Raw genomic sequence first — 144179 nt, forward strand, 5'->3', positions numbered from 1 at the left:
CGTAGAAAAAAAAGATAAAACTTAGAACAACAAAACAAAACACGTGTTGTACTTCTACTTACAGACTTCTAACCTCAATAATAATTTTCTTTAAACCAATTTTCAACCAATCTTGAATGGTATTACTACTTTCCATCATGGACTCAACTGCTTCTCTGGTGAAATGTGGGGGAATACCTCTGGAATACTTTACTGCTAAATGTTACGCTAGCATTTGTTTTAAGCAGAAGAATGTTTAAACTTAAAACGATATTTAAATGTATGGGATTGTAGCATTTTTTCATTTGTTATGCATCCATCGAAGTGACTAGTTTAATGGTCATCTGATGTTACCGACGCCCCACAAGGTCGTGCAGCGGTCAGAGAGTCAGTGTTGTGGTGGTTCAAGTTTCTTTTGCTCTATCAACTCAATAAGGATGTGTGCAAAACTGGTGATTCTATTGTGTCTTGTTGCTGAAGTCCTTAAAGTCAAACATTACCCAGAGTTTTGTATGAGAACTGACTGACATGGCTGGACTGTGGATCTGTCATGGGACTTTTATGATGAAATGGGTATTTAAATGATTCAGCAGCTTGTGATGTTTCAAATCAACAGGGAAACTTTTTTTGACTTATCACCCATTAAAAGTAATCACGTTATTTTTTATTCTATCATTCTTGCTGACTGAGAGATGTTGCTTGTGATTTCTATACTGATGCGTCACATCAGAACATAAAAGACAAAACAATCCCATTTTAAGCATTCTAAAATGATGATCAGATGTTTTAGCATGTACTTATTTCACCATTTATTTGCATCTTAGTGCTTTACACTGGTACTACCTTGGTTACCTGCTGTGGTGATCTTCATAATGTATTATTTCTATTCCATTTATTCCATGGTTTGTCATAGTGTGCAGTAACACTGTTTGGTTTTGTTGTGTTTCAGCTCATTGCCAGTGTCAGCAGGGCTGGAGGGAGAATGAAGATAGATGTTACTTCTTTTCAACTGATATAAGGACATGGATGGAGGCTAATGCCTTTTGTATCGCTCAGAACAGCAACCTGATGAGTGTCCATGACATTCATGAGAGGGTGAGAGACACACACACACACACACACACACACACACACACACACACACACACACACACACACACACACACACACACACACACACACATACACACACACACACACACACACACACACACGTTTTTGACAACAATATAACACAATTTAAACGCAACAAAGATTATGCTGGAAAGAGTATATGACAAAGCAATTGAAAGTGATTAGCCAGCAGAATCAGAAACCCAACATACCACATGAAAAAAGTGTCCTGAATCATAAAGCCTTACACACTATAGGGAATCATGTAAAGCACATTGCACTAGAAACAAAACAATGTATATACTTCTGGGATGTATGACATTTCTTTTAGACAGAGGGATTTGTAATTTAAGAATAAATTGTAATTAAACAAAAAATGGTGCTTCTTACACGTTGGGACTATGTGTATTTCAATGTTTAGGTTGAATCGGTGATGTGGTTTTTCAAAAGTCTAAATATAAATTGTTTTAAAAAGATGGTCAGAACATTTATTTTGAGGAGGTATTGAGAGGAAGACCCTGTGTGGATATTTGAGTTTGACATCATAGCATGTGGTTTGAGTTGATAGATGATAAATGTTCAGTTGATTGTTTGAGTTGTGGAAAAATAATAGGATCATGTAAGAAAATACTTCTTTCTACTCCTGTACCTTCATTTAAATGTATTGACATTATTTAAATTGCTAATGAGAATTTGGGATATGTAACCTGTTTATTTATGTTTTATACTTGTGTTTTGTTTGAAATAAAATACATAATTTTCCATTTATTTTTATTTATAATGTCTAGCTGTGGGTGAGGACCCAGATCGGCGAAGAGTCGTTCTGGTTCGGCCTGAATGACCAGGTCTCAGAAAACGTGTTTGAGTGGAGCGATGGGAGCACCTTCATACCATACTTATCGTATGTTATACCAATATTTAAATATGCATCATACAAAAAAGTATGTGTTACATTACGTTACATTTATTTTAGTTTAGTTTATCACAAGTGATTCCTCTCCTGTTGTAGATACTGGATGGACGGGCAGCCTGATAACTGGGGCGATGAGCCCGGAGAGGACTGTGTTCAGGTGGTCGGGGAGAGCAAAGGCCAGTGGAACGACGAGAACTGCAACGTCAAGAGGAAATATATCTGCAAGCACGTCAACCGTAAGTCCACTGTCTGTACTGTGTTAGATCTCAAACTAGTTGAAACCGTAGAGCTAAAACTCTTATTCCTCTCTTCATACATACGTATACATTTCAGAGCAATTTCTTTTGTTTCTACTGACGACTCTACAAGATACTCAAATATTTTACTTAAGGCAAAGTAGCAATACAGCAACACGATGTAGAAATACTCAGTTGCAAATAAAGATCTGCAATAAAATATCACCTAAGTAAAATACAAAAGTATCAACATCTAGTTTAGGTACAAACAGCAAAGGTACTCATAATTCAACATAATAAATAATTTAAGAGATTATAATAAGTGATAAATGATCGTGTTCATCACTTTAATATTGTAGCTTGTTAAGGTGGAGCGAATTTGAAATAGTTTATATACCGCTAAGTTGTTTAACCTGTAATTAAATATCATAATCTATTTTTAGTTTATTTAGAATGTGTATTAATACTCTATATCTGCAAAGTGACTAACTGAAGCTGTCATATAAATGTAGAGGATGAAGCAAAGTACAGTATAAGATGATGGGTTTGGAATTGTATAAAGTAGCGGAAAATGAGTAACTTCAAATTGTTCTTAAGTACATTAATAAAATGTGGAATTTACCAAGTTTAATCACAACCATTAAGCATGTTTTCTTTCCTGCTCTTCAGCGAATCCTGGCCCGCGGTGTGACTTAGACAACGGCTGGAGACAGTACGGCTCCAACTGCTACAAGCTGAAGGCTGAAACCAAGAAGAGCTGGTCTGAGGCGAGGGGGGACTGCGTTCAGGAGGGGGGGGACCTGGTGTCCATCGTCAGTGCAGAGGAGGACGAGTACGTCACAGGAACTCTGGACCCCTCGTGGGCTGACCTCTGGATCGGGCTCTCCACACTGGTGAGAGGAACACAGTGGCATTAGGAGAGCTATTTATTCTGAAGTATAACGAGTATTCCACTCATGGCAGTTATTATAAAACCAAACATGTACACTTTCAGCAGCTTTTATAGCCCATGATGGAAAGGAGCAGGGAGAGGAAAGTCACATTTTGATGGTTTGATTAAAAAAGATGTTCTGTCACTCACAGCTGCTTAAAACCAATACTTATAACATGAAACCAAAGACACAATTTAAACAATCTTGATACTGTCTAATTATTATTTCTTCATACATTTTCATAAACCTAGAGATGTTAATCCTTTCAATCATTTGGTAAAGAATTCCACAGTTTAAGGCCAACTACAGAGATACTCATCTGCTTTAAAATAGTCCATGCAAACTGAAGTTACATTTCCTTCTATGTGGCACATCCTCTGAGTTTAAAATATCAACGACAATACTGAAGATGAGCTTTGTTCCTCCAGAAATGCACCAAGATTTCCTGTCAGGTTGAAGCGGGGAACAGTCAGTACGCCTGGTCTGATGCTCTCCCAGTGGGGTACACAAACTGGGGCGATGATCAACCGTCAGGGTAAGATAGAACATTATTTGGGTCATTTATATAAAGATATATTGTGCAATCAAGGTTAAAACACATGTTCTCCAACAGGGATTTACAGGCCGGCTTGTGTTCTGCAATCATTAAAGAACCATCAGACGAGTTTGGGAAGTGGAAAGCCCATGTGTGCAGATACGAGCGTCCCTACATGTGTGAACGACCACTGAACAGTAAGCCGGATTGATTATCAGAAGCATACAATACTAAGAAATGATTTGCTTTTCATTTCAACTATTTCTTCTTGTTCCTCTAAACTCCCCTCCAGCTATCTGCCCCCCTGGCTGGCAGAGTTTCTCCGGCAGTTGTTACTGGATGGTCAGTAATGTCAATCTGTTGACCACCTGGCACGACGCCGCCACCAAGTGCTCCGATCTGGGGGCCCACCTGCTCATTATTAACAAGTAGGTGATGTTGAAGCCGCCTCAGTATATGACTTTTATAATAGGAAATAGCATAATCTGACTCTTACAAAAGTAAAGTTGAATCTATAAGCAGTTAAAGTATCCTGGCTCAGGTCTATACACTAACGGGTTTCAATGCAACATGACCTGCCCTGCAGCGTGGTCTTGAATGACACATTTAAAGGAATACTTCAACTACAAAATGACAATTATTCACCCCATGTTGCCTTCAATTGTTAAAGAAAACGTTTTTTATCTCGCATTTCTTCTACATGGTGACAGAAGAATCAAAGACTGAGAAAAGTCTTGATGAACTGAGGTTAATAGCCGCCTCGTTTAACAACAATTAAAAAAAATTCCTGAGATAAATATCTGTTATTTAACCGCTAAAGTGCACCACAAAACGTTCTCTTAATGCAGTTTATTGCTGGGTATGTAGCGTTAAGAAGTGTATTAGAGCTTTTTATTCAAACAGCTGACTGATCTGGGATGAAAAACCAAAACAATAAGAGCTAAAAGAGGCTAAAAAGCTGACTGCGGGAGAACAGTGGAAAACATAACCTGTGTTGTTTTCTTCTAGTCAAGATGAACAGTTCTACATAAATGGAAAACTCCCAGACTTTCACCAAGTGGAGATCCCTGACCTATGGATCGGTTTATCAGGTACCTTTTATGTGAAATAAAGAAATGTCTTCTCTGCAATAAATGATTTTTGAAAATGCCCTTTTCCATTCATTATCTTGTTTGTGATGTCACCAGATAAGGACCAGGATGGGGACTTTAAATGGGTGGATAAATCCCCGATTACTTTTTCCAACTATCTCCCTGGTTGGCCCAAAAACACTGTTGCCACCTGGGACTGTGGACAGATCTTCACAGGTAGAACATACCCTCCGCCATCTCATCCCTGAACTTACACTTGATATGTTTTCAGTTGAGGCTGATGAACGCCAACATGATTAAATCTCCTGTTTCAGGAAATTACGAGGGCAAATGGGAAACAACTAACTGCTTCAAGAGCCTGGGTTACATTTGTGAGATGACGGGTGGACAGAATCCTAAACCAACTTCAGCTCCCGGTCAGTCAGACTTCCTGTTTCCTCTCCGCACACGGTGTATCTGAAGCCGTGTTGATAACTCTCACCTTTATTCTTTGCTCCAGATTCCCACTGTGACGCTGGGTATTTGTTGTATGGGGATTTCTGCTATCAGTTTGAGACTGAGCAGGTGAAGAACTGGCATGACGCTGAGGCTCACTGCAGCGGAGAGCAGAGTCACCTGGTCAGCTTCCACTCCCTGGAGGAGCTGAGCTTCATCACTGGTAAACCACCTGTAAACCACATGCAATCATCATGAAATAATCAATCAAGAAAGTATGTTGTTTAAAGTGTAAATCATCTTTTTCCTGCAGCTCACATGCCAGGGGAAGCCTGGGTGGGGTTGAATGATATAAACAACGAGAACCAGTTTGTGTGGACTGATGGAACTGCTGCAGTAAGTGATGGAGCCAGGAACATATTATGTGATAAATATAACTGTAAACATTTGGACCAAATACAATTCTCAACTGCGCAGAGCAGGATATAGTTCCATATGTCTTTATTTATAAACTAAATGCATTCAACTCATCTTCGATCTCAATACTTTTAAAACCTGGTTATTAAATGTGGCTGATTATTAATGTCATCATCTTTTTTATTCTCTAATTATTATTACTTTGAATGATTTCGGTTTTTAAATCTTTTATATACCTCTAGTATCTACTGTCTTTTAAATGACAGATTTTCCAAATGAATTCCTCTTGACGTTCAACTCCTTTTCACACCAATTGCTTTTTTATGAAAGTTATTGACGTTTTTTAATCACTTGCAAAGACTTGCTTTTACAACTTCACTATTTTTTTCTTATCCCTTTGTCATATTAGTCACAATCCCTAAGCACAAATTCGTCCTTCAAATGTTGATAACTTCTTAGGTCTGCTTGCAGTAACGGTCATTACTTTCTCCATCGACTCATCATGTATTCCCAGTTTAAACATCTATTTTGAAGGACTAATAATAGAAAAGGTGGCAGTATGACACTGAAGTTGCTCCTCTAAAATAATTTCCTCTGGACTTCAGGACCTCCTCCCGTGGGCGCCCAACCAGCCGGACAACTGGCAGAACAAAGAGGACTGTGTGAACCTCCGAGGGATGAACCACCTCGAACCGGGGTTACTCAACGACGATTTCTGCACCGCCACCAAGGAATTCATCTGCAAAAAAGGTTTCATACTAAACCATTTTTATTCACATGCCTCTTGTGTTGTGTTAGTGAGGATATTTTGAAGTCAAATGTATGTCTTGTATCTTCATAGCTAAAGGACAAGGCCCTCCTCCCCAGCCCCCGACATCTGGACCAGGTACACTTAATCGTTAGCATGGCCTGACAATGATAATATGTGTGTGTTTATCTTGATGTGTGCTAATATTCTCATTTTTTTGTTACAGGATGGAATCCGAAATGTGGATCCTGGATGTCCGATCCCTTTAATGATTACTGCTACCTGTTCAACTACCTGTCCATCAGGACGTGGGCGGAGGCTCGGGCCGACTGTGTGAACCAGGGGGGGGACCTGGTCAGCATCACAGACCCTTTCGAGCAGGCCTTCATTCAAGGTACCGCCTTTACTCTGTGTCTGACTAATTAATTAAAATATTATATATAATTATTGCTAAATGTATGATGATTGACAGTACATTTTCTGTCATTTCTATTTCTTTGTTTAGACATTGTTTAATAGTAATAGTAATATATACAGGAAAGATAAAATAATAATAATAATGTTAACAAAATTATGATATAAAACGTTTGGAGATTCAAATTACAACTTGTTTCCCTAATAATCTGTCACACTCTAACTACATAAAATGCAGTATACTGTATAGAGATGTTAGAATTAGCAAATAAACTATTTATGGCAAATTTAGGATTAACCTAAGCTAAAATGTTTAGAATCATAAAATACACTGATGCCTATAATGTTGGAATACAATATTGAGTATCTCTTCTCGTGAAATTATAGTCTGTGTAAATAGGAATAAAAAGAGGAATGTAAATACAATTATTCCAACTTTATGGGCAACAGTGTCATTTCTCTCAATCATCTATTAAGAATATATTATGTGCTGGATAATAAGCATCCTCACCAAAAAGTGTAAACCTTCTTACAGAGCAAACTTCCTCTGGTAGATTCAACTTGCATTAAGCTTGTCTCTCACTCTAATTTGATTGGTGTTTTCCTCTCAGGTGTGATCCAGGTGAGTCCCACTGGCATCTCTCTGTGGATGGGCGGCCACGACTCGGTCACTGAGGGCGGCTGGGAGTGGATGGATGGAGCTCCCTTCAGATACATCCGCTGGAGCGCAGGTTCGTTTTAGGTCTAATAACATAACAAAATGTAAGGCAAGTATATTTTCGTAGGACACTTCAGGCAACTCAAAGGGCTTTACAAAATACATCAAAGCATCAAGACATGCAAAGAAACACATTATGTAATGACACTTAAGTACATTTTTAAAAAGTGATTGGAAAGCCGAGAGAATACAAATAAAAACAAGATATAATTAAACAGTGCTGTCTAAAAAAAAAAAGTGATCAAAATATTTTATCATTATTATTTCAAGACAACTGATTTCCCTTTCTTCGCCTCATCATTCCTCACAGGTAACCCTGACGACTATTACGGTGAAGACTGCCTTTCTATCTTCATTAACAACGGCTACTGGAACGACGACAACTGTGACAGCAAACGAGGATATATCTGCGAGCGCAGAGGTGAGATGTGGTGCTATAGCTGTTAACAGAAGATAATACTGAGTGTTGATGTTTCTAACACCTTACTCATCTTTCTCTCTTTCAGGGAACACACCTGAGCCTCCTCCTCCTCATGATGGTAACAAAAACCTCATCATTGATATCTGCATACTTTCTTATTGAAACAACAACAAATGGACCTGAAGCAGCCATGAATTTGTTTTAAAGATTGAAGTTGATGTCCAAATCCTTCCTGCTGCAGGCTTCATGACGGCTCTGGTGTGCCAGGACTCCTCCGCTGTCCTCCACTGTCCGACCGAAAGTGTGATTAACATCCAGTCTGCCTTCTATGGACGAAATAGTGCCGACATCTGTCCACATCTGGAGGGATCAGGAGGTGCTGTAGTCTCTCTGTCAATGTGTATCATTGCCTTTTTGACTGGCAATTGTTCTGTAATTCATATCTGAATATTATGTAAATGTGGATCCATGCTTAACCAGATGATGATCATTGTCCTGCAGGAAGCTGCACAGTGGATGGTATCCTCCCTTACTTTAGGAAGAGGTGTGACAACCATCCCTTCTGCTTTCTGTACGCCCATACCGAGGAGGACCCCTGCCCCACCGTTTCCAAATACCTTGAGATCGTCTACAGCTGTGAACAAAAAGGTGGGCTTTTCTTTTCCTCCTTTGATTGATTTAAAGTCTCTCCTGGAAATAAAATGATGCCCTGGAATTATTTACAATCATCTTAGTGCTAATTTATTTGGAATTATTCAATAGGGGCAAACATATATATATATTTATATATAACAATTATGACAATATGATAATATAACCTTCCAAAAGAGATTATTTATTTATTTTAAGAATTAAAAGAAAAACGAATGAAATCTTTTAGAAACATTTAGAAACCATCATTTTCATATGTATTGTTGTATTTAGACGCATTCTGACCTAAACAATGTTTGTCCCATTTATTTTCGTGTTTTTCTACTTCGTATTGTATTGTAGCAATATAAATTATATATACAAAATATTGTATCCAATAGAAATTGGGTTTGCAATGTACTTTGGAAAACTTCAAATCAGTAGTTCTTTCTTGAGCTTAATAAATCATTATTTTAGCCTACAGAACAATTGAATTCATTATTTGGGGCTATTTCTATCTGGAACCGCCAACATGATGTTTAAATGGGTTCATTTGAAATTGAATTTGAAGGCTAATGTGTTGTTTTGTGATTGGCTGCTCAGTGTGTCTGCACGGCCTGGGTGTGGAGGACGGGAACATCACGGACTCCCAGCTCTCTGCTTCCTCCTCCATCGGTTTCTACACCCCCAACAAGGCCCGCTTGAATGGAAACTCCTGCTGGATGCCTTCAGGAACCTGTGCGTATCAAACCAGCAGTCACACATACAACATGAGATTTCAATATATTCTTAAAGGCAGAGTTTCATCTTCTTGAATGGTGTCCTCATATCTTCCTCAGCAACCTCAAGCTGGATCCAGGCAAATCTGGGCCAAACTAGAAAAGTGACAGGAGTAGTAATCCAGGGTTGTCCTCAAAATGAACACTGGATCACCAAGTTTAAGATCCAGCACAGCATGGACGGAACCACCTGGACTGACTACACTGCGGACGGGCAGGTGAGTGAGCAGAGACACCAACATATACCCAAGTTAAACAAGTGAGATAAACTTCATACAAAGTATTACAAACATACAATTGATAAATAAGTGTGAAAAGCAAAATACACAAAAAAGTACCCAAATGAAACAGAAATAAATATGTCAAAGATGTGTACATACATTTATCATGAGCGCATACATTGGATAACCTTAGAACATTATTATTAGGCCGGACTAAGTGAGGTTGACGGTTGTTTTTTACTTTTTAATGGGTCAACTTAGTTCAGGAGACAATTCAGAAGGAAAGGGACTTGATCGGCAGAGGTCCTAACATCCCCTCCTTTTTGTTCTCTCTCTTTAAATAATAATAAGAGGTGATTTGTAAAGATTGTAGAGCCCCAGCTGAAGAACTTGTCGTCATTCTATATTTCTTTGATTTTCAGTCTTTCCCAGGATCGACGGACAAAAACAGTCCTGTGACTCAGCTGCTGGGGACCCCTGTGACGACTCAGTACATCCGCGTCCTCCTGCTGGAGTTCAACGGGCAGGCCGGCCTGCGCTTCGACGTCTTAGGGTGCACCCCCGACTGTAAGAACATTAGTTTACTCTTACATTACAGTTTACAAATCTACTTACAAATTCCCCAAAATACAGTTTACTATTGGTCCAAGCCTGCTGTGATACTGTCACCAGGAATCTGATGGTCAATGATGAAACGTTGTTGTTCAACAGATGCAGTCAGCTGTGCCAGGAGGCCCAACTTCAACTTTGCCAACGATAAAATTACGTGAGTGAGACTTGAGATGTTTACACCAAAAATAAAAAATTGCATTGCAAACACACAACTGATGCTCGTGTATCTTTCAGTGTCAGTTGTCCAGCGCGCTGTTCCAACACTTACCACAGAGTGTACGGCACTTCAGTGTATCGTGGGGTATGAGCGACTCACAACTTCTCTACTTTATAAAGCATATGTTTCTTATTAAATATAATTCTCTCTCTGCTGTGTCTCCTCTAACAGGACTCCAACATCTGTGCTGCTGCTATCCATGCTGGAGTGGTGTTGAATGAGAATGGAGGGGACTGCACTCTGCTGAAAGCTCCAGGACAAAACTTCTATGCCGGCTCCACCCGGAACGGCATCACCTCTCTACAGTAAGCAGCAGAGTTTCAAATAAATCCCTTTTTCCTTTCTTAGTGTAACTTTCCTTGGAGGCTAATTCTCATTCTTTTCTACAGATATGATGGGAACTACGCTGTGTCATACACTTTTGCAGATGGGGGTGAGTTACATTTATCATCCCTTAAACAAATCTCTAAGCAAACACTTTTTTTTATAAGATAACATTTGATATTTGTGCTGGTTTGTATGTCTTTTTTCAATTCATTGATTGCACTGATTTTAAACTCTGTCCTTCAGAGCTGAGGTGTTCAGGGCCCGACTGGTATGAGTTTGGAGATTTCTGCTACAAACCTTTTGAAGACAAAAAGACTTGGCACGATGCCCAGAAGACTTGCAGGGCGATGGGTGCTGAACTCGTTTCCATCCTCTCCATGACGGAGCAGAGCTGGCTGGAAAGCTACCTGTACATGGGTATGTATCTAGACAAAATAAACTACCAAGGTGGTAAAGTTGGTTTCCATAGTGTTGGAAATGAAAATCTTAGGATAAGATAAGATGGAACTTTATTAATCCCTGTGGGGAAATTCAGGAGTTTAAGCAGCAACAGAGTAAGTGTGAGAGTACAGTACAGATTCAGACGATGAATACAATTACGGATACAATTTAAATGATACACAGGTAAGTAGCTGTTAAAACATGAAATTAATTAAATGAACATATATACACATCTGAGTCCGGATTGTTAAATATATTTACATGTATGTGTGCAGGTCAAAGTTGGATCCTCCATTAATGCAACATACAATGCACTTACAAATAAATAAAAGAAGTGCAAGTACAAAAAGATAGCAGATATTGCAAGAGAATTATGAAAGTGACAGAAAATTGTACGTAAAGGTTGAGGTGACATTATTCTTTTTTTTTACACTGTCATCTTGTGAACTTTGCTACGCTTAAAAAAACAACATATGGTAAAAAGCTAATTGAATTTTTTTTCTGGGTTGGTCTATGCAGCCACCAGTGACGTGTGGACGGGTCTGACTGACCTGGTTGTGACCGGGATGTTCACCTGGTCTGACGAGCACATGGCGACCTTCACTTACTGGGCCCCGGGGGAGCCCAACAACCACGACGGGTTCCATGAGGACTGTGTGGAGATGGTATACCAGGTACACACCAGTAACAACATTTAATACTACACTTGCAAAGGCACTACTTGATCAAAGTCCTTAGTCATTCTTTGCAGGGAATTTTGATGCAAATGTCCTCTCTGTTTCAGACCGGACGGTGGAATGACGTGTCCTGCACCGAGCTCAATACCTACATATGCAAAACGCCCAAAGCACACTACCCACTGCCCTCTGTGAAACCCACTGTGTACGGATGCCCTCAGGTGGGGAAAACAAGCCATACATTTGATAAGAATCTTGAATCTATCTTCTCGTGTGTTGAGTAAAGAGATAATTGCCTCTGTAACATGTGTCAGGGCTGGGATTCGTACGGCTACGCCTGCTACTGGATGGAGGAGACGGGCAGGACCTGGTCGGAGGCCAAGGCTTTCTGTGAGGAGCAGGACAGCTTCCTGCTGCACATCGGAGACATGTGAGGAACTACTTGTTATCACCTTTCTTTTATTACCCCCCAACACATTGTACCTTTTGGATACAAATGTTTGCAATCATTTCTAGTGTTCAGCTTTTGAATAATGAGGTCAGTTTCTTTATGATTTATTCTGAATGAACTACTTGACTGAAAGAAAAAACGATTCTGGCGATCCATTTTCCAAGTCAGTATCACAAAACTAGTCTGTGATAAAGGTGGGAAAAGAGAGTTTGGTGAAGAAACCCTCCCCCCCCGAAAATATTTTTCCACGGATGAAAAATAAAATTGGCATTGTAATTTTTATTTTATAAAAAGCGAAGTTGTATTCATGTAATACTCATTTTGGCCCAGAGAGGCTGAAGTGCCTGTTTACACACAATACCAGAGGTGGGAACTAGTGGAGTACAAATACTTTGTTGCTGTACTTAAGTACATTTTCTGGTATCAGTACTTTACTCCACCACTTATCTTTCTGACGACTTTTTACTTTTACTTCTTACATTTTTAAAACAAATACCTGGACTTTCTACATTTTCAAAACAGGTTTGTTTGTTAGTTTTAATCTGTGTTTGGTGGCGTGATCATTATTATTTAGAGTCATTGCACGCTATTGATTTGAACACGATCCGTGTATCCATCACTTCCTGGTCTTCTCTAAAGAAGAGGGACCAATGAGAACTTTGTCATGTTGCCGTTGTTCAGTATGGAAACATTCATTAGCTAACAATGACATTATTGTTCTATTAATATAAAGGGAGGTCAGGTACTCTTTAAAACAGCTGCTAGTTATGGGTTCCTTTTACTTAAGTACATTTCGAAGCCCATACTTCTTTACTTTTACTTGAGTAAAGAAGTTTAGTCAGTACTTCTACTTTTACCAGAGTATCTTTAAACACGAGTTGTGTATCTGTACTTCTACTTGAGTAAACGATGTGTGTACTTTTGCCATCTCTGCACAAGACTGCATAAATCCCAATAAGGAAATAAAAGAGAAATGACACAATGAATTGATAATATTGGCAGATTAAGCATTTGTCATCTTGTAACAACCTGGTTGGCAGGAGTTTGAATGCATCGTCTCTGTGTGTTTCTCTGCAGTTATGAGCAGTCACATTTCACAGTGGCGTTGTCGGGTAAGACTGGTTTCTGGTGGATTGGCCTGCGTGCTCGAGGAGGGTCGAGTGGGGGGGTCGACTACATCTGGGACAACGGGGCACTTCTGTCCTTCACCCACTGGGACAAAAATCAGCCAGGTACAGACACTAACACATGCAGATATCAAAATAATTCCCCTATACCATTATACCCATTGGAAAAACACCAATGTGCATTTTGTCTGTAGATAGCAGGGATGGCACATGTGTGGCCATGACAACGGGTCCGATTGGTGGTTTCTGGGATGATAAGGAGTGCTTGGAGAAACACGCCTTCGTCTGTGAGAAACCCCGGCCCGACATCACCCCCCCCACCAAGGCCCCGACTTTCCCTCCTTCTCAGGGCTGTGCCACAAGCTGGACTGCCCTGCCCCACTTCAGAAACTGTTTCAAGGTAAAGAAGGCAGTGGAATAAACACAAAAACCAGGTTATCTGCAAGGTCATTAGGTCGGCTAGTGGGGAAAAGCAACTAAGCACATTAACTCAAGTATTGCCCTTAGGTACATTAGAAGTTCCATATTTTTACATTAGTATTTTCTTAAGGTACTTTCTTCTTCTACTCCACAACATCTCAAAGGGAAATGTTCTCTACATTTATTTAAAATCTTAAGTTACCAAACATTTTACAGTTTTTCATCCGTATCTGTCCAAATGTTTGTGATTACCTGAAGGATGTTTTGTCTTCCTTTATGCATTAAAAAACGTACTGTATGGCGATTTGATATAATATGATGCATTTAGTAGATTGAACTACTCAACTGTGTATACAGGAGTTAAAATAAGGACAACCTTTCTACAGCTGTATTAGGAAACACATGTTCGGGAGTAGAATATTATATTATTTTATTATAAATAAAAGTAAAACACTGACAGGGAACATTTGACAACATATCAATACTTTCATATTTTACTTATAGTGCATTGGGCCTTTTACTTAAGTGAAGTAGCAGAATACTTCTTCCTCCTCTGGTCAGCACTGGTTATTATCGTCTGATTTGTTGCAGCTCTTCCACAATGTGGACTGGTCCATGAAGAAGAGCTGGGGAACCGCTCTGGAGGACTGCGTCTCCAGAGGAGCTAACCTGGTGAGCATCCACACCCAGGAGGAGGAGGAGTTCCTGGCTCTGTACAGCAAAGGCACTAGCAAGTGGATCGGCCTCAAGCACAACCCAGCAGAAGGAGGTGTGTGTAGTGTGTGTTTTACAGAGCTGAAGATAATTGGGGTACAGATAAAGAATACACTCATGACTATTCCTATCGTGTAGGTTATTCTTGGAGCGACGGCACACCTCTCTCACACACTAACTGGGGTCACGGGGAGCCCAACAGCCACGAGGGCCGTGAGGATTGTGTGGAGATGGTGAGCAGCACCAACGGGACTTTCTCTGAATGGAACGATCTGAACTGTGACGCCCACCAGGACTGGATATGCATGATTTCTAAAGGAAAGACCCCCATCCTGCCCCCTGTGCCCCCACCTCCAGTCCCAGGTAAACTGTTCCCACAATGCACCGTCCTTCCTGTCCTGACAAGGTTTTATCCTGGGGTTAATTTACAGCTGAGAAGGCTGTACAACATGATTGAACAATCTGACTTGAATCTGTTATAAGGTAGAAACTAAACCATTGGTACGGCATGTTTGGCAACATTTCTATAGAAAGAGATGTGTTTGATTTCAGACTGTCTGCCACTTTAAATCAAGGCTGGTTGATTAATATATATAATGGAATAACTAAATACTTTGTTGTTGAGAACATTACAATTATGGTTAAACAGCAGTAGAGGTGGAGGGAGTAAAACATTGTGGTATTCATATAGTTGTGTTTGCTTTATTTTAAATGCCAGATCTGAGACTATATATATTTAAAATGTAGTTTCATGCATGTGACACTACTTACTAACACCCATGTTCTGGAAACTTCAGTAGAGTTAACCTCTCAATATTGAAAAATGGCAAAGATTAGTAAGTGTCAGAAATCTCCACTCCATGTGTTAGGCTTTTTGTTATGAGCACATGTTTGTTTTTCTCATCTCCGTCCTCAGCTCCTGATTGTGGCGCTAACCCCGGTTGGAGGAAGAACAACAACATCTGCTACTACTACAACGACACCGACATTGTTGACTTCCACACGGCCATGAAACGCTGCTACGAAGAGAAGGCCTCGCTCGTCTCCATCCTCAACAAAGACGAACAGGCTTACGTCAACACCATGGTGCGTCTCTTTCTCAGAACATGTTGTACCATGTCTCAGTGAAATGTGTTTGGGACACGATGTTCTTGTTTTCAAGGTGGGGACCGGCCAGGTGGCTTCAGCTTGGATTGGGATGAGGATGTTTGGCATCACAGGTGGACAATACATGTATGTGTTATTTGATCTTTACTCTTTTTACCCCTTTCTTTCACAATTAACTACAGCCAGGTTTAGACACTTTTACAGATTGATCCACCTTCTCCGCTTTTTACAATGTAATAATATAATGCAAAAAAAAAGTGTTTTTCAATTTAGATAAAAGAAAAGTAATTTAAATGAAAAAAGGGCCTTTTTACATGTTATCAAATGTAATTCCTTGAAATCTAATGGAGAGACCCATTTGTTCCATTAGAGAGGACCTTCTCTTTATTAAGTGCACATAAAAGGTCAACACCAAGGTTTCTTTGTGTGATCTGCACAGGTGGGTGGACTTCTCCCCTCTCACTTACACTCACTGGAGTCCAGGTGAGCCCAACAATGCCAACGGGGAGGAGCAGTGTGTTCAGATGAACCGACTTCAAGGTAAAAAGCTCAATTCATTGGCTGAATGTCACAATATAGATGAGTTTATTTATTGTTATTAATCATTTGATCTCATTCTTGTTAAGGTGGCTGGAACGATGCGAACTGTGGTCGGGCCGGAGCAGGCTACGTCTGTAAGAAGATCCCTGGAGCTATCCACACCCCCCCTCCACCCACACAGCCCTGGGAGGGCAACTGCCCTGAAGGTAACACACACTCTGTGATGGAGGACAACAGCAAATAATACCACCACAGTGCCACAGTGTAAACAAAATACTCAGTTACAAGTTTTTACGTTTGAGAGACATTTAGGTGGTAATAATCATTTCAAAGTAAAAATATGAGTTCTAAATAATAGAGCATTCACATTTGTTTTGTAAAACAACCTGAGCACCGATAATTAGCTGATGATCTAATGGCATATATTATACTTTGACTTTAATGACAATGTTTTAACATAATTTACTGACTTTATGACTCTTTTACAATATATTACAGATTTACTTTTTACTTATGACATACTACAGAATACAACCAATATTTTATAAATATACTTTATTACACTTTTCTTTTTTTCACTTACATTTTTATAAATATACAAAACCACATATAGTTCAGTATACATTTGAATTAAAAACCCATTGAAAAAAAGAAAAGTACAAGTAAAAATAATAATAAAAACAAGCAAACAACAACAGTGACATGGAAGCTTTCTATCCTATTTTAACATCATGGTCTGGTTCCAACTCTCAATTTATGGTGTCGTTCATTTTTATTTTATATTCAACCCATTTTTCCCATTCGGACTCACATTTCCCTTCCTGGACCCTCAATATGTGTGTGAATCTTTCCATATCAAATATTTCCTGTACTACTCCCAGCCATTGCTCCTTCGTAGGTGGATCCGCTATACCATGCTCTGGTAATAGTTTTCTTGCTGGCAGCCAGCAGCACCTTAATCAGGTATCTGTCCCCACCCGGTGTGTTTTCCTCTACCAGATTCCCCAAGTATAACATCAGGCCGGTCTTTGGAACCTCATAACCTAATATCCCCTTCAATACTCCCCATACTTCCTCCCAGTATCCCTTCATCTTTTGGCATTTAAAAAAAAAAGTTGTGTGGGCTGCCCCCACCTCGCCGCATTGCCTCCAACATGCGTTCTGTTCGGGGGCAAACCTCCCTTTCATCTTTGGGGTTATGAAGTATCTGATTATGTTCTTCCAGACAAATCCCCTCCATACCCTTGACCCAGTAGTTGAATGCTGCACTCTACACACATTATACCATTCTTTCTCCGTCATATCAATCCAGAGTTCTTTCTCCCACTTTTCTTTTATACATAGAGTTGAGTTCCCCCTACTCTCCAACAGAGCTTGATATCCACTTGCCTTTCTTCCCTTCATCAATAATTACCCCCATTTTGTTTAGTGGTTTTATCCAGGTTTATTTCCTTTATATAATAATCTCTCACCTGTAAGTATCTAGAGTGGTCACCCCTTTCCAGATCAAACGTATCTCTTAGATTTAGAAAACTCTGCATTTCCCCTTTTTCCACCATCCTACATATCGCTGTGATGCCTCCTCGGGCCCATCGCTTAAAACCTGTATCTTCTTTTCCCGGCTGGAATTTATTATCATTTGTTATCCATCTCAAAATCTTTGTCTGTTTTCCTATTTTGTATCTCTTTATTACCGTGTTTAAAGTGAATTTTGTAATACTTTATTACACTTTTAAATTAGATAACTCCTTATGGAGGATTTTATCAATATAGTGAATTCTGAAGTCATGTGCTGATCTCCAGACGTGAGCAAAACTAATTCAATTGGTGGTTGTTGTTGGAGCTGCCTGCCTTCCTTACACATTGATATACAACCCGTCATAATGTTATTGAATCAAAAGTGATTTCACATGCACAAAGCTGATTATACATCCTGAAACTATCTGTGAAACCTGATGTAACTTTATTCTGTTTCTTCACCTCAGGCTGGATGCGTTTCAAGGACAAGTGCTTCATGTTCAAAGGGAAGACGGGTGACATTAAGGCCAACTGGTCTTTCGCTCGCAGCTGGTGCAAAGAGCAGGGAGGAGATCTGGCTGTTATCGATCACCAGTACGAGAACGGTAAGCTGGACCTTTGAGGAGGAAACAGCTCCAGGTCTAAGGGACTGCTCTCTGTATTTATACTCTCTCCTCCAGACTTTGTTTCCAGCTACCTGAGGGACCTCAAGCTTCCCACGTGGATCGGCCTGTCGGATCTCTTGTTGGAGAATCAGTACGCCTGGAGTGATGGGGTCAGCCCGGTGCTGTACACCAATTGGAACGACAAGGAGCCCAACAACGCAGGAGGAGCGGTGAGGATCCTCTACAACACAAGTTATTTATAATCGGTGCAAAGCCAGTGGGATGTATTTTCAATCTTTGTAAGCAGGACTAAAACATCCTCTAATGTATATAGATAAATAGCTTGAAGCTTTCTTGTCCTTCTCAACAGGAACACTGTGTGGCGATTTCTCACAACCACCTGGTGACCGGCAGGTGGAACGATGACTCCTGTCACAGGGATCACAGCTTCGTCTGCTCCAGGAAGAAATGTCAGTCAACACTCCCAATTTCATTTTGTTTTGCTTGGATAAGATTTATTTGCTTATAGATACAGGAATTATATATATTTTTTTAAATGCGGTTTTACAATCCGTGCCCACATTTTGAATTCAATTATATATATTTTTATATATTTTCTTTTAACCTTACTGTACTTTGTGGCATTTGATCTGCTGTGTTATTGCACAATATTTCTCTAGAGCACATATAATGAGGCTGTGGTAGTGAATAGTTAATTCACATGGATCTTACTGTACTTTAGGGCATTTTTATTTGATCAATTTAACATGCTACTGTAATATTCCTACAGGGAGAAATGTTCTATCATGCAGTGTATTGGCTTTATTTCGTTTTACTTAATACTACGGGTTGATATCCTGGACTGTTTTCAGTAGTGGATGAAAAACTTAGATCCTCCATTTAAATAAAAGTAACAATTATACAATATAACAATAAATGCTCCATTAGTCATACTACATGTTTCTTTGTAATTGCATTGGCCTTAATCATTCAGACTGGCAACATGTATGCCTATTAAGCTTTATGTGTCACATAAACAGTTTTTCTATAATGTTACTCCAAAGGGTTTACGTAGAAAACATTTAGGAGCTAAAAATGTCAGTTCTTAATCAAATACTTTTATGTACCTGCTTCCACATCAGCGAGCAGCATCAACCCTCCACCCCCGACCAAGGCCCCCTGCCCCACTGGCTACACCTCGTGGTATCTGAACTGCTACAGGCTGGTGGAGGAGCCGGCCACCTGGGACGCGGCTCAGGCGGCCTGCCGGGACGAGGGAGGGAACCTGGCCAGCATCGACATGAGCTACGACCAGGCCTTCGTGGCCGGGGCCGTCCTGCAGGGCCAAGCCGACGCCTGGATCGGACTCAGGCGCAAGGTGCTGACAGGGAGGAAACACACCATGTTGTTGCCTGAACTACCTGCAAATTAAAAACTCATTAAGGACCTACAAATGTGGTTTGATAACCATCCGTGTACAAATAAGAAATAAGTTATCTTAAACACATCCTTGAGTTTTTCACTCAACATGTTTTAGCTGGTGGAGCTGGTATTAACTTCTTCCTGGTTATTTAATCCTTTGGTTCCCAACTTTTTCTAATCTTAACTTTTTAGCCAACAGTGACTCATTTGGCCTTACAGGACGTTGAAGTTATTAAAAAATATCTTCATTTGGTGTACCGACAATTTGGAAAATATCTATAACGAATTAGTCTGAGTAACTTGAAGCGTTAACTATTTAACCGGAGCTTATATTTCCTTGAATGCAGGACGACGGCTCCTACATGTGGACGGATGACTGGCCAGTTTTCTTCACTCAGTGGGGACCAGGAGAACCCAGCAATATAAAGGACGAGGGCTGCGTGAGCATGCATGCTTCTCGTGCGTTCCACGGGACCTGGAACGACACCAAGTGTGAGCAAGCTAAACCCTACGTCTGCAAGATCTCCCCAGGTTTGTGACTCTTTTTTCCTACTTTCTTTCTCTAGTCTCTCTATCTGAAAACCCTAATTTAGTCTAAAACTTGTAGCCTTGATGATGTAAGTTATATCTCCTCACAGTGAAACCGCCGCCGACCCCTGCCCCTGGTGATGGGAAGTGTCTGCCCTACTGGATACCGTATGGCCGCTACTGTTACTTTGTGTACAACCAGCAGCAGGGTTTCTCCTGGCCGGACTCCCTGCACTACTGCCAGGCCGCCAAGGCAGACCTGCTGTCGCTCCACAGCAGAGCGGAGGTGGAGTTCATCAGGACCCTCAATCACACCAAGTATCACAACATATGGATCGGCCTCACTAGGGACCGCAACTGTGAGTGTCGAAACCACACAAATGTGTCTTTCATACCACTTGAACCTGAGCTTTTATTACATGTGAGATATACAGATATATGTGCACTAACACTTATGAAACCTTGCTTTTCTAGTCGGCTGGGGCTGGACGGATAAGACGTCTCTGGGCTTCCTAAACTGGGCTGCCGGTGAGCCCAATGCAGCCTTCCACCCTGGGGAGGTGGCCGAGGAGAACTGTGTGGAGATGTTCCAAGACGGAAACTGGAATGACAACAACTGCCTGCAAAAGAGAGGCTTTGCATGCCGCCATCGCCAATGTAAGGATTTGTGTTTTTACATTCTTTTTTTTGGGTGGAATACTAAGGAGGCCCGGAAGGCAAGTTCAAAACACTTGCCTTTCAAAGCTGTTTTCTCTCTTGTGTTGATGATTTATGAACAAGTAAAAAAGTGATCCGTGAGTCAAATTAAAGCTCAGCTGGAAGAAAACATGAATGCTTTATTCCCATTTGGAACAAAGGTAGAGGTGCATATCAGCCTCTTGCGACCAACATTTGCATTTCACTGAAAAACATAATATTATCCTGTCAACAACAAAACAAAGAATGAAGGAACTTAAAGATTAGCCTGGCAAAACCCATTTTGTATAACCTGTCTTCATATTGTAAACACAGCTGAGAAAACTATTTAACTCAGACTTACAAAAAATATCAGATTTGATTTTCTTACTTGCCTCTTTTAGCCCCAAAAGCATCCAGAAGACAGACTGGTAAAGCTTTCATTTGGGTTCTTAAAACAGAGAGAGAAAATGTGGTAAATGAATACTTACTAAGATTATAATAAGCAACATATTAAAAGCTGGTCTGTTTAACCATATTTTCAGACTATACAACAGATGATGGCGGGAATCCAGTTTTCCCCACTGATGGTCCAGGAGGCAACAGTAAGTGCAACAAAGTGGCAAACATTATTTTGTTAAGTGTTGTTTTTAAATCATTTAGTGTACCTTCAACTGCTGTAACATCTGCTGTTTCTCTTTGTCCAGATGCAGGGGTTATAGTGGGCGCCGTTATTGGAGCCATTCTGTTCTGCAGCTTGATCGCTGGAGTGCTGTTCTATGTCTTCAGTGTGAGAGGGGTTAAACTGAGCGGCTTGAGTCTGCCAACAAGAACAACTGCTACCGTTGAGGTGGTAAGTTGTTCATTATCTATGACTTTTTTTCAAATTTTCCAACTTACTAAACTATCTACACACTATGACTTTTCTCAACCTTTTCGTCATACTATACTATTCCTTTTTTATTCGACATACTATGAATTTCTTTTTTCAACATACTAACTATAGCCTACTATTACTTTTTTTTCAAATTTTTGATTTTTGATGTTCAATGCTCCGACATATTATACAAAAACCTTTTTTGCTTCATACTAAACTACGGCTTTTTTTTTTTTTTTTACATACTATGCTATGACCTATTTCCAAAAATGTTCGTTACATTATACTATGATTTTTTTTCCCCGACATACTATGAATTATTTTCAAATTTTCCGACATACTTTGCTTTGACTTTTCTTCGACAATTTCATTTCCTAACAGTGGCATCCCTAATATGATATTGTGTTATATTTTTGTGAAAGTGTAAAAACTAAGTTGTCTTTCTTCGGTTGCAGCCTGCTTTTACCAACCCCAACTTCGGTGGAGAATCGGACACATAAAGCATCATTTATGTTTTGTACAGTTAATTGAAATTCCATGTTTTTGTAAACAAATCATTGATAATGTCCCTTTTAAGTATAAAGAATGCAATAGGATTCACTTCATTTGTACAGTATATATATTGCAATATACTCATAAGATATTAAAACTTTGTTTTCCTATGTTGCACTTACATTTTCCGTGCTCAACTGTTGTTATGTCTACAATAATTCAGTAATTTTCCTGTTCATGAGTTATTTACTGACCTTTACAACCAAATTGTGTAATCTTGTTTTCTTTCTGAAAATAAGAGTAAGCAGTAATAAATTATAAGTTAACAAATGATTTCCAGTGTTTATTCATCCCTGCAAAAAAAAATGTTTTACATATTTTACAAAAAAGGGAAAAGCATCCTTCAAAACCTTTTCTGAACAATTTCTCAGTAAATAATTATTTGGACGAGAAGTGTAAACTGTTGCAGAGTAATTCATAAACAATGGAAGATGATGGAAGGAAAGCCACAGGTTGGAAAAGACATGAAAACATCTGAAATGCTTCTGTGCAGTGTCGACATCTGCAGTAAGAAACACTCAAGATCATTTCTCCTGCTGATGACATAAGGCCAAGGCACCAGTGACCTTGCTCCGTATTTTAAAAAAATGTTTCTACACTTTATGCAACAATGTAAATTCATGAACACTTTGTGATCCTTGTTTAGCCCTTTTTGATGTGTAATTGCACACAGACATACAAACTCAATTAACTGCAAAACGTTTCAAAATGTGTAAATCAAAAGCAATGTTTCTTTTACTGCATCACCATTTCATACTGATTATTTTAGTATCCCTTTTAAATTGTCATAACAACAACACCACCTCAATAAAAATTTGAACCAACAAAACTCAAGCTTTATTTTTTTAGAATCAAAGTTACAATAAACTAGAGTAAAGACTAGCACAGTCCTGCCAGTCTTTGGGATCAAGTTGTTCTTATGTCCAATAACGCTCTGAAATTAACAACAAATACTCAACAAAGTGCATTCTGTAGTAAGCTATAGTTTGGCCTTTTATTCTACTCGCACACATTTAGTAAACATATTGAAACTCAACATTTGCTAATCAACAAACGTGTGGGAAACCGAGAAAAGCAGCTTCCTGGTGCAAAAACAAATAAAGGGAACACTACTGTAGTTTCATCTGTTGAACAATGTGGCAGTCCCACTATACTTGAAAGGTAACTCAAACTCGGCTAATATCAACCACTACTTCCAACACTAGAACAAAAAAAAAAAATGCAATATGTAAAACGATTGCCCCTTTTTTTGTTCTTGCAATGTTTACCGTACCTAATGCTTGTATAACTTACATTAGTGGGCACAAGTGCAATTCTTTTACCTGGGTGACAAGAATAAAATCGAGCCTGCTGACCTACTAGTCAGTAATTGTCATAATCAGCCTGAGAAAGATGGCAAACCACTTCTGATGCTGAGCCTTAGCCATCATAATACAAATCCTTATTATTCATGCTCAGATGTCTCCTTGTTTTGGACAGCACTCAGGCTGTATTCATTAATTTATTAAACTCATACTGTATTAATCCCCACTGATTTGTAGGGGAAATACAATGCAGAATCCATACTGACTCATTTTGAGAGAAATTCAATAACAATTGTGATACATTTAAATAATGATTTTAGTGCCTTATAGTGACATTCATCTTTAACATTAATAAAAGTTGTGATCATGAACACGATTGGTGTCAGGACTTGCACGAGGCTGGGGCTGCCACCAAACGGCAATTTTGGTTTTCGATGTGCTCCCATCCAAATGTAGTTAAGGTCACAGCTGAATAAATCGATGATTCAAACACATGAACTGATGAAGAGGAACAGGAAGATACACCGTGGGTACAAGACATGATAACCACAGATGTAACACATGTTCATAAAAGTGTCGTAGAGAAAGAGAGAAAACAATAAATAACAAGTGCATTGATCAGTGGTGTATTCTCAGGGACACACCACGTGAGATGAGACAACGTCCATGTGAAGTAAAGAAGCCTGGCACAAGCCTGAGGGATAGTCCAGCTCAGAGTGTGACACACTGAGGCGAGGTGAGGTAAAGGTAGAGAGGGGCAGCACAAAGGGTTTGCAGGTACTCTTTGACGAGAGCAGGTGGATAGTCAGTTTACCTTTTGGCTGTCAAGCCTCAGCCAGTGGACGGCCTGTCTCGTGTAGCGCACCACAGAGCTCATACTGGAAGTTAGGCTCAATGCACCCATGACTGAGTCCAGCTCTGTCAGCAAACCTGAAACATACAGAGATATTCAAAACATCACAATTCATTAAGGTGCATATACAGATTTTTTTCCAGGAGTAAAATGTGTTTTTATAGAATATGAAAAATAAGTCATAATATAGCATATTGAAAATGTTGGAAAACAAAAAAGTCCAAATTGAAAAATGTTGTTTAAAAAAGGTGCTAGTATAGCATAAAATATAATGAAAGCATTCATAACATAGAATGTAGAAAATATCCCAATAAAGTCATAGTTTAGTACGTCAAAATATCAAGAAGTAGTATAGCATGTTGAAACGTTTGAAAAATATATCACAATGTAGTTTGTTAAAAAATATGGAAAAAGTCATACTTTATGCTTTCATGTTTCCAGTCTGTTTTTCGTATATTCTTACCGCTGCCTTTCTGTGACAGTTCCTCCGCCTGGTCCCAGATGTCATGAGCGCTTAAAACTAATGTAGTGATGTTGACGTAGGTTAATGCCACTTGTCCAATGGCCTGAGGAACCGTCACAGTGCTGCCCACAGGGTCCACACCCGACCCGCTGTGGCCGGAGCCGGGACCAAAGCTGCTGGACGTGTTGGCTGGAGAAGGCATGTTGGGCATGTAGGACGGGGTGTGTGTGACTCTGAAACAACACCAGTAAAAATATGTGAACTTTTGATGACATATTACAGCTTGGTGCAATACACCTAAAAAGAGAAAGTACCATCCAAAGTAGACGACTTACTTTGGTGTTAAAACAGGAGGATCGCGAGTTGTTGAGTTCTGAAATGTCCAAATTTAGAGGGCAAATGTACAACTATAATTACATAGCGACTACTTTTCCAACTCTGTACAAACATGGAATAACATTTTCTTTTATTTAGATATGACCTAATCAAATTGCAAAACAATTACAATGGCATAAGAAATGAATATGTAATACTTACACTGAAGTGGTCGGTGAGGGTCTTCGAATACTTCAGGGCAATTTTGTGTTTGTGGCGAAACATTGCCATCTGCAAGAGGGACTGGCACTTCAAACTGCACGACACAATTCAATGTTACTACATTGTTTATCCTTTGCATGATTCATTATTGCATATACAGTTATTGTAAAGACAAACAATACAATGACGTTTTTATATTTTACGATTACAATTACTTCTTAATGCCTGACTTATGACTTTATTATACATTCTTGTGAATTGACAGCTTTTTTATGATACTGTATGGCTTTTCTATGGCATTCTACGACTTCATTACATTTATGACAGACTTTAATATAACTACAAATATGTCATATTTAGACAAGAATAGATGGTTTTAAACAGAAATGAAGCTAAAGAGGAGAAACATTTAACCAGTTCTGTTGTGTAGTTTTCGCCCCGACATGTTGTGAAGCAGCTATTGAACAGCACAAAAAGGTATAATCTACAACTCACCATAAAGCAAAAAAGTCTTTTTCTGCAGCAGTAGCAGAGGCATCCACTGAGTTTCTAAGTTTCAGTACAAACCTGTAAAAATGAAGCATATAAAGGTTTGTCTATTGGATCGATGAAAGTTATCAATAGTGCAGACAGTAATGATAAATGTTATCGTACTTGAGCAGTTCCACTGTTTCTGCAAACATAGTGTAGGAAGACGTTGAAATGTGTGGATCTTTCTCCATAGCAATACCACTTTCGACAAAGAACATGGCCGCATCCAGGTAGTTAAAAGCTTTGATCAGCTTATCTGACTGCAGAGATAGACACATACAATACTTTGGTTATATGTTTCTAGTATCATCGGGTAGAAATGTGCATTAATACGAGTTAATAACCTCGTAAGAAACACAAATAACTTACCTCTACATCTGCTTTGTGCTTCAGTTTTTTGGCCTCTTTTATGTAATGCTTCACTGGATACTGCCTGTAGGTGAACAAAGCTTTATCAACAAACCACACTAAACACCTCAAAAACAATACAAGTTTTATCATTATGAATTGTTAATACTGTCGAAACAATTTCCTTCAAAACAAGAATTGTACATTTAGTTTAACTCAAAAACATGTTAACAAATAAAACTCCAGTAATACCTTTTGAGAAAATGTGGGATTGAATTAACCCAGATATTTCGATAGAAATTGAAGACATACATTATTTTTTTGGAGATTGTCCAGACAAATGAAAAACTGTAGTTTAGAACAACTTGGCAGCTCCACAGAAACCATTGTTTACCTCCCCTCAACTCTGAGCAAGGGCCTTCTGCTCAAAGCTCCCCTGGGGGTCTGTGAAGATGATGGGACAGCAGGGGTGCTCTTTTGGGGCTTCTGCTAGGATTGAAGGGCAGATGAATGGTTTAGCATTTCATGGAAACAAATTGAGAGCATTTTTCACTGGTTACAATCCCTAAAACCATGAGATCGTTCAGAGGCTTGCCTTGGGGGGGTAAAGCTAAACACAAAAGATTGGTGCTTATATCCCGTTACCTTTTCAAAGTGTGGTTTTTCGGCATGCTTTCCGCCGCTCTTCTTGTGCTTCTGGGAGTCCTTGCTCTTTGCTGCCTCCTTGCTGGACTCCTGGGGCTTCCCAGAACTGCGTTTGTTCACCTTTGGGACTTTAGCAGGGTCTTTAGCAGGGTCTTTGGGTGTCAGAGGCTGCTGCAGAGGAACAGTTTTTTTCTCCACCTTTTTCTTTCGCTCCCCGTCTGCTTTTGACTTGCTGGAACATCTGTAAGAAAAGAGAGCTTTTGTTATCAGACACACGTGACGTTATCTCCGTTCAAGAAACATAAAAAAGTAAGGGATGCCTCTGGACCTACTCTAGTTTGACAGAAGCATGACTTGTTGATGAGGTATTCTTGTTTTCCAGCTTCTGTTTCTTCCTGGGATGAGTTGAATTGTCTACCTCGACCTTGAATACAACAAATCACACATTAAAATACATTTAAACATTTTTTACATGAATGCTAACTAGAACAGAATGCTAATTAGAACAGAATGCTAACTAGAACAGAATGGGACCCACATATTTCTCACATTTTGAGATATACTCTTTTTGCTGCTTTCGATGACTTTGTGTGGTGTAGAAGCATCACCACCCCCTGCATGCTGCTCTACGACCAGTGCTGATCTCTTTGCATTGTTGGGTAACTCCTGGTGGATGTTACAGGTCCAGGGAACTCTTGAGAGCAGACTTAGATCAATTTTCACCAGCAGGGAGCTAAAAGGCTTCTGGGGTTCCAGAGAACTCTTGATCGTGTGCCCAGTTTTCTCTGAGTGTCTTTTGCTTGTCTTGTGAAGAACCTTGGATCCCTTTGGGCAGAGGGTCTCCAACATTGGTTTGCTACAACTGACTCTAAGTGGCGGGGCGGGGGTCAGCTGGTCAGCCTTTGCAGGACTTTGTGTTGGGCAGGAGCAAGGGTTAGGATATCGAACACCACAAGATGGACAATGAACACACAGTACCACAGTGACTTCAGGATCTGATCCCGTCTTCCGCTTGTCAAGTGACGTGTGTTTACAAGTCCTCTTACCGTCTCTTTTAGTCTCGCTGTTGTTCTTGCTTTTCTTGCTGTGGCCTACTTTCGTCTTAACCTTGGGTCTATCTGTAAAACAGGGGTCTTTGTTTCGCGTATTGACCACTTCCTCACACTTCACGTTGATAGTTGCTTTAGTGTTTACTGGTTTTGAGGAGTGTGTGTTGCATAAAAGTGTCCTGGAGATGTTCAAACGAGCAGAGGGGGATTTGCGGCCACTTTGATGGTTATAGTTGTCCTGAGGGCTTTCACTGTGATGCTGGGTCAACTCTTTCTGGTTAGAAGAAGAAGGTTTGGACTCTCTGTAGGGGTCGACCACCTCTGCACTGAGTGGGTGCTTGGAGCTTTGAGTGGGCGGTGGCCGCTTGTGAGCGGGGCTTTCATAGGGATGTGAACAGCTTTGACCTTCGGCGCTCGAGTTCTGCTGGCTGGACCTGGACTGGATCCAGTTCCCGAGCTGCCAATCACCATGGGTCACTGCTAGAGGTTCAGGCTAAAAAATAAAAGACACAAACAATGCGATTAAAAAAAAAAAAGAGAGATAGAGCTTACAGTTCAGAGAATGCATGTGTATCAGTTTCCCCTGCCATTTATTGAAATAAACAAACAAAAATATCAGCAACGCTCTATGTAATTGGTTGTTACATTTTAAATGACCTGCGGTATTGCTTTGATAATTACATAATGAAAAACTAAAGTATCAGTGATTTCACACAGAGGCGTTTAACTGCCTTCTCTGTTTTGTAGATAAATGTGAGAGTTTTTAATGTGTGTATGCAGGCAGAAATGCATGCCAAAATGTAACTGTGGGTGTTCCGTGGGGAGATGCAGTGTATCAATCCAAGTAAATGTGGCAAGCAGCAAATTACCTCGGTTTTAACAGAGATGCTCACAGGGGGTGGAGGCGGCTCCTCGATGGTGCTTTCACTTTCCGACTCTGATCTTGAGCTACACTCTGAGTCGCTGGAGCTGGCCGGCTCTACCCCTCGGGAATGTGCTGCTTCAAGTGATCTACAGCACCCACACAGGACACAACAATAATAACATCACTTTTCCAGCTTCTCAGATCTGGGACTTTTCTTTGTCATTTACAACAGTAATATTCTGGTGGTTTTGTCAATTTATTAAATAAAACAAGCCATTTGAATAATTTACCTTGGGCTGAGGGAATTACAAGAGCAATATTCATTATTTCCTATAAAATGTATATAAATAGACTTACTGGCTACTTTATTATTAGGTACACCTGTTCAACTGCTCGTTAACGCAAATACCTAATCAGCCAATCACAAGGCAGCAACTCAATGCATGTAGACATGTATAATGTCTTTATATAGCGCTTTTCCTAGTGCTCAAATAGCTTATGCTCAAGACGACCTGGTGAAGTTCAAACACAGCATCAGGATGGGGAAAAAAGGTGATTTAAGTGACTTTGAACGTGGCATGGTTGTTGGTGCCAGACGTCCCTGGTCTGAGTGTCTCAGAAACTGCTGACCTACTGGGATCTCACGCACAACCATCTCTAGGGTTTACAGAGAATGGGTCGTAAAAGATACAAATATTCAGTGAGCGGCAGCCAGAGGTCAGAGGTGAATGGCCAGAACGGTTCAAGATGATAGAAAGGCAACAGTAACTCAAACCACTAGTTACAACCAAGGTATGCAGAAGACCCTCTCTGAACGCACAACACGTGGAATCTTGAAGCAGATGGGCTACAGCAGCAGAAGACCCCACCGGAGGCCACTCCTGTGAGCTAGGAACAGGAAACTGAGGCTATAATTTGCACGGGCTCACCAAAATGGGAAAAATGTTGCCTGGTCTGATGAGACTCGAATTCTGCTGCGACATTTGGACGGTAGGGTCAGAAGCATGGATCTATCAGGTTCAGACTGGTGGTGGTGGTGTAATGGTATGGGGGATATTTTCTTGGCATACTTTAGGCCCCTTAGTACCAATTGAGCATGGTTTAAACGCCACAGCCTGAGTATAGTGGCTGACCATGTGCAACCCTTTATGACCACATTGTTCCCATCTTCTGATGGCTACACCCAGCAGGATAACACGCCATGTCACAAAGCTCAAATTATCTCCAACTGGTTTCTTGAACATGACAACGAGTTACTGAACTCAAATGGCCTCAACAGTCACCAGATCTCAATCCAATAGAGCATCTTTGGGATTTTGTGGAACGAGAGTTTTGCATCGCGGACGTGCAGCAGACAAATCTGCCGTAACTGCGTGATGCCAACATGTCAATATGGAACACAGTCTCTGAGGAATGTTTCCAGCACCTTGTTGAGTCTATGCCACGAAGAATTAAGGCAGTTCTGAAGTCAAAAATTGATCCAACCCGGCACTAGCAGGGTGTACCTAATAAAGTGGCCGGTGAGTGTAGATACAACATTTGATTATTGATAAAAATATTTAAATTGATGATTGAAGTAGATGTATTGATTAGGAAATAATGATTAGTTGCTCCATTAATGAAAAAACTTGTAATTTGTCTAAATGGCTGAACTAACAAACTGCCAAAAGCCTAATTGTCACTTACGATGATGAGCTCTGCTGGATGAGCTGGGATGGATTTGCTGGAGGGGACTTGTAGTTTTCTGGAAGAAAATAGGGGAATTACATGTCATGAAAAACTTTGAAATGTTTATAGTATTCAATTCACACAAAGTATTAAAACAGACTCTTTATCTAAAGGCTGTATGTAAAGCAGATGTTTCAAAGCAACTGTCTTTTACCCACATCCTTTACAGGCAAAACACTAATCCTGGTCTGCATGCTTGTTTGGGATGTTCTATGATATAGTACCAACAGGTATATTAATGATCATGTGTATCCTGGTTTTGTGCCTTGACTTTTGATTGCCTTTCACTTAATGACTCACTTTGTACTGGACATGAAGAGAGACTCGCTGCTTCCTGTGAAGACAATGAAACAAACGCACGCAGGGGTCACACATTGGCTTTATTTAAGTTTGCACATGGTTATCTTCATGTACACTTAATTAATCAATTGTGTAATAATTGTTACTGTATATGCAAACAGATCTTTAATTACCAGGACTTAAGGCCTTAAAAAAATCATCAATCATCCTCAACTTTTAAAGTCTTACCTTGGCTGGGAACGGAGACTTGGAGGGTTCTACTGAGCTCGGTGAGTGTATGGCTGTCAGGAGAGGAGGCCATGAGTGGGTCATTTCCTGTATGGTGGGATAAAAAGAATGTTATATGCAAGGAGCCTAAAGACGGCCCAACTACAACACAGGCATCACTCTTCATAAAATAAACATTATAGCAAGCAGGTGTAGCAACTGTAAATGAGAGTTGTAAAAGCTGGACTTACCCTTAAGATTTCTTCGACACATTGAACCTCATCTGTCCTCGTCTGTAGAAAATAAATGAATAAATGATCTATCCAAAACAGTGAATAAACCTTTATGCAATTATAACATGACGGACATAGAAAATGGTAAAGGGCTAATATCTCCAAGAGCAAACCTTTTAATGGTATTTCACAGGTCAAACAGGTCAAATAACATACCACATTAAACCCCCTTCAGATTGTTTACTTCTTGCATGGGTTTGATGCAACTATATCTCACCAGAATAGAGATATCGAGCCCTACTTGGGAATTGGCCAGCTGTTCTTCATCTTCAAGCCTGCATTATGTCAAATAATCTCTAGGTATACTGTAATTTGGGGGGAATTGAAAACACTAAAAACATTAAATACAACCATACCACATTCAAATCAAAGTGAAGAGATATATGGATTTCAGTGTTGTCCAGCAGAGAGCAGTAGAGACCTGCAGAAGCACTCACATTCGTTTTCATGAAGAGATGCAGTGGAGAGTTTGGTTTTAAAATGAAGCCATTTAACATTACAAAATAAGAGCAATATCAAGGTTCCACCGTTTTGGGGCAACAATTGAATTTTGACATTCACATGAAAACCATATTTATTATAAAATACAAAAAGATATGTAATTGTTATTTTACCATTGGTTGTTCCATTTAAGAAAGCTAGTTTAAGGGTTTATTTTTAAACTAGCTTTAGTTTCACACCAGAAGGTTTACACTTGTGCCAGAATTAAAAAAATGGCGTGCACTGGGACATTGGTTCTCTGACCCATTAAAACTGTGTATTGACTTGTTTAAGGAAAAACACATAGTTGAAAGCACATTACTAGTTTGGAGGATAGAGACATTTGTGATTGTACTTTATATCCAAAGTGTTTTATACATGGCAAACTGCAGATGTGGATCCTAATTTAGGAGCAAAGGTTTGGTAGGAATATAAATGTTTGCCTGTATAACCTGCAATGGATTAGTCCGAGTAGCGAGAATAGAAGCATATTTAGCACTGCTGTGCTGCTGCAGGACTGTAGGGGGAGCTGTGTCGTGCTGCAGGTGCAACGCCTGTGTGTGTCTATTTATGAAGAGAGGCGAAGTCCCTCCCTTTCCGGGGGACCTCCATGGGACCTTATTTCGGAAAAAGTATGTATTGAAGTCAATGGGGAGAGAAAGATCATCTTTCGATCCCGTTTGAATTGTGCCACGAATTACACATATGATGTTTGTCAATTTAAAAGATAATTTTGCAAGTAAAAATTAAATAGAAGTGTCCTAAAACTGTGAAGTAACCTTTTTTTTTGTGTGAAACCGCTCAATGAACTACATCTCCCATCTCACACCACACACCAAGACGGCCGTCACGTTGGCACATTTCACTTCTTTCTTTCAGAATGAGGTGACAAGTATTAAAAAGAGGTGAAAAGTATTAAAAGAGGTGAAAATCCCTATAAGTCTGGGCATCTTGAGAGCACAAAAGGGGAGTTAGTCGGTTCAGTAAGAGCCACCATGCGGGAACGGGATTTGTAGTCTTTCTAGTTGCGTATTTTTCATAGTCTTATATTTCAACAGTTTTACGACAAACTGTGACTCTTCTGAAGTGGAAATAATTTTTTAACATTAACAAACATCATATGTGTAATTTGGGGCACAATTCAAACGGAATCGAAAGATAATCTTTCTCTCCCCATTGACTTCAATACATGATTTTTCCGAAATAAGGTCCCATGGGTCGGAAGTAGATGGGCGGGACTTCGCCTCTCTATAGAATTGACCTGGAGTTCAGCCAAATTCTCCCAAACAAATCAAGCCTTAGAACTTAAGGTGCCTGAAATTTTAAATCAAGAATATATATTCTTTAACTGACTAACCCTAACCCTATGTTCCAGATGACACAATCCTCTCATTCCACAGTACATTCATAGCCCAGACAACAGTGCTGGGAAATAATAAGTAGGACTTCCCTTGTTCCATCACTCCCCACATTCACCGATCACCAAACCAGAGATTCAGTGTCAGTGACATCTCAAGACAATTTTATATTCCAAATATACCAAGTATCCTGCTGTCTTTACTATCCTACTACTATCACACTCCTTGTTGTTAACCACCAACTATGTGCAATATATATATATATATATATATATATATATATATATATATATATATATATGCTGTTAATAACTGCAATATATACCTGGCTGCTAAATCCTCAGAACAGGATGTGTTTTTTGTAAATTGTGGTTATTTTTTTATACTTTAATTTTTTTTTTGTGTGCATGCTACTTAACATTAAGCTGTCTTTGGCTCTTTTCTGCTGTAACAATGTACATTTCCCCTTTGTGGGACTAATAATTCAGATTCTTGTATTTAACAGGAACAACCAGGTTCTATAGAAAAACCAAATTCTTTGGATTGAAGGAATCCAGTCCTGCAAACTCATGATTTATTTTCTTTAAAAGCGGTCTTTAAAGAAAACACACAATTTCCTGAAGCACATGGCCGTAGTTGGTTTAAATTACAGTCTGACAGACTGAGGCCAGTTGATGGACGCTGCTATCCTGGAAATGGTGTCAGAATTTTAGCTATGACACTATTACTAATGATATTAAAGGAATACTTTAACATTTTTGTAAACACACTTATTCTATTTCTTTCCGAGCATTAGATAAAATCAATACCACCTGAAAGCTTTTCACCAATTTAAACCTGGTTAGAATTAAGACTAAAAACAGGGGGAATAGAGCTAGCTTGGTTTTGTCTAAAGGTAACAGAATCCATCTACCAGCACCTCAAAAGCTCAAAGGGCTGTAAAAGCAGAACTATTTTTAGACAAGCTAGCCGTTACCTCCTGTTTTCTTTCTTCATGCTAAGATTAGCTAAACAGCCATTATACAGATAATATCATGTCTAATAACAGTACAGCAAACTAAGAGAATATATTTACCTCCAAAAATGGTGGCAGCAACTTGGTTTTGCCAAGCGCAGATTTGTTGATTATCTCCGGTAGAGGTACATATGGCTCTGGTGAAAGCTTCAGCCTAGGTGACTCGCTGACCACATGGTCCTGACCATCCATGGGCCGCACATACGCTGTGGGTTTCTGGGTCATGACTACGCTGGGCGGCTTCAACGACAGGAGTGAAGGGAAGGTCTGGGAAGGTAGTGCGTTACCTTTGTTTGCTTGAGGCAGAGATGAATCTTTGGGGGACTGTTTCAGGTCAAATGTGGAAACATCCATGGCGTTGTCAGACTCAGGGTGGTGATCTGTGGAACCTTGAAGTCTCTCAAAGGTGTCCCTAGTGTCCGTGTCATAGTTATCATGGTCAATGGAATGTGGGAAGGGTGGCCGCTTGGCATCAGGAGACTGATAAGACATTTCCTGGGGAAGGCTGACACACTCCCTGAGACCTGAGTGGGCTTCACTCTTCTTTTGTTGCTGTGCTGAGAGGCCGAGCTGACTGTGGTTTAAGGACCTATTCGAGAAAGTGGATGAATGTCCATGCTGGTTAGGAGGAGAAGGGGCAGTGGACGTCCTCATGGGCTGAGAGGAGTAACCGTTACAAGAGGGGGCTTTCTGACTTGGGATGGACGTGTGCACTTGGTTAAGGAATGGAGGCTTGGCTGGTTTATCTGTGTTTGGCTGAGCCTGATCTGACTGTGAGAAGGTTACATAAGTAGGAATGGGTAAAGGCTCAATGGCTAAGGGACAGGGATTATTCACATCTTCAAAACTACCCAGCATCCTCTGGATTCGATTGGAAAGAGTATCCCCTTTGTTTGTCTGCGTAAAGAAAGGGTAAACACTTTGTTAGAAGAAACATATCGGTAGCAATATGTAGAATTTGGTTAATTAAGACAAACAGTAGGTGGAACAAACTTGCTTTGGTTTCAATATCATTTGCCATTTATTTATTTGTTCCCAATAATGTGTACGTCAAATTTAAGAATATCTCTCTTGACACTCTTCACACATTGGACTTAAAATGCAAAGGTTATGGTATTGTCTTTGACAGCTTTTTTTTGTAAAGTAAACATAATTGTATAGCACACTACATACACAACAACAAAAAACACTAGAAGGTGAAAGGTTTTATGTAACTTTTAAGCCAACAATACAGCACACATACAGAAAAGTATCAATTTCCCTCTGATAATGAATAGAGTCATTTTGATCCTGAAACTGTTGCTTTTGAAAGAAGTGAAAAATAATAATCTTTGTATCAATAACATGAACAGTAGAAGCCCAGTGTGATCATTAGAGCAGGTAACTCCTGTAGTGTGGGTCTTTACCTTGTATGGTTCCCTAAAGAGTGGCACATTCTCAGGGTTGGATTCTTTGGCTGGGCTTGTTTCTTGGTTCCTCTGTTCCCGCGCTCGGAGGCGAAGACGGTTCCTTTCTTCATTGTATATGCTGTAGAACATTAAAAAGAAAGAAAGATATTAATTCAGGATTGCATGTACAAGTGCATTATTCTAACACTAAATGTGATGACCCAGTTCAAAGATGCAGTACGTGCCTTGCTGACCAAAAATGTAATTGGTGACCAGTGACCACTAATAATTCCAACCAATCTTATAACACAGCCATATTTGTTTAGGCTATCTTCGATTTTATCAAATAAACCACAAAGCATTGACTCACTCCGGCTGATTCGTATGATGAAAAAAGGTTTTGGTTAACGACACGAGAACATTTTAAAGAATAACAATTGATGACATCTACTCACAGCCTTATGTACCCAAGTGGCAGAGAAGCAGGGTCTCATGGGAGAACTCAGTGCCCATCATATCACCAGAAACGTCAGTGCAATTAGACTTACAGACACCATGAGGAGTCCCCACACATCTGTTCCTTTTAGTCCCTAAAGATGACATGCAGCCCATGCAGACATCACATGGATATGACTAGTCCAAATATAAGGCCATGGGTAAAAATAAATTGTTCATTATAGTAAATGATATTCAGAAACAACAAGGGGCCTCATAGGGTCAGGACCTGTTTAACACGTTCAAAAAATACTGAAGTAAATTGAATGTACATTTGGAACTAGTAATTTTCCCAAAACAGTGTTTATCATCCTCACTCACAGCAACCCCAATGGGATGCTTCCATGGCAACAAGTGGAGCACAGCTTCGGGTTTAAGCCAAACAGATGAGCACTTACTCATTAATGGAGCAGAGAGACTGGCCAAAATACAAGAACAGCACCAACTGCCCAGTCACAGTACCACCCAGGGGTAAACCAACACATGGTGCCTGCCGGTATTACGTTACACACTAGTGATCCAAAACAAACATGAAAAATGTTGTTGAAGATCTAACACAGAGAAGCAAACAACTCACAGAATAAATTAGAATAAACTCCTGCAAGTGATAGCAATGCTGGGGTTAGTGTTTAATAAGGGTGAAACATAAACTGTGCAGAAGTAGCCCCTCCCCCCCCCCCCCCACACAGGTATAATCTTAATCTCTGTTTACACGTGCACATATTACAGCAGGCTTCAACAGCACACAGGTAGACTGCATGTCTGTTTAATGATCATCAATTTAGTTTTCACTACTTTGTGATTAAATTAAATGATGGCATTGTGAGTAGTTGTATTGTTTGAACAGGAATTGTATTTCCTATTTAAACAATATGGTTTGAACAAAACAATATATTGTTTAAGTCAGGAAGGCCCATCATTCAGATTTGGAGAAACTCGCAACACAGAACTTAAAACAACGAGACAAGAGCCAAGAAACCTGAAGACTAAAATCAGAACTGCACACCTAAACAACCACCAAAGGTAACCCCACTTCACAATATGACTAGTCAATCCAGTCGTCCTGGTAAACGTCTGACATGTGAAAACAGTAGCACATTTAGGAAGTTATGAGAGCTGCTACAGGGGGTGACCAAAGTTAAGTTTCTGCTAGTGGAATTAAGTCAAGTTTTAATTCATATGGAGAGCTTCAGACATCTGCAAATATGCATAACATTTACTCATGTTGATATTGTTGCACAAAGTGGATATGTACCACTTTATGGTTGCAACCAAGAATTACTTTTATCATGGATCAAATCAGAAGATTATTTTTATAGATCAATAATTGTGCGGCCTATACAACGTCAGAAAATAATAAAGAACGTCCATCCCAGTCTCCAGAGAACAAAGTTTATTTCTTTGTTTTGAATATAATAGCAGGACATGTTGAAGCACCTGAATAGCATTTTGCAATAATAAATATGTTAAGATAAATTAAAAAGTTGGATGTTGTTTGTCATTTAATTGAGTTAATAGTTGAAGCCACATGATTATAGGAGAAAATAAATCATCATGTTAGGCATCATTGTGCCTCAAATTTAATATATTCTGCTCAGATTATGATTTAGTGGTAGGGTGGTTGAGTTGAGCATCATCTCTGTCCTCTATTTTTAGGAAAATAGCTTTCTGTTGTTATCCAACTTTTAAACCAAAGTTCCAAGTTGGTCAAAACACGGCAGCTAAGAATTCACTGAGGATCACTTGTAAGAATGCTTTATAAATTAAACATGTGGCTGTTCGTTTAAAAAGAACAGCTTGTATACACACAGCAGTCCCTTTAACCAGCTGGTAGAAATCACACCAGCCTGCTTTTTCCAGCTGATTCCACCTCTTCCTCGTACTGCTTACCAAAGCCAAAATCCTCTATGTTGGTTTACCATTAACAACAACAAAACACCCCTTTAATTCTGATACCTTTGCAGAGTTACAAACTTAAAGTTTACTTTGCTCAAGTGCGCTGCTAGTGATCAGACTAACCGTATCTAGCTAATTAAGGTTAGTTACCCGGTCAGGCTGAAGAGCTAGCGCCCTGCTGTTAGCAGCTAGCTGTGTCTGCCTACCTCGGCTGAGATGCCATGGTGCGCCTCTCTCAACAACCAAAGTTGGTTGTCATGCGTTTCTGACAGTCTTCGCCAAGCTGTTCTTCTCACTTGGTCACATTTTACTTGTTTTACCGCTGAAGAATTTGTTATTTTAAAGGGCTGTCAGGCGGCCGTTGGTTGATAGTTGCTGCTAACCGTCCGTGTTTGGGTCGTCCACTCTCTCTCTTTCTCCGTCTACTGGATTGTTCTACTCTATTCAGCCAGCCGGGGGCCAAGCTCAGTTTTATTCACTCAATGCACTTCAAGCTTGTCACAAAAAGCGTCTAAAGCAGTCGTGTTGCTATTCTATTAGTAAATACAACAAATTTGTTTGGTAAGAACTTTATTATTTAGCGTTTTTTCCTAAACACGACAGTTTGTCCAAACTTTACACTGTTACCCCTGCGTGACAGACATGGTACAGTCATCTGTGTTTGGTTATGTTTTTTTACAACAGAGTCCTGGTTAAAAGTTTTAATAGACGATTTTTAGGTTCCTCCCGTTTTTTAAATGTTATTAATTGTTCGTGACTGTTGACAGATGGTGAAAAAATAAGTATCTGACTTTAAAATAAGAAGAAAGGATAGGTAAAGTTTCACACAGAAGGCAAAAAAACAGAGAATTGTGTCTCAAAAGGTGCAGTAAAGGGTAGCATACTTATTTGTAACCATTTGTTTCCTGCTTTAAAATGTTGAAATATTGTTCTATGTAATTTGGTAAGATGTTACAATATATTGGTTGATACAATGATGTTATTCCACTGATCAGAAAGGTGTTCTGTACTGCATCTCCCTTGTCATAATAATATACTAACATAAATAATTGGCTCTTGGTTTATTTGCCCTCTAATAACCGAATCAAATGTAAACAAGAATGAATTGAATTCAAGGAACATCTCACTCTTTTGTGATTGCTTTTTGATGCAATACCTTACCTTGTTCCCAGCTAAAAAGTAGGACCGCGGAATCAAGCATCTGCCCAATCTCCTGAAGCAGATCATAAAGTCTTCTGACTCACCATGCCACCTTGGTGCAAGTTCTGGTGAGTGGGTTCAGATTTGATGACACAGAGCTCAAATACTGCCAGTGGTTGTGATGTCTCTTGTAGGTTTTATAGCTTAGCCTGTAGACAATAAAGCAGACAAATCAGTTTACACATTTAAACCAGACATGTAAGACAAACATGCTGATTAGATTTGTCACAAAATAATCAAGCAGCCTCTGTCTGTGTGTTCCTGTTGTTAGAGCTTTGACACCAGCACGTGTATGATTTAATGCAGGCTTAAAGCAAACGCTGTGCTGAAAGGCCTGTTATTGGACACTCACCCCGGCTGGTTATGTTATGCTGCTACTGGCCGACTTCCAGCAGAGCACATCGAGATCATCTTGCTTCATTTAGTGGAGGCTCGGGACAGCTGAGAGGACCATGTCACTTGCCCAAAAAAAAGATGTAACTGCTGGGGCCTAATGATTATGACATGCAGTATGTAATACAATAGAATACATTAAGGATATGTTCCTCTTGAGCTTGTTTCTATGCACCCTAGATACTAGGGTGTGCTGTTATAGACCCCGGACCATTTATCAGTCCTTAAAGAATGTTTTAATTATGTATTTATTTTGTTAATTCATATTTTTGGGAATATTCATTTTTGTATGTATTTATTTAATCACCTATAGTTTAAGTTGTATACCTATTAACAATATCATGGGTGAGTAAGATATACAGTATATCAGTCCAATGTGTGTTCAAAGTAAAACACTTTAATATATTCAAAAGAAACATGACCTTGTTGATCTTTTGCACACACACATACACACAAACGATACTGCACAGTCACAAGTGTGCAGGATTGAAGTTTGAGACTTTTAGTAGTTTAAATGATAACCAGTAGGTGGTAGTAGTTTCCTGTAAATAGAATAGTGGTTCCAAACCTCTTTCCCCTTTCTACCATTGAGTTAAATTATGACCCCTGATTGAGAGATACATTTGATGGATATTCCATATTACATTTAATGCGTAGCAGAAAAACAATAGATAAACTGTACAATTAACCAAATATATCTGCAGGAAGATTGTGTAAAACAAGGGATTTAGATACATTTGGAACGGAAAGAGCTGCGATTTTTTTTTTTTATGAACTCCTAAACTATACATTTGTCTGAATGATGTCTATTGTATAAATATATGTTTAACATTTTAACTGATATAACTAATATGGTTATTTTATGACACATTTCGTTGCTTTCCTCCCTAATGCTTGGCGATTTTCCTAGGTTATTCTAACCGCATACCTTTCTAAAGCAGGACAGGGTGTTTGGCAGGGAAGGAGGGTATTCAGTTCCTCACTCTGCCCTCAACCTGTTAGACTTACAAAGAAAGTATATATCATAAATAATAATCCAAACTTAGAAACTAGAACAAAATAACCGACATTTGAATAAAAAGCTTCTTTTTTTTTGGTAAATGGATGAACATTACATTACCAGAGCAGCACATTCTCACATAAAAGTACAACAATATAACACTAGTCCAATCTAATTTATTTGCATTTTTGTATACTTACTGATATTCTGTTTTGCAATTTAATGTAATAGTAATTGAGATTTCAAAAGTAGGTTCTTGTTTAGCAAAAATGTACATTTATATCATTGAATGAATCTCAACATTGAAACACAACAACATCAACTACAAAATAAAAATACATTGTTTTTAATATTACCATAAACACTTACAACCATTCACATCTTTTGCATCACTCTGGACCAATGATATCTTTCAGATCTTCAAAAGTCTCTATTATTGCTTAACAAAAATGGATTCACACATTTAGAGTGATCCACATGCTCTTCTATGGTCAAATGCCATCAAATACCTTCACAACAAAACAAAAAGTTTAAAGTCACATAAATCAAGCTTTAATAATATCATACAAAACGTGTGGGGAGTTGCGTCAAGCGTTGTTTCAACTACAGTACTCAAGCACACAATTGAGATACTTGGACTGTTCATTTAATTATCCTTTTACTTCTATTCAACTACATTTCAGAGGGAAATATTGTACTTATTAGTCCTATACAATTATTTGACACCTACTAGTTACTAGTTATTTTACAAATAAAGATGTTTGCATACAAAACATAATAAGATCTTATACAATATGACATCTAAATTATATCTAAAACAACTGACAACAGATTAATTGGAAACAACTTTGTTGGTTGTCTGTCATTTAACACACAAAAAGCTTGTTTTGCTTTTCTATGCCTTTGACCAATAGTTGTGAGGTTTGGACTTGTAAAACCAAACGATCAATCAATGAATATAGAAAATAATCATGAGCTTAACCCTGGTGTTGTGTTCGAAAGCTGTTACCGTTCATGGTGTTCGTGGGTCAATTTTGACCCATGATTTATCTCAGTACAAAACACTAAAAAATAATGACGATCATCCAATATGGTTTTAACTACACCATAACTAACTTATAATGCATTCATAACCGTACAATCCTGTTGTAATTTTATGGCCCCCAAACACATTACATCGCACATTGCACATGTGCATGTGTTTTTTCAGGTTCAAGTGTTTGTGTTCATATTCTTTGTGAAAGGTTGAGTTCCCGTAGGGGGGAGGGATGGGCAACCAGGTGCATGTTGTGAAATAATTATTGTTACAGCGGATGAAGGGGGTGGGGGTGGGGTGTCTAAAGTCAAAGATTAATCTTGATTGGGCCAAATTTAGCCCAGAGTCACCCACAACAATTCTGCTGTGTCTTCCCAGACCTGAACACCAAATGATACACTTTTTTTTTTAAGAGACCTTCAGACTTGGCTAAAATTGTCAAAATCTGATTTGTAGTGTTTATATAGCTGTTATGGAGGATATCATCTGCAGGTCTCCCTTGAAAAAGAGATCGATGATCTCAATGGGACCACCTTAAATAAAGGTTTGAAATCATGAAGCCTCGTTCCAATAAAAACAATTATTATATAATTTTAACTTGAAACGGGTCACGGGAGACCCGAACACAACATAAGGGTTAATCCATAGTGAAAATAATCAACAGTTGCAGCCTTAAATAAAATTGCTCAAAATCAAAAAATTACAAAAATGACGGTTACACATTAATGAATGAGATGATAACAATACAATGATATCAAATTGTAATAACGGAAGTACATTTTAGTTACTATACCTATGCACTTTTACTTAAGTAACATGCTCAATGCAGGACTGAGTATTTGTACAGTATGCATTAGTTATTTGACTTTAGTAAAATATATGGGTATTTTATCCATCACCTCCTTGGTTGATCTGATTTGGTTTTCTCTCCCAGAAGGTGACCAGAAAAGGAGGACATTTGAGAAAAACAACCGGGGAAACAACCGGGGAATCAACCGGGGAAACAACCTGTATGCAGAAAGAGTTCCCCGTGTTCTCGGTACTGAATTGTGGCGCCACGTCGTATTGGAGGCCACAGTCGTCTGCGATTGTGGTGGGGCTGTTGTGTCTGAGCAGTGTGGTGGCAGAGGGGACAGTGGCTTTCACTTCCAGCGTCTCATGTCCAGCTACAGATACATCCACAGGCAACACCACGTAGGCCTGCACAAAGCTTTCTCCAATGTTGCACTTGAGCTGCGTAGACCAACAGTATTCCCCGGGGTCTCCTAGGAAGAGAGACTCATTTATGAAGGGCTATACACATCGGATGTGCCACATAAAACAGTCAGACAGCGATGGCCTGACATAAGAAGACCACCTGCGCTACTGATATCTGTCTGCCCATTTAGTCAAGGAAAGTTGAAATTGTAACTGAGAGAAGCCTTACCTTCTGTGCAATATGAGAGCCGTATGTTATGGTTGTCCTCAAGTTGAATTTTCTTATGGTAGGTCATCTGAGTGCACTCGATCAAACAGTTTGATAAGGGTCTGCTTGGTAGCAGTTTCACCGACCCTTCCCTCTCTGAACAATTAACTGCCCCTGCAGCCAGCAGAAAGGGGGACAGTATGCCAAAGAACACCCACAAAGTGAAATATGTTGACATTCTGTCCAGTATCAATAAAACATCCAATTGCTGGCTAACAATTAAATATAAATGGTCCAGATCTTCTTGTCCTATTGTGGGATCGTTGTTGTCCTGGATCAATATATTGCTTGCACAACCTGACAACAAGATTCAACTTCATCCAGGAAAAAACGTTGCATGCACAGCAGCTATAAACGTTCAAGACTTTCAGAAGTGCGCAACATGCTGCTCTTACGCTGAAATGAGGAGGGTTTCCTGGAGCGCAGTGCCCATCCTCCAGGTTATTTTCCTCCCTCTAGACTTGAAATGTGAAACACCTAAAGGCTGGACTAAAGAACTGCTTTACCAAAATAGTAATCAAGAGTTATAGTCCATAATAAATGTTTGCAGGAAAAAAAACTGAGAGCAAAACATTTTTGATTTGAATCATCTTTATTCAAAAGTTTGTGAGCTAAAAATCAGGAAATTGGTACAAATGATTAGCATGCTATAGCAGTTTCATTAGCAAAATTCAATATTTTGTACGAGATCTAAATACAAGTTATGGTGCTATGTCAATATAATAAGTATTAGTTGAAAAATAAAATAAAGTACATGGTGAGGTAATTTTGTAAAGTCAGCAGTAGACAAAAGCTTAACAAAATGATAAACTGAGAAATATAGCAAGTTACAGGCATATGAGGGAAAACAAGAACTCTGCTGTGAAAAATGTATAGAAATGGACATTTATTTAAATCAAACAACATTCTTTGGGTTCATTTATGAAAAAAAAAAAGAAGGGAAAAACTGCTTTGGGTCAAAACTATGATCTAATGGCATATCTCAAAGAAGGTTATGTCAAGAAAAAATGGTTTTCTTTTTTCTTTTTTTTAATGTCATTTTTATACATAATTATGATTCATTCCAAAAGTGAATGCTTTTTGGTGGTTGCGATGGGGCAATGTTGGTTTCTGCAAGTTGAAAGGGCTAAAAGAAAGCACCATACAGAAGATGTCCCTACTCAGGAAAAATTGATATGAAATGTGATTGTGAATTGTTGTCATATATATGTATATTATTATAATTGTTATATGCCTTTTGAATTAAATTGCCCAATAAAGGAGTTGTTCACAGATGGGGGGGAAACAACTGGTATGATTAAGGATTTGGCTCTGTACAGTCTCACATTTTTGTCAGGAACACTCTGTAATAGTTAGCAGCTTTAAATAGTGCTCTTCACCCATGAGATTTATTTAAAGATTAGCTGGCAGTGTTTCACCTCCAGCTCTCTGCAGCTCTTGGCGCAAGAGAAATAGTTTTTAAATAAATGCATTTTTGATGGGTCTGCAGTATCATTATCATCATCACAATAATCATTGGCAGTTAACCTCTAAAATAAAAATTGATCAGATTTGTGCTAGCACATTCTTGTTTGAAAGGAGAAACAGGAATGCAAAACTGAGAGAGACTTTGCTTTGGTTCCCGCACTCAGTGCTGAATACACACTGAAAGGATCTAGGATAAGTCTATAGAGAGAAGATAGGCCTGCATATGATGTATCACTAACTTTTCTGTATTTTGTGTGAGTGTGTGCACCAGGAGGTTCACATACACAAGACTATAAAACAAACTTTACTTTGTGCCTGGCTGCTGGAGGTTACTAGGCCCACACCCACAGCTGCTGGCCAGCTGCACGGAGGAGAGGACGAAGGAGCTGAACTCATCCACATAGAGAACAGGCACCATTTGGAGGGAGGTGGGCTGACAACATGGCACCTGGAGAGAAAAAAAGAGAGGAGGAGTTAAAGAGGTTATGTTGGATAACACAGTTTGAACAAAAAAGGACGTTAAGAACGTATGAATATTTATATTCTTGATAGACATGCAAAAAAGTGTTGCATGCTATGGTGGATGTGTTACACATAAAGTACAGAAATAAAAAAGTGTTGAAAAACTAAATATAAAATAACAAATGACAAACTAGTTTCCAAACTGTTTCATTTAAAAGATGTAGTCTAGATCTTAGTTGTATTTTTTCTTTTTCAAAATTATTTATAAGATCGCATAAAGATGTTAGAAAACGTTCTGTTTCCTTAGCACGTACACTGCATTCATTTCTGATTGACCAACGTTTTGGGAGTGTCTCAGCTTGAATTTGGTTCATTTGTATATTTGTGTTGGCAGAGTGAGAGAACAGGCTTATCTATTGGCAGCTGTTTTCCCTCCTGAGCACACACAGGCAAACTATTTGGTGTTTGTAGCTCCAATGTAACTTAGGCAAAGAGGTGAAAAAAGACGTGTAGGGCTGTAAGAGGAAGCGAGTACAATAAACAAAGCTATACATTTAACAGTAAAACATAAGGTAATTGGGGTTGGAGAATTATTAATATTAATATTAATATAGAGAATTATACCTGAGTGACGGCACTAGGCTCACTGGTTTGGGATGGTGGACATTGCACAGGGTGCCCTGCGGGGTTGCAGAGTGCACACTTGACGATGGTCAGGCTGGCAGGATGGATCATCCAGTTTTCCCAGCCCAGATCTGAAACACATAATAATGGACATTTTAGTACATGCATTGATATATATTTTTGCATGTCAATTTGCATGCATACATGAACACATGCACACATTGGTGCATACCTTTCATGAAGATCTCAGAGACCATGGAACAGCACTTCAGGTCTGTACTGTTTCCACCATCAGGGGACACAGAGTTGCCAGAGGCCACTGGAACTGTAAGGACAAAAAAACGTTCAATTCAGTTTGAATGTGAAAACCTCTTAAGATTAAATTAAAGCTGTACAAAATGTGGGCTCTACAAAGGTTTCTTCAAAGTGTTTGGGTGTTACATACCACCATTGTCCTTCACTCTGTGAGCAATAGAGCCGAAGGTGGTCCTCCATTGCTCTCCGATACCGTCCAGCCCACCAGCAGGCAGCCGTGGCTCAGCCTGCAAGTTGAGGCCCTCGAGGAGACTCTGTCTGATGGACTGCAATGACCCCCCCGAGCACCTAAACATCATATAAAAAGTTACATTTACATTTGCATTAAAAAGGATTACACAGAAAAATTGAAGAAATGCTCTACATGACACGAATAAGTATTGTGTTAACAATCCAATCAAGACTAAACAAGTGTAGTTGTGAGCAGCTATACATGCCAGACAAATACTCTCTCAATAACCTCAATAGCTCTGGGACTATTTTCTTATGCATACACAAATTCCTCTGTGGAAGAGTAATTTATGACACTACAGAAGCTTAATTGGAACAGCATGTTACAGCTCTGCAAATTCCTAGAAATAGATCAAAATGATGCTAAATCCTACCAGGAATGTAGTTTTCCCTGAGAATTACTCAGCATGCACACATCATGGATATGTTATCTGTTAAGCAAGTCTGCAGCACTGAGGCTATTCAAAATATGTATTAACCTCTACGACCTGACAAGGTAAGGGGAGAGATAGCAGGTCCACAGTATACGTCACAAGGAATTTGACACAGATTTGATGCAAAATTCTAAAATATCCCACAAATGCAACACATTCTAAAATTTGAGACTGAAAAAATGACTTCAAAATAACACTTTAACACCCCAAGACCTTTTGGAACACTAGTAAGAGGACAACTGTGACTTGGTATCAAAAAGCCTACTTTATGTCTACATACCAGTGAATTATATGAATGTCCAAGTGTTGTAGTTTGTAGTTGTAATGTTTCAAGAGGCTGTAGTTTCATAAAAAGCTGATTTTGTAAAGCAAGGTCAAAATTAAAAAACTACAGTGAAATGATGACTAACAGAGTCTCAGATGTATTAAGTCATACCCAATATATTCAATTCAATGCAAAACATTTACCAATAGTGCTCTTAGAAATCAAACATATTGCACTTTAGAGGCAGGGAACAGATAGGTTGGTACTGACCTGTGCTGCGACACAGGAGAGTTCGCAGGGGCAGCAGAAACTTCCTCGGATGGCAGCAAGACAAATGCAAACACCATCGAAGAGCCCAGGAGCATCGTCATGACAATAAACGTAAAGGACATGGTGTATGGGCCGGATCAATCTTTTGGATCAACTGCTCTTAAATTCGGACTTGCGGTCGACTACGGTTGACTCTGGTTGGAAGAGAAGATAGGAGTGACCAGACGGTGATGCTGCACGAGGTATTGTTTGTCAGGGCCTGGGAACATGGGTTTTTATCTTCCTGTACCAAAGCTTGGCCTTGAGATATTTCACATTGTTTTCTTGTCCCTGTGTGAAAGAGATCAGTTCAGTTATTTCTCCCGGACGTGTAATACTGGATGTGATTTCTTAGGGAGGATTTGAAATCAAGAATATGGTTTTGCCCACACAAAGTAAAAGATGCAAAAACATCTTCAAATAGTCAGTGAATAAACGTTCACATATTCCCCAGTGAACATATTCTTTTTTTAAACTTCTTTCAACAGAAAACGGTTCATTGGGCCTTCTGATGCCACTCATAGTGTATTGTACATGTTTAAACCATATTATTCCACACTACCAGTATCATACATGCTCAACTATCCATCTCTATGAGAGTAAAGAGCAAAACACGAGGCTGAGTTGAGAGGCAAGCAAGGAACGGTAGTTTCAAGTCGTTAAGGCCCCTTTAATCAGAGACTACTAACTCACTGTGGACTAAACTGGGTCACAGCAATATTTGAATGGTGCACCAAAGAGCACAGTTTTACTGCTGGAGGGTACAACAAATCATAATAGGCAGTGCAGTGCCACAGGAATCTTTGGTACAGGCTGATACAAGACATGGCAATACTCTTGCAGTTAGTGTGAAATAACAGTTCTGAAGTGCAGGTTGAGTTCATTACTGCTGGTTGGCAGTAGATGCACCACTGCAAAAACATGGCTTTCTTATTGCATGCATTTGTCAGCATAGTAGTATATACCTGTCAAAAAACACTAACTTTGAAGAAGGCACTGAAATAAGGAGAGCAGGAATATTCTTTATATTTCAATTTCAGATCACAGTCGAGGCTTGAAGCAATGTTAATAAAGTACCATTTTAAAAATGAGTTCTCTTTAACTAGTATTCCTTCGCTGTTGAACCATTTGTAACCCTAAAGCACTGTGTTTCTTTGGTTATGTTTATCTTGGCATAATAAGTATGTCATGTGTTCTTGCACAAGACCTCCTACAGGTCTAAACAACACTGTGAAGATTTGAGCTCTGAAAATATCATCAGGTCTCAACAATGGTGATAAATTGACACTATTTAAAAATAAAGTCTTCGAGGATAACTCCGGAGATATTTCATATATTTCTAAATCTATATCAGATGTTACATCAAATTATTTCTGATGGCCCATAAGGCAGCCATCTTTGTGTCTTGTATCAGAGAGTTTTTATAGGTTTTTAGGGTGACTGTTTTTACACAAAATATTTTTTCCTTTTACGTCAATTTAAATAATAAATAATTATATCCATCTATCTTTCTAACTAGCTATATATTGTATAGAATATATCTGTATCTATATATATATATATATATATATATATATATATATTATACAGATAAATATATATTTATCTCAAATCTCCAATTTGTTTATGTTTTGTTGTGTAGCTGTTAAACCTGCTCATATGTGTTTTATCAGGAGGCAGCAGTTTGGTTTATTTTTCACTTTGAAGTTGTTTTTTTTATGGATTTATGTCATGTTTCTGTTAATACAAACCAAAAACAAATGTATATATTTTTTTCATGGGATTTGTTTTTCACTAACAAAAATGTGCAAAATTGTCGGCTGTTCTTATAATAACGCATTGATGCACACCTTAGGTCACTGTGGAATATTGCAGTTTTCGACCACCTATACATGAGCGGAGTCCTTGAGTATCAGACGTCTCCCACGATGTCCTTGTTCTGCTACAGCAGGGAGTCACACCACCGCAGCTGCTGCTGGCTGTGATCACAGAGAGTCTTTATAAATAGACCAAGGGCTGCGGAGGAAGCACCATGCAGATGTTCACAAGCACACAACACAGAGGACATTCTTGGGATGAATCTCAACAAGACTTTATTAAAAATGTGGCAGGATTTTGTGTAGTGAGATAAAAAGCTACATTACAAAAGATTCATTCTGTGGGATATATTGCTATTAAGATTTAACTTGTGTCCGACAAGACTTGAACATAATGACTGTGGATAGACAGAACACCTGCTGCAACAATTCAATAGAATAGACTCATTGTCCAGCACCCAAATTATTAGTTTATGGAATCTCATAATTGGAAGCGGTATTGTGTAATGTCTTGTCCAATAATGTTACATTGACAATCCTTCAACCTTGATTGGTGTGTTCTACTTGTTGTATGACTGCTTCACTTACATGCATAGTGAGGAAAGAAGGACTGTTTCTGTTTGCCACCTTTTTATTTTATTTGATAATTTGTATGAGTTGTATTGAATATAAAGGGTGCTTTCTATGACTAGTACTATGATATATTTAATGTTAAAGTCTATCTATCCAGGCTAGCCCCGGCCAATTAACCACTGATGGAGATACATTGATGTTATTATTCATTAGTCACAGGGAGGACACAGGTCTTGCATCGAGGCCAAGATTTAAAAACAGATACTGCCCTTTATCAGAGCTATCATCCGTTTACTCAGCGTACATGACAGCCGTAGTAATGTTTAATCCTAATCCACTTGCATCTTGTTTTGTTAAAGTGATCACAGGGCTTGTGCAGGACACTTGGCTTTGATATTTACAAGACTTGAGCCAATGTGTGTCTTGGTGGACGAGAGTGTGTAGCTTCAACAGGGGAAATCTAACTACAACATTACAGACAGTGGGACCTATGTTGCTGGGCCTTGGAAATGAATGGAGTGATAACACATGCTACATATCTGCCTTTTCTCTTCTTTAAACAAATATAATTTGGCTGGCTGGTTTGGAGCATACAAAATGGAAAGCTTTCTTTAAAGGTCCAGAAGAAGTGAGGGGGATATTGAACGAAAGGTAACGTGAACAGGTAAGGGTTTTTCGGCCAGTTTGGTGCTTTTTATTTTATTTCTACTGTTGATTGCTCTATTTTAAAAAGATTGGGAAACATTACTTAAACTTCAAATGCTGAAGTGTTTTACTCCTAACTGTTAAACTTGCTTGTCCAATTGATTTATTACAAAAAGTCAAAGAGTTACGACAAAAATCTGTAGTGAATCAGATGAAACAGGGAAATGTGTTTTGTTGTTTATAAAAATCTATTATTTCATTATTTCGCAGCTTGCAAAACACAAGGTCAGACATTTCACACTCACACATGAAAGTATATTTTTCTTTGACAGTGAAAACAGCACAGGATCATGGGATGTGGTATGGGAAAGTCTGAACCACTGCTGAAAGAATGTCACAAAGGTGCTGCCTTTATTATTCCAGTGAAAATCCAGAATCAAATGTACCTTTTTACGCAATAATTTAATGTCAGTGTCATTGCTATTTTTCATTTTTAGAGTCCATCTCAGTTCCAGGTAAATATATGTTTACTCCATCACATATTTACACAAAAGTCTCAACAAGCCATTTTAACTCACTTTTCTACTCAATTTCTATGCACTCTGTGAAGCTGCCACTGGTAAGTCTTGCAGAATGGATCAAATTTTGTATATGAATGTGTTCATAGTGGAAGAGGAAGGTTACCTCAGCATGGTTATGTCCGAGTGCTTCCGTCTTGTCTTCTAATCTGCAGCGATCAGTGCGGCTCTGTTGATCCAGCGCTGGTACCGTCAGCATGTTGCACGGCTGGAGATGAGACGCAGGTGCACGTGGAAAATCTTCCAGTCTATCGAATATGCAGGAGAGCAAGACCAGATCAAGGTGAGCACTGACAGAACTCGTTTTACCCACCAACATTTAGAAGCCTTGTGGATGGCAACATCAGGCTGTCGGTAAGAAATATACATTTTAAATATTGGATGTACTGCCATTACATTTTAAAACAGACATTCATGGACCCAAGAGGATACATCTTACCAACGTTGTGATCTCCAGACCTTCCAGCACCACCATGAGGCTGACATTTGTGGTTCAGAGTGAAAAAAATATGAATTTGATTGAAAAATAATAATCATTACAAGATGGATGGCTGAGATATTTCGCATCCATGGTCCATCTGGGATTTATTACAATAACCTTAGTGGCCCCTACATTTTTATCTAAAATTTCATTTTTCCAGTACTTTGTTTTGACAATTTCGAAATAAGACATTTAACAACATGTATTTTTTCTTCCTGCAGCTCTACAATTTCTTTGGCTTCTTGATGGACCACTTCACCCCAGCCAGCAGTGAAAGTAAAACAGACCTGAACTCTTCACTGCTGCATAGTAGGTTTCATTAGATTACTGACAGTCAGATAATCTGAGTTTAACCAGTCTACTATCTGCTGAGAAGCAGAATGTGGGTTTGCCCTTACTTTTTCACTTCCTCTCTACACCTTTACCACAGGAAACCTTATATCCCACATATTTCGTAAGAATGAAATCTGTCTTGACACAGAGTGGAAGAGATATTTTTGCTACAAGAGCATTGAGGTGACAAAAAGCTACACAGGCCCCCATCTGACGTTCCCCATGACGTTCTGTGGGGTGTCAAAGCTGGTGGAGGCCTTCAAGCACAAAGAAGTAAGTACATGAGTATATCCCCAAAGGTGTTCAATCTAAGGTTTGCTTTTTCTCCTCTGTGCTCGGTTTATACACACTTTCTTTGTTTTCTAGTAGCAGCTTCATGCTCGATATGTTCTGCAGCTTCTTGAAGAGACTTGGAGACTTCTGAGAACTTTCCCCAACATCAGTCACGTCATCGCCTGCCATACAAAGCCGATTACCATATGCGGTACTCAACAGCAGGCCTTTCCTGTATATATTGTTCTCAGATCTTTTCTCCCACATTATTTTCTTAACGCTCTTGAGCATGCAGTTACACTGTAACAAATATGAATTCATTATTTATCTCTTTCCCAGGGGATCTACACGGGCACCTTGAAGACCTGTTGTTGATATTCTACAAGGTACTCATTACATTCAATTTGTCGTTCATATTTTGGTTCTGTATTCCTCTGTACTTATTTCTGGTTTTCTGCTGCATCACCACACATTTTGTTATACTTAATAAAAGGTGTGATCTTATTGTATCCCTTTCAGAACGGTTTGCCGTCCTCTGATAAACCATATGTTTTTAATGGAGACTTTGTGGATCGTGGTAAACACTCTTTAGAGATCCTTCTCATCCTATTTGGCTTCCTGCTGGTCTACCCCAATGATGTCCATCTGAACAGAGGGAACCATGAGGACCACATTGTTAATCTGAGGTTAGAGGCCAATCACAAAATGCTCACACTGTATATGGTTTCATTCTTATTATATTCAACCTACAGCTGGTGTGTACACTAACCTAGTGGTTTAATATGTGTTTTCTTCAGATATGGCTTCACTAAAGAAGTTTTGGGAAAATACAGGGTAGGTTTTGTTTGATTTGCATTCAACTCAATGTAACTCTATTTGGTTGTACTAAGACTATTTACAACCCTGGGGGACATGTTGCATCATCATGATGTAGTTTGACTCAGTTATTCCAATACCTGCTTGCGTATTAACTCACATAATACCAAATGTCTATTAATCCACAACTGGAAATAGTGAATACACTTTTACTCCTGTTTTAGTCTGCATCTGAATGTGCCCAAAAGAATAAAATAATGGGTTTATATGAAGAACTCACTTTATGGCTTGCTTTGTTCTGCAGGTGCATGGCAAGAAGATCCTAAAGCTCCTCCAGATGATTTTCAGCTGGCTACCTTTGGCCACAGTGATTGATAACAAAGTGCTTATTGTGCATGGTGGGATCTCTGACACCACAGACCTTGACAAGATAGCTAGAGTGGACAGACAAAAAGTAAGATGGCTTCAGGGATAATAACATTTGTGTATGTGGGGCAATTTACAGGTAGCAAATGAAGAATTGTTATCATGATCATCATACCAAGTGTATTTAATCTGTGTGTTTTTGAATGTTTGCAGTATGCATCGGCTCTCAGGCCTCCTAAAATGAAAGTCCATGGCTGTATGACTAAGATGAACGAAAACAGGGAAAGAGAGGCCTTTGGTCAGGTGGAAGGCCGGCGTCGAGTGTGTTCTCTGACTTACCACAGCTCGGCCCCGGATCACAGGCACGACCTCCCACGCCGCTCGCTCAACAACACCCCTGTGTGCAGTAAGCTAGACTTGTCGGTAGATGAGAAGCTAAATAGGAGGTGCAGGCTGTCTGGGTTTGATCAGGCCAGATGTGAACTGAAGAAGTCTGACTCATACCTGGAGTCAAAAACAACAGAGACAGATTTGGATGAGTGGAAACAAGTAAGTGGTCTCAGTGGTTGTTAATGTTTTGGCAGATGTTCAACATGTAGTATTGCTCCATAATGCACACATTTGATTATTTCACTGACTTTTTCACTGATTCATTTGGCTTCCCAGATAGTGGACGTGTTGTGGAGTGACCCAATGCCTCAAAATGGATGCATTCCCAATGAGATGCGAGGCGGAGGCTACTACTGGGGGCCAGATGTCACTGAGGAGGTGCTGCGAAGAAACAACCTGCAGCTCCTCATCCGCTCCCACGAATGCAAACAGGACGGATACGAGTTCTGCCACAACCGCAGGGTGAGCACGAAGACACACAAGAAAGAGTTTAGGTTGCAATACTGACTATGGGAACAGGTACTTTTGTATGGAAGCCCATAGAGGACTCTATTAAATGGTAAATGTTGATTTGAATTTATTTAAAACATTACAATTTTCCACGTGTTAAAACATAATTTTTCCTTTCTCAAAGATGTAATTAGCATTTAATCAAAACACAAATGTTAGTAATGTGGTCATTGAATACCAAAATGAGTACGGGCCAAATTGATTTTGAAATTATTTACTGAAATACAACATAAATATATGGAAAACGATTATACAATAGTGGAATTAGATTTTAAAATGATACTTTCAATCAAGTCCACTTTGGGCTTCCGTACTTTTAGGTTTTGAGTGGCTTTGTTGAGTATGACTGGAGATGAAAAACAGGAAATTAAGAAAAAAGTCCAAAATGACGGTTGTGCGGTTGTTTTTCCTTTTGTTTTAATTAAACATTTAATCTGAAAGCAATTAGAAATGAGTGATTAACAAACAGCATATCTCTACACGTTTACTAGTCATGTCAAGACTTACGGTATTGACTCTTATGTTGCATTTAGGTGATTACTATATTTTCAGCGTCTAATTACTACGAGGTGGGCAGCAACAGAGGCGCCTTCATCAGAATGGGACCTGACCTGGTCCCCCACTTCATTCAGTATCAGGCCAGCACCACATGCAGAGAGCTCACCCTGAGACAAAGGTACAAAGACAGGGCAGCACAGACATCAGAATGACAGAACTGCATTTTTAATACTTTCCGTTGAGTGATTTGAGTCACATTACAGCAGTTTCCTCCGGAGGTGGTTGTGATTGCCAAGAAGCCTTAGCAGTATCGCCCTGTACGGGAACAACACCGAACTCCATCTGCCCCTGAAGTCCCTGTAGGACTTGACTCAAGCCATAGAGGTAATAATATATAAGGACTCCAATGACCCCAAGGAGGCACAGGCAGGGGTGGAAGTAAAAAGTGGGAGGAAGTGGAGAGCCGACAGAGCTGTTTTGCAAGCATAGTCTCAGATCCACCACAAAGCACTAATGGGAACATTGATGCAGGGGAGAGCTCGACTGTGAACCTTCAGAACCCCCCAGTATGAAAAGGCCAAGGGAGAAGAGAGGCGCTGGCTGGAACAGGAGGAAGTAAGGGCAGCAGTTGAGGAGGAGCGGACTAGCAGAGCGGTTGGCCTGAGGCAGCAAGGGGCCTGGACGAGGTGGGAGCAGGCCATGGACCGTAAAGTCACATTGACTGATCTTCAACGGGAAGTACCTCAACGAATCAAAGTCCTGGTCCAGGTAGTGTACCATATCTTGCCCAGCCTTTCGAACCTCTTAACCTGGGGAAAAGTGGAATACCCGGCATGCCCGCAATGCTCAGGCAGGGGAACGTTGGAGCCCATCCTGAGCAGCTGCCCAGTGGCTCTTTGCCAGGGCCTTGCGCTATGATCAGGTTCTGAAACCCATCCCAGAGGCCATCGCCAGGGCAAGAGTGTATGATGTCGAAAGAACCGAAACACCCGATAACCCCTGGTTACATCACCGATGATGAGTTCAGGAGAATCACAAGATGTATTTTTATTAACATCGCAAAATATTGAGATCGTATGATCACATTATGATCAGTTTATTTCCCAGTGATTCCAAGATTTACTGAAAAAAGAATCTTCCTTTTTTTGTCAGTGTTGGATGGACGGAGAGATCCGCTCTGCAAGCTCTGAGGGAACAACTTTTCGTACATAGGTCTGATCTCATCAGTGCCTTCCAGGAGTTTGATCCTAACAACAAAGGTACTGAGCAGCAGTGATAGATCGTTACACTTTTAGGGCAGTTTCTCTTACCACCACTTAAGTCTGATCCATCAAACTCAAAGCAGGAAAATAACCAAATTGCAGGATTATACGTTGGACAAAGGTTAACAACTGGTAAACCTGATTTGGTAGGACTGACATGGCATTTTTGCAGCAGTCGGATATGTACCTGACATAGGGGACAAAGAGAACATATAGTGTATGCTAAATAAAATCCCCAAAATAGTGATGATATAAAGACGATCTAGAATGTAGATTTTGTTATCATAATAGATTACTACTGTCAAGTCAAAGTAAAGAAACTCATTAAGACAAGCCACATGGCCTATGGCTTGTAAAAAATGCCCCAACACTCAAGAGGAAGCTTATTGTGTTAGTTATTCAAAATGAATTTAACTCTACTGTATATTTCTATCTGTGCCTCAGGGATGATCTCTGTGACGCACTGGGCTAGCACCACAGAGAGAGTCCTGAATCTGGGTCTGCCCTGGAGGGTGCTGCGCCCTCAGCTTGTCAGCAGCACCCAGCATGGCATGATGGACTACCAGCAGTGGATAAAGGAGCTTTCAATCACTGAACCCAAATTAGAGGTCAGCCTTTAAAACTTGTATCCGATATATATCCTTCTTTCTCACAGTTTATGTAAGACTGACACACAGATTAGCAATATTCGCTTCTCCCATTTCAGATCTCAGATAACAGTATCCTGGATACGATGTACAAGAACCACTCCAATCTGGAAACCATTTTCCGGATCATAGACACAGATCACTCAGGTCAGTAAACAGCTTCACTTGGATCGCACTGAAAGATCTTTTTTGTTTTCTCTTGCGGCTTTGACTTCATGAAAGTCAATGATTTGGTATCACTACTCTGGTCAGAACTGAAATATCTCAAGAACTATTGGATGTTCCCAAGAAGATAAAACCCTACTGATTTTGATTGACACCTGGTTTTCCATCTTGTGTTATCAATCTAGTAGAATACATATATTAAACATGGTAAACGAGTTTGCATAATCACATTAGCTTGAAGCTCAAATCACCACACCCTCACAGCCTCTTTGTCTTTCGGTCTCATTCACAAATGTCTACAACATTGGGAAGACAAGTCTTCTGTTTCTAGACTCTAATAAAATGTCAATCAATCTTAAACACTCTCGCTCTTTGTTCATTCTTTATTAAAACAGCTTCCAACTTTAAGTTAATCATCAAAATGCAAGGCATCCAGTCACACTAGATATCTATATATGCTAAAAATGTTTTTCAACTACATCCTCCTTGTGTGTTTCTTTTCAGGTTTAATCTCTTTCAAGGAGTTTCATCAGACCTGGGAACTCCTGCGCTCTCATCTGAAGACAGAGATTAGTGCCAAGGCTATTGCAGACCTGGCCCAGAGCATCGACTTCAACAAGGACGGGAGCATCGACATCAATGAGTTCCTGGAGGCTTTCAGGCTGGTGGACATATCAGCACATAACTGAGTCTGGACCTGGACCAGGAGCTGTACCTGCTGCATAGAAAACACCCAGAACCGATTTGGAAAACCTGTGGAAATTCAAATGTTGAGTGCTATCTCATCCATTTGACCTCATGAGATCAACCTACATCTTTTCTACGTCTTAGATGTTATTTTTTGTAACCTCCTTTTTATCTCGCAAATTACAGTATCCTTAGGATTTATGTTTTTAACTCATGGATCAAGCTGGTCAGAGAAAGTTATGAATTAAAGAAACCCACCGATGTTACACATTAAAGTCTGTTTACAGGAGTGATGGAGTGCTAATGCTTTTCTGAAATAGGTTGCATTAAAGACAAGTCTTTGCAATGCCTAATAAATGTCCTTAAGTGATGTCACTTGAGTCAGCGTGAGTTGGACCAGTGTCATTTCGAGGACCCTAATGCACGAGGGGATATCATCTTTGGATAGCTGGTTAATCAGTTCAACTGTCAATCAGTTGGAATGTAGGACATTAATCCTATCAACTCAAGCAGGACTTAGATGAGATGTTGGAAAGGGCTCGTCTGCAAGTAAACACAGGTGATGAGACATGTCGCTTATGAGAAGCCAAACAACATTACTATATTTGTCAGACACAGAGCGATTCCTAAAACAATTAAGTTACCTTTTAGGGCTTTACCGAAGAGTTTGAAGATTCATTCATAATGATGACGTTTAAATTCTAAAACACAACTTTGGTGCATTATTTAGTTTAAACCCAATATTGGTGCACAGTTAAGAGATAAGATTAGGCTACATTAATATTATTCAGAACTATAATTTGTAGAATAAGATTTCAGTGGTGACTGCTTAATCTTGTGATCCCAACCTTAAAAAGAAACAACCTCAAAATGTATTGAATATAGAATATTATAATTTTCAAAAATCAAAAACATCTAGTAATGAATTATTCATCAACTAAAATTTCCCCAAATATTCGGTCAAAAACGGTCTGCTCTCCAGCTTGTCATACACAAAGGTTACCCTCAAGATGTTCATTAAAAGAAAGTTGATTTATTGAAAAGACTAACTCACTCAATTTTATGAATATTTTAAGGGTTATATAACGTCACAAAACCTTATGTAAGGCCATCAATGCTTCATTTAAAAAAACCTTAACAGAAAATGTAAAAGTGATACAAAAGTGACGTTCGGTACAGCCCTACCTTTATATTAAGTTTGCAAGGAAAGGGATGTAGTGAAGAACTTGTTGACAATTTAACCGACATTTATTACATTCTAACAGCATAACAAAAAGAAATACAAAGTTGTATTTACAATGTATTCAATCACAACACACTCAATCCCAGGATTTGTTCACAGGGTCACAGGTCATAGTCTCATATGCATAATCTGATTAAACATTGGGTAGGCCAGATGTTGTTAGACGATGAGTCTTTCCACTGTTTATGAGTTTGGTATAAACCTTCCTTGTTTTGTTGGTACAGCTAGTGGGGCCTGATCAAATGCTGATCAAGAGAGTAACTACTCCAAATTCAGATCCTCTGTCATGACCTTGTTGCTCCCATGACAAAAAGGATAATATGACTCGTCTTGGTGAAAGGCAGGACAGCTTTTTATAGGATTTATTTTGAGTCACAGCATGTGTATGAGTGTGTTGGCAGGGTAGACTCAGCTCAGGATGCTTCCTCTCATGTGTCCACTGTCACTCAGCCCGTGCTCTATGAGTTTAATGTCCTCCAAGTCATCTTTGATGACACTGATCAAATGACTCAACCCGTCCTGCTGCTGCTTTAAGTGCTGAGAGGGACAGACAAGAAAGTAATGTTACCGTTTATGCCCAACAGGAAAAAAAAACACTTTTGCTTTACTTGGGAACTGTGCTTTCAGAGGTCTGGATTCCACAGTTACAGGGCAAAGACGTTAAAACAAGATGCATTTTGTAAACTGCCGACTCACTTGTTTGATTTCCCTGAGGAGGTCTGCATCAACACTGTATCGCTCTTCTGATCTCACAGCTCCAAAGTGATTCTGCATCCTGATCTGAGACACTAATTAATTCAACCGACCCTGGAAGAGAAAACAAAACAAATACTTTAAAATATCCACCAAAGACTTTGTCCCAAGCGTTGGATTGACAAGCCAAAAATACAACTTGATGGAAATGAAGCTTAAAAGGCAACATGTGTTGTTTATCTCAAGGATGGCCAACAACTCATGACCGCTAATGGTGTCACATTATGCGTTGGCAAAGGCAGTAAAGATTAATTATGCTTGCTAGCAAACATGGATGTTAACAATGCAGGTTTCAAACTTAAAACTTCATGTTTTTGGGAATATTCATTTTTGTATGTATTTATTTAATCACCTATAATTTAAGTTGTATACCTATTAACAATATCATGGGTGAGTAAGATATACAGTATATCAGTCCAATGTGTGTTCAAAGTAAAACACTTTAATATATTCAAAAGAAACATGACCTTGTTGATCTTTTGCACACACACATACACACAAACGATACTGCACAGTCACAAGTGTGCAGGATTGAAGTTTGAGACTTTTAGTAGTTTAAATGATAACCAGTAGGTGGTAGTAGTTTCCTGTAAATAGAATAGTGGTTCCAAACCTCTTTCCCCTTTCTACCATTGAGTTAAATTATGACCCCTGGTTGAGAGATACATTTGATGGATATTCCATATTACATTTAATGCGTAGCAGAAAAACAATAGATAAACTGTACAATTAACCAAATATATCTGCAGGAAGATTGTGTAAAACAAGGGATTTAGATACATTTGGAACGGAAAGAGCTGCGATTTCTTTTTTTTTATGAACTCCTAAACTATACATTTGTCTGAATGATGTCTATTGTATAAATATATGTTTAACATTTTAACTGATATAACTAATATGGTTATTTTATGACACATTTCGTTGCTTTCCTCCCTAATGTTTGGCGATTTTCCTAGGTTATTCTAACCGCATACCTTTCTAAAGCAGGACAGGGTGTTTGGCAGGGAAGGAGGGTATTCAGTTCCTCACTCTGCCCTCAACCTGTTAGACTTACAAAGAAAGTATATATCATAAATAATAATCCAAACTTAGAAACTAGAACAAAATAACCGACATTTGAATAAAAAGCTTCTTTTTTTTTGGTAAATGGATGAACATTACATTACCAGAGCAGCACATTCTCACATAAAAGTACAACAATATAACACTAGTCCAATCTAATTTATTTGCATTTTTGTATACTTACTGATATTCTGTTTTGCAATTTAATGTAATAGTAATTGAGATTTCAAAAGTAGGTTCTTGTTTAGCAAAAATGTACATTTATATCATTGAATGAATCTCAACATTGAAACACAACAACATCAACTACAAAATAAAAATACATTGTTTTTAATATTACCATAAACACTTACAACCATTCACATCTTTTGCATCACTCTGGACCAATGATATCTTTCAGATCTTCAAAAGTCTCTATTATTGCTTAACAAAAATGGATTCACACATTTAGAGTGATCCACATGCTCTTCTATGGTCAAATGCCATCAAATACCTTCACAACAAAACAAAAAGTTTAAAGTCACATAAATCAAGCTTTAATAATATCATACAAAACGTGTTGGGAGTTGCGTCAAGCGTTGTTTCAACTACAGTACTCAAGCACACAATTTAGATACTTGGACTGTTCATTTAATTATCCTTTTACTTCTACTCAACTACATTTCAGAGGGAAATATTGTAATTATTAGTCCTATACAATTATTTGACAACTACTAGTTACTAGTTATTTTACAAATAAAGATGTTTGCATACAAAACATAATAAGATCTTATACAATATGACATCTAAATTATATCTAAAACAACTGACAACAGATTAATTGGAAACAACTTTGTTGGTTGTCTGTCATTTAACACACAAAAAGCTTGTTTTGCTTTTCTATGCCTTTGACCAATAGTTGTGAGGTTTGGACTTGTAAAACCAAACGATCAATCAATGAATATAGAAAATAATCATGAGCTTAACCCTGGTGTTGTGTTCGAAAGCTGTTACCGTTCATGGTGTTCGTGGGTCAATTTTGACCCATGATTTATCTCAGTACAAAACACTAAAAAATAATGACGATCATCCAATATGGTTTTAACTACACCATAACTAACTTATAATGCATTCATAACCGTACAATCCTGTTGTAATTTTATGGCCCCAAAACACATTACATCGCACATTGCACATGTGCATGTGTGTTTTCAGGTTCAAGTGTTTGTGTTCATATTCTTTGTGAAAGGTTGAGTTCCCGTGGGGGGGAGGGATGGGCAACCAGGTGCATGTTGTGAAATAATTATTGTTACAGAGGATGAAGGGGGTGGGGGTGGGGTGTCTAAAGTCAAAGATTAATCTTGATTGGGCCAAATTTACCCCAGAGTCACCCACAACAATTCTGCTGTGTCTTCCCAGACCTGAACACCAAATGATACACTTTTTTTTTTAAGAGACCTTCAGACTTGCCTAAAATTGTCAAAATCTGATTTGTAATGTTTATATAGCTGTTATGGAGGATATCATCTGCAGGTCTCCCTTGAAAAAGAGATCGATGATCTCAATGGGACCACCTTAAATAAAGGTTTGAAATCATGAAGCCTCGTTCCAATAAAAACAATTATTATATAATTTTAACTTGAAACGGGTCACGGGAGACCCGAACACAACATAAGGGTTAATCCATAATGAAAATAATCAAAGGTTGCAGCCTTAAATAAAATTGCTCAAAATCAAAAAATAACAAAAGTGACGGTTACACATTAATGAATGAGATGATAACAATACAATGATATCAAATTGTAATACCGGAAGTACATTTTAGTTACTATACCTATGCACTTTTACTTAAGTAACATGCTCAATGCAGGACTGAGTATTTGTACAGTATGCATTAGTTATTTGACTTTAGTAAAAGATATGGGTATTTTATCCATCACCTCCTTGGTTGATCTGATTTGGTTTTCTCTCCCAGAAGGTGACCAGAAAAGGAGGACATTTGAGAAAAACAACCGGGGAATCAACCGGGGAATCAACCGGGGAAACAACCTGTATGCAGAAAGAGTTCCCCGTGTTCTCGGTACTGAATTGTGGCGCCACGTCGTATTGGAGGCCACAGTCGTCTGCGATTGTGGTGGGGTTGTTGTGTCTGAGCAGTGTGGTGGCAGAGGGGACAGTGGCTTTCACTTCCAGCGTCTCATGTCCAGCTACAGATATATCCACAGGCAACACCACGTAGGCCTGCACAAAGCTTTCTCCAATGTTGCACTTGAGCTGCGTAGACCAACAGTATTCCCCGGGGTCTCCTAGGAAGAGAGACTCATTTATGAAGGGCTATACACATCGGATGTGCCACATAAAAAAGTCAGACAGCGATGGCCTGACATAAGAAGACCACCTGCGCTACTGATATCTGTCTGCACATTTAGTCAAGGACAGTTGAAATTGTAACTGAGAGATGCCTTACCTTCTGTGCAATATGAGAGCCGTATGTTATGGTTGTCCTCAAGTTGAATTTTCTTATGGTAGGTCATCTGAGTGCACTCGATCAAACAGTTTGATAAGGGTCTGCTTGGTAGCAGTTTCACCGACCCTTCACTCTCTGAACAATTAACTGCCCCTGCAGCCAGCAGAAAGGGGGACAGTATGCCAAAGAACACCCACAAAGTGAAATATGTTGACATTCTGTCCAGTATCAATAAAAGATCCAATTGCTGGCTGACAATTAAATATAAATGGTCCAGATCTTCTTGTCCTATTGTGGGATCGTTGTTGTCCTGGATCAATATATTGCTTGCACAACCTGACAACAAGATTCAACTTCATCCAGGAAAAAACGTTGCATGCACAGCAGCTATAAACTTTCAAGACTTTCAGAAGTGCGCAACATGCTGCTCTTACGCTGAAATGAGGAGGGTTTCCTGGAGCGCAGTGCCCATCCTCCAGGTTATTTTCCTCCCTCTAGACTTGAAATGTGAAACACCTAAAGGCTGGACTAAAGAACTGCTTTACCAAAATAGTAATCAAGAGTTATAGTCCATAATAAATGTTTGCAGGAAAAACAACTGAGAGCAAAACATTTTTGATTTGAATCATCTTTATTCAAAAGTTTGTGAGCTAAAAATCAGGAAATTGGTACAAATGATTAGCATGCTATAGCAGTTTCATTAGCAAAATTCAATATTTTGTACGAGATCTAAATACAAGTTATGGTGCTATGTCAATATAATAAGTGATAGTTGAAATATAAAATAAAGTACATGGTGAGGTAATTTTGTAAAGTCAGCAGTAGACAAAAGCTTAACAAAATGATAAACTGAGAAATATAACAAGTTACAGGCATATGAGGGAAAACAAGAACTCTGCTGTGAAAAAATGTATAGAAATTGACATTTATTTAAATCAAACAACATTCTTTGGGTTCATTTATGAAAAAAAAAAAAGAAGGGAAAAACTGCTTTGGGTCAAAACTATGATCTAATGGCATATCTCAAAGAAGGTTATGTCAAGAAAAAATTGTTTTCTTTTGTAATGTCATTTTTATACCTAATTATGATTCATTCCAAAAGTGAATGCTTTTTGGTGGTTGCGATGGGGCAATGTTGGTTTCTGCAAGTTGAAAGGGCTAAAAGAAAGCACCATACAGAAGATGTCCCTACTCAGGAAAAATTGATATGAAATGTGATTGTGAATTGCTGTCATATATATGTATATTATTATAATTGTTATATGCCTTTTGAATTAAATTGCCCAATAAAGGAGTTGTTCACAGATGGGGGGGGGAATCAACTGGTATGATTAAGGATTTGGCTCTGTACAGTCTCACATTTTTGTCAGGAACACTCTGTAATAGTTAGCAGCTTTAAATAGTGCTCTTCACCCATGAGATTTATTTAAAGATTAGCTGGCAGTGTTTCACCTCCAGCTCTCTGCAGCTCTTGGCGCAAGAGAAATAGTTTTTAAATAAATGCATTTTTGATGGGTCTGCAGTATCATTATCATCATCACAATAATCATTGGCAGTTAACCTCTAAAATAAAAATTGATCAGATTTGTGCTAGCACATTCTTGTTTGAAAGGAGAAACAGGAATGCAAAACTGAGAGAGACTTTGCTTTGGTTCCCGCACTCAGTGCTGAATACACACTGAAAGGATCTAGGATAAGTCTATAGAGAGAAGATAGGCCTGCATATGATGTATCACTAACTTTTCTGTATTTTGTGTGAGTGTGTGCACCAGGAGGTTCACATACACAAGACTATAAAACAAACTTTACTTTGTGCCTGGCTGCTGGAGGTTACTAGGCCCACACCCACAGCTGCTGGCCAGCTGCACGGAGGAGAGGACGAAGGAGCTGAACTCATCCACATAGAGAACAGGCACCATTTGGAGGGAGGTGGGCTGACAACATGGCACCTGGAGAGAAAAAAAGAGAGGAGGAGTTAAAGAGGTTATGTTGGATAACACAGTTTGAACAAAAAAGGACGTTAAGAACGTATGAATATTTATATTCTTGATAGACATGCAAAAAAGTGTTGCATGCTATGGTGGATGTGTTACACATAAAGTAAAGAAATAAAAAAGTGTATAAAAATGAAATATAAAATAACAAATTACAAACTAGTTTCCAAACTGTTTCATTTAAAAGATGCAGTCTAGATCTTAGTTGTATTTTTTCTTTTGCAAAGTTATTTATAAGATCGCATAAAGATGGTAGAAAACGTTCTGTTTCCTTAGCATGTACACTGCATTCATTTCTGATTGACCAACGTTTTGGGAGTGTCTCAGCTTGAATTTGGTTCATTTGTATATTTGTGTTGGCAGAGTGAGAGAACAGGCTTATCTATTGGCAGCTGTTTTCCCTCCTGAGCACACACAGGCAAACTATTTGGTGTTGGTAGCTCCAATGTAACTTAGGCAAAGAGGTGAAAAAAGACGTGTAGGACTGTAAGGGGAAACAAGTACAATAAACAAAGCTATACATTTAACAGTAAAACATAAGGTAATTGGGGTTGGAGAATTATTAATATTAATATTAATATAGAGAATTATACCTGAGTGACGGCACTAGGCTCACTGGTTTGGGATGGTGGACATTGCACAGGGTGCCCTGCGGGGTTGCAGAGTGCACACTTGACGATGGTCAGGCTGGCAGGATGGATCATCCAGTTTTCCCAGCCCAGATCTGAAACACATAATAATGGACATTTTAGTACATGCATTGATATATATTTTCTCATGTCAATTTGCATGCATACATGAACACATGCACACATTGGTGCATACCTTTCATGAAGATCTCAGAGACCATGGAACAGCACTTCAGGTCTGTACTGTTTCCACCATCAGGGGACACAGAGTTGCCAGAGGCCACTGGAACTGTAAGGACAAAAAAACGTTCAATTCAGTTTGAATGTGAAAACCTCTTAAGATTAAATTAAAGCTGTACAAAATGTGGGCTCTACAAAGGTTTCTTCAAAGTGTTTGGGTGTTACATACCACCATTGTCCTTCACTCTGTGAGCAATGGAGCCGAAGGTGGTCCTCCATTGCTCTCCGATACCGTCCAGCCCACCAGCAGGCAGCCGTGGCTCAGTCTGCAAGTTGAGGCCCTCGAGGAGACTCTGTCTGATGGACTGCAATGACCCCCCCGAGCACCTAAACATCATATAAAAGGTTACATTTACATTTGCATTAAAAAGGATTACACAGAAAAATTGAAGAAATGCTCTACATGACACAAATAAGTATTGTGTTAACAATCCAATCAAGACTAAACAAGTGTAGTTGTGAGCAGCTGCACATGCCAGACAAATACTCTCTCAATAACCTCAATAGCTCTGGGACTATTTTCTTATGCATACACAAATTCCTCTGTGGAAGAGTAATTTATGACACTACAGAAGCTTAATTGGAACAGCATGTTACAGCTCTGCAAATTCCTAGAAATAGATCAAAATGATGCTAAATCCTACCAGGAATTTATTTTTTCCCTGAGAACTACTCAGCATGCACACATCATGGATATGTTATCTGTTAAGCAAGTCTACAGCACTGAGGCTATTCAAAATATGTATTAACCTCTACGACCTGACAAGGTAAGGGGAGAGATAGCAGGTCCACAGTATACGTCACAAGGAATTTGACACAGATTTGATGCAAATTCTAAAATATCCCACAAATGCAACACATTCTAAAATTTGAGACTGAAAAAATGACTTCAAAATAACACTTTAACACCCCAAGACTTTTTGGAACTAAGAGGACAACTGTGACTTGGTATCAAAAACATTCTGCATGAATTCTGATCAACGATTGGAGAAGAGAAATGCTCAGAAGCCTACTTTATGTCTACATATCAATGAAAGCCATATATTCTATGAATGCCCAAGTGTTGTATTTTGTAGTTGTAATGTTTCAAGAGGCTGTAGTTTCATAAAATCTAATCCCCAGCATGCAGACATATTCAATTACACCATTTTTAGACTAATACAACACATTCATAATGCATATTTGTGGGTTTCTATAGAACCAACTTTCATTCAGATATCAGTGTATCAAATGAACCCCTCTGAATAGGGGCCAGCAATCTATAATCACGACACAACAAACAAAAGCGTAATATTATTTAAGTAACAAAACACTGTAAAAATTTGCTCCTGAAATAAAACATTTAACAATAGTGCTCTTAGAAATCAAACATATTGCACTTTAGAGGCAGGGAACAGATAGGTTGGTACTGACCTGTGCTGCGACACAGGAGAGTTCGCAGGGGCAGCAGAAACTTCCTCGGATGGCAGCAAGACAAATGCAAACACCATCGAAGAGCCCAGGAGCATCGTCATGACAATAAACGTAAAGGACATGGTGTATGGGCCGGATCAATCTTTTGGATCAACTGCTCTCAAATTCGGACTTGCGGTCGACTACGGTTGACTCTGGTTGGAAGAGAAGATAGGAGTGACCAGACGGTGATGCTGCACGAGGTATTGTTTGTCAGGGCCTGGGAACATGGGTTTTTATCTTCCTGTACCAAAGCTTGGCCTTGAGATATTTCACATTGTTTTCTTGTCCCTGTGTGAAAGAGATCAGTTCAGTTATTTCTCCCGGACGTGTAATACTGGATGTGATTTCTTAGGGAGGATTTGAAATCAAGAATATGGTTTTGCCCACACAAAGTAAAAGATGCAAAAACATCTTCAAATAGTCAGTGAATAAACGTTCACATATTCCCCAGTGAACATATTCTTTTTTTAAACTTCTTTCAACAGAAAAAGGTTCATTGGGCCTTCTGATGCCACTCATAGTGTATTGTACATGTTTAAACCATATTATTCCACACTACCAGTATCCTACATGCTCAACTATCCATCTCTATGAGAGTAAAGAGCAAAACACGAGGCTGAGTTGAGAGGCAAGCAAGGAACGGTAGTTTCAAGTCGTTAAGGCCCCTTTAATCAGAGACTACTAACTCACTGTGGACTAAACTGGGTCACAGCAATATTTGAATGGTGCACCAAAGAGCACAGTTTTACTGCTGGAGGGTACAACAAATCATAATAGGCAGTGCAGTGCCACAGGAATCTTTGGTACAGGCTGATACAAGACATGGCAATACTCTTGCAGTTGGTGTGAAATAACAGTTCTGAAGTGCAGGTTGAGTTCATTACTGCTGGTTGGCAGTAGATGCACCACTGCAAAAACATGGCTTTCTTATTGCATGCATTTGTCAGCATAGTAGTATATACCTGTCAAAAAACACTAACTTTGCAGAAGGCACTGAAATAAGGAGAGCAGGAATATTCTTTATATTTCAATTTCAGATCACAGTCGAGGCTTGAAGCAATGTTAATAAAGTACCATTTTAAAAATGAGTTCTCCTTAACTAGTATTCCTTCGCTGTTGAACCATTTGTAACCCTAAAGCACTGTGTTTCTTTGGTTATGTTTATCTTGGCATAATAAGTATGTCATGTGTTCTTGCACAAGACCTCCTACAGGTCTAAACAACACTGTGAAGATTTGAGCTCTGAAAATATCATCAGGTCTCAACAATGGTGATAAATTGACACTATTTAAAAATAAAGTCTTCGAGGATAACTCCGGAGATATTTCATATATTTCTAAATCTATATCAGCAGTTACATCAAATTATTTCTGATGGCCCATAAGGTAGCCATCTTTGTGTCTTGTATCAGAGAGTTTTTATAGGTTTTTAGGGTGACTGTTTTACACAAAATATTTTTTCTTTTTACGTCAATTTAAATAATAAATAATTTGATCCATCTATCTTTCTAACTAGCTATAGATTGTATACAATATCTATATATATATATATATATATATATTATACAGATAAATATATATTTATCTCAAATCTCCAATTTGTTTATGTTTTGTTGTGTAGCTGTTAAACCTGCTCATATGTGTTTTATCAGGAGGCAGCAGTTTGGTTTATTTTTCACTTTGAAGTTGTTTTTTTTATGGATTTATGTCATGTTTCTGTTAATACAAACCAAAAACAAATGTATAGTTTTTTTTTCATGGGATTTGTTTTTCACTAACAAAAATGTGCAAAATTGTCGGCTGTTCTTATAATAACGCATTGATGCACACCTTAGGTCACTGTGGAATATTGCAGTTTTCGACCACCTATACATGAGCGGAGTCCTTGAGTATCAGACGTCTCCCACGATGTCCTTGTTCTGCTACAGCAGGGAGTCACACCACCGCAGCTGCTGCTGGCTGTGATCACAGAGAGTCTTTATAAATAGACCAAGGGCTGCGGAGGAAGCACCATGCAGGTGTTCACAAGCACACAACACAGAGGACATTCTTGGGATGAATCTCAACAAGACTTTATTAAAAATGTGGCAGGATTTTGTGTAGTGAGATAGAAAGCTACATTACAGGAGATTCATTCTGTGGGATATATTGCTATTAAGATTTAACTTGTGCCCGACAAGACTTGAACATAATGACTGTGGATAGACAGAACACCTGCTGCAACAATTCAATAGAATAGACTCATTGTCCAGCACCCAAATTATTAGTTTATGGAATCTCATAATTGGAAGCGGTATTGTTTAATGTCTTGTCCAATAATGTTACATTGACAATCCTTCAACCTTGATTGGTGTGTTCTACTTGTTGTATGACTGCTTCACTTACATGCATAGTGAGGAAAGTAAAAGAAGGACTGTTTCTGTTTGCCACCTTTTTATTTTATTTGATCATTTGTATGAGTTGTATTGAATATAAATGGTGCTTTCTATGACTAGTACTATGATATATTTAATGTTAAAGTCTATCTATCCAGGCTAGCCCCGGCAAATTAACAACTGATGGAGATACATTGATGTTATTATTCATTAGTCACAGGGAGGACACAGGTCTTGCATCGAGGCCAAGATTTAAAAACAGATACTGCCCTTTATCAGAGCTATCATCCGTTTACTCAGCGTACATGACAGCCGTAGTAATGTTTAATCCTAATCCACTTGCATCTTGTTTTGTTAAAGTGATCACAGGGCTTGTGCAGGACACTTGGCTTTGATATTTAGAAGACTTGAGCCAATGTGTGTGTTGGTGGACGAGAGTGTGTAGCTTCAACAGGGGAAATCTAACTACAACATTACAGACAGTGGGACCTGTGTTGCTGGGCCTTGGAAATGAATGGAGTGATAACACATGTTACATATCTGCCTTTTCTCTTCTTTAAACAAATATAATTTGGCTGGCTGGTTTGGAGCATACAAAATGGAAAGCTTTCTTTAAAGGTCCAGAGGAAGTGAGGGGGATATTGAACGAAAGGTAACGTGAACAGGTAAGGGTTTTTCGGCCAGTCTGTACTTTTTATATTATTTCTACTGTTGATTGCTCTATTTTAAAAAGTTTGGGAAACATTACTTAAACTTCAAATGCTGAAGTGTTTTACTCCTAACTGTTAAACTTGATTGTCCAATTGATTTATTACAAAAAGTTTGCAAAACACAAGGTCAGACATTTCACACTCACACATGAAAGTATATTTTTCTTTGACAGTGAAAACAGCACAGGATCATGGGATGTGGTATGGGAAAGTCTGAACCACTGCTGAAAAAATGTCACAAAGTTGCTGCCTTTATTATTCCAGTGAAAATCCAGAATCAAATGTACCTTTTTACGCAATAATTTAATGTCAGTGTCATTGCTATTTTTCATTTTTAGAGTCCATCTCAGTTCCAGGTAAATATATGTTTACTCCATCACATATTTACACAAAAGTCTCAACAAGCCATTTTAACTCACTTTTCTACTCAATTTCGATGCACTCTGTGAAGCTGCCACTGGTAAGTCTTGCAGAGTGGATCAAATTTTGTATATGAATGTGTTCATAGTGGAAGAGGAAGGTTACCTCAGCATGGTTATGTCCGAGTGCTTCCGTCTTGTCTTCTAATCTGCAGCAATAAGTGCGGCTCTGTTGATCCAGCGCTGGTACCGTCAGCATGTTGCACGGCTGGAGATGAGACGCAGGTGCACGTGGAAAATCTTCCAGTCTATCGAATATGCAGGAGAGCAAGACCAGATCAAGGTGAGCACTGACAGAAATCGTCTTACCAACCAACATTTAGAAGCCTTGTGGATGGCAACATCAGGCTGTCGGTAAGAAATATACATTTTAAATATTGGATGTACTGCCATTACATTTTAAAACAGACATTCATGGACCCAAGAGGATACATCTTACCAACGTTGTGATCTCCAGACCTTCCAGCACCACCATGAGGCTGACATTTGTGGTTCAGAGTGAAAAAAATATGAATTTGATTGAAAAATAATAATCATTACAAGATGGATGGCTGAGATATTTCGCATCCATGGTCCATCTGGGATTTATTACAATAACCTTAGTGGCCCCTACATTTTTATCTAAAATGTCATTTTTCCAGTACTTTGTTTTGACAATTTCGAAATAAGACATTTAACAACATGTATTTTTTCTTCCTGCAGCTCTACAATTTCTTTGGCTTCTTGATGGACCACTTCACCCCAGCCAGCAGTGAAAGTAAAACAGACCTGAACTCTTCACTGCTGCATAGTAGGTTTCATTAGATTACTGACAGTCAGATAATCTGAGTTTAACCAGTCTACTATCTGCTGAGAAGCAGAATGTGGGTTTGCCCTTACTTTTTCACTTCCTCTCTACACCTTTACCACAGGAAACCTTATATCCCACATATTTCGTAAGAATGCAATCTGTCTTGACACAGAGTGGGAGAGATATTTTTGCTACAAGAGCATTGAGGTGAAAAAAAGCTACACACTTTCTTTGTTTTCTAGTAGCAGCTTCATGCTCGATATGTTCTGCAGCTTCTTGGAGAGACTTGGAGACTTCTGAGAACTTTCCCCAACATCAGTCACGTCATCGCCTGCCATACAAACCGATTACCATATGCGGTACTCAACAGCAGGCCTTTCCTGTATATATTGTTCTCAGATCTTTTCTCCCACATTATTTTCTTAACGCTCTTGAGCATGCAGTTACACTGTAACAAATATGAATTCATTATTTATCTCTTTCCCAGGGGATCTACACGGGCACCTTGAAGACCTGTTGTTGATATTCTATAACAGGGGTGGGGAACATCCGGCCTCCGGGCCGTATACGGCCCGCGAGACCATTTGGTACGGCCCTCGAGGTAATTTATAAACACACGCAAAAAAGAAAAAAATTGAAGAAATATAGACCGCAAAAAAATAAAAAAAGCGAGTGCCTGTTTTTCCTGGCCAAGATTAGGGTCCTTGAACACAACACGAGCCTGACGTGTCTGACAGGGGTGCAGTTTTGACAGAGAGCACCGGAACGCCAGAACGCCGCTCCGGCACTTGAGAAATTGCAGTACCCATAAGGAGCCGTACACAATACATGCCGCAGTTTTTGCTCGAATGTGTCTTTAGTTGAAAGCCCAGTGGGCGATCTGTTCATCTGTCATACTGATCATACAGTCAATAACTTTGTTGTTATTAGCATCTGGTTAGCTAGCTATGCTAACGAATATAAGAAGCTTTTTCTCCAACCAGTGAGGTAAAGGCACATCTTTATCATCATCTTTATTTATTTTATCTTTATTTATCTGTTGTTATTTTTGTTTTACTTGCTTGTAAGCGCTTTGAGCACCAGGAAAAGCGCTTTATAAATGTAATTATTATTATTATTATTGATATGATCATTATAGTTATAAAAAAATAAGAGAATAAAGTAAACAGGTATAAAATACTGTATGACAGTAAAACAAACTTGTTATTAATAAAGAAGAATACAGTTTGAAAGGGGAGTGATTTGTAAAATATCCATAAAGAAAAATAAAATCAGCTTACAGTTCTGTTTCATATGGATGTTGAGAGATGTATCCATAGATCTCTTCATGTTGCTCTCAAAGTGCACCAGATTGATGCTTTTAACTTAAACATTTAAAAACAAATCTTCCCGGGGGAGCATGCCCCCCGGACCCCCCTAGAGGGTGTGAGGTACCCCCCCACTTAAATCGTGTCCACATGGATATGAAACTAAATACATTTGCACACATCTTGTGTCCATATCTTTCTGTTGTGGTGGTCATGCCACACCGTGCACGTGCATGCATGCGCGAGTCATGGTGAGATATCTGGATTAAGAGGTTGCTTTTTCTTTGCACAGCATGAAAGAAAGGCCCAATGAATGGGCTGTGTTTTTTTTTTTTTTTTTAAGCAGAGGTCAATAATTTGTACGGCCCTCGGAGGATGTTGAAAAAATTGAAATGGCCCTTGAGAGGAAAAAGGTTCCCCACCCCTGTTCTACAAGGTACTCATTACATTCAATTTGTCGTTCATATTTTGGTTCTGTATTTCTCTGTACTTATTTCTGGTTTTCTGCTGCATCACCACACATTTTGTTATACTTAATAAAAGGTGTGATCTTATTGTATCCCTTTCAGAATGGTTTGCCGTCCTCTGATAAACCATATGCTTTTAATGGAGACTTTGTGGATCGTGGTAAACACTCTTTAGAGATCCTTCTCATCCTATTCGGCTTCCTGCTGGTCTACCCCAATGATGTCCATCTGAACAGAGGGAACCATGAGGACCACATTGTTAATCTGAGGTTAGAGGCCAATCACAAAATGCTCACACTGTATATGGTTTCATTCTTATTATATTCAACCTACAGCTGGTGTGTACACTAACCTAGTGGTTTAATATGTGTTTTCTTCAGATATGGCTTCACTAAAGAAGTTTTGGGAAAATACAGGGTAGGTTTTGTTTGATTTGCATTCAACTCAATGTAACTCTATTTGGTTGTACTAAGACTATTTACAACCCTGGGGGACATGTTGCATCATCATGATGTAGTTTGACTCAGTTATTCCAATACCTGCTTGCGTATTAACTCACATAATACCAAATGTCTATTAATCCACAACTGGAAATAGTGAATACACTTTTACTCCTGTTTTAGTCTGCATCTGAATGTGCCCAAAAGAATAAAATAATGGGTTTATATGAAGAACTCACTTTATGGCTTGCTTTGTTCTGCAGGTGCATGGCAAGAAGATCCTAAAGCTCCTCCAGATGATTTTCAGCTGGCTACCTTTGGCCACAGTGATTGATAACAAAGTGCTGATTGTGCACGGTGGGATCTCTGACACCACAGACCTTGACAAGATAGCTAGAGTGGACAGACAAAAAGTAAGATGGCTTCAGGGATAATAACATTTGTGTATGTGGGGCAATTTACAGGTAGCAAATGAAGAATTGTTATCATGATCATCATACCAAGTGTATTTAATCTGTGTGTTTTTGAATGTTTGCAGTATGCATCGGCTCTCAGGCCTCCTAAAATGAAAGTCCATGGCTGTATGACTAAGATGAACGAAAACAGGGAAAGAGAGGCCTTTGGTCAGGTGGAAGGCCGGCGTCGAGTGTGTTCTCTGACTTACCACAGCTCGGCCTCGGATCACAGGCACGACCTCCCACGCCGCTCGCTCAACAACACCCCTGTGTGCAGTAAGCTAGACTTGTCGGTGGATGAGAAGCTAAATAGGAGGTGCAGGCTGTCTGGGTTTGATCAGGCCAGATGTGAACTGAAGAAGTCTGACTCATACCTGGAGTCAAAAACAACAGAGACAGATTTGGATGAGTGGAAACAAGTAAGTGGTCTCAGTGGTTGTTAATGTTTTGGCAGATGTTCAACATGTAGTATTGCTCCATAATGCACACATTTGATTATTTCACTGACTTTTTTACTGATTCATTTGGCTTCCCAGATAGTGGACGTGTTGTGGAGTGACCCAGTGCCTCAAAATGGATGCATTCCCAATGAGGTGCGAGGCGGAGGCTACTACTGGGGGCCAGATGTCACTGAGGAGGTGCTGCGAAGAAACAACCTGCAGCTCCTCATCCGCTCCCACGAGTGCAAACAGGACGGATACGAGTTCTGCCACAACCGCAGGGTGAGCACGAAGACACACAAGAAAGACTTTAAGTTGCGATACTGACTATGGGAACAGGTACTTTTGTATGGAAGCCCATAGAGGACTCTATTAAATGGTAAATGTTGATTTGAATTTATTTAAAACATTACAATTTTCCACGTGTTAAAACATAATTTTTCCTTTCTCAAAGATGTAATTAGCATTTACTCAAAACACAAATATTAGTAATGTGGTCATTGAATACCAAAATGAGTACGGGCCAAATTGATGTTGAATTATTTACTGAAATACAACATAAATATATGGAAAACGATTATACAATAGTGGAATTAGATTTTAAAATGATACTTTCAATCAAGTCCACTTTGGGCTTCCGTACTTTTAGGTTTTGAGTGGCTTTGTTGAGTATGACTGGAGATGAAAAACAGGAAATTAAGAAAAAAGTGCAAAATGAAGGTTGTGCGGTTGTTTTTCCTTTTGTTTTAATTAAACATTTAATCTGAAAGCAATTAGAAATGAGTGATTAACAAACAGCATATCTCTACACGTTTACTATTCATGTTAAGACTTACGGTATTGACTCTTATGTTGCATTTAGGGGATTACTATATTTTCAGCGTCTAATTACTACGAGGTGGGCAGCAACAGAGGCGCCTTCATCAGAATGGGACCTGACCTGGTCCCCCACTTCATTCAGTATCAGGCCAGCACCACATGCAGAGAGCTCACCCTGAGACAAAGGTACAAAGACAGGGCAGCACAGACATCAGAATGACAGAACTGCATTTTTAATACTTTCCGTTGAGTGATTTGAGTGACATTACAGCAGTTTCCTCCGGAGGTGGTTGTGATTGCCAAGAAGCCTTAGCAGTATCGCCCTGTACGGGAACAACACCGAACTCCATCTGCCCCTGAAGTCCCTGTAGGACTTGACTCAAGCCATAGAGGTAATAATATATAAGGACTCCAATGACCCCAAGGAGGCACAGGCAGGGGTGGTAGTAAAAAGTGGGAGGAAGTGGAGAGCCGACAGAGCTGTTTTGCAAGCATAGTCTCAGATCCACCACAAAGCACTAATGGGAACATTGATGCAGGGGAGAGCTGAACTGTGAACCTTCAGAACCCCCCAGTATGAAAAGGCCAAGGGAGAAGAGAGGCGCAGGCTGGTACAGGAGGAAGTAAGGGCAGCAGTTGAGGAGGAGCGGACTAGCAGAGCGGTTGGCCTGAGGCAGCAAGGGGCCTGGACGAGGTGGGAGCAGGCCATGGACCGTAAAGTCACATTGACTGATCTTCGACGGGCAGTACCTCAACGAATCAAAGTCCTGGTCCAGGTAGTGTACCATATCTTGCCCAGCCATTCGAACCTCTTAACCTGGGGATAAGTGGAATACCCGGCATGCCCGCAATGCTCAGGCAGGGGAACGTTGGAGCCCATCCTGAGCAGCTGCCCAGTGGCTCTTTGCCAGGGCCTTGCGCTATGATCAGGTTCTGAAACCCATCCCAGAGGCCATCGCCAGGGCAAGAGTGTATGATGTCGAAAGAACCGAAACACCCGATAACCCCTGGTTACATCACCGATGATGTGTTCAGGAGCATCAAAAGATGTATTTTTATTAACATCGCAAAATATTGAGATCGTATGATCACATTATGATCAGTTTATTTCCCAGTGATTCCAAGATTTACTGAAAAAAGAATCTTCCTTTTTTTGTCAGTGTTGGGTGGACGGAGAGATCCGCTCTGCAAGCTCTGAGGGAACAACTTTTCGTACATAGGTCTGATCTCATCAGTGCCTTCCAGGAGTTTGATCCTAACAACAAAGGTACTGAGCAGCAGTGATAGATCGTTACACTTTTAGGGCAGTTTCTCTTACCACCACTTAAGTCTGATCCATCAAACTCAAAGCAGGAAAATAACCAAATTGCAGGATTATACGTTGGACAAAGGTTAACAACTGGTAAACCTGATTTGGTAGGACTGACATGGCCTTTTTGCAGCAGTCGGATATGTACCTGACATAGGGGACAAAGAGAACATATAGTGTATGCTAAATAAAATCCCCAAAATAGTGATGATATAAAGACGATCTAGAATGTAGATTTTGTTATCATAATAGATTACTACTGTCAAGTCAAAGTAAAGAAACTCATTAAGACAAGCCACATGGCCTATGGCTTGTAAAAAATGCCCTAACACTCAAGAGGAAGCTTATTGTGTTAGTTATTCAAAATGAATTTAACTCTACTGTATATTTCTATCTGTGCCTCAGGGATGATCTCTGTGACGCACTGGGCTAGCACCACAGAGAGAGTCCTGAATCTGGGTCTGCCCTGGAGGGTGCTGCGCCCTCAGCTTGTCAGCAGCACCCAGCATGGCATGATGGACTACCAGCAGTGGATAAAGGAGCTTTCAATCACTGAACCCAAATTAGAGGTCAGCCTTTAAAACTTATATCCGATATATATCCTTCTTTCTCACAGTTTATGTAAGACTGACACACAGATTAGCAATATTCGCTTCTCCCATTTCAGATCTCAGATAACAGTATCCTGGATACGATGTACAAGAACCACTCCAATCTGGAAACCATTTTCCGGATCATAGACACAGATCACTCAGGTCAGTAAACAGCTTCACTTGGATCCCACTGAAAGATCTTTTTTGTTTTCTCTTGCGGTTTTGACTTCATGAAAGTCAATGATTTGGTATCACTACTCTGGTCAGAACTGAAATATCTCAAGAACTATTGGATGTTCCCAAGAAGATAAAACCCTACTGATTTTGATTGACACCTGGTTTTCCATCTTGTGTTATCAATCTAGTAGAATACATATATTAAACATGGTAAACGAGTTTGCATAATCACATTAGCTTGAAGCTCAAATCACCACACCCTCACAGCCTCTTTGTCTTTCTGTCTTATTTCACAAATGTCTACAACAGTGGGAAGACAAGTCTTCCGTTTCTAGACTCTAATAAAAGGTATTTATATAAATCTTAAACACTCTCGCTCTTTGTTCATTCTTCATTAAAACAGCTTCCAACTTTAAGTTAATCATCAAAATGCAAGGCATCCAGTCACACTAGATATCTATATATGCTACAAAAGTTTTTCAACTACATCCTCCTTGTGTGTTTCTTTTTAGGTTTAATCTCTTTCAAGGAGTTTCATCAGACCTGGGAACTCCTGCACTCTCATCTGAAGACAGAGATTAGTGCCAAGGCTATTGCAGACCTGGCCCAGAGCATCGACTTCAACAAGGACGGGAGCATCGACATCAATGAGTTCCTGGAGGCTTTCAGGCTGGTGGACATATCAGCACATAACTGAGTCTGGACCTGGACCAGGAGCTGTACCTGCTGCATAGAAAACACCCAGAACCGATTTGGAAAACCTGTGGAAATTCAAATGTTGAGTGCTATCTCATCCATTTGACCTCATGAGATCAACCTACATCTTTTCTACGTCTTAGATGTTATTTTTTGTAACCTCCTTTTTATCTCACAAATTAGAGTATCCTTAGGATTTATGTTTTTAACTCATGGATCAAGCTGGTCAGAGAAAGTTATGAATGAAAGAAACCCACCGATGTTACACATTAAAGTCTGTTTACAGGAGTGATGGAGTGCTAATGCTTTTCTGAAATAGGTTGCATTAAAGACAAGTCTTTGCAATGCCTAATAAATGTCCTTAAGTGATGTCACTTGAGTCAGCGTGAGTTGGACCAGTGTCATTTCGAAGACCCTAATGCACGAGGGGATATCATCTTTGGATAGCTGGTTAATCAGTTCAACTGTCAATCAGTTGGAATGTAGGACATTAATCCTATCAACTCAAGCAGGACTTAGATGAGATGTTGGAAAGTGCTCGTCTGCAAGTAAACACAGGTGATGAGACATGTCGCTTATGAGAAGCCAAACAACATTACTATATTTGTCAGACACAGAGCGATTACTAAAACAATTAAGTTACCTTTTAGGGCTTTACCGAAGAGTTTGAAGATTCATTCATAATGATGACGTTTAAATTCTAAAACACAACTTTGGTGCATTATTTAGTTTAAACCCAATATTGGTGCACAGTTAAGAGATAAGATTAGGCTACATTAATATTATTCAAAACTATCATTTGTAGAATAAGATTTCAGTGGTGACTGCTTAATCTTGTGATCCCAACCTTAAAAGAAACAACCTCAAAATGTATTGAATATAGAATATTATAATTTTAAAAAACATCTAGTAATGAATTATTCATCAACTAAAATTTCCCCAAATATTCGGTCAAAAACGGTCTGCTCTCCAGCTTGTCATACACAAAGGTTACCCTCAAGATGTTCATTAAAAGAAAGTTGATTTATTGAAAAGACTAACTCACTCAATTTTATGAATATTTTAAGGGTTATAACGTCACAAAACCTTATGTAAGGCTTTAATGCTTCATTTAAAAAAACCTTAACAGAAAATGTAAAAGTGATACAAAAGTGACGTTCGGTACAGCCCTACCTTTATATTAAGTTTGCAAGGAAAGGGATGTAGTGAAGAACTTGTTGACAATTTAACCGACATTTATTACATTCTAACAGCATAAAAAAAAGAAATACAAAGTTTTATTTACAATGTATTCAATCACAACACACTCAATCCCAGGATTTGTTCACAGGGTCACAGGTCATAGTCTCATATGCATAATCTGATTAAACATTGGGTAGGCCAGATTTTGTTAGACGATGAGTCTTTCCACTGTTTATGAGTTCAGTATAAACCTTCCTTGTTTTGTTGGTACAGATAGTGGGGCCTGATCAAATGCTGATCAAGAGAGTAACTACTCCAAATTCAGATCCTCTGTCATGACCTTGTTGCTCCCATGACAAAAAGGATAATATGACTCGTCTTGGTGAAAGGCAGGACAGCTTTTTATAGGATTTATTTTGAGTCAGAGCATGTGTATGAGTGTGTTGGCAGGGTAGACTCAGCTCAGGATGCTTCCTCTCATGTGTCCACTGTCACTCAGCCCGTGCTCTATGAGTTTAATGTCCTCCAAGTCATCTTTGATGACACTGATCAAATGACTCAACCCGTCCTGCTGCTGCTTTAAGTGCTGAGAGGGACAGACAAGAAAGAAATGTTGCCGTTTATGCCCAACAGGAAAAAAAAACACTTTTGCTTTACTTGGGAACTGTGCTTTCAGAGGTCTGGATTCCACAGTTACAGGGCAAACACGTTAAAACAAGATGCATTTTGTAAACTGCCGACTCACTTGTTTGATTTCCCTGAGGAGGTCTGCATCAACACTGTATCGCTCTTCTGATCTCACAGCTCCAAAGTGATTCTGCATCCTGATCTGAGACATTAATTCATTCAACCGACCCTGGAAGAGAAAACAGCACAAATACTGTAAAATATATCCACCAAAGACTTTGTCCCAAGCTTTGGATTGACAAGCCAAAAATACAACTTGATGGAAATGAAGCTTAAAAGGCAACATGTGTTGTTTATCTCAAGGATGGCCAACAACTCATGACCGCTAATGGTGTCACATTATGCGTTGGCAAAGGCAGTAAAGAGTAATAATGCTTGCTAGCAAACATGGATGTTAACAATGCAGGTTTCAAACTTAAAACAAAAAAAACCCTGCATTTTGGGGGGCAACATTGAATGTAAACACTTTAGTTTCTTGAAACCTTCCCAGGACACCTTAAATAATAAATACAAATAAATAATTGCTATGTAACCAGATAGGGTTAGCGAAAATAATACTCAAATACCAATGAAAACGGTTTTATTTCCTGAATAACTTCTAAGTGATCGACCAACTGTTCTTACAGGATATTGAATTCATTGTTGAAAACCAATTTGTTTTGGTAATATATAATTTTCAAACAGAGTAAACCCTTTTTATCCTGATTTACATTCTAATAAGAGCTCGATGAATGGAAACATTTCCACAGTTGGCTTGCATGTATAATTTGTTTGGTTTAGGCCAGGGGCGGTTCTAGGGGGGCGGGGGCAACAGGGGGCCATTGCCCCCGTAACACTGACCAGGGACCCCCGTGGCGCCGCTCCAAAAAAAAGCTTACAATATTACAATTTATTGGAACTAAATCAAATCGGAGACCCGGATGTACAAAGGAGATTAAACTGTTCATTACCTTATATAAAAGCAAATACTGTTTATGTGTTTTAATTAAATTGTAACTTAAATGTACTAAAACAAATACTCTATCCAAAAACAAATACCAATTACTGTATTTTATGTTTATTTTACACAATAACTTTATACTGTCTTTGTAACCCGCTTTTATTGTGCCCCTCATGAAATAACTGGCCCCAGCCTGGCCCCCCTAGTCAAATTGGTCTAGAACCGCCACTGCTTTAGGCACCCTTACCTTGAACTGCGTGGGCGCATTCAGCTCAGACTGAATGGTATCCAGTTGAACTCTGAGATGCTCCTCGTCCACTTGGATAGCATAGCCACTTTTTCTCTGGATTTCCTGTTTGATCAGCACCTGGCAGAAAAACAGGGATGGGAGGGAGGAGTGATAAATATCAAAGAAAATATTGGACACGCAGACAGTGCCTGGGCATTCATTCAAACTCTAAGTGTAGATTGTAGTTAGATGTCTTTTATCACAGACCTTGTCAATAACCAACTAAATGTGGCTGAACAAATAGAGCAGCTACCTGCAGCACCCTGTGAGAGAGATCCATCAGCTTCCTCTTGTACTGCGCAATCTTGGCCACTGTTGTCGCCTGGTTCTTCTGCAGCTCACTTATGTCACCGGAAATAATCTGTAGTCCATGTGTGGGTGTTTTTGTGATGAGTATTTGTGTGGGAAAAACGAAGGGAGGTAAATTATTAACATTTTTGACATTTCTCTACCGATAACATTTTTAATAGAAAACAATTTAGCTCAACAACAAACTATGTTCAGTTTTTCAACTCAGTCCTACACACAGTTTCCCTCAACAAATAGTGAGTGGTGAGTTCCCTTTGCCACTATAATATTAATGAAGCTTGTTAATAAAGATCCTTTCATGCAAGAAATGGAGCCCGAAGTTCTCTAAAATAGGGAAATAAGACACAAAAAGAGCTTCGCATTGATACACATAAAAGTAAACACTTGTGGCTTTATTTATAATATTTATTTTGGCTATAAACAACCTGTTGGCAGCATTTATTGGACATCTGTGTACTCTGTCCTTGACACCACAAACTCAAAATACCTTTGTTGATTATCAGAAGGCACTGTGCCCATGTCCAGCGAGTCTTTCTTTGACATTTGGAGAGCTAAAACAGACAGCTGTGTTTTCACTTACATCCACTCTGGTCTGGTGCTGTTTGGTCATCTGCTCCTGGAACTGCAGCCTGCGAAGGAGCTCCTTGAAACCCACCATGGGCACTGGTATTAGTCTGGACACATTTTTAAATTAAATTAAATCATGCATTTATACAGGATGTTACTTAATGGCATTTTTTTTTATCGCAGAAAATCAACAGGCAGAAAAGCGGTGCATAATGGACAATGTTAAAGCATGTCAGAGCCATCTATTATTATTTTGTTGAAATAATGAGTGACATGTGGAAACACTTCTAAATCTCTTGAGAAGGGGCTGTTTAATTTAACTTTAATTCAATATATATAGGAAGTCTAGGCAGCGGCTGCAAACAACCAAATCTGAGCAAATTTATAACACTAACCTCATAAAATATGAAGCACTGATTTGGTTGTGTGAAGCTTCTTTTAAATGAAAAGGTGCATCCAATTAGGCTAAACGCGCAAAAAGAGTAGCTCTTTATTGCATAGGCGGTGCAGGGAGTTAAGAGGTGAATTGATAAGGACATATGCACTAAAAACTGCAGTATACAATAAAAGTTCAGGTGTGCAAGACTATTATCAATACCATGGGTGCAACAAACTTGCCTGCTTTATGTCATGCTCAACTTGGAATGGGGCTTGAGAGAATTATATACAATCTTAGCTCTGATTTAGCTAGCATTTAAGCCGTTAGTACAGTAAGTGTTAACCAGGAAAATCAAATGCAAGTATGTTGGTTGAAATGAAAATGCAGTAACTAGTGAATCTTGAGGATCTACTCCCCGTCATCACATTGTTCATAAACCCCCTTTGTTCACTTACTTGTCTGGCTCAGGGTTGTCCACCTTAGCCTGCTCCCAAATGATGGGGTCCACTCCTAGTGAGAGGAAACAACATCCTCAGAAGTAAATAACTTCTAATCACCAACAGACTAATTCAAATCATCAAGATGATGACAACTATGCATCTACCTGCAGGTGCATTCTGCAGCAGCTGTTTGAGCTGAGCTGGAGACAGCTCTGTGCGCGTCCCCGACATGGCCACTCCGATCGATGCGAGCTGGGCCTTGATGTTGCCCTGCTCCAGATAACTGAAGAGTGTGGTGGCAGGGATCCGCTTGGAGGTGCCATTAGGAGAACGCTCCACCACGTAAATGATCACCTCAGTCCTAGGGCAAAGAACACACAAACATTTCATTACATTACATTTTTTTGATTTATAGAATTTATTACACCTAAAATTCTTGCTTTGGTTTAGGACCAAAATACATTTCTGATCCTTTGCTACATTATGAACCATCCAGACCTATATTGGGTTGTCAGGGACGGGTCTGCTTTCTGTTCCCAGAGTCAAAACTAAACATGTACAATCAGCGTTTTGTTTTACACTCCATATATTGGGAATAAAATACCAGAAAACTTCACGTCTGCTGCAACTCTCAATTCTTTAAATCAAGGCAGAAGACGTGTTTGTTTGCTAAAGTGTTGCTTATTTGTAAGCACTTTAAATCGCTTTGTCGTTGAAATGATGAACATAAATACAATTACATTTCCTTGTCTTCCAAGTGTGTAATAGTAGTGAATGACATATTATCGTTACTTACTGATCATTGGGCAGGGCTTTGACACCATCCACATTGACAGTGAGAGACTGGTTGCTTCCCAGGACTTTGTGAAGAGTCTCCACCAGCTGCTGCTGCTGCGCTCGCACATCAGCTTCCTTTTTATTGAGAAGTAAGGCCACTAAACCATCCTCATCCTTACTCACTGGGACACAGCTATAGCCCACCGCCTAGGAAACAAATCACAGAAATACAATTTGATGAAGTTCAAAAGAACCTAAAGTACACTTCAAAACACTTTTATAAACTATCGGTCATTACCTTGAACCTGCAGAATGGGTTCTCCTGCGTGAAGTCGACAGGTTGGTTGTTGTTGCTGTAGTAGCCCTTCCCAGTGCCCCAGTAAGCCTGCAACTGGTTCCATTTGGCTAAGATGGTGTCACGTTCATCTCCTAACAAGGTGGGAGCTGACAGAGCAGTGACCTGCTGGTACAGCTGGGTGGTCTGAGCCTGAGCCTGCTGCTGGGCCTGCTGCTGGGCCGGCTGACAGAACAAGCCTCCTGGTAGGGGGCAGGTGAGGTCAAATATCACGTCAGATTGTGTAGTCCTTTACATTTCCTGAAACATCTTTATGGTCTTGTATTAACAGGGTAATACTACAAAAGTCCCCAAAAATGTCACAACTTAAACAGTATTTTATGTTTGCTTCAACTGCACATTTGTATTGATGACGATAATAATGCTGATTTCTGTAAACATGTGATTGTTGTCGCCCTCTGCAGGGATAAGAGGTAAATCGTTTGTAGAGTTGTAATGGAAGTTTGTGTGTGACCCTGCTGAGAAAAGAATCATAGGTGGCTGGATTTTGAAATGCTTTGAATTCCCTGTTTCTTTTGCTGCTCAAACGTACTTCAATGTGATTATCGTCAGTGACGAGCCGACTATTACATGTGCTTTTAATTTCATTTTCATGATAATACTGCCTAAGAAACTGATAATTAACTAACTGAGAAGCAATTTCAGATATAAGCTGGAAATTTCTGTATTGACAACAGCTGTCCTTGAGATCCAGGTCTTACCTGTCTGCTGCTGAGTGGGCTGGATATTAAAACCTCCAAACCCTCCCAGGGTTGTTGTTCCTAATCCAGTTCCAAATCCTGTTCCCCCAGCAGGAGCCACGGTGCCAAGCCCAGAGGAGAACCCAAAACCTTTGTTCTGTGTGTTACCAAACAGGCCTCCTAAAACAGAACAAAGTATCAACAGTGAGAAAAAATATCCTACGTTTTTTGTTACTGGAAATGTGTTTTTTTAAACGCTGTATGCACGCAACTTGTATTTCCTTGACATAAACATACATAAAGAAAAGCAATAAGAGTTACACTGCTGACCTGTGGTGTTGGCAGGAGTACTAAAGCTAAAAGTGGATCCTGGTGCAGGTGCAGTTGTTGCAGCTGCCCCAAAGCCACCAAACGTACCTGAAATGTTAAGCAAATCATGCCAAGTGAGATGGAGGAGGTGATACAAAAAGGGTTGAAAGATAGATAAATGGAGTGAATACAAAAAAAATGAAATAGCTGACTGTCTCCTGCATATAGGGAGCTTAAAATCACGACAGAGCTTTGAAGATTAACAGAAAGGGACACTGATTTTTTGCTTATCTTTTTTACAGAGAAGGTGAAAATGTACTAGATTTGCAAAGAAATCAAAAGGTGAGTGCATGATACAACATTTTGTCTCCTCATGCAAATGGAAACTACGATGCATGGCACTTTATGAGACAAAGCCACAAGTGAGATGAAAAATCACTGCACCACACAGATGTGGAAATGGATGAAAATGTGTTTGCAGACAGACTGTACTGATTCATTAATCACAAAGGTCATCTACCTGTGCTAGCCAGGCTATTACCAAAATTGAAAACAGTGCCAGTGGTGGTTGCTGTACCAAAGCACCCCACATTAACGCTGACTGCTGCTGGGTTGGCATTTAAACCAAACCCCCCAAAACTAAACCCACCAGCCGTGGTGTTTCCAGCTCCCAGCCCCCCAAATCCTGCAGCCAGCGGAGGCAGGCAGCGAGAAAGAGAGAATGACATGAAGGAGTTAAAAGGACAAAAGGTCAGGCCTCATATGGGACTACATATATTGTAAACACAGTCTTCAGGTACCTTAAAACCATTGTTTTGTTTTTAACACCTGTATCTTACCAGTGTTGGTGGAGCCAAAACTGAATCCTGTGGCTGGTGCAGCAGCAGCGGTGGGGGGTGCCCCAAAACCAGGAGCTGTAAGAGCTAAAAGAAAAAAGCAGACACAATAACGGCAGTGAGTTAAATTGGCAGACAGAGATTTGGATATAACCAGGGCTGTGTGATAACTACCAGTAGAGTTATCACAAGAACAGTTCATTTTCTCTATGTTTTCATATCGATGTTGTTTGATCATAATGATTCCAAATCCACACGTTGCTAAACGACATATGCCAAGGTTATGGAGTGATTTTTTACAGAAAGATGGAAACCACAAATGGAGACAATTTGGGAATATTGATAAAGAAAGGATCATCTCTTACTCATATAGACTAATCTGCACATAGACCCTGAGCTAGTCTAATAGGAGTAAAAGGGAGTTTACATTAAATAATGTTGAAAATGTACTGTATTTCATTTTGAGATACATAAATTGGATGAAATTAAATATTTTCTTATGTATTTTAGACTGTGTACCTATGTAAGGTGAACTTATAAATAACACATGTTTATTGTCCATTTTGGTATGCTTGTTATTTGCATTGGTTACCGTTTTTATTATATGTTATAATTTGTTTTCAATTATTATTTACTTTCGTGTTTGAAGAATACAACTTTATATTGTAACCCTTTGTAAAGGAAGCCGTTTTACTATATCAAATTACTTTTGGAAATAAAAGACAATGTGAGAAATAACTAATTAAAGAATATATTAGAAAAAGATAACAGTAATACTAATAACGTCATTAAATCCAATACAAACTATGTTTATAATTGAGTTCTTAGTGGGTATTTGCATCTTTGGGTTCAAGAAAAGCGCTATAGAAATACAATTTATTATTATTATTATTATTTGCGTAATGCTGGAGTACATTATGTTGAGCTAATTATACTATTCTGCCCCTCAGATGTAAATGCCATAGACAAAATAATAAATACAAGTATATCACCACTGCAAACTAATAGGTCAATCATAACAATGTTTTTAAAGTGATACCTCTCCTACAGTGTCAAAGTAAACTGAACATTATTATGCATGTAGAGGCAACATTGTTGTATTGAATACGATTTAAAATGTACCTAATGAAGTGGCAGGTGTATAAGTTGCTCTTCCTACGAATCTGGATGAGACAGACCTAGTCGATCTCTTCAATACAACTGCCCAACAACACAGCCGAGTAGCTTTGATTATTGGGGCTCAGACGAGGAGAGGTACCCTCTTTAGTGACCATCGGATCTGTGGACTGCTGCTGAGCCAAATGTTGCCGCTGATGCTGTAGTTTTGGCACCAAATGAACCGAATGAAAACCCGGACGTGCCTTCACATGAACATAGAGAGTGCTATGAGTGTTGAGTGTCGTGACAGTTACATTAACGTACAGCTACAACGGATTTCAATAGCTAGCAGAGGTGGGAGAAGGGCTCAGATATTGTACTTAAGTAAAAGTAGAAATACTAGAGTGTAGGAATACTCTGTTACAAGTAAAAGTCCAGGGTTGCAGTCGAATAGTCCATTTACAGTTGCAAAAATATGAACCCTTTGGAACTACCTGGATTTCTGCATAAATTGGTCATAAAATGTGTTCTGATCTTCATCTAAGTCACAACAACAGACAAACACAGTCTGCTTACGCTAAAACCACACAAACAATATGTTTGTATTGAACACACCATGTAAACATTTACAGTGCAGGGTGGAAAAAGTATGTGAACCCTTGGATTTAATAACTGGTTGACCCTCCTTTGGCAGCAATAACCTCAAACGTTTCCTATAGTTGCATATCAGACCTGCACAACGGTCAGGAGGAATTTTGGACCATTCCTCTTTACAAAACTGTTTCAGTTCAGCAATATTCTTGGGATGTCTGGTGTGAATCGCTCTCTTGAGGTCATGCCACAGCATCTCAATTGGGTTGAGGTCAGGACTCTGACTGGGCCACTCCAGAAGGCCTATTTTCTTCTGTTGAAGCCATTCTGTTGTTGATTTACTTCTGTGCTTTGGGTCGTTGTCCTGTTGCATCACCCATCTTCTGTTGAGCTTCAATTGGTGGACAGATGGCCTTAAGTTCTCCAGCAAAATGTCTTGATAAACTTGAGAATTCATTTTTCCGTCGATGATGGCAATCTGTCCAGGCCCTGAGGCAGCAAAGCAGCCCCAAACCATGATGCTCCCTCCACCATACTTCACAGTTGGGATGAGGTTTTGACTTTGGTGTGCTGTGCCTTTTTTTCTCCACACATAGCGTTGTGTGTTCCTTCCAAACAACTCAACTTTGGTTTCATCTGTCCACAGAATATTTGGCCAGTAGTGCTGGAACATCCAGGTGCTCTTTTGCAAACTTCAAACGTGCAGATCAGAACACATTTTATGACCAACTTATGCAGAAATCCAGGTAATTCCAAAGGGTTCACATACTTTTTCTTGCAACTGTAGCTTAGGAACCTTCCTAACCGAGTGAAATTACCCAAAATTCCCTCAGTGGCAGCTATGATAAGTGCCGTTCGAATTCTCTAGAATGATAGGAAAGGAGGTTTCAAACTTATTTTATAACCTCCTTTAGCTTAGGAACCACTGGACCTCCCTTGATAAAAAGGAGAGGAGAAAATGCTGCCCCACAATGCCTTGCAGACGCAGCATTTGTCGTCACACAACATTCGGCCGTTCACGGAAACAACCGATTATGACCGAGAAATTATATCATGAAAGTTACGTTTTAAAAGGGTAACTTGTTTTGAACGGTAATCAGTATTATAATCAAAAAGAGAAATATGAACGTTAGTTTTTACTGAAATGATCAAATAAAGTCAACATTTCACAGTCTTTACTGAGCTGTGAGGTTTGTTCAACTTTTAAAAGATGTTTGAATGGTGATATACACAGTGATAGATGTTAAGGACTAACGTTTATAATAAATACATTTGTATTGATTTTAAGATATTTTCAAAGTTCATACAATCATACGTATTGGGATCATTTGTATTAATGTGGACCGGAGGGAGAGGGTGACGAGGATAAGTTTCACTTTCCTTTTTTATTTCAATTCCAACTTTGGTCATGAAGAATATGTTTCTCTGTTGTCCACGTTCATAAATCATAAAGCAACAGCATCAGAGCACGGTGCAGAGTCTCTAGATGAGTTTACAGTAGTCCCTCGTTCTTATTATACATCCATGTTGTAGTCCGCTGTATAGAAAACTGTAGTTTCCATAGTTTCCCCACAGCAGCGGACGCACATTTATGACGTCTGCTGGCGCATCATAAACACGTAGGATAGTGAAAGTGCAGTCGGATTCTCTAAAGCACCGCAGTATCTTCTCCTAAATCCTTTTGAATTCTCCTATCCACTATCCCTTAACCCCGTGACGTTTCACCCAGAGGTCAAGGGATAGACGATAGGGATAGACGTTAGGAGCTGGTTTTTGGACTATTCGACCGCAACCCTGCATTCAAAAAGTTACTCAAGTCAAAGTACAAAAGTGTTGGCATGAAGATATACTTAAAGGTGGGGTAGGCTAAAATAACTGGATGGCCAACCTGCCTGTCAGCCTTCCATCTGTGCACAAACATATCTCGTGCCCTCATTGGTCATGTGCGCGTTCGTGTGTGTGTGTGTTGGAGGAGGGGCTCTGTAAGGAAGTCTGAAGGAAGAGGCAGACTCAAGCTGGTTTCTCCATTCTTACCTACCCTACCTTTAAAGTACCAAAAGCAAAAGTACCCTTTATGGAAATTGGTTGATTCCAGAATATATATTATATGTTTTGTTTATAATTATTGATACATTAATGTGTTATCAAAGCTGGTAAAGCTAGTGTCAGCTAATTTGCATCACTTTTTTAGACTGCAGGGTAGCTTGTGAATTTACTCCAGGTGTAAATAAAGTTTTGTGTTGTGTTGATTACATTTCACATCATTAATCCAAATCTGGTAACTACGGTAACTAAAAAGGTATTAAATAAACGTAGTGGAGTAATAGTACACTATTTACCTCTGAATTGTAGTGGGGTAGAAGTCCAAAGTAGGAAAACATTGAAGCACTGAAGTACACGTTTCTCAAAATTGCACATAAAGTACTTGAGTAAATGTACTTAGTTACTTTACACCATTGCAAATTAGAAGCTCATATTTTAACGTTGACATGAGTAAACTTGAGGATTGTTCATTAGCCAAAACAGCTAACGTTAGCTAAGGGCTAGCTACATCATAACGGGACACATGCAGTAAGATTGGGTAGCAAAAGAGAGCCGTTTACTTGAAGCCTTCTTGAAAGAGAATGCCCAAATCTGGTTAAAAAGCCATATGCAGGTCTCAGATAGAGAAAGCATATCGCATTATTTATTTTGTCGGCCGGTAAAATATACAACTCTCATGACTGTTGACAGAAACTTGCGCTGTCAGTTGACCGTTTATTAGTGTAATTGATCGTGAATGTACACCAAAATAACACTATTTAGACACTATGTAAGTAGCATCTTTCTTTGCAGCATTATTAAACTACTCCCACGTTTATTAAACTTACTTGCTGCAGGGTTAGCCGCTGCGCCGCCAAAACTGAACGCCATGTTGTCTTCTTCTTCGTCGCAGTTCTTCTTCTGCTTGTTTAACGGCGGTTGACATCCGGTTTAGAGGCGCTTTAGCGCCATCGTCTGATTAGGCGTGTTGATGGGGTCATTGGGTCAATCCAAAACCGCATTAAAAAAAACTAGATGTTATTTTCCATGCTTGTTTTACAATCGACTAATATTATAAATCTCCTTTTCCAGATCAGCCACCCTAGCACCGTATCATATATAAAACATTGTATTAACCATGGCCTGTGCTCTGTCACATGCTCAGTAATCATATTAATGTCAATTCAGGCATCCACAATTCCCACAGATTATTCCTAAAAATGTCTCTCTGCATCCCATAGCTTTATTGTCACATTAAACCTCCAAAGCCCTCTTGGCCAATTTATCGACCCTTCCATTTACAGTACCCTCAATCACAAACATTTTATTTTCTCCTGGACTTGCTAGTCTTGTGACTCAGATACAAATTGTGGGAACATCTTTTATGAAAAAACATTATCAAAGTTATTATACTGTAAAAGAAGCTACAATGGTGGGTCATATAGGGGTATATTCTTGATTGATATACTTGTCAAAAGTAAAATGAGGGTGGGGTTTCTGTGTTTTCCCTTTTCTGATGTATCCTGTTATGTGATTTATACTATCTAAGCTCACAAAGACCAGCAGGATATTACCTTTACTCCCTACCAAGACAATAGAGCCTTATCCTAGAACAGAACACACACCCAACACTTCAAACTTATAAAGAAAAACAATGTGGGCCTATCACAACACTGGAAACATCTGTTTTTGTATTTAAACATTAAGAGTTAATACATTTCTAGCTACAAACATCTCTGAGATGACAATCAAACAGTCAAAAGGGCTTTAATAAAGAGAAGACACCTTTACTGAAACTACTTTTATTTTGTGTACACAGTAAAAATAGTATTAACAGTCAGCGTTTCAAAACAACCTGACAATTATAATTCTTAGTGGTTATAGCAGTAACTATAATTACAGAAAATAAAATCTGTTATAAAAGCATGGCAAAAAGTAGCCCAGTTAACAGTCCATATGGTGCTTTCTAGGTTTTGGTTTGGTTTACCAATGCAAAAAAAATGATGTATCTTATTCACCACAACACTAATACTGTGTAATACTGTACTTTTTGCAAAAATATAGTTTCATCCATTTATTCCCCCCCTCTCATACATGTTTGATAGTACATTTGACAAAAGAAAGTATTTTATTTTCCTTATTGTTTTCTATTGTACATAACTGATTAAAGTATACACCACCACAAAAAGTGAAATCAAAGCTTGAATTAAACTTGTTACATCTTCTTTGCTAATCTCTGATATATGTATTGCTTTTTTATTATAGTGCATGTAAGAGGAGACAGTATGAATAATAACTAATGTATGCCTACAATTATATAACTACAAATAAAAGCAGTACTAAAGGTTGGGCTCAACAGAGTTTAAATGTATTAATTCTGCAGTATTTCTATACTGCATTTAATGGCACATACAATGTGTTGAGCAGCCTTGAGTGATTAAGTGCAGTTTGACCCTGGCGGCAAAAAAAGATAATAAATGCAACATTTCTCAGTTTCATGAGATTTGATGGTGTGACATGGCGTTCTTTTGACAATATATGTAAAAACTATAAAAGGGTCAAATAAATCCAGTAACAAATCTTGAAAGGCAGAACTGCATTGTTCCTTCATATATTGAACCTTCATGAGGATTTAGTAGAAATAGCTAGACCCTGCCCTGACATGAAGTATTTCACAAACATTATAAAGAAAATCTTGTTGGGTGTTATATTGAGCAACAACAATGCTATTAAGGCCTTCAGCAAAAGCATAACAAAAACCCATTTTGAACTAATAATAAGCTGAATCATATTTTGATATGGCGTGAGTTAATGTAAGCAGTCAAACAGGGCATAGATACGTTAACACACACATTCAGTACATTATGAATCATTGTTTTTACAATAAAAACTTGTCATATTCAGGGATTTAAATGGCTGATAAAAGTGTTGCTCATTATGGCACTAGAAGATAACTGTGAAGCTCTTACTTCATTGAGACATTTCTACATTAACATTTACAAAAAGAGAACTTCATATTTCACAAAAGCTTAAAACATCCAAAATATACAGTGTTTTGTCTGATATTCCCCATTATACACTGAGAGGAATGTGAACAGTTCAACACACCTTACACTGTATACATAAAAGAACATACTCTGAGGGTTTCTCAGGTGTGGTGCTAATGATGTTCACAGATCCCCCACACTGCATAACTGACAATAATGAGCCATGAACATGTTTTGTAACATCTAGTTAGGATCAAATGCAAATTAACAATAGTTACACTGAATTTATTCAAATTTAGATGATGTATTGCTTCTCTACCCTTCTTTAAGATATTATTTTTTGATAGTATCTGAGAGTGGCCCCCTGAGAGTGGCGTATAATATCTATACAAAAAGAAAGAAATCACAGTTTACAGACTTCAATTACCCTGGTCTCAAATCCTCATGTGTGCCGTATTACACAGTTGTCAGTCACCTAAATCTGATATAGGCCAGTGTTTCTCAACCTTTTCAAGTCACAATTATCAGGTTGGTCTTTGCGTTATTTAAATGTTTTGCTCAACAACCATCTCAAAACCCAGAAAGGATCCTGCGACACCCAGGTTGAGAACCACTGATCCAGGCAAACAGAATAAGTTCAGTCATTCAAATTAAATTCATCCCACCTCTGAGGTATAAAGGGGTGGGTTTTCTTTGTTTAGGACCACCACAAAAAGCTCTCTCTAACTCTACTTATATAAGAACTGCAGCTTTCAGCAAACTGCAATATTTGGCTCCTGACTCACAGTGTTTTTGTATGAATGTCAAGCTTTTTCTGGAAATACCGTGACCTGGACATTACAATTAAGTACATATAGTACAATATGGTTGAGACTAAAGCATGTTCCCCTCCTCTAAACCCTTTAAATATTTCCAATCATAGAGGAGATATTGACAGTTTTCTCTCTCTCCTGAAAACTCAAATCCCTATTTGTGATTCTGAGGGTTGTCCATGTACAAAACCACCTTTCCCTCTCTTCTTACTCTTGTGGTTCGCTTTTAGCCGTCAAACCAATATATGTTCCATTTTGAGGATCCTCCTTTTCCTTATCACTCACTGCAGAGTAAGAAGTGTCCTCTTCATTGGATGTCTGAAGAGGGAGATTGAGGATAAAATGTGTTAAAAAGTGATCTAATCCTACTTTGTAGACCTATTCCTGTATCAAAAACAATTGTTGTACTTAAACGTTTCATCTTACATTACCATACACATTTTTAAATACTTAAATAGAGATGTATTTTTACTAAGTGATGTTATTGTGTTAAAACCAGACACTAGGTTTACTGTACAGCATCACAACACATTTTTATATAGTAAGTGATCTTACTATGAAAAGAAATTGAATACAAAATGCATATCGACAATTAAGACTCAACAAAACAGCAAAATAACCAAAAAGACTTACAGCATAGAGCGGCTTGGTAAACACAGTATGCTTTACTTCATTCTGCACGGGGACACATGAACACATGCACAGTGCAATTAGTGGGTGGTTAAGCAACTGACTGAATTACACAACAATTAACACAAATTACTTTTTGGCACACAGCAAGTAAGTGTTAAGCTTGTTAGAAGGAAATCAGGTCAGAGGTGTTGTCATACCTTCTGTTTGTGGGCTCTGTACAGGAGGATGATGAGGATTGCGAGCATGATGGCCCCCAGTCCCACGATGAGGAGCGGGAAGTTGGACACCAGAGTGACGATCAGCAGCAGCTTGAGTACTCGGGCCGCAGACGCATCATCAATCACCACAGTCTGTGAATTAAAGACAAAGCCTTATGTAGAGGAAACTAAGATGTGATTAGTGACTGGTTTAGCATCTTGAAAATGCAATGTGTTTATTCTTTAATTGATTGATTTACAAAGTGATTTTCCAAGTTTTCTTTTTTTCTTGCCTTTTATTATTTGCTAATTTTGTCGATACATGTTCTCAATTCAAAACACAAACATATGTTTTCACACAGCACAAATATAATATCCAACACATGTGACACGCGTCATATAGGCCTCATATCCCAAATCAGTTGAAAAAAGGCGTGGAAACAAACAAAAACAAATAATAATAATATATGCTTTCTTTTTTATGTTGAAAATAAAGCATTTATTATTTTTGAGTTTTTCTCTATATTTGCCATGGTTGTTTAAATGTTATTGTGTATTTAAATTGTGTTTTATGTTTTTGTCCTCCAAAAAAAGAATGTATAATGCTGCAAGAACTTCAAGATGATGTTCTGATTAACTCATGTGTTCAAATCTAGTGTGAGCATGTATTTACAGTTTCTTACCTCATTGATGAACATGACGGGAAAGATTGTATCATTCAGGTCTCTAGTTTTTCTGTTGTGAACACAATAAAAAGAGTGTAAAAGCAATCATGTACAGTGCAGGCAATCAGACACTGGTTCAACATAGAATAGCCATGTTTAAATGAAGATACTCACGGGAATCCAGATATTCTGCTAAGCAGGATGTTAATCTGCGCCCTCTTGTTTGCACGTACAATCACTCCAGTGGTCTGTAAGCCAAGTTGTCATATGATTCTTTCTTTATACATTTATTTAAACTTTATTTTAATATATAACCCACTAAACCATTCTGTAGAGAATTCCACAGTTTGACGCCAATACCTATGGCTTTGTTAAACATTTGTTGGCGTGTTCTCTTTCATCCACATTATTATACAATTCCTATTGCTATTTTCTGTGATAATAATTTCTATCAATAACCTTTGCTCATGTACATTTTGCCATAAGTAATATTGTAAAGTGAAGCATTATATCACCAGAACAGACAACAAAATGAAATCTATGACACTGTCTTAGGAAGACAATGTTGATGTTTAATATCTTCTTCTGTACTTCTATATGTATGCCACTAGGGGGTTTAGTAGTGATAAAATGATTTGCTAATACATATTTTCATAGTGGATTGAGATGTGTACTGTGAAAGAACATGAGCCACAGCATTACTGTTATAATTATACCTGCAATTAAAAAGTGCATTTGAAGCAACTGAACTGCGGCCTGGTGGCTTACCGGGTTGAGGTCTAGGTACGTTTGGTGATGCTCTCTTTTAGGAGACATTCCTTCAATGGCAGCCACGTATTTCTCCTCTCCCAGGTAAAAGTGAGGAAAGGATGCGACTACTGGGGCGCCTTTGAGAGGAGATGGGAGGGTTGAGGAAAAAAAGGTAGACAATATTAAGCAGAGCAAAGCAACAACTGATGATGTAAAGCCTATTTCTCTACTGAAAAATGATGAAATCAACAAAACAACAACAGTTCGTCTTTATGACAAATGTTGGGCTATATTTTTTGTGACAACGTTTTCTCATCTTCAATACAAGTTTAATAAATGTTTATTTATATTTTATATGCAAAATGTCTCCATAAGGTTCAACTCGTTATGTTGCCCATTCACAATCATTAAAGTATTTTCTTTGTCAACACAGATATCATCACGTAATAGGCAACAATAGGATAACCTAACAGTGTTTCTTAAGGTTTTACTTTAAGGAGAATAACAGTCTTATCTAAAATAAATGCTAATGTTTGCAGTAAGGATATCTAAGGTCAGACCAGAAAATGCCCTCAAGCACTTAGTTTTTATAATGTGCTTTTGTTGTTAAAAAATAATGCATCTGTTTATGACATTGCCACATAAAAGCCAATTTATCAAAGCAGCGACTTAGTAAAAACATTGTCATCTAATGTTAGATATCCTGTTGTTTGATGTAAAATCTTATCAGAACATCTGGAAAAGCACAACATTTGGAAAGACTCCTCAAGGGAAAGTCAGGAGATATAATCTGACTTTTCCTTTCAGGACATGCAGCAATCTACTTAGGGGCAATCTTCTAAAGAAAATAAACAATAGGTCCACAAATGGATCACCTCCCCGGTTGTAGAACGAATTAAGGGCTGTATATTATATCCAGATAAAGAATCTTGTTACTCTAGCTAATTTCCTTCCTCATATAAACAGGATAAACCTCGTTCCTACAATATGACCTCTTTCACAGATAAGTATATGCGTAGTCAAGTGAGACGTTCTTCCTTATGTGTTGAACGGAGTCACGCTGTCTGCGTGAGGCAGTCACAGGGAGTGATGAAGTGGGGCAGAGGTGACAGTTTTCCTCCCCCCTGTGTTTGGCAACACACACTCCACAAAAACATTGGACACTCGCGGTCACCTGAGAGGCTTTTCCTGTGACTACCCACAAGGTCATTCAAGCTCAACACTCACACACACAGTTTTGTGTTGATATACTTACGTGTGCCACACTTAATCACTGTGTTCATTCCTTAAGAGGTGACCCTAAATCTGACCTCTGCACTTTCTTATAATTCCCCCTTGTCTGAGTAGAATGACATTTCTGTTGCTGGCTTTACAAGCTTTGGACCATTTTTATTTCTATTTTTTTATGTTTTCATTGTATTTTTCTTATTTCCTGTTGTGTGTTGCATTGCAGGACGAGCCGAGGAGATTAGCATTACCCAAACTACTCTGAAGCTATCGTTGCATATGACAATAAAGCCTTTCAATCTTTGAATCACGGAAAATGTGTACCATGACCTACAAATTCTTGGTTTTATTGCGCTGTGTGCCTAATATTTATGTTGACGGTTGATGTCGTACACTATGAATATCATCTTACAAAAACTATTAATTGAGCAAGCAACATCATGTCTGTTTGTCTTTGATAACAATATTAATATAGTTTTGCAATAACAAGTATGCATGTATTGCATCCAATCTGCTTTCTTGCAACATAATGTAACTTTGACAACAAAAAGAAGACATGATGTTCACTGGCATTTGGTTTGGATCAAATGAATGATATTTCAGAAACAAAATAGAGTTTTTGTCAGTGCACACGGGCACTAGGGCAGAGCCTGTTCATATTCAAGGCCAGAATCAGGTGACAGGGCTTACCCGCCCTCAACAACTTGGCCAGTCATAGTCAGATGGCAGCAGAGGTGTGGAGAGGGCTGGAGAGCTGTGTCACATGGCATGGCTCTTTAAAAGCTTATTAGTACTGGTGAGTGAAAAAGGAAAATAAAGGAAGTATCTGAGATAAGTTTTAAAAAAAACTGGGCTGGGGAGAGATCAGAACGAACAGGGCAACAGAAATAAAGATCTTAGCTTTCAAAGTTAAGGTTTGTTTTCACTAAGAAGGCCCAGGTCAAGCTCAGGGTCTTTGTGTAGGATGTACAGCTACTAAAAACACAGGAGAGAATAGGATTGTGGGCGCAGAACATAGAAATGTGAAAGGAGAGGCATGGGAAAGTGCAAAGCGTGGGTGAGAAAATATGCTGCATAAGCTGACATTTACCTTTCCGACAGGGACTGACTTTAAGGAGGCCAGTTCCCAGGCACTCCTTTGGGGTGACGCAGAAACCCTCGTTGGCGGGGTTCTCCTCTTTGCTGGCCAAAACAGAGCGTGGTGGAGTGAAGCGGTATGCCGGGATTCCTTTCACCTCCACATCTTTCTCAAACTCCATGTAGATCGACCTGCGGAGTAAAGCGACAACATGGCCGGACATGATGAAATGAAATCAGCTTTCTTATTATTCTCACTTAGGACTGTAGAAATACTGAATTAATTGTAATTTTCTTTCCAATGCTCGATATGCATAAGATAGGAATACAAAGCCAATTTTACAATGGTTACACAGGGGCTGATGGAGGAGCGAGAGTGATACAACTCTATTAAATTACCAAAAAACTACTTCCAAATATCTATTCCGTAATTATTAAATTGTTTCCAGGTAGGCAAAAAAACACACTAAAATGTGCCTGTGTACATCTGAAGTAAAATAGAAAATGACGCTCTTCGGTTGAATGTCATTATTTTTCCTGTTTTTTCCTAGGGAATCCTGACCACTCTCAGTGAGAACAAAGGAGTCCATACAGCGTCTGCCAACTGGTCGAGAGGATGCGGCTCTTCACTACTCAGAACACCAAGAGTGCAACAACACTGTACAGCCCTTTCCCTTGACCTTTGGGAGAGAAGCTAAGTAAAAAGCTGTATGCATTTCTAGAGCAGCACTGGGAAAGCCTGAGCCTTGTACTGCTGGGCATGAGAAACCTTTACAGCAAGAATAATGTCAGATAAGCTAAAATATAGTTCTTTTGTATTGAAATCCCCTAAATATGCGGGGGCCAACATTTGTTCTGATTACGTGAGATTGTAATACAGGCGTAGCAATGGTAAAGAGAATGGAGGAAAGATGGGGGAATAAACTTATTTTAAAATAACTTGTAAAATTAGTTATATATACAATAATTCAATCTTCATGTGCTGACTTTATAAAAAGTTAAAAGTTATGTTATATTAGTTACCTCCAAGCTTATTTTTTCAGCACAGTTTGTTTCTTATTTGTTGGATCTGATACGAATAATAATCGTACCTCGTATCACCGAGTTTGTCACTAACATGAAATGGAAAGTAAAGAAAAGCAGTCCGCCGAGAGACATGCTCTTCACAATTACCACTTCAAGACAAAACAGAGCTTTATAGCGTTAATGTGGGGTTGTTCGGATTTTAGCAGATTTTGCCTCATTGATTTCTCATATAACTTCTTCTCAGTTTAGTACGATTTTATTTATTTATTTAGATTTGGAAGCTTTTGCCATCTCCCAGCTGCAGTACTGCTTTAAACCTAAAATATTACCTATCTACCAGTGGAGGCGCTGTATCACCACAACACTGGGTGGGAGTTCTGACCTTGGTTGGTGTCTGAGTTCCATTCTACTTTTAAGTTTTTAAAACCTAAATGTAGAAACTTTGTTTTTAATTTGTTTTGTTTTGTGGATACCTTTTAATGACAGAATATTTTAAAAATAAAATCATGTCTTTTAAATTAAAGATCATAACTGGAGGGAAAATGTACGTTTAGCAAAATGCAAGGTGGTATTTGAACAATGACACCTGTGTACACTTCGTCAAAATGTTGACGTTTATGTGGCTAAGCTGTCAGTTACAGGACCAGAGGTCAAGACAGACGGGAATTCAAGCTCATTTTTTATTCTTCAGATCTGTGGCAGGTGTTTTTTACCAAACATAAGTGGCGAGCTTCTCTTAGTAGAGCTTCAGGATGAAAACACTGAAGCCAAGCTCTCTGTGTGAAAGGTTAACACATGTGCCTTAATTGAACATTTCCTCTGATAATCAAGGTTAAAAGGCTCAGGAAACAGGGAGTAAAGTCTTGAGTCACAATAGCACAGACAGCCATGATGAAGCCACCAGGCAATGAATAAGTAGGTGAAAGAGTAAACATTTAGGACAGGGGTTTTTGAAACGCATCCAATCAGAGTCAAAGGCACAACCATGCCGCTAGAACAGATTCTTTCCATACTCAACTAAAAGAGGAGGGGGACGTCTACAGAAACATTTTGTTTACGTCACCGTTTTCTAAATTAGAACCTTTAGTTATTAGCAAGGGCAAGGCAGTCATCAAAAAGCCAGCCTTAAGGCGTAGCAGTTGTTAAATAAATACAAATAATCCACTCATTAGTATTTGACTTTGTAAGAGGACATTTTTTAACATTCTTTAAACTTTCAAAAACATCTATCCTAAAGTTCTCCGGAAATCTGAAAGCCATTACGAGCATAAGTAGTGAACATGTCTGGCAGACATTTCCAATATAACACAACAAAATGCACAATTAATTATCGTTTCAGCTGGTCAAGACCTGAAACAATGATTTTTCTCTCGTTTTTCATTCTCACTCCTTCGTCACTCAATCATCTTTCATTCCCATTACACTCCCGACTAACATTCCTCTTCATGAACCCTTTCCATGAAGGGCTTTCTGGAAACAAAAGGATTCACAGTATAGGCAGTAAAGCATTGTTGAGAAAACAGACGTCACCTGTTGTGCTGTTTGTAAGTGATCAGGATGTTATTATAATTATGGGATCCAAGGCCTGTGAACTTTATGTCCATACAAGATACAAAAGCCTGTATCCTGCTGTGATGTGAGCTGTGTGCAACATGTTCAGGCCAGGTCATGTAGCAGAAATAGACATCACCCCTCCATTCGAAGAAACAACAATCAGATGTGGGACACTAGATAACAGTAGGTCAAATGGGACAAAGCAAATTCCTGTTGCAGTCAGATGACTTGACTGATACATTAGAACTAATAAAAGCCTATTTTTGTCCTTGAGTCCGTTGAATGCTGCGCCCATAAAGGCATCACGCTTCATTTAGCTTCTGTTTTTATCCAAAGCAACTTACAACAAGTGCAATAAACCGTGGAGATTCAAACTCAGAACAGAACAACAACATGCAGTGCTTCAAGTAGGCCAACGCTATTGGTGCATTAGCTTCCAATGGGCTAATCCTTTTAAATACAATACTATTTTTTTTTTTTTTAAATGGCCATGGTGCAGGCAAAACAGTCTGGGTCTTCAGTCTGCACAAAAGATGTCTAAACTTTCTGCAGTCCTGATATCAATAGGGATACAAATGGCTTTGTTGGAGCTAGGATAGCAAACAAGTGTGTTTTTGTAGAGAGGTACCCTGGTCACCACTTGCATTTAGGGAGTAGCGAGCCGATTGACCGATGCGAAGCGCAGTGTACGTGCTGGAGTTTTGCCTTTAACCATGTCCTGGACCCATTCACAACACTGTAGGTTAGTACCAGTGTCTTGAAGAAGATTAGGGCAATTACTGATAAGACTAACAGTCTATAGCCATGCTAGTGTGGATCTGTGATGCTGTACTTAATCTGCCACTATGCTTCTTTATCGAGGTTTATTAGATGGTTGAGAAATGTTGTCATAAACAAAGTACTGGATAAAACGAACAAAGTTTGAAATGCTGGTGGCACTAGAGGAAAAGTATCAGGATCAACAATGACATAAGAAATCATGCAATGGACACCATGTGAATCTGTATTACTGAAAATTATTCCTTGTGTTAGCTATTTCAGTTCTGACCAAAGCAATAAGTAGTACAGACAGACATTGCCAAACATAGAGGCATGTGCTAGCACAGCACAAAAGAGATTAACATAACTATTTATGTATTTACACTCACTCGTCAAGAGAAAATATTAAAGCAAAAGTGATTTATATATCTCAAAATGATGCCACATGAAAGCAGAAGAACAAAGAAAAGGCTCTGCGCTGCTAAACTGTACCTGCAGAGGTCTGGAGTGAAGATGTAAATGCGTTCATTTTTATCCAGAAAGGGGTGGAAAGCACTTCCATCGGATCCATTGATGCTGTTGCTTTGGTTAGACGTCCAGAAGTCCAGCTTTCTGCAAATCAAAATATTGTCAGAAACATTAGTCTTTAATATATATTTTTTAAGTACAATTTCATCTAGATCCCTCTTGTTTACCAATAATTGAATGTAATAATTAATGCTACGTGCTGGGTATGTTTCATGTCAACAGTATTATCAGTTTAATCTTAACAGTGCCAAATTCCATTAAGTGTTTTGATAAGAGTGGTTTCCCAGGAGTAAGACGCTTAACTAAAGACTACAGTACGTACTCAGGCAATGCAACGGGTTAAAAAAGGTCAACAAAAAGCCATTAATACATTCAGGGTTACAGGATGTTTTGTCCTGTGCTCTGAACTGTGGGCAGCAACAGGCAACAGGCAAACAGACATCCTTATTATTGGCAAATGTGCAGTACATTTGAGAAACTGTTTGAATCCAAAGGTTACCCACTGAAGTTTCATTACAGTGTATGAAGACAGAGAGGGGGTGTGTGTTTGTGTGAGACTGCAACAGGGCTACCTTTGGCCTTTCCATGTTTCAACGTGGCCATAATCCATGTAGTTCTGCTCCCCAGTGTGGTATACAAATTCCCCGCTGTGACTTCCATTTTTCTAAATAGACCAAAAGATTTAAGTTATTACATTGATTAAAAGAAAATACTCAATGTGTTACCATGGAAAATACTTGCTCTGTAAACTACACACTAAATTACAAAATCCAAAATGAATGAGTGAATAGATATTTGAAGAGCTGTACGTGCCTTGTACATGAGGCCAAAGACCTTCTCCACAGTTTTGATGGAAGCGATGCGGGCCAGCAAGGGATCATCATAACCCCACAGCAATTCATCTACAGTGCGAGTGGTGAACAGACCACTCCCCAAAGAGTTCATCCAGACGGACACCATCGATGCCTTCCAGAAACTCCCTTTCAACTCGTTCATCACGGCCTAGAGAAGGGAAGTGAGAGTGGGGTAGAGTTGAGAAGAGTTGGAAAGCAGGATGAGGCGGTCAGCATTGAGGGAACACGAAACAAAGTGCAGAATAAACCCACAAGCACTCACTTGGTTTTAAACTTTCCTCTACTTTAATTTCCACTTTTCTCTATTTGTGTAAGACCTTTAGTTTATGGCTCACCCAAGCAGGGATGTTGACAGTGGTGATGTTATCCACAGCTGGGTCGCCCACAGACTTCTCCCTCAAGAACACAAAGCTCTTGGTGTTGTATGCGGACACCTTCTCACCATTTTCCACCATGCTGACGTTGTCCTTAGTCCTGTACTCCCTGGCGCAAACACAATAAAACAGATAAATATATATTTTATTATCATTATATTTCGAGAGTTATTCCTGTCACACTTCCTTTATTCAAAATCTGTTTGCAGAAGCACATTAAATAAAACCTAATAGAGGAAGCAGAGAAGCAGCAGATACATTTCAACAGAAATTTAAGAAGAGGTCTAATTTTCTACTTTGCAAAACCTTATTTTTTGGACTGTAGTTTGCCTGGGGCAGTCTAAATTTCAAATAGCTACATGAACCCCAAAACTCAATAAATATAAACTGCATCACAGTCTGGTTTATATAGATTGTATACGTTTGGTATCACGCTTAAAACAAATGTAACAAACCACCAATTTAATGTTTTTCAGAGTAAGTTAATATCTGGTGGTGGACCTATGTACAAGTCTGCAAACAGAGAACATCTCCTACACACTTTCAAGGACATCAAATATTTGACAATATGTCAGATTAAGGAAGATTTATTGACACATCGGTTTCTTTCTGGCAGCATTTCTGTGTGCATTGATGTGGTCTTGCATCCTACCTGTATGTGTAGGGTCCAATCTGCTTGACCACTGGCTTGGCCCCCCTTTCGAGGAACTCGTTCACATTGGTCACATTGAAGAAAAAGTACTCCATGTAGACAGGTGGGGGAGGGGATTTCCATGACTCAAACACACGGCTTCCCTCTACCAAAACAATCTCCTGTTGAGACATAAAGGAAAAATCTCGGTAAATGTAATATCAATCAATCAAAATGTGGTTATAGACCATTTGTTCATACACAAAAGACCCTCCTATCCATTGACAGAGAAACACAAAGCTTTAAGCACAACATTTTGTACCAACAAAAATCTTAAAGACTTTAAAGGTTGGTCTTGAGTTAGCACCCACTCTCTGAACAAGTTGGCACATAAAAAATCAAAGCAATGCATAAAACACATGATATACTAAATAAAAACATGCTACTGGTCTGGTAGATGTATGTTGTTTCTGGAAGGAGGAGTGTTTTTTTATTTAAGTGGCTTTCAAAATACGATGCATTTGTTACAAAAAATGTAAAAACCATTGCAACCAAGGTTTGAATTTAAAGTTTCTATTGATAGTAAAAAAACAACCCAGAGGACAAAAACATCCTTGGAGGGCCGCGGAGGGCAGCTGCTGTCTGAGCGTCAGACAACAGCATCGGCGGTACATATGAATGGTATTAGGGGGAGACCCTTGCACAGCCCCATTGTCAGCGGTTGCCAATGACAACGGCCTCTCGGGGAGAGCGACTGACATGTCATGTGATGGAGAGAGCTGGATGCCCGCTTGTTGCGCAGCACTGCAACCTTAATGATCTGAGCTACATTCCTCAGGTCTGAGCCTTATGAAGTGCAGCGCAGGACATGAAAAACCTTCACTATCCTGTTTCAAAATACACAGTATCGGAAGAAAGATTTCTCACAGCAGATGTCATTGCCTCTGAAAAAAAAACCTGAATCACAGCGGGAATCTTTTGAGGAATTGGAAAACACAAGAGTGTATCTTTGGAAAACACATCAAGAGGAACTCTCACTTTAGCTTAATTGTATCAAAGTTGAAGCCAGTATTTTAATGATGAAGAAAGCACACCAAAAAAGTCCCATTGTTTCAGGGGAGCACTAGCCCCCTTCTCCTTTGGGGTCCCCTCTACTTGTTCTGAGACAAAAAGTTTAGCCGAGTTGTCAAGGACAATAAAGCTGTCAACTTAGATCGAGGAAGGGAGCGCATTTTCTTTCTATGTCATGCTTTCATGCTTCAAACAATCAATATAGTATATCTCCCTGCATGCTTCGTGATAGCGCATGAAAAACAGGAACAGAGAAACCCTCTTATCTCAGTACTTACCCCAGCTGCCCTTACACCACTCCCTATTTGAAAACACATGTAGCAGGTGAATACACAAATACATATTCTGCTAGTTATTTGAAGTAGGGGCAGGCAAATACATAGACGGGAATAATACTGGGCGCAGCGAGAGACTGTGGTGGTGTACGCGCTTTGCATGGTCTAAATGGGTTTGTCTCGGTACACTTAGCAAAGCTCTACCAGGTCAGTCAAGCCTGTTGATATGGAAACTGTTTTACATTGACCTTAACTTCCAATAGCCACCAACTGGAAATACCAAGTTGCTGTAGTGGCAGGTCGCTGGTTGGCACTGAGACAATCAGAGATGTTAAAGAGGTTAATTTTGATTGAATAACTTCCTTTATTGATTGAACCAGTTGATGAAAAGTAGCTGCTATACTGGTAAAAGACACACTCATGGAAAGTTAGATGTGATCAGCTGACTTTTCCTTTTGTGCCATCAGCTGGTTGAAACGTTTTTTGTGAAATGTCTTGGCAGCCATTTAAATTGAATGTTGTAATGTTTGGCAAAGACATCCATGTTGCCAAGAGAGAAACCTAATGACCTTGGTAATCCAGTCTATTATAGGGCAAAATTCCAGTTTAGAAGAGATTATCATAGACTAGTTGTCGAGAAATATCCCGAGGTTTAGGGCACAAAATTCCTCCATTAAAAGACCAAAAAAGACATAGCCTGGCGAGCCACATAAATGGAAATTGGCTCTACAGGTGAGAAATTAATAATGGCGTCAGAATAGGATTTTAAGCTAATTCATTGGCAAAAAAGGTATTTTAAACTTTGACTTTAGTGAAAGTAGTGTAAAATGGATTGAAGATTTTACTTGAGTAAAAGTAAAAAAGTGTGTGTAGCTCTATTGTCTGGGCTAACACCTCTTATCCCATAATAACAACGGACTAAAGCTGACTTTCGGGTTCGCTGGCCTATATGCTCAGTCTAGTTTTTGTAAAATTACCAAATTCCTGATCAGACGCAACTCATTTTTCACCATCATCCCATGAGAATAATGTTGATCCCGCTTGACTCACATGGAAGCTGAGGGGCTGCCAACCCTTTCTCAATAAACCTTGCAGTGTGAAAGAGGCTTAGCACACACAGTTAGTCTACTGCTGGGAGGGTATCTGAGGAATGGGATCTATCACACTGGTGCAACTGGGGTAAGGGGGAACTTGATACGGCTGAAATCTATCATACTGCTGACAGGCTACTAGTAGAAAACCATTTGGCTGCAGCGCTACGCATGTGTCACACCCACACATATATTTGACTGAGTACGATTATTTAACATGTCCACCTGTTAGTGTAGTTAACGCTCTCAAGGGGATGGAAACTACTTAGCATAATGAATGCTTATGTAATGCATCCTGTTGCTCTGTCTCTGTCTGCTTGTATTAAACTATAAAAGGATGAATAAGACATAAGAACATTTGTTAACACGAGAAGCAGAACTCATCGTTCACGGTCCAGAACTGTTTAGTCTGCAGATTACTTTAAATGCTCGTTGCCTTAAACGGGAAAAAAAAGTTTTAGAAATAAGTTTGGAGAAATGGAACACCTGATCTGACTGTATGATTTGTTTACTACCACTTTGTTCTGTCTATCTGGGCTAATAATGTATTATAACTTGGCAAATAGTACACTACATGCAAACTCAAAATTATATTTATCATTGGCACCAAGATCAAAACTGCTTAAATCTATCGCAGCTTTCCACAGAAATCCCTTAAATCTCTGGATCTCAGTACATTTTTGTCCGGATTCGACCCGAAACACTTGGGCTTTTCTGACAGGTCAATAAAAGTATCTTCATAAACCATCACTTAGCCTAAACTCTTGGAAGTGCCGCACCAGATGCCCTAAGGCCAATGACTTTAAGCAAACAGTATATTTTATCGCAGTAATTCTAAAAGTCTCAAAGTAAATACTAACAGGGATGTTCAACAGGACTTTACAGCGGTTGATGACTTTATTAATAACTCCAACAAATAGTAAGCTATTTATGTTGTTGTTGAAGGAAATGAGTTCACATGTTAACGACAATTATTTTATGACATCAAAGCATCCAACTTTCAATTGTGAACTCATCTTTGATCAAAATAAACTAAACATCATCCATGCACCACGTGAACCAATGATGATCTTCCTGATATGTTGAGATATTTTCACTTTCTGCAGCAAAATGAATTAGAAACATCTATATATTAGTACATTCAATTGTAATTGTATTTAAATGTAACAATGTCAGTAATAGGAGCAAATCCTGGCACTAGAAAGCATTGTAAATATATCCCATGACCTCTAAAGTCAAAGCCTCTCTGATAAGCCATCTGATACGTGTTATGGAGAGGCATGTTTGATATTAAAATAGGGATGAAGGTGTGTCACAAGATAATATTGAACATTACTTTCATGTGTGCACTGTTATCAGAGTAAGTGAACCTTCTGGGAATGCTTTGAACATCACTTACAGTCTGAAATATTGAAAATCCAGGAAATATCTGGGCCTTAACTTACAATGACTTAATGTATGGAGCACATTTATGGTAATGTACAACAACAAAAAAGCAGGAGGTCTGAAGTATTATTACTGGTGCTGAGCAAATGCTTTCACTGATGCACCCAAACTGAACTACAAAAGATGTTTGTATTAAATTCTTGATAACAAGAGTGTTTCTATTTGGTCGACTGACTTCTCCACCTTTGGGATTATAGAGGAAACATCAAATAACTCTTTGAACTGCAGAATAAAGCTGAATGAGAGGTAAGTGTAATATGTATGATAATATTGATGTTCATTTTAGGTTCAATATAATCTAAATATTTCCCATCAGCTTTAAACGTCACGATAAAGTCGCATCCCACGCCCTTCCTCCTACAGGCCAAACTAATGTGATGCACAACCCTGGAGGCAACTGCAACATCACATACAGTATGTTTGATAACAGGAAAACTTTACTTCAATGTCTTTGTACCACTTTGTACCCATCTTTTCCGCTTTCCTAAGCATCTGTAAACAATCTACTGTACAAAATAACTGAATACCTTTCATCATCAACCACAGATGTTCCTCGCACTGGAGCTCAAGAGATTACAACTTCTGGAAACAAAATAAAATTGGAAAATAACATCTTCACAATTTTGATGTGTAGTGTTATTTACGAACGCTGAAATAATGAGTTGATTAATTGGCTAACCGATCAACTGAAGAGAACAAAACATTTAATAATCAAAGTATTGGTCAGATTTGGTGGCATCTAGCCTTGTAGTTGCAGATTACAACAAACTGAATGTTCCTCAGCTCACCCTTCCTTTTACAAGACTGCAATAACAACATGCAGGGTGCTAAACTGTGGTAACACCATGCTATCTTAAAGGATGCTTACCCTGCTAAGAGAACATCCTTATTTAAGACTACTTCAGAAGCATGGAATTCAGGCAGCAGCTGATGTTCCCACAGTTTTTTCCGCAGCAGGTTGGGGAACTACAGTGTAGAAACATGGCAGTGCAACATGGCGTAAACACAATCCTAATTTTTGGGTCATTAATTCACTAATAAACCATAGTTCTGAAACTATTTTCAATTGTTGCTGATCCTTCTAAATACTACACACTGGCCTTTTCATTTTTTTCGAAGCGTTGGCTGTATAATACAAATGTAACGGAAATTGTGATGAGCATTTCTGCCTAATTTCTGACATTTCATGGATCACATGATTCATAGAAAAAATAAGTATGCAGATTCATTGATAGTAGGAGAAATTGAGAGTGTGGAGGCAATCTCTAAAATAAATGACTAATCACTTTTCAACAAACAAGGACTTATGAGGTTAATTGATTGACATCAAATAAAGTAAACGTATGAGTTAATGCATTGAAAGATAGTAGTTGCAGCGGCTCTATTTTCAATTTTCCTTTTTAACTGATATCCTAAGACATCAACAATGACAAGTGCTTCAGTTCAGCTCATGCTGTGCTTCTCATCTCTATTAATCATATTCAAACATGGATCTTAGGAATCTCTTGCAAGGAGGTATTGTAAATCAAGCCACTGTAGTGAGCAATGTGTGACCGGATGAAATCTTAATGTAATGTGCATGGTTTACAGACTCAGCTTTTCTTTGTGACGCATTGAAAATTCAACCAATACCAAAAACAAGCCGACCCAGTCCTTGCTTATTCTTAGCTGTGGAATTTTGCCTTTGAACCATCTCCTGTCATAATAACGAGCATTGAAAGCGGAATGTAAAGCATTGGGACATGTGCTGGGGAAATACTTCATTGGAAAAGTCTAGCAACATGCATGCTAATAGTAAATGCCGTTTGACTTTTACAAGGCTAATCTCACTTTGGGGAAGAGAAAGTTCTGATTGCCCAGAGCAGGCCACTGAACTCTTGTAAACCCAGCCTCTTCCACCTCAAGGAGTTCAAGTTGTTTATCAAAGCCACTCCTTCTGGGATGTAACCCATCACTCTACAATACAACGCATGTAAGTCATACTAACAGACACAACTCCAATGAACCATATCTTATAGGCTAAAACATGATAATAAAACAAAAAACAGCAGCAAAGAAACATAGCAGTGCAACATGGCGAAAACACAACGTTTCAAATTTGTAGGTGATTAATTCACTAATAAAAACATAGTTAATAATATAATATTTGATTTCTGCGAATAGATCCCCTAAATACTTAACATCTCATAGGCTAATACAAGATAACAAATCAAACAGCAGCAAAGTGTTTTGTCCTGCAAAAATGTTATTCAAAGTTTAAAGCAGATTAATAACAATGCAGTTCAATTGTTGGGCCAGTTTCTGGCATCTTAACATCCTAATGGATTGTTATAATGATAAGGAGTAAATTGCAAATGCATTTTAATCTCCTGGTGTAGCAAAAAGCAGTGATTTGTATAGTAATTTTAAAACTAGTACAATCCCGACTGTCCACAGTGCTTTCTATGACTCTAAAGACAAACACAACACATGCAATCATGAAACAATCACGTGCGTTAAGAGGATGAAAGTGTGTGTTTACCTTTTTGAGGCGATTGTGCATGAAGGTGCGGAAAACTTGGCTCACTAGTAAACCAATCCCGACCACCAGCAGGGTGCCGCATATCACCCCGACCGCATAAAGCGTGCAGGAGCGTCTGGTCATGTTCGCAGGTGCTCCCAAACACAGAGTCTCTTGAGGATGAATGGAGAACTTAATGTCCGTTATAAAGCTGTCCTATGTTTCCCTGCAACACTCATAGAAAGTTGCTTTAAGCGCATACAACTCTGCTTTCCTCAAGACACGGGGTTGCCTCTTCTATGCAATTGAGTGTAGGTTTGAGATGTTTGCTGTACGAGTTTCCAAGTTAGAGGAGCGAAAAAAGTCTGTTTACACTCGGTTAATAATGAAGCGGTTCACTTTCAACCCCACGAGGTGCCCTGAATCAGCCTGAAGTGGAGACCCAAAGGCGCATTCAATAGAAAAAAGTGCCGCGGGGTTTATGTAGCGCGCTGTGAAGTCTCTTCATACTCTGCACTCCCTCCCAGCCAGGGCCACGCTGATTGGTCGAGAGAGTGTGTGCTCCCCCAGAAAAGAGACTTGTTGAGATGAGTGTGCGCGTCAGTGAATGCGCCGTAAACGCGCCACTGCCTGCTGCAGCCATGGTGCCGCTTCAAGGACAAACTGTTGAATCGTGCAGAGCTAAATCTGTCTTGGAAGGCTTACCGAAAGTCACTTATTGTGCAGTGTTTTGATATAATAGAAAATTAAGTTCTTGTTTCGACCAATAACGTCTATATTTGATGATAAACAGCGTGTGGGTCGTTTATTAACCCAGCTAAAAACAAAAACTGATGGAGATGGATGAATACCGGTTCAAAGCAGTATGTTTAGTTCCGATTAGCTAAGGCCTGCGTAAGCAATAAACATGACATTCATATGCCTATCTCCATCATCATGTTAATCGTTGGAACATAGCTGGGTCATTCCTAGCATTCGGTGCCATTTCAGCTAGAGTATTCAAAAATAAAAAACATAATTTTCCATGTTTTTTTCTTATTTAATCTGAATGATGGCTTGTTAAAGTATAAGAAAAATATTTTGGTCAAGCTCAGGATATTATGCTTAATCTTTTTTTTTTTTACCATCCCCAGTTACTGTGTGTGCACCGTTACTGTGACAAATAGTAACAGGGTGGACGGTAACAGGGTGGACATTTTATGCTAAACTTGGCTATTGCTACATGTGTGATGATAATCAAGCTAGCACTTGGTGACAACAGAAACATATATTTGATAGATATATTCACCATATTTTCTAAATGTAAAACAAATGACCAGTTCCACTAAAAATGAGCATAACAGGGTGGACATTTTATGCTTTACCGCAATAGTTAAGTTCTTTAAAACATTAGAAAAACGTTGAAGGAAGAACTCATTCACTCTGCTTCTTGAAGATTATTTCCCACTCAAAATGTATCCTTCTTCTTCTTGAGTCATACAAATAGTAGAATAGTAAAGGGGCGTGTCCAGAGGGATTCAAATCAGAGTAACAGGGGGGACATTCAAACCGGGGACACACACTTTATTTTCAATACAAATGAATAAATAACAACAATTTCAATTTGGTGAGGAATATTAGCAAAAGGGTCATACAACACTCACAAAAATGTAGAATTTGTTTATATTTCTTTGATTTCTTTTTGTATATCTGTTACAGAAGTTGAGCAAACATGATTGGGGAAACAGCAATTTGGCCTACTTGTGCTAAAATCAGAGTAATTATTTAGAATTTTTAATATCCTGGCTAAATAACATTGTTGTTTTATGGCAGAGGGTATAAACATTTAAAACCAAGCTTTTAAAAAAATGCATTAGACCTTTTTAAATACAAAATATATGATATAATGTGGTGGGGACCTAAATGGCACCGAATGCTAGGAATGACCCAGCTATCGTATGTTCAACACAGTGTCTCATGAGCTTGTTATACAGTGTGTAATCATACATTCGGTTACAGTTAGGCCTTTGTTATCATGTGCTACTCTGATATTAAAGTACATTCAGTATTTCCCCAACAGTAACACACTCCAGCAATCTTTCAATCCCTAAATGTTAAAATTATATTGTATGCACTGACGTTCAAGATCTTATGAACTTGTTGAGCTGAAACAGAGATATCGTTTATTAGTACGGATTTCCGTTCAGTAAAGCCCCGGTTAATACAACCCAACGCTTCCGGCTGCTGTTTTATATCAAAAGCTTTTCAACATCGAACCAAAGAAATCCCGGTGCGGCAGAATAATATAGTGCTGCTGGAAGTATACATACGATTGCTTTAGCAAAAGTAGCAATATCACAGTATCTTATAAAAAATACTGCAGTAAAGGAAATATCCTGCGTTTGCAAGTTGAAGTAACCTACACAAGTTTACAAGTGTCAAGAGTGAAAGTACTCATAATGCAGAATGAATGTAAAAGGCAGGCAATATTCCTCTCTAAAATGTAGTGATGTTTTAAAAATCATAAAAATGTGTATATGTATTAACAAGCGCTTACATATTGAAATAGATTTGTATATGCAATGTATAACACTGCCATGGGACTATTTTCTGCTATGTTTTACACTATTGTGCTGGTATTTTCCAACCCCAATAAAGGGTCTGAGGATAATATGAACATAATGAAACATACAAAATACATAAAACATTTAAAACAAACTAAATTCTAAAACTGACACAGTCTAATTGTTCATGTCCTCCTCTAGTCCTTTTCATCTCTCAAGAAACCCAGAAATATTGAAAGTGAAAAAATATAGTTTTGATTGTTTTCTCTATATACCACAGGCCTCGGTTTTCAATATCAAAAAGAGCATTTTTCATAACTGAAAAAAGAAGGTCAACCATGAGGCAACATCAATCATTCCTCTATAACGGTAACTGTATAACTGTCATAATAACGGATTCATCTGTACAGTTTTAGACTTCTGCATTTTTAAAGGAATAAAGTTGAGAGGACATGACGTATCAGACATGACGGTGCCATCAACCCTGACACACTGGGATCTGCCCACATAATCCTAAAAGTATTGTTTCTCTTTATATATATATAAATATATATATGCAATAATGCAATGCAAAGAGGGATTTTTATATGAGAACTGAAACTTTTGGAAACACAGTATTGAGACAAGTGATGCTTCCTGATATCTTCAGCTGAATCTCTTTTGACACTATTTTCTTCACTTGCAATTGCTTTGTGAAATATCTTTTAATCAGCTAAATGCTCCACTATTTTCACCAGTTTGTCACATACTCTGCCTGTTAGTGCTGAGCAGCGCTGGTGCTGAGCAGTGAGCCAAAAGTGGGGTTTAAGTTGTATCTTTGGCTTCCTGCTGCACCCAAAAGTTACGCTACAGCAGGATAGTTACCTTTACAGAAAGGTTGTGGTTTAAACTTTAGACCGTTAAACAATGATATGAAAGTAGCTTTGAGACTTCATACAGGGGATGCACTTTCAGAATGATTACGTTGAAGAAAGTGGTTTCAATGTGCATACAGGGAGCCGAGTATTGAGAGTCTGTGTTGAAACAGCCTAGAAAATAGTCATGTAGGGTTGTTGGTTGTAGTGTATCCATCTACGGCATTTACTGTATATCATTGATTATTTGTTATTTTATGTCTTTTGGTTTGTTTTTTGGTTTCCCATTCACGAAAAACAAAATTAATACAATTAGTAATTAATTATTGATTTTGTAAACATCTGCCAGCATTGTTAATTACAGTATGCCACCTAATATCAGTTTCTGTGCTTGTGGGAATCATAAATACACGAAAACATTGTTGTATTGCCTTTCTTACTTTTGTGGCATATAATGAATAACTGAAAAAGTAGAGACCATGTTGCAGTGAAGGTGAACTCCACACAGAGGCAATGTTTGATTTGGCCTCTATTGATCCGGGAGAAACATTTACTGAGCACACTCTCACAGCCCTGTCCCACATTCACACAGACACACACCTGAGAGCTGCTAACACACTTTGTTTAACCACTAAGCAGGGGAAAGGGTCCAATTGAGGCCACCTTAAAGCGTTTACTCATTCACTTTATACAGCCTTGAAGGTCACATGCCTCTGTGACTCACCATTGTTACTGTATTACTTCCCTGCACACCATGCGCTGCTCTGTCTTATCACAACAGTATCTCAGAGGATGCAAATAACGCAGCAGGTATAAAGAGAGAATGCAAAACCTGGAAATAAATGTACTGTCACTTCAAATAACAACCCTACTGTTGAAAAAAAAACAATAGTCATTTTCATCTGCTGTCCTCATTTTTAATAAATAGGCTGGAGGAAATATGTCTGTTGTGTCATGTTTACCTTGATAGTTTGCATTGTATAGGCGACGGTAGTCCAGAAGTCCAAGAAGCATCTATCTATAAACATCAAACTCATGTTAAGTATAATAGGAAGAAGAAATCAGTGGGGTACTCAGTTTCAACAGGATGCTGCTGCTTTGAACATCCATTGTTTTGAGTAAACAACTGCGGAGATCTTAGGACATATACAGGTCAACCCCAGAGGAATGACAGTCTGAAGTTGATAGACATGTGTTGATGTTTTAAATTGCTTGATTTAAGGCGTCTGATTACATTGAGACAACATGTTTCCCGGTCATAAACTATAAAACATAATCATTAACCTTTAAATGATGCAAACTAACAGTATGCCTTTCATTAATTTGTTCTTACTGAAACTCTTTCCATGCCTTTCAATAACTATTGATTTGGATCGATACAGTACTAACTCGCTGGGTTAAGTTTAACAATCTGCAAGACATCAAGCAGATTACTGATTAGGCACAGTCTGCCATCTGTTTGTCATGTTTGTGCTGAAGCATGGATATGGAAATAAAATAAATAATGATATTCAGCAATAAAACGAATTTACTGAAAGGTAAACAGCCAACTAGTTGTTAAGTGGTTCTGCTAGATATTGATTGTTTTAACTGTGAACATTTATGCTTGTAAAGGTTTCTGACTATACTGACCTCACTTCATTGGCTCTCAGGCTAGGAGCTTATCTTAATGATTTATGGTTGAAGGCACAATGGGTTGACATCTTCTAATATCCCTGAACTCCTCTGCCCTTGTTTTCCACGTTGGATCACTCAGGTCTGCTGACCAGATGGTTTCGGTTGTTGCACGAAGCACACATTCAGGAGCAAAGCGAGAAGAAAAATCATGTTGTTGTTGCTCCACGAAGTTTGGAGTCATTTACTTCTATACATTATCATTAGCTCTCTATTGACACCAATCATCAAACATTTTCTGCTCAACTAGTTAGAACAAGTGTTTTGACATGTTCATAATACTGGTTTGATATTATTGTCTTTGACCTTTGACCCAGATTATTAACCTAACCCTTTTTTTATGTCTAGAAGGAATATGTGTGCCGGATTCTTATTAAGAAAGTGGTATTTATTTGTAGTATCATTTTCTGAATGATTATCATTGAGCTGAACCTCTCAGACAGAGTAGGTCTGTTTTTCACATTCACATTTGGTAAACAATGTCCCGATGGAATCATCCCACCTGAGAGATCACTACCACGGGATAGCTGCACTAGACCTGGACCTTTATTCCATATCAGAAAGTATATCTGATTAATGCTAAATATTTTTTTCCCAGTTTTCCATAACCCAAATCACAACATTTTGTCATTGTTGGTGTTCTCTGGCTTGTTATCAGTTATTGCATCTCTTTGTGTAAACACAGGCATTTGGCACGGTTCACAGGTGCTGAAGCTTAATTTAAGCCCAAAGGACAGATGAGCAATATGGCGCCACCACTATGGGCTCAGAACAGTCTCATAATACACACATGCACACAGAAGGATTCACACTTCAAGCCAATCACATGAGCGCGCCCCCACGAAGGTAGATTTCTTGCGTTCATGACGTAGCGCTTCATGTACGCATTTTGCGCAGTCCGGAGCTGACAGGTCCATGGAGCTTGCCTGCAGGCGCTAATCTCAGGACACCTCCACTCTCAGTACATTGCCACTTTCCGAACAGGAAATGCACGCAAATACAAGCCTTTATATTATTAAGGTACAGCGCCACTTTCCGAACCATTGATGACCCTGCTGAAAAAAACAGCATGGACCAGCATGGTGTTGACCAGCATGGACCAGCCTATGTTGTGTTTTGGTCACCAGCATGGTCCACCAGCATGGACCAGCTTGGACCACCAGCATGGACCAGCATGGACCAGCATGGACCATCATGATCCACCAGCATGAACCAGCATGGACCACCAGCATGGACCAGCATGATCCACCAGCATGGACCAGCATGGACCAGCAAGGACCAGCATGGACAACCAGCATGGAAAAAAACCTATATCTAAAATAAATATATCATCTAAAATAGATGCATTTGATTTAGAAATAACAAATATAATTCAAAATGTAAATAGCAACAAAGAAATTATAAACATTTTTCTGTTTTGTTTTTTTAAGTATTTTTTTCTTTTTCTTGTTAATATCCATTATCTTCTCTGTGTATCTTCCGGTCTTTGCCAATCCGGCCAGCATTTCTTGGTCCTCCACGTATTTCTCGTGCAGCCATGCTTGAAGCAAACTGAAAATAAGAAACAACAATGTTTTAATAAATCATATTAAATTATGTGATGATACAACTGTAAACAGAATAGCTGAAACTTTAACAAAATAAATAACTCAGTTACCTCTAATCATTAACCCATGTTTGTATCATTTAGTTAACTCCGTGTGTTGCTGTTAGCATACATAATATATACCTGAGGTGGAAACGTTACTTGTGGTGGATGGGGCAATAGAGTTACTAGAAATGAATTTATTAATTATAATAAAAACGTAGCTCAAGCATTTATGCAACTTGATTTGAAGTGCGTGTGTGTGAGAGGGGCAGCACCGTGTGTGTGTGTGTGTGTGTGTGTGTGTGTGTGTGTGTGTGTGTGTGTGTGTGTGTGTGTGTGTGTGTGTCGCTTTGTGCAGGACTGCACACACAGCATTTGTATCATTTGTCCCGCGTCCCACAAATTGATACGCATTTCAGTGACAGTCGCGCAGAAAGGCTGGCTCGGTTCGCTGACGGCCGGCACCGCCCTTTATATTTTTTCGACGGCACCATGTAAGTTGCGCTGACAGGTGACAGAGGTCCACAGTGTAGCCATAAGAGGCTTCTCAATACTCTAATTTCCCCTCCTCGACTCCTCTGTCCTCCGGTAGTGACCCGGAAATGGATTTCAGCGAGCCATGTTGAAGGACATCTCATTTCTCTAATGGCGCATTTCCACCGCAGGCCTAGCTTGGCCTCGCTCGGTTTGGTTAGGCCTTATTAGGCCCGGCTCACTTTAATGCTGCGCTTCCATTACAGTTTAGGAGCTGGGGCAGTAACTATAACACAGTTTAGGCGGAGCCGCGAAATCATCTTATCTTCAATGAGCACCCCAGAAAAAACAACATCAGCCGTTAGCTGTTTGCACTCAAGCTCCTCATATCTGTTCAGAAACTAGACAAAAGTTAAACAAGTACAGACCACTGACTGTCTGTGTCATGGCGAATACAGTCGCTGGTTTATTTATGTCTGTATAGGCCGTTGTGAGTCTGGACGGTCGGAGCATATAGCTATTGCGTTAGCTTAAGCCTTAAGCCGATCTCCATTTAGACAACAAGTCAAATCAAGTTTTATTTATATAGCACATTTTTAAACGATTTTTGGTCGAGCCAAAGTGTTGTACATATAATAAAAATACCCTACAGTAAAGACACTTTACTGCAAATACAACAGCACAGTTTGTGCAGAATATCAGTATGAGAAAACGACACCCTCTGTCCTTAGACCCTCACATCGTACAATGAAAAACCTCCGGAGAAAAAACACAGTTTAAAGGGGAAAATGGGAGAAACCTCAGGGAGAGCAACAGAGGAGGGATCCCTCTCCCAGGACGGACAGACGTGCCATAGATGCAGTGTGTAAATTGAAAAGATAATACATTTGCAACATATGTAGACCAAATGTTTGGAAATGCATTTGTCGTATAATAAGAAGATCACGCATTTCGCCTGCCGTCTGTCTGCAGACTTGTCAAAGCATTAATTCATGGTTTTTACTATCCGGTATCAGTATGTTGTTACTTCGGCATCATTTAGAAACGTGTATTACAATTAAATCATGGTCAAATATGTTCATCTTGTTGTAGTTGTAGCCCCCTTGACAGCGATTCTCTCTAGTTTAGCAAACTCAGCCCGACTCAGCCCTGTTTGTGGGGCTCGATAGAACCACGATTTAGTCTGGCCAGAAAAAAGGTGAAAAAGTAGCCCCGGGCCAAAACTAGGCCAAGTGGAAGCGCAACCAAAACCGGGCCCCGCACAGCTCGGCACGCTTAAAGCGAGCTCCGCGCTGCAGTGGAGACGCTCAATAAATGCACATCGAGGACCGAGCTTCGAGCATCGAGGAGGCTCTCAGTTAGTTCGTTCTTTGGCACAAATCACACCTCATAGCCTCACTATAGTGTCCCCCCACCTCCCCTCCCCGTCCACCCAGTAAAAAAATCGTGTGTGTGTTGTGTGTGTGTAAACTGCCCCACACAGACAGGGGAGAGAGATCTCTCGTCTGAAAGATCGAAAATAAATCATAGACGCATTTTGTAGTCTTTTTGCATATTAGAAACGGAGTTGGCGACAGTAAGACTGCGATATAATGTTTATGTAGCAACAATACATATGACATCTATTTTTTTAACGTCTCCATTACCGATAAAAAGATTGTTAACGTTGGACCTTAATGGTACCACGGTCTTTAATAATTAAGCCCCGGGGCCCCGTTAATACCGGGGTTTGGTACCCATCCCTAGTTTCAATTATTACATCATCAATATTACATTTCAAATAACCAAAAACTTGGTATCTCACAAAGAACAAGTGGCTAGTGCTGCTAAGAACATACCTTTCAAACCCCATAGCTTCTGCAGGGTTAGAGGCTGCCTGGTGGTCTTGGTGGTGGGGCATTCCTTTCCAGTCAGGCTCCTTTCCCCTAAGGTGTCGGTGCCCCAAAACGCCACAGCCAACTCCTTCCCGAGCATGGAGTCCCTTGTGTTGTTTTTTATTTTTGCCCAGACCTCTGGACGCACTGGAATCTCCCCTCGCAAGTGAATCTGAAACATAACATGTGTACAGTAGCCTTTACATAAAAGGTAGACACTAATATGTGACTGAGGAGCAAAAATAAAAAGGCTCCACTATGGAAATAATATATACCTTCCCATGCGGCTCACTCTTTGAAGGGGATTATTGGGGTGTGTGGGTGTCCAGGGTGCCGGCTCACACTGTTCAGGTGTCTCAGATTGTTCTTCTACAGAATGTGAATAAGACAAAGAAAGGACAAAAACATTTCATCAATAGTATAAATTCATATGCGTATATCTTGATGGGCTGATTGTTTACACATTTCACTGCCATCTTGTCTGTTTCTTTTATTGTAGTTGCTGATGAAAGTTCAAATGCAAAATCGATCCAAGACTGTCATTATTATTTGCTTGCAATTTAAAAACAAAGAAGAATCGGGTAAGGATTCGGTATTGGCATACAATCTATATCAAATGACTCGGATCGTTATTAGCATCAGCATTTGATCACCTTTGTCTACTTGCAGCCTAAATACAAAGATAACTCCACTCCTCTCCTACCACTACTTACCTCTAATAAGCCTTGGTAGAACTAGTGTCCTAGTCATAGGGTCCAGGACTGACTGAAGACATGTGGAACAGAGTCCCAGACAGGCATGGTTCCATGTACAGGGAACTGGAACTTTGAACAGGTGTATTCATCTTTTCTGCCTGAAGATTCACAAGTTATTGATCAGATGTTTGATGTGGGCTGGCATGATCCTTTCAGCAGCGAAACAAAGAAAACATTATTAATAATAGCAATGATGGTAACAACAATAATATTAGTATAACTATTTATATAGCACTTACACAATTGCAAAGTGATTCTCACTACAAAAATAAAGAACAAAACAATATCATCAATACAAAAACTAAGCATTAAAGAAGTTCAGAGACAAACATCCTCTTAAGTAAAAGACCAAATCATGTCAAGCTTTAAATCTTTCAGTCTTTACAATGCACTGTTGGAAATGACATTCCAAAGGCTAAATTCAAACAAAAAAATAACTGGGTACCAAATTGCTTTACCTGATAGAACACGTTCACCCTCCGAAAATCTCCCAGCATGCACCAGGAAGAAGAAGAGGAAGAAGCAGAAGATGAATTTTTCAGAACATTTCCCTTAAAAATAAGAAAAACATACCGATTTCTTTTTTAGAGCATCCATTTCTGTGGATGTCCCTTCACAATGATCAAATCAAAAAAAATCTTCTTGGATCCTTGGAACTCTGATTCGTTTTGGAGGATTTGATGAGTCCTGAATGTCTTGGGTTTCTGTCAAAAGGTAAATGTAAGTGAAGCTAACGTTAATGTCCATGGTAATGATTTTACCTTACTTTAAATTTCGGTAGTTTATATAAATACATATATATACGGCTTATGAAGTCTGCATACTCTAACCGTTAGAGTCTAACGGTTAGAATAATCCGTTGGCTTCCAAAGTGATTCTCTTAAACCAACGGCTTATTCTAACCTTTAGAGTAAGACATCTTAACGTACCAGTAACAAATATATTACAACTAATGTACCAGTAACAAATATATTACAACTAATATATATATATATATATATATATATACGCCTTATGAAGTCTGCATTAACGGTTAGAATAAGCCGTTGGCTACTCGCTTATTAATTATTAATGGTAGCCTAATTATTCGTACCTTTCACAAGCAGAACCTGGCCGTTGAAATATTTTTCTTCCCAAAGAATGGGATAGAGGATGTCCGCTTGATATGTTTTGTTGGAGATTTGGAGGATGTTTAAAACCAACCTCATCTCCGCGTGTCGTTTGATAAACTGGGTAAATTCGTAAAAAGGAAGGGATTAAGAAACACCAGAATGCAAGTGAAACAATAATCTTGTTTTAATGATACAAGGTAACAATACAAATACAAAGGAATCACGAAGCACTCTGCAGAGTACTCCGGGCTCAGGTTCTACCACGTGTGAGACAGGTCTCAGGAACGGCCGGTCAAAAACAAGAGCGCGAACCAAAGGAAAACACAGGCTTTCATACTAAAACACAGGAGGAGGTGTGTGCGTGCTTTCCCCCAGAGGTCATCTTATTGGGAGAGACCAACACATGGCCTGTCGCACCCAATCAGTGCGACACAGCAGAAGAAACCCGGAAACAAAAAGTCTCTTTCAGTTTGACGAAGACCAGACACCTTTTGGTGTCTGGTACGAACCTGCTCTAAACAACAAGTTTCCTTATCTTATTTCACATCTTGCAGCCAGCACACACACATCCCCTTTATGGCCCTTTGTCCCTGAGTCCATCTTCCCCCCCTCAGGTTACCACACACAAGTTAAAAGTATGTTTTAAGATATAGTTGTTATAGTTGGCTAAATATAGGTAATACATGTAAATCACTTTCATATCAATAATAACGAGGAACACATTACCTATGCTCTTAAGCAGTATTAGAGATGTTTTTCAAATAGTCAAACTTCACACAGGCCTAATATAGAGAACACACTCATTTATCCTACCGCCTTTCCATTTGTTTGAGCTATCGTTCACATCTTTATTTCAAATAAAAGGTTTCACATTGTATATTTCCAGCTTCCTTTACACATACTGTTATTATTAATACAAAGTAATTAACCACACACATCTATTGAAAACAAGTAGATTTCCCTGATAATTGACATGCTGAAAATGCTCTCTCTTCCCTATCATAAAAGCTGCTTCCATTTCATATAGAGTAATAAAACATTTATTAAGCTAATTTCTCCACAATGTTTTTAGCCATTTAGTACCCACACATGAATATATATAAGGTGACATTAAAATGAATATACCAGATTTAACTTTCCTGCCATAACACGTTACTTTAATACTTCAAATAATTCAAATAATCCTTCAGTTTTTAGGTTGAAGTTTTGGATGTTTGTTATAGGTAGCTACAATAGCCTTAAATCCGTCCGTGTATTTGACATAAGCAAACATCGTGGCTGACAGATGTCGGGCCGAACGGATTACTTGTTTGGCCTCATGCGCTACCTATTTCTTTTGCGCACGAGACACTGCTCTGGAATCTTGGATTCTAGAATGTACTTCTTAGAGCTGTCATTATAGCATGAAGCGCTGTCATTCATCTTATTATGTAATGCAGTGGCGCGATACAGTCTATTATTTTAGTGCCTGTTTTTGTCAACCTCCTTATTATGCTAAGGCTACTGAGTGATCCCTATCCTGTACCCTCATTGGACAGCTGTGTTTACTTTCCTAAACATGGCTAGTCGCATAGCATCATCCATGTGGACTCTGGTTTGCTTTTAGTTTTTTCTGATATTGCTTGTGTGTTCACAAAAATGGCAGGCAAAACCGTTTTAAATGTGTGTTTCCTGTATGGCGAATACAGCTGCTTTATTTATGTCTTTATGAAGTTGTTGTGAGTGTGGAGGGAGCAGCTACAGGTTAGCTTAGCCTAATCGATCAGTGCACTACGAAGCCAGTGCTAGACAGTGAACTGTCAATGGGGGGGGGGGGGGGGGGAGCCCCGCCGGTCATTATCGGCCGATATTCACTCTAAAGTTTGATCGGTGCTCTCTATAAAGGCCGATCAGGAGAGCTGGATCTGATCGATATGGACATAAACGCGAGTGAAGTGTAACCGGACACGAGAGAGAGATCAGATCAGATGCTGAGTCTGACGGACACACGCAGCTCTGCATGATCACCTGAAGCTCCGCCCTCTATTTAGTGAGCTGACCGGACTGCGCAAAATGCGCATATGAAGTGTCATGAACGCAATAAATCATACCATCGTGGGGGCGCGCTCATGTGATTGGCTTAGACTGGAGGAGACATCTGATTGGCTATAGATGAGAGAAATTACAAGTACGAATCGGGTGAGCGTCAGGGGAGTCTCAAAAAACCCACACACGAATGCACAGCGATCCATGCATAGAAAGCGGTTTGTGTTTGCAGGTTCAGGGGATTTAAACGGAAAAAAAATATGTGTGGATCAAAAATGTATATGTCAAACTTTTTTCTATGTTTGGATTTTATTTACATGAAAAACACAAGTGTGGATCCGGAAATACAAGTGTGAATCCTTTTGCGGATCATGAAATACAAGTGTGAATCCTTCTGTGTGCATGTGTGTATTATGAGACTGTTCTGAGCCCATACACCACCGAGGGGAGTTTATTCTCGGCGAAAGCTTTAGGGAAAAGATGTTTATAACAGGCTTTGCTGCTACAACGCCCTGTATACAGATAAGATTAATTTAGGAGTGCACTCAGCAGCATGTCTTTAATCATCACAGCTGAAAATTATGATGCATCAGTTTCATATTACCCATCAGCTGTGTCGTGACTCAAAGGGGAGAAGAAAATAAAAAGGGCAGCAGCCAAATACGGTGGGGTACTTGTACGTAGGAGATTTTTTCGCATGTGCACTGGTTTATTTGTATTTATTAGTTTCATTCAGTTGAGAATATTGATGATGAAGTGGCAGGAGATATATGGTGTCCTCTTTTAATTATTTTTTTCCTCCATGTATTTTTTATTTTCCAATTTTCTTGATTTGTAATGTCAAATACAGAGTTATATTTGCATAATTTGGGTCATGTCCTCTGATCTTTGTCTCTTGCCTGAAGACAAATAAGGACAGATAGGAGTTTAAGGAAGGAAATAAAATAAAAACTTTTTTTTAAATACACCTAATCTACACCCATGTGAAGGAAAGGCTTATGCACAGCAGTGCTTTGAGCTTCAGGATGCTAATATGCTCATAATTCAATGCTGATGTTTCACAGGTGTGTTCAATGCTGATGTTTCGCACTTTGTTCACCATCTTAGTTTAGTGTGTTAGCAAGTCACTTGTTAGCACACAACAAAAAGTAAACCTGAGGATCATGGTAATGTAAGTGGTTTTGGTTAGTCATACACTAAAATAAGGGTCAAATTGAAAGATTGACATGATCATGGTGCTATATGACAAACAAGAGGACAGTCAAAGTTATAACTCATTCAGAAGCAACAGGTATGTCTGTATCACATTTCATGGAAATCCACCCAACAGGTGTTTGAAACTATGACTGAAAACTCAGCAGGATACAAAGGATATCAATACGAAATATTGAACAAATCCTTCTTCGGTAAAGCTTTGACCTGCTACAGGATTCATTCTCAATAATCATCTTGGTGCTTAATTTTTGTTTTAGTTGTTGAGATATTTCCCCTGAAGGTATTCATCTCTACTCTGTTGAAGGCATTTTCTCCCTTTCACACTTCATCACAATCTCTTCTTGTGATTAGACCGTGGGAGAACATCTGCAGCGCGACAGTCAAAACATCTTAAATCAGTTTTATCGACCTTCGAAAAAGGAACTAGGCTCTCTCACTCCTTTGTCAGTGATTTAGGGACAAATCCATCCAACTGCTGTCATTATCAGTGCAAATCTGTGCAGGGAAACATATTTCCCAAGGAATTGTTATTGAATGTAATGCCTTGACCTCTTAGAAGTTATTTCAACAGTGTTTATCTTTGTTAGACAAACTAAGTGAGTTTCATTTCCAAATTACTGTCCAAGAAACTGTCAAGCAGATTGATTTAGTAACACGCAACCATCAAAAGTTTTTAGAAGCATTGATTTTATGGGCAAAATAATCCCAAACAGGCTATAAAACTGAGTCTCACCACAACACAGCAGCTGGGCTTCAGAGACAAAATATTTGATATCTGGTCAATATTTCTTACATCACCTCAGGTCAAATTGGGACCACTGACCGTCCACTGTACAGGATGTATCATGTCCCTCGCCATAGCATGTATGTGTATCTCACTTCTCAATGTTTTTCCACACAGTTTGAGGATACAGGATAGGAAACATTGGAAGGGAGGACAGAACACCCCACCCACCACAAACAAAGGAGACATTAGATAGTGACCCTAGTGCCTACTACAGTACGTGACCCTTTGCTGAAAATGACACACATAGACTATACTTGGGGCGGGCCGCCCAGTTATATTAACGGCCGCCCAAGTATATTTCGCGACCCATATTGTTTTTTTGTTTTTTTGATAATTGTTTTTTTTTTATAATTTTTTTTGTATTGGTCCGTGACCAAGACGTCTTCTGCGATCGATTAACTTGTGGACAATGATCCCTCGCTCGGGAGGACCGGGGGATTTCCAGATGGTCTGGCCTGTTAAGTGGCCTGCCTCACACAGGGTGACTGGCTGTCTACATGATGTGGCCTGCCAACATGGCCACTGTCATACAGATCATAAATCAAAGTTCTTGATTGGTCTCTGTGTGTCATTCAAGCTCGGGATAACCTCAGCTCAGGTGAGGTAAAGGACTCTCTGAGTGTTTAGATAGTTAACTTAGTTAAATCAGTGGGTCTCAATCGGTTTGGTCACCATTTATGTAAACACATATTTCCATTTGAGAGGGTAGTGATTAGTAAAATATGCATGAATAAATAAATAAAAAGTTAACTAGGTGAAAAAAGGTAAGATACACTTTTAAAACTTGTTGAGAGCTAAAACTAGTCTTTGCTGCTGCCTCAAAGAGGAGTAGGGAGGAGAGGAGAGAGATAGGAGAGGCTGGTTCAGGAGCACAGACACACTCACAACTAAATTAATTAATTAACAAGTTTCAGTGTTTTTTTCATATTGGAAATAGTATGTTATTGGGTATGGCCATGATTTTATGATTATTGAAATGTATACAGTTCTGTTTAATATACTGTAGGTGTTTCCATAGATCTAGTCTCTTTATTTCCCCCTCAAAATACACCAGATTGATGCATTAAACTCCAACATTTAAAAAAAATATCTTATCGGGGGAGCATGCCCCCTGACCCCCCTAGAGGAACTGAGGTCAAACCCCACTTCAAATCACATTGATAGCTTCCTAAATACATTTATAAATACATTAATTTTTTTAAATAGTAACCCATTTCCATATGATTATCTGTGGGTAGTAGACCACCCCCCCAAGTATATTTCAGATCTGTGGGAAACACTGAATGGTGTTGCTTTTACTAAAATTGGGGAAAATGTGACTGTATTTATATGTTACCTTTGTGTTTATGTTGGCAATGACATATTTTTGTGGCATTTATATCACCGTTTTGATTGACTGAATGGTATTTTCTCTAAATAACCTTTGCCTCAACTTGGCTCGAGATGATTTTGGAAACAGCTGGACGCATTGTTAAACCCTGTCTGTATTTCCAATTAAAACATGTGCCAAGGACCTGTTCTTTTTTTATGTATTACCAATTGTTTTCTGTTTTCTCCAAACAATCACTTGTGTATATCAAAGTTCTTATCTGCGGATGTAATATTATTACTAAAAATAACAATAACAGCAACAACAACAAATCATTATAATGTTCTGTGTACCGCCCAGCTCATCACACATTTTGTTGTGGACACATATTGTAATTTCAAGGAATATATGACCATTTTTAAATATATTACTCACACTGTGTTATCTAGAATTATTTTTTTCTCACATGCCTAACAGAGTGAACAAATAATTTAAAAACTGAGAAAAGTCTAAATAAATTGAAGTAAATGGGGGAAGCGTTTCACAACAATGATTTACTTCAATTCAACAAGATTTTTTAAAATGCTATTCTCATTTTTGTTAACACTGGAAGAATGCCAAAACAAAATACATTCTCTTCAAGAATAAAAAAAAACGTGGCGTTAGTTATTGTAATACAATAAAATAATTTGTTTGGTTAAGTATTTCTTTAACCGTGATGTAAAATACAGTTTTAATGCAGACTCAGATTAAGACATAAGTGCTGCTAACCTATAGAGTTTAAACACGGTCAGCCGAAAAAGAGAAATTAAGTTGTGTTGTATGTTGCATTCATACAAGTTAGAAAAATGTAAAGTAACTTTGAACTTTTTTCCAACTGTCTTTTTTGTCACTTTTTTCGATCGTCTTTTTTGTCACTTTTTTTGACGGTTCCGGACTTGTCATGTTTTGAACTTTTTTTAGACTGTCTTTTTTTGTCTCTTTTTTTTTTTTAACTTTCTTACTTAGGTCTCTTACATTTTCGTTCTTCCCCAACACTTCCATTCAAATTCTCTGAATACATCTGCAAAAATGTTCCAGGGTCTAAGGAAACTGGACAACGATGTTTTAGGGTAGTGTTTTTCTCCCAGACATAGGGAAAATGTATGTAGCCCACCATATGAGAGGAGACTAGAGGGAGTTTGAGAGTAGCTCCTTGCCAAGGTGGATCTTCTTTGAGAACAACATGAAACAGTAGATAGCAGGGAGTCACAGTATTCAATACTTTAGTGAACTTCTGCTTGTAATAATTTCTAAAAAGTTGCATTTTTTCTGTTGACAGTATGTCAAAATATAACGTCCATTTTTTCTTTAATTTCAAATGATACAGCTTAGGTTTTATTATTGTGATATAAAAGGTTGAAGCTTTTTTTAACAACTGATAAGATTAAATATAAAGTTTGAATAGTTACATTCAGTTTTTGGTTATGACTATCATGACAATGAGCAGAGAAAGCAGTTATTGTTTAATCCAGTTATGAATGATGATGCCTTGAAGAGGCAGAGGTACCTTTAGGTGACTGAGGTAAAGATGTAAACATAGTCCTGCATGTTGTAATAATTAAAAAAGTCCTACTCAAAACAAATATTAAACACATTATTTAAATGTTGTATCTATTTTAGTTTCTAAAATCGTTATTTAATGAATAACACATAGGCAAATAAAGGTAAATATAACACTGTTTTCTTTCTACAGGTTGTGATGTTGGCAAACTAAAGTTTATTACAAATGTACTTACTAACTAAAGTTTTATAACCTCAGATACTAAATTCATCTGTATGTGTCTTGTATTGTTTGGACAGATGCCTCTGCAGTGTCATTGTAGTTTTTTGGGCAGATCACTTTGGCTGCAGGATGGTATTTTGTTTTAGTCGATCATATAAAGGGTTCATCCTCCATAAATGTGCTCTTCGTGGCAAAACACTAATGAGATAGTTATTTCTTACCAACACTTATGGTTAACGGCTTACGGTCACACAAGAGGAAAGGTCAGGCGTTACTTTAACCTTTCCTTTGGGAGCCATAACACATTTCCTCTCAATCAACGTGTTGAAGTGTCTCGCTCAGGGAAAAGATAACTCATAAAGTAAATGGGTGCCATTGTCCTGCTTAAACAGATGTTTATTTTTGGCTCATCCAGTCTCACGTAATGTATGGCTAACATCTGCATGTCCAAGTACCCATGGATGTATAATAAGAACAGTTACAGAACATACATTAATTATACTCTTATGTATTTAGATAGAATAAGAAATGTGCAGAATTTGACAATTTGACCCTTTTCACACTGCCCAGAGTCCGACTGGTGCTGCGTCATTGCGCCATCATTTGCATCATGACGTAACCGTTTGCGTGCCTGCTTCATAAAGCCAAACCGCGCGGAAACCCCTCACAGCTGACACCGACAACAACAACAACAACAATGGCCGATTGTGCTCCAGCTTCCTCTACCTCTTCGGAAGACCAGATTCCCAGTAGGTAGCTGGTCTCTTCAGTGGACCACTGCTGCTTGTTAAGTTTCTCCATCGTTGTGTACAAACCATAGACTGGTACAAACTGGATAAAACGCCGGCTTTTTGTTGTTGTTTAGGAGTTGATCCAGCCCCTGCCCCCGCCTCGACGTAAGCGTGACGTATGTGGTGCTTTTGCTCTGGCCGGACAATTTTTTGGTGCTCGAAATGAACCGGATTCGGGAGCTAAGAGGCTGCTCCGCTGCGGTGTGAAGAGGAAAACCCGGTGCTTTTCAAGCTCCAGCTCCGAACCGGCCCTGAAACAACGTTGGTGTGAATGAGATATCAGAGGACAGCCTGTTTCTAGCCCTCTACCTGGGGGGTGAACCCATAGCCATCACTCCATCAAGTTGCCAGGAACGGCCAGACTGAGCCAGAGGAAGTTGTAACGAGGAGAGGTACCACCTCTGCGACTCTAGCCACTCTGAGCGCCCGAGGCATGAAGCTACAGCTCATGCAGGCGCTTTGCGTGAGACCCTCCCTCAAATGCTCGAGGCCAAAGCAGAGGGGGGCAGCGGTCATGGCCGTCCTCGGGCTCAAGAGAAGCCATACAGGCGCTACATGAATGAGCCAGTCTGTAGGTAGCCAGATGCAGCGTATTCGAGAGCGGGTGGGAGAACACAGCCTTCCCTAGCTACCTGCTGAACAGAAAGACTAGAGCAATGCTCCTACTCGCCGAACACAAAGAGGGATGTAACTACACCCATGTTACCGGCAGAGGGAGCGGGAGCGAGAGCACTGCCTTCACCTAGCTGGATTAAATAAAGAAGTTTAACAGGACAGCTTAGCCGGGCGGCTGCTGCTAGAATCAAGCAACACGTCTACCAGGAGCGGGGGCGAGAACACTACCTTCACTGGTTGATTTCATAACGGACGCCAGGTGCAGCGTACCTGGGAGCGGGTGCGAGAACACAGCCTTCACCGGCTACCTGCTGAATGGAAAAAGTAGAGCAATGCTCCTATTCGCCGAACAAAGAGAGTCATGTGAATGACCTACACCCACGTTACTAGCAGAGGGAGCGGGAGCGAGAGCACTGCCTTCACCTAGCTGGATTAAATAAAGAAGCTTAAAGGGGCAGTTTAGCCAGGCAGCTGCTGCTAAGAATCAAGCAGCACGTCTACCAGGAGCGGGGGCGGAAAACACTGCCTTCACTGGATGAGTTAAACAATGAAGCTCAACAGAACACGCCAGGTGTTAGCCAAGCGGCCGCTGCTAACAATCAGAGCAATACATTACAGGGAGCGGGAGCGAGAGCACTGCCTTCACCAGCTGATTTTAAATAAAGAAGCTTTAACAAAACATGCAAGATGTTAGCCAAGCGGCTGCTGCTAACAATCAAAACAAGACGTTACCGGGAGCGAGACTACTGCCTTCACCAGCTGAGTTAAATAATGAAGCTTAACATAGTCCACGCAAGACGTTAGCCAAGCGGCTGCTGCTAACAATCAAGCGAGATCAAGTCAAATAACACAAATGTTTAAGACCAGATAACCAGTGTTGGGCAAGTTACTTTTAAAAAGTAACTAGTAATAGTTATAGTTACTGCTCTCAAAAAGGTAACTACTTACTTTATTAGTTACTAAATTATAAAAGTAATTAGTAACAAGTTATTTTACTTTACTTTAAAAATAATAACAATAAAAATACAAGTTTTTGTGTTGTTCTGTGGCACAGTAAGACAATGCTTTCTGTACACAGTTTACATTTGACCGTAATATTTTTTGCGTCCTTTATCCCCACCAATTGAAAATAGTGGTTATATCTCCAAGTTTTAAATGCGCTGGTGCTCTCGCTGATACTTGCATCTGCCATAAAATCAGGAGACTAAATACGAACATTGTGTGTGTGTGTGTGTGTGTGTGTGTGTGTGTGTGTGTGTGTGTGTGTGTGTGTGTGTGTGTGTGTGTGTGTGTGTGTGTGTGTGTGTGTGTGTGTGTGTGTGCTGATGGTGAGCGTTGTTGTGTGTGTGTATGTTAGCATTAGCAAGTGTTCGTGTGTGTGTATTTTCCCCATAAGGCAAGACCCGCCCAACTCTGTCTCTGATTGGCTTACCCTGAAATGTTACCCCGCGTTAACCAATTATCACTCCTCTCTGGTTACTTTTACTTTTCCATGGTGCTGTGAGAGGACATCGCTGTATTCGCCTGTAAATTACATCCGCAGGGAGATTCGGTTCAGTTCCATCACATAATGTAACGCAGTAAAGCACCCATTTAAATCACAGTAACTATAACGGCGTTACTTAATGGGAATAGGTAACTAGTAACGCTATTAGTTACCGCAAAAAGTAGTTACGCTATGCAAAAAGTTATGCTACGTTCAGACCGGATGCGATGTGACGTTTGGCGGCGCGATTACATGTTAAGTCAATGCAGAGATGCGAATTCGCTCCGACAGCGCGCAGGAAGCAGTGGACGCGGCGCGAATCACGCGATTGAGGCAATTGAAGGGGGCCGCGTCAAACGCGAGAGTTCAATTTTTTCATCTCGAGCGTCAAATTCACGTGACGCGTTCTCGCGGAAGCCAATCAGAGGTGAGGATCTCAGCCTGCCGTCACCGACGTTCAAACAGAAAGCATCAGCCATTAGCTGTTAGCAGTTAGCACACAGAGATCACAGCACCTCATATCTGTTCAGAAACTGTACAGAAGTTTAACAAGTACAAACCACAGACTGTCTGTGTCATGGCGAATACAGTTGCTGGTTTATTTATGTCTGTAGTCCGTTGTTATGAGTGTGGATTGAGCATATACAACGTTAGCTTAGCCTGGTCGACCCAGTCTCCATTCAGAAAACAAGTATTTTGAAAGGTTTTTCGCCTGCCGTCTTGTCTGCAGACTTGTCAAGCATTAATTCATGGTTTTTACTAACCGGTATCAGTATGTTGTTACGTCGGCATCATTTAGAAACGTCTATAACAATTTAATCACGGTAAAATATATTCATTTTGTTGTATTTGTAGCTCCCGAGCCAACGCGTCTTGTTTGAATGATGCGAGTAATCACAGCTGGCAGCCGCGGTGAAACTCGAGCGATTAGAGCGATGCGATCATCAATCAATCAATGTTTATTTATATAGCCCAATATCACAAATGTTACATTTGTCTCAGTGGACTTCACAGTTTGTACAGAATATCAGTATGACAATACGACACCCTCTGTCATTAGACCCTCACATCGTACAAGGAAAAACTTCCAGAGAAAACCCAGTTTAAAGGGAAAAATGGGAGAAACCTCAGGGAGAGCAACAGAGAGGGATCCCTCTCCCAGGACGGACAGACGTGCAATAGATGCCGTGTGTAAATTGAAAAGATAATACATTTGCAACATAGGTAGTCCAAATGTTTGGAAATGCATGTGTGTATAATAGGAAGATGAATCCATGAGTATATCCATCCAGGACTTATGATCCAGGACCACAGCCACGACTCAAGATCCAGGACTCGCAATCCATGACCACAGGACCGCAGGATCATTCATGACTCCGGATCCCGGCGTATATAGACACCAAAAGAAAGACATTTTGGGAAGCTGGGTTAATCGGAACATGAGAGTACACAGGTATAGACAGAGAGAAGGAAGAAGTAAGATGTCCCCCCGACAAACTAAGCCTATATCAGCAAAACTAGGGGCTGAATCTAATCAGCCCTAACTATAAGCTTTATCAAAAAGGAAGGTCTTAAGCGCACTCTTAAAATCGGATAGGGTGTCTGCCGTCCGAACACAAACTGGAAGCTGATTCCACAAAAGTGGAGCTTGATAAGAAAAGGCTCTGGCTCCCATTGTACTTTTAGAGACTCTAGGAACAACCAACAACCCTGCATTCTTGGAACGCAATGCCCTAGTAGGACAATAGGGTATAATGAGTTCTTTAAGGTAAGATGGCGCCTGCCCATTAAGGGCTTTGTAGGCGAGAAGAAGAATTTTAAATTCTATCCTGTGTTCTATAGGGAGCCAGTGTAAGGCAGCCAGAACAGGAGTAATGTGGTCCCTTTTCCTAACTCTGGTTAGTACACGAGCTGCAGCATTTTGAATCAGCTGAAGCGATTTGACTGACTTCTTGGTACACCCTGATAATAAGGAGTTACAATAATCCAGCCTTGAAGTAACAAATGCATGGACTAGTTTCTCTGCATCGTTTTGAGGCAAGATATGCCTGATTTTTGCAATGTTACGTAGATGAAGTAGGCGGTCCTTGAAATTGATTTTATGTGGGTGTTAAAGGATAAATCCTGATCAAATATAACACCAAGATTCCTTACAGTCTCACTGGAGGCCAAATTAATGCCATCCATAGTTAATATATCTTTAGATAATTTGTTTCGTAGATTCTTCGGGCCAAGTACAATTAACTTCAGTTTTGGTCGTGTTTAACATCAAAAAATTTAAGGTCATCCACGTTTTTAAGTCCTTGAGGCAGTCTTGAATTTTATTTAGATGATTAATTTCATCAGGCTTGATTGATAAATATAGTTGAGTATCATCCGCATAACAATGAAAGTTTACAGAATGATTCCTTATAATATTGCCTAACGAAGCATATATAGGGTGAACAAAATAGGTCCAAGCACTGAGCCTCTGGCACTCCATGGCTAACTTTGGTTTGCATGGAAGATTCATCGTTGACACGTACAAACTGAGAGCGTTCAGATAGATAGGACCTAAACCAGCCTAAAGCAGTTCCCTGTATGCCAACTAAGTGCTCTAGTCTTTGCAATAGGATATCATGGTCGATAGTATCAAATGCAGCACTAAGATCGAGCAAGACAAGAATAGAGACAAGTCCCTTGTCAGAGGCTATTAGAATGTCATTTGTGACTTTAACCAGAGCTGTCTCTGTGCTATGTTGTGTTCTAAAGCCAGACTGAAAATCTTCAAATAAATCATAGTTTTTTAAGTAATCACACAGCTGTTTTGCGACTGCTTTCTCAAGAATCTTTGAGAGGAACGGAAGATTAGAAATAGGTCTATAGTTGGCTAAAACCTCTGGATCGAGGTTGTGCTTTTTAAGAAGCGGTTTTATCACTGCTACTTTGAATGATTGTGGAACATAGCCTGATAATAAAGACATATTCATAATATTTAATAAAGAAGTGCTAATTAATGGAAAAACTTCTTTTAACAGCTTAGTTGGAATCGGGTCTAAGATACACGTTGATGGTTTAGAAGAGAGAATCATTGAATTTAATTGTTCAAGGTTTATGCTGAAAAGCATTCTAGTTTACTATCTAGTGTAATATTAGAACTTACGTTTCCGGGAGCTGTTGATAACACTATACTGGTTAAAGGCAAGAGGTCATTGATTTTGTTTCTAAGAGTAACAATTTTATCGTTAAAAAAGCACATAAAATCATTACTACTGAGTGCTATGGGAATAGAAGGCTCAGTCGAGCTGTGGCTCTCTGTCAGCCTGGCTACAGTGCTGAAAAGAAATCTTGCATTATTCTTATTCTCATCTATTAATGAAGAGTAGTATGCTGCTCTGGCTTTACGCAGTGCTTTCTTATATTCATTGAGTGTAATTTGCCAAATTAAACGAGATTCTTCAAGTTTAGTGGAACGCCATATCCTTTCAAGTTGTCTCGACTTTTGCTTTATTTTGCGGGTTTCGGCATTATGCCATGGAGCTAATCTATGTTGTTTTATTTTCTTCTTTTTCAAAGGAGCAACAGAGTCTAATTTTATTCGCAGCGCATCTGTAGCACTATCAACAACATGATCAATTTGGGGTGGTGTACATTTTGTATAAGTTTCCTCCCCTACATGCAGACATGCTATCGAGTTAAGTATTGGTGGAATCTCTTCCTTAAATTTGGCTATAGCACTAACAGATAGGTTTCTGCTGCAGGAGCTTTTGGCTAATGCTTTGTAGTCTAGTAACAGTACTTCAAAAGTTACTAAGAAATGGTCGGATAAAGCAGGATTATGCGGTTCGACTAATAGTTGCTCAATTTCAATACCATAAGTCAGAACAAGGTCAAGAGTGTGATTATAGCAGTGGGTTGGTTTATTTACACTCTGACAGAAACCAACAGAATCTAATATAGAGTTAAATGCAACAGTAAGGCTATTTTTATCATCGTCAACATGAATATTAAAGTCACCTACGATAATTACTTTATCTGTTTTAAGTACCAAAGCTGATAAAAACTCAGAGAATTCTGATAAGAATTCTGAATAAGGACCTGGTGCACGGTACACTGTAACAAATAAGATTGGCTGCAAAGTTTTCCAGGTCGGATGCGTAAGACTGAAAATGAGGCTTTCAAAGGAGGTATAATTTAATTTTTGTTTAGTATTGATAAGTAAACTTGAGTCAAAGATTGCTGCAACTCCACCTCCTCGGCCCGTGCCTCGGGCAATATGAGTATTGATATGGCTGGGTGGAGTGGCCTCATTTATGCTGACATATTCTTCATGTCTCAACCAAGTTTCAGTGAGACAACATATATCAATATTATAATCTGATATTAAATCATTTACCAGTATTGCTTTAGATGCTAGAGATCTTATGTTTAAGAGACCACATTTAATCTTCCTGTTTTGTTGCACTGTAGTAGTTGTTACATTTACTTTTATTAGGTTATTATGTATGACACCTCTATTAGGTTTTACCTTAAATTGTCCTTGGGCAGACACACACACCGTTAATATTGGGTATTTTATTGGGTTCGGGATTCCTATGGATGACTGCCTAGGAGAGAGCGCAGAGAAGCGTGTAAGACTGCGACTCTGCCTCCTGGTCTCAACTCCAGTTTGTCATGGATTAAGTCCACAGAGCCCTGAAATGTTTGCCGAAATGAGATTTGCACCTTCCAAAGTAGGATGAATGCCGTCTCTCTTAATCAGACCAGGTTTTCCCCAGAAGGCTGTCCAATTATTCACGTAGCCCACATTGTTTGCTGGGCACCACCAAGACAACCAGCGCTGAAATGATGACATGCGGCTATACATGTCATCATTGATCAGATTGGGGAGGGGACCAGAGAAGATTACGGTGTCCGACATTGTTTTAGCATAACTACACACCGACGCCACATTAAGTTTGGTGCATTCTGATTGGCGTAAACGAACATCATTACCACCGACGTGAATAACAATCCTACTGTATTTACGTTTATTTTTAGCCAGCAGTCTAAGATGCGCCTCAACGTCGCCCGCTCTGGCCCCCGGAATGCATGTGACTGTGGACGCTTCGGTCTCTAAATTCACGTGTCTCATAATAGAGCTACCAATAACCAGAGTTGGCTTCTCAGCGGGTGTCTCGCTGAGTGGGGAATATCTGTTAGATACGTGAACGGGTTGGTGGGGACCTGCGGGTTTCGCGTTATGCCCCTTCTGAACAGTCACCCATTCTCCCTGCTGCTCGGGAGTTGCCGGGGGACGGCTAAGAGGAGCTACCTTTTGCCGGTCCGCACCGGCTAACATGGGCTTTAATGTAGCTGAGTTATTTTCTAAGATGCGGAGCCGGGCTTCTATGGCTATGATTCCCGCCTCCAACCTAACAACTATACTACATTTAACACATGTATCGGTACCAGTAAAGGAGGTAGGGGAGTAACCAAACATGAGACAGTTAGAGCAGGAAATAGCACCCGAGGGTGGGGAAAGAGCCATGGCTAGCTATCAAGCTAAAGTAGCTACCGTTAGCAAACCCGAAAAGAGTGTAGGCAACTGTGGAGTTACAGTCGCTAAGAGAAGGAGAGTTTGTGAGTGCTTAAGCTGTAGTAACGTGTGATTACAACGTCAGGCAGTTGCCGTGATCAAGAGTTTTAAAAATGCGATAAGAGCGATTAGAGCGAAGCGAATATTCGCATCGCGTCCGGTCTGAACGTAGCATTATTCCCAACACAGCTTCTAAAGAAGAAAACAGCACAGAGCCGTAGTTACAGCAGTAACCATGGCCAGTGCTTACACGGCTTAGAACCGTAGTTACAGTAGTAACGGCCTGTTTACACTACCGGCATCAAAAAATCTTGAAGCTGGGCGTGTCTGAAGCTTGGCGATTTTTTGCGAGCAACGCGACCAACAACCAATCACATGAATCTCCCGCCCCCGACATACAAAGCAATAGCAATGTTAAAACGAAGTAAACTGGATATAAACTCTCCAAACAGGCGAAAAACCTACCAGTTTCACCCACTGTCTCTGCCACCTCCCTCCATGCCTGGTTCCTCCGGTTTGTATCCCGGTAAATAGTTCTGGTCGTAAAGAACCGGGTGATTTGCTACCGTAATATTTCGTTTGGAATAAGAGGAAATGGCTCTCCCAGCTTGCACGCTGTTTGATTGGCTAGCGTTTGCACTGGCGGGATTTGCATAAACGGGATTTGATTGGCTGATGCCAAGCATCGAGCCTCAAAAGTTGAACATTGTTCAACTTTTGATGCCGATAGATGCTCGTGATGCTTGCAAAGCCATGCCATGCTCCCCACGATGCAGTTCGGCGAAGATTAAAAATCTTCTACGTCACCCCATTCAAGTGAATGGGAGAAGCGTTGAAAGCATTTTTCGATGCCTGTAGTGTAGACGGGCCGTAACTATGGCCAGTACTTACACGGCTTAGAACCGTAGTTACAGTTAGTGATGGCAAAATGAAGCTTTGAATGAAGCGTCGAACCACTTGGACAATAGTGTCGGAAATAGGTTAATTTCTCGAAGCTTCAGTTACAGCGACCTCTCCTAGCGAAGTGCAAGGCTGCAGTGCAGTGCAGCTTAATGTATCTTTGCCTTGAAAAATATTCAATGCACACACACACACACTAACGGCCCCTACACATGGCGGCGTGCATTGCCGCTTCAACGCTTCTGCCCATTCACTTTGAATGGGGTGACATCACGATTCACCGAACTGCATTGTGGGAGCAAAGCGTAGCTTCTTTCGCGGTGCTCGCTGCAAAAGTAGAGCAATGTTCTACTTTTGCCGCCTCGACGGAGGCGTCAGCCAATCGTATCCTATGCCAGTGCAAGCTCTAGCCAATCAAACCGCGTGCTTGTGTGTCTGGGGCGGGAGATTCATGTGATTGGTTGTTGGTCGAGTTTCAGCCCCCCCCGCCGGGAAGCGACAACGCACGCCGCCGTGTGTAGGAGCCGTAAGACTGAATATCATGTTCTATTTGCAATTAAAGATTGATAATTGTGTGTATTGGGTTATTGAGAAGAGAGAGAGTGCTGGGCATTTTTTTGGGCGGAGAGGGCCTTTTGTCAGTCATTAAAGTATTAAAGTTGAAAAGCAATGATCACAAGTTTAACTATTCCGGGCTTTGAACCAGCTGCGCGGAGGACATCGCCGCATCCTGGCCGCCGGCTCTATCCACTGGGCTATCTATTCTTTAGACCAGTGGTACTCAACTGGTCAGGCCTCGTGACCCACTTTTTCCTGAGTCAAACCCGAAATGTTGAACCACTCAAATCTATTCAACAAAATATCCTGCTGTAATATATAGCCTACGCTTTGCAGCATACAATATTAATTAAAGTGAAGTACAGTGCATATATCCCTTATATCCCTTCACAGAACAAAAGGATGCTTTTAAATAAGGTTTAATGAGATGATGGAATCAAAGCTGAACTGTATAACATAAAAAGGTACACGTGCTGAAAACCTAACTCCAGAAGGGGGGTCTGGGGGGATTCTCCCAGAGGGAGGACAAATTGAGGCTTAAAAATATGAGATAATCCATAATCTTCAGTGTGGTTAGCTATGAATCTTCCTGTGCAACAGTACAGTAGGCCCATACACACTGCAGAACAGTGCTTTGGGAAGACTCAACTGATTGACTTCCCATTTAAAATCAGGAGACTAAATACGAACATTGTGTGTGTGTGTGTGTGTTTTTGTGTGTTTGTGTGTGTGTGTGTGTGTGTGTGTGTGTGTGTGTGTGTGTGTGTGTGTGTGTGTGTGTGTGTGTGTGTGTGTGTGTGTGTGTGTGTGTGTGTGTGTGTGTCATACTTGCCAACGCTCCCGATTTTCGCGGGAGACTCCCGCATTTCTCCCGATTTCTGACAAAATCAGATTTACTCACGACTGTTTCCACTCAGACTTTAATACAGCTACACCAGCTCCATATAGAGAGGCCATATACAAGCCCGCCTTAACCTGCCATCAGGCCCTGGAGCTGAAGTGGAGTTTTTGTAGGCCCCCTATTTAAACATCAAATCAAAGTCATTTATAGCCTCGGCAGGCTCTGTGATTGCACTTCTCCACTCTGCTCTACACGCGCCTGGTCCTCTCCTCCATATGAGTGACGTATCGGGCCTCCCTCATGTATTTGTCCGGTTGCCGTTGGCTCCCCTCCACGTAGCAAGTCCTCGTCGTCCTCTCCATCTCCTCCAACAGATAATGTCCCTCCTCTCTGTTTTTCCTCTCCCGCTACTCCATCGCTATCAGAACCAGACGGCCTACTTGTCTCCGAGGCCCCGCGGCCGGCACCGCTACCGCTCGGTACAGAACTCATCTGTCCTTCCTCCTCATCCTGGCCTACAGGTTTAAAATAACCTGTAAGCTTCGGCATTTTTTGTAACAGCTGCTTGTCTCGAAACTCCTTTTCCCTCAACAATTTCCTTTTCCGAGCACCACTCAAACTTTTTCTTCACTCAATCACTCGCAATTTGAATAAGTCACATGTGAAACATATTCTCATTCTGACGTGTGTGTGTGTGTGTGTGTGTGTGTATACGAGTGTGTGTGTGTTTGTGTATATTTGCGTTTGTGTGTATTGTGTTTGTTTCCCGGGGAAAACACTCACGAGAAACACCGGCTGTTGTTATGCCTGCTGTGACGTCAAGTTACTCCGTTCTCCGCCTGTAATTATGCCGTTACACGCTTCAAAGTTGTATTTATCATCTGAATTTGCCGAAACAAGTTTAATATTCTGAAAGCCAAGACTTTGTTTTTTTTAAATCAGATGAAGACAAACTGTAACGGACCTTGCCGTGTTATCTATCATTACTCTACGTCTTACAATAATAATTTCAGTGGAGGGAGGGGGGGCGGCGCTGTGGAACAGCAGAGTGGCGAGGGAGAGCTGTCGTCTTCCCTTTACAAGATTCAAAAATGTATTTATCGTGTGATTTTGGAAATGAAAGTTTCCTATTCTGAAAGCCAAGAATTTGTTTATTTAAAAAAAAAAAAAAAACACCCGAAATAAAAAATAAAAAAATAGAATTTTTTTTTTCTTTTTTAATTGGCTCATGATAGGCCCCCGATCTCCGTAGGCCCCTGGGCTTCAGCCCAGGTCAGCCCGTGCATTAAGGCGGCCCTGGCCATATACTGTATATGTATATATACCATGGAAACCAAACAATGGTGTAGCTCAGCGCCATATATATGGCACTGAGCTACACCATTGTTTGGTTTCCATGGTAGCGCGTCTCTTTAGCAGCGGTCTCTTTAAGACAGCTTCTCACTTCAAAAAAGAAGAATAAATCTAGACCGGAAAAATAATTAAACAAGCGAGTATCTGTTTTTCCTGGCCAAGGACAGGTTCCCAAAATAATACTTTATTCCGAGTGTGCTTGCTTTTCTCTTTCAAAGTGATCACATAACGGCATTGTAATACACGGTTCGGCTGCATTAAATATTACATATCTGCCGTAATTCTCTATTTATAGAGCCCTGCTGAGAAGACTTCTAGACAAACAAGAGAACTGCCGCCAAAACTGAAAACGTGACGTGGATCATAAATATATAAGCAATTAAACAACGTCTTACATTTATTTTCACACAATACGTCACCTCGCAGTATCAACACTAATTTGGCTGTACCGTGTATTAAAAATGTAGGTGTATTACCGTGTATTACAATGCCGTTATATGATGACTTTCAAAGAGAAAAGCAAGCACACTCGGAATAAAATATTATTTTATTTTTAAAAAACGTTTTCAGAATTCACATCACATAAACACATAATCCCAGCATGCATTGCGGATAACCATCCAATCATCGAGCTGAGGATCTTGCCTACGTATGTTTCCGGTTTCGTTTATGACCGATGTATTTTTTTATACACACATTCCTTCACATTTACATTTTAATTTGCATTAAAGTATTTCTCGAGGCCTTCTATCATGTTTTTAAATATAACTACGGTTGTAGTTGAAGAGTTTGTAAATTAACATGAACCGAAGCTGTTGCCTGGCAACTCAATCGCACAACGTCACGTCCGTTAATTCCAAATCAACACGCATGGATTAACATCGCTTTAATACATTAATGTAGCCTTTGTTTCTGCTAAAAGAGGTGTCAACCAGCTGGGGCAACAAGAAAATTGGCGTAATCGAGTGTGATTATTACAAAATAAATCATTATTATATTAATATAGACAATAAAAACCGACCGTCGGGGTAGCATTTGCTTGGCATTTCCGGTTATTTCTCCACTGGTTAACATGGGTTAACAATACCGTGTAACTGTCACGTTTGAAGGGATGAAATCGTGACATCTTCACGTCTCCCAGCATGGTTAATCGTCACATGTTCACGTCTTGCCGTGATATCGGGTTGGTTTTTCTGACACTTGGTGAGTTCCCTGGAACACCGGGGACACATATTCATGTATAAAAGATGTATAAAAGTGCATTTTGCATGATAGGTCACCTTTAAGCAAGCAAAAAAAAGATAATGAAAATGCTAAAAAAAAAGACACTGTTTTAAGATAAGGTGATTAACCAGGGGCTGATGTCTGATGGTATTGAGTCTTGAGAGGTGTATAGAGGTGTACATTACCAAAAAACATATTCAGTTTATTGAGCACAAACAGTTAAATATGCAAAAGGCGTTCAGGGCCCCTTGCACTAGCTCCAAAAGTCACTAAATCTACCAAGAAAGATTATTTTGACACATTTAAAAAGATTTTTACATAACCCCACCCTAGCTTTATATTGGTGGGTTCCTTATATGTTTGTAAGGTCACTTTCAATGTATTAGTTCCACAAATATAAATAGATAATGATGTCAAAAGCAGCTTGCCTCCTAAATGTTACACTACTGCCATCTTCTGGAGAAAATTCATTCTTACAGTGTTGAGTCTAGTTTTTATTATAAAGCTGTCCACCTTCACCATAATCTAGTATGTTTTTTTGTACTCCTGTTCAATAAGCCATCCCTGTTTTATAGTTGGATATATTTAAAGGAGTTAAAATTCTGTATATATAAACTGGACTTAATCAGGAGTAAGCCCGCCAGTTGTTATGTTTCTGCTAATGTCTTGACTTACTGCTGAATAAACCTGAGTCGTAAAATATACTGGACCCTCGATCATTCTACACCAGGGATGGGCAACTTGGATGGTGGTGGGGGCCACATCATGTATGTACTGGCCACCAGGGGGCCGCAGATTCACTTGGAACACACACACACACAAATTCCATGTATTGTACGTAATTATGAACAAATTAAGTCTGAAATCTTTCAGGGAACATCCTCTAATAAGCTGACTAAACACATATCAGTTCACAGAAATGCTATTTAATTTGTACATGTTGGCATGTTTGTATTGAACAGGGTATTTAACAGTGGAATACAACTATTTTAAACTATTTGAAAGCACAAAATGTGTGTGCATTAAGATTAACCATTAAGATGACATAAACATGAAGTCATAAACACTAACCCCAGACATTAGTTGTCTAACTTGAACCTAAAACACTTGTAGTCTCTGCTAACGCATCGGACCTTATTTCGTAAAAATCATGTATTGAAGTCAATGGCGAGAGAAAGATTATCTTTTGATCCCGTTAGAATTGTGCAAGGAATTACACATATGTTTGTCAATTTAAAAGATAATTTTGCAATTCAAAAAAATAAAAATGTGTCGGAAAACTGTAAAGTAACACATTTGTTTGTGTGAAGCGCTCAATGAACTACAACTCTGGTCTTGCATACGTCACCAACACCAAGATAGCCACCACGTTAGCACATTTCACCTCTTTCTTTCAGAATGAAGTGAAAAGTATTAAAAGAGGTGAAAATCACTACAAGTCTGGCCATGTTGAGAACTATACATACAAAAGAGGGGAGTTAGTCGGTTCCGTAAGAGCCAGCATGCAGGACCGGCTTTACAAGGTTTCGGTGAGTAACACGAGTGTAATGTCATGTGTAACGTTAATGTACGCGACTTTGGGATTTGTAGTCTTAGTTGCATATTTTTCATAGTCATTTTTATATTTCAACAGTTTTAAGACAAACTGTGACTTTTTTGACATGGAAATGATTTTTTAAGATTGACAAACATCATATGTGTAATTCATGGCACAATTCAAACGGGATGGCACAATATAAGTTTTCTCTCTCCATTGACTTCAATACATCATTTTTCAGAAATAAGGTCCCATGGGGCGGAAGTAGATGGGCGTGACTTCGCCACTCTATAAGGGGAATGTCAACACAGACACCTGGGCCCTTTCTCATTTCATCAAATCCCCCTCCTCGACTCCTCGACTCCTCCGGTAATGACCCGGAAATGAATTTCAGCGCGCCATGTTGAAGGACATCTAATTTCTCTAAATGCACTTTGAGGACCGAGGATCGAGGCTCTCTGGAGGAGCTATAACCGAGGATACACTGATGGGTCCTTCACGGTCCTCCACGGCTCCTTCGTAGATGCATTTCCGGGAACAGAGATATTTCAAAGAGTCGTGACGCACGGCCGGACTTATCTCAGCCAATGACAGCTCTGCATGCATCCCCTGGATATTATTTTATTAACTGCTTTCATCGGCTGTGAGGTCCGTGCAGAAAGCAGAGCAGTGTGTAAACTATATATCACTCAGTATAACAGGCCTACTCTCTTTATTTGCTTTAGTTTAGTAGATATCTACAAACAAAGAGTCAATATTTTTCTAAAACCATTTAGTGCTTCACATAATAAAATATACAACGGCTGTAGCCTGTTTTAGGAGCTGTAGGTGCGTGTGGTACAGTGTGTAGGTGTGTGAGTGGTACAGTGTGTAGGTGTGTGACAGACGGGTCTCAGTTGGTTTGGTGTCCTATGCTTACTTTTAATACTTGTAAATAAAACTTTTGGCCCGTAATTTATTTTCCTTATTGTAGCGAGAGGGGGGGGGGGGGATATATCCAGTCTCTGATAGTGTTACGTTATTATGAGAGTGCTCTGTTTGATTCTGAAATTGTATATATTTATATAAAAATATATACATATATATATATATGTGTGTGTGTGTGTGTGTGTGGGTTGTGTGTGTCCACATCTGTAGCCTGTTATTGTCTCGTTATACCGCACTGTGAATGAATTAAAAGTAAATATATAAGTGGTCATGAACACATCTGTCCATCA

At 39.4% G+C, this 144179-nt stretch overlaps 9 protein-coding genes and 3 long non-coding RNA genes across 22 annotated transcripts; 4 read left to right on the top strand and 8 right to left on the bottom strand.

Annotated features, from left to right (window-relative positions):
• Window positions 1–1047: 1047 nt before the first annotated feature.
• On the top strand, window positions 1048–6825 carry LOC307025314 (macrophage mannose receptor 1-like; the record flags this gene model as incomplete). The annotated part of the gene is made up of 15 exons (XM_079659949.1): window positions 1048–1074; window positions 1881–1993; window positions 2102–2241; window positions 2911–3134; window positions 3602–3708; window positions 3787–3905; window positions 4001–4136; window positions 4717–4799; window positions 4896–5015; window positions 5114–5215; window positions 5299–5457; window positions 5548–5630; window positions 6257–6401; window positions 6493–6537; window positions 6626–6825. 15 exons carry the CDS (start codon window positions 1048–1050, stop codon window positions 6823–6825), a joined length of 1803 nt encoding a protein of 600 aa, XP_079516075.1.
• Window positions 6826–8198: 1373 nt separating this feature from the next.
• Window positions 8199–23473, top strand: LOC307025316 (macrophage mannose receptor 1; the record flags this gene model as incomplete). The annotated part of the gene is made up of 30 exons (XM_079659951.1): window positions 8199–8328; window positions 8454–8600; window positions 9186–9320; window positions 9422–9579; window positions 10005–10149; window positions 10294–10348; window positions 10429–10495; window positions 10583–10716; window positions 10801–10844; window positions 10982–11155; window positions 11699–11853; window positions 11964–12077; window positions 12171–12286; window positions 13385–13539; window positions 13629–13834; window positions 14446–14623; window positions 14707–14931; window positions 15485–15654; window positions 15731–15801; window positions 16115–16215; window positions 16302–16421; window positions 18201–18338; window positions 18414–18568; window positions 18709–18808; window positions 19481–19716; window positions 20108–20291; window positions 20399–20647; window positions 20763–20945; window positions 21509–21816; window positions 22296–23473. 30 exons carry the CDS (start codon window positions 8199–8201, stop codon window positions 22338–22340), a joined length of 4398 nt encoding a protein of 1465 aa, XP_079516077.1. The 3' UTR covers window positions 22341–23473.
• On the bottom strand, window positions 23203–39624 carry aff1 (AF4/FMR2 family, member 1). Of its 4 annotated transcripts, none has more exons than XM_079656672.1 (19): window positions 39392–39624; window positions 35775–35895; window positions 34429–35265; window positions 31474–31515; window positions 31244–31330; window positions 31016–31049; window positions 30674–30731; window positions 28992–29133; window positions 27623–28615; window positions 27406–27497; window positions 27074–27314; window positions 26823–26917; window positions 26450–26513; window positions 26204–26340; window positions 26045–26116; window positions 25550–25643; window positions 25348–25385; window positions 25013–25245; window positions 23203–24626 (listed from the first exon to the last, which is right to left on the bottom strand). In XM_079656672.1, exons 3-19 carry the CDS (start codon window positions 35224–35226, stop codon window positions 24502–24504), a joined length of 3345 nt encoding a protein of 1114 aa, XP_079512798.1. In that variant the 5' UTR covers window positions 35227–35265; window positions 35775–35895; window positions 39392–39624; the 3' UTR covers window positions 23203–24501. The 4 variants fall into 4 exon arrangements, with proteins under 4 accessions (XP_079512798.1, XP_079512797.1, XP_079512796.1 ...); XM_079656671.1 differs by having other exon boundaries at window positions 39309–39624; XM_079656670.1 differs by lacking the exon at window positions 39392–39624 and adding an exon at window positions 38354–38592.
• Window positions 39625–41070: 1446 nt separating this feature from the next.
• On the bottom strand, window positions 41071–43687 carry LOC307024973. The gene is made up of 2 exons (XR_013804033.1): window positions 43203–43687; window positions 41071–43041 (listed from the first exon to the last, which is right to left on the bottom strand). It is a non-coding gene; the product is annotated as an uncharacterized lncRNA (long non-coding RNA).
• Window positions 43688–44251: 564 nt separating this feature from the next.
• Window positions 44252–47569, bottom strand: LOC307025204 (bone morphogenetic protein 7-like). Its single transcript, XM_079659833.1, has 5 exons — window positions 47310–47569; window positions 46240–46397; window positions 46027–46119; window positions 45795–45925; window positions 44252–45156 (listed from the first exon to the last, which is right to left on the bottom strand). Exons 1-5 carry the CDS (start codon window positions 47429–47431, stop codon window positions 45013–45015), a joined length of 648 nt encoding a protein of 215 aa, XP_079515959.1. The 5' UTR covers window positions 47432–47569; the 3' UTR covers window positions 44252–45012.
• Window positions 47570–49380: 1811 nt separating this feature from the next.
• On the top strand, window positions 49381–57678 carry LOC307025202 (serine/threonine-protein phosphatase with EF-hands 2-like). 6 transcript variants are annotated; one of them, XM_079659827.1, is made up of 18 exons: window positions 49381–50402; window positions 50716–50785; window positions 50881–50898; window positions 51117–51244; window positions 51664–51751; window positions 51873–52048; window positions 52145–52259; window positions 52388–52434; window positions 52568–52734; window positions 52846–52882; window positions 53169–53318; window positions 53444–53779; window positions 53897–54082; window positions 54664–54806; window positions 55781–55887; window positions 56335–56498; window positions 56573–56684; window positions 57207–57678. In XM_079659827.1, exons 2-18 carry the CDS (start codon window positions 50734–50736, stop codon window positions 57389–57391), a joined length of 2211 nt encoding a protein of 736 aa, XP_079515953.1. In that variant the 5' UTR covers window positions 49381–50402; window positions 50716–50733; the 3' UTR covers window positions 57392–57678. The 6 variants fall into 6 exon arrangements, with proteins under 6 accessions (XP_079515953.1, XP_079515954.1, XP_079515956.1 ...); XM_079659828.1 differs by having other exon boundaries at window positions 49381–50389; XM_079659830.1 differs by having other exon boundaries at window positions 49382–50402; window positions 50725–50785; window positions 50881–51244.
• A 937-nt stretch (window positions 57679–58615) lies between these two features.
• LOC307025206 lies at window positions 58616–63352 on the bottom strand. The gene is made up of 4 exons (XR_013804115.1): window positions 62894–63352; window positions 60360–62732; window positions 59329–59439; window positions 58616–59169 (listed from the first exon to the last, which is right to left on the bottom strand). It is a non-coding gene; the product is annotated as an uncharacterized lncRNA (long non-coding RNA).
• A 153-nt stretch (window positions 63353–63505) lies between these two features.
• LOC307025643 (bone morphogenetic protein 7-like) lies at window positions 63506–67427 on the bottom strand. Its single transcript, XM_079660471.1, has 5 exons — window positions 67170–67427; window positions 65926–66083; window positions 65713–65805; window positions 65481–65611; window positions 63506–64842 (listed from the first exon to the last, which is right to left on the bottom strand). The coding sequence occupies exons 1-5, from the start codon at window positions 67289–67291 to the stop codon at window positions 64699–64701; spliced, it is 648 nt and encodes a 215-aa protein (XP_079516597.1). The 5' UTR covers window positions 67292–67427; the 3' UTR covers window positions 63506–64698.
• Window positions 67428–70486: 3059 nt separating this feature from the next.
• Window positions 70487–78495, top strand: LOC307025317 (serine/threonine-protein phosphatase with EF-hands 2-like; the record flags this gene model as incomplete). The annotated part of the gene is given in 18 exon segments (XM_079659952.1): window positions 70487–70496; window positions 70634–70651; window positions 70870–70997; window positions 71417–71504; window positions 71626–71745; window positions 71748–71846; window positions 71849–71863; window positions 71992–72038; window positions 73381–73547; window positions 73659–73695; window positions 73982–74131; window positions 74257–74592; window positions 74710–74895; window positions 75476–75618; window positions 76593–76699; window positions 77147–77310; window positions 77409–77496; window positions 78024–78495. Coding segments are annotated over 18 exon segments (2088 nt in total). The 3' UTR covers window positions 78209–78495.
• Window positions 78496–79421: 926 nt separating this feature from the next.
• Window positions 79422–90653, bottom strand: nup54 (nucleoporin 54). Of its 2 annotated transcripts, XM_079660469.1 has the most exons (14): window positions 90517–90653; window positions 85961–86044; window positions 85771–85806; window positions 85143–85229; window positions 84834–84992; window positions 84076–84314; window positions 83797–83984; window positions 83165–83361; window positions 83016–83070; window positions 82195–82288; window positions 81559–81666; window positions 81264–81383; window positions 80135–80245; window positions 79422–79975 (listed from the first exon to the last, which is right to left on the bottom strand). In XM_079660469.1, the coding sequence occupies exons 1-14, from the start codon at window positions 90557–90559 to the stop codon at window positions 79847–79849; spliced, it is 1650 nt and encodes a 549-aa protein (XP_079516595.1). In that variant the 5' UTR covers window positions 90560–90653; the 3' UTR covers window positions 79422–79846. The 2 variants fall into 2 exon arrangements, with proteins under 2 accessions (XP_079516595.1, XP_079516596.1); XM_079660470.1 differs by lacking the exon at window positions 85771–85806.
• Window positions 90654–91454: 801 nt separating this feature from the next.
• Window positions 91455–110664, bottom strand: LOC307023604 (lysosome membrane protein 2-like). Of its 2 annotated transcripts, XM_079656955.1 has the most exons (13): window positions 110147–110664; window positions 103764–103924; window positions 103073–103220; window positions 102697–102885; window positions 102456–102547; window positions 101848–101967; window positions 98030–98208; window positions 95731–95849; window positions 95137–95210; window positions 94981–95032; window positions 94298–94450; window positions 94101–94142; window positions 91455–93785 (listed from the first exon to the last, which is right to left on the bottom strand). In XM_079656955.1, exons 1-13 carry the CDS (start codon window positions 110267–110269, stop codon window positions 93675–93677), a joined length of 1563 nt encoding a protein of 520 aa, XP_079513081.1. In that variant the 5' UTR covers window positions 110270–110664; the 3' UTR covers window positions 91455–93674. The 2 variants fall into 2 exon arrangements, with proteins under 2 accessions (XP_079513081.1, XP_079513082.1); XM_079656956.1 differs by lacking the exon at window positions 94101–94142.
• A 5881-nt stretch (window positions 110665–116545) lies between these two features.
• On the bottom strand, window positions 116546–120050 carry LOC307025683. The gene is made up of 4 exons (XR_013804231.1): window positions 119846–120050; window positions 119408–119501; window positions 119097–119304; window positions 116546–116747 (listed from the first exon to the last, which is right to left on the bottom strand). It is a non-coding gene; the product is annotated as an uncharacterized lncRNA (long non-coding RNA).
• Window positions 120051–144179: the final 24129 nt, after the last annotated feature.

Source organism: Notothenia rossii (genome assembly GCF_949606895.1).
Source record: "Notothenia rossii genome assembly, chromosome: 11".
Taxonomy (NCBI): Eukaryota; Metazoa; Chordata; class Actinopteri; order Perciformes; family Nototheniidae; genus Notothenia; species Notothenia rossii.

Excerpts from the sequence above, each read along its gene's own strand:
- aff1 (XM_079656670.1), bottom strand. Across the intron at positions 31,050-31,243 it reads AGTCTCCGTTCCCAGCCAAG|GAAGCAGCGAGTCTCTCTTC; the intron begins GTAAGACTTTAA and ends TTGTCTTCACAG. Across the intron at positions 27,315-27,405 it reads CATGCTTCTGTCAAACTAGA|ATGTTCCAGCAAGTCAAAAG; the intron begins GTAGGTCCAGAG and ends CTTTTCTTACAG.
- LOC307025204 (XM_079659833.1), bottom strand. The coding sequence starts at position 47,431 with ATGTCCTTTACGTTTATTGTCATGACGATGCTCCTGGGCTCTTCGATG. Across the intron at positions 46,120-46,239 it reads CAGAGTGAAGGACAATGGTG|TTCCAGTGGCCTCTGGCAAC; the intron begins GTATGTAACACC and ends TTGTCCTTACAG. Across the intron at positions 45,157-45,794 it reads AGCCTAGTGCCGTCACTCAG|GTGCCATGTTGTCAGCCCAC; the intron begins GTATAATTCTCT and ends TTTTCTCTCCAG.
- LOC307025202 (XM_079659827.1), top strand. The coding sequence starts at position 50,734 with ATGGGATGTGGTATGGGAAAGTCTGAACCACTGCTGAAAGAATGTCAC. Across the intron at positions 52,049-52,144 it reads AGGCCTTCAAGCACAAAGAA|CAGCTTCATGCTCGATATGT; the intron begins GTAAGTACATGA and ends GTTTTCTAGTAG. Across the intron at positions 52,735-52,845 it reads GACCACATTGTTAATCTGAG|ATATGGCTTCACTAAAGAAG; the intron begins GTTAGAGGCCAA and ends TGTTTTCTTCAG.
- LOC307025643 (XM_079660471.1), bottom strand. The coding sequence starts at position 67,291 with ATGTCCTTTACGTTTATTGTCATGACGATGCTCCTGGGCTCTTCGATG. Across the intron at positions 66,084-67,169 it reads TCTCCTGTGTCGCAGCACAG|GTGCTCGGGGGGGTCATTGC; the intron begins GTCAGTACCAAC and ends TATGATGTTTAG. Across the intron at positions 65,612-65,712 it reads CTCTGAGATCTTCATGAAAG|ATCTGGGCTGGGAAAACTGG; the intron begins GTATGCACCAAT and ends TATGTGTTTCAG.
- nup54 (XM_079660469.1), bottom strand. The coding sequence starts at position 90,559 with ATGGCGTTCAGTTTTGGCGGCGCAGCGGCTAACCCTGCAGCAA. Across the intron at positions 86,045-90,516 it reads AGCGGCTAACCCTGCAGCAA|CTCTTACAGCTCCTGGTTTT; the intron begins GTAAGTTTAATA and ends TTTTTCTTTTAG. Across the intron at positions 83,985-84,075 it reads ACCCATTCTGCAGGTTCAAG|GCGGTGGGCTATAGCTGTGT; the intron begins GTAATGACCGAT and ends TTTGTTTCCTAG.
- LOC307023604 (XM_079656955.1), bottom strand. The coding sequence starts at position 110,269 with ATGACCAGACGCTCCTGCACGCTTTATGCGGTCGGGGTGATATGCGGC. Across the intron at positions 95,211-95,730 it reads CGTACCTAGACCTCAACCCG|ACCACTGGAGTGATTGTACG; the intron begins GTAAGCCACCAG and ends CTTGGCTTACAG. Across the intron at positions 94,451-94,980 it reads CCGTCATGTTCATCAATGAG|ACTGTGGTGATTGATGATGC; the intron begins GTAAGAAACTGT and ends TTTAATTCACAG.